General features: G+C 47.3%; 10 protein-coding genes across 11 annotated transcripts in view; 5 read left to right on the forward strand and 5 right to left on the reverse strand.

The window, feature by feature from the left end:
• Positions 1 to 13,776: 13,776 nt before the first annotated feature.
• LOC121838086 lies at positions 13,777 to 14,412 on the reverse strand. The gene has a single exon (XM_042294143.1). It carries the CDS (start codon positions 14,392 to 14,394, stop codon positions 13,777 to 13,779), a length of 618 nt encoding a protein of 205 aa, XP_042150077.1. The 5' UTR covers positions 14,395 to 14,412.
• Positions 14,413 to 14,742: 330 nt separating this feature from the next.
• Positions 14,743 to 15,411, reverse strand: LOC121838244. The gene has a single exon (XM_042294348.1). The coding sequence runs from the start codon at positions 15,409 to 15,411 to the stop codon at positions 14,743 to 14,745; it is 669 nt and encodes a 222-aa protein (XP_042150282.1).
• A 2,209-nt stretch (positions 15,412 to 17,620) lies between these two features.
• On the reverse strand, positions 17,621 to 35,294 carry LOC8030434 (mitochondrial chaperone BCS1). 2 transcript variants are annotated; one of them, XM_042294115.1, is made up of 9 exons: positions 35,223 to 35,294; positions 32,741 to 32,852; positions 31,539 to 31,747; positions 30,749 to 30,888; positions 29,391 to 29,585; positions 27,786 to 27,849; positions 25,441 to 25,610; positions 24,690 to 24,807; positions 17,621 to 17,984 (listed from the first exon to the last, which is right to left on the reverse strand). In XM_042294115.1, exons 2-9 carry the CDS (start codon positions 32,849 to 32,851, stop codon positions 17,723 to 17,725), a joined length of 1,269 nt encoding a protein of 422 aa, XP_042150049.1. In that variant the 5' UTR covers position 32,852; positions 35,223 to 35,294; the 3' UTR covers positions 17,621 to 17,722. The 2 variants fall into 2 exon arrangements, with proteins under 2 accessions (XP_042150049.1, XP_029840381.3); XM_029984521.4 differs by lacking the exon at positions 35,223 to 35,294 and adding an exon at positions 34,188 to 34,378.
• LOC8030433 (zinc finger and BTB domain-containing protein 45) lies at positions 22,040 to 24,505 on the forward strand. The gene has a single exon (XM_002401173.5). It carries the CDS (start codon positions 22,429 to 22,431, stop codon positions 23,620 to 23,622), a length of 1,194 nt encoding a protein of 397 aa, XP_002401217.4. The 5' UTR covers positions 22,040 to 22,428; the 3' UTR covers positions 23,623 to 24,505.
• On the forward strand, positions 34,566 to 53,872 carry LOC8030432 (presenilins-associated rhomboid-like protein, mitochondrial). Its single transcript, XM_029984522.4, has 9 exons — positions 34,566 to 34,833; positions 36,098 to 36,263; positions 38,747 to 38,881; positions 40,130 to 40,274; positions 48,858 to 49,007; positions 51,394 to 51,464; positions 52,166 to 52,267; positions 53,265 to 53,362; positions 53,679 to 53,872. The coding sequence occupies exons 1-9, from the start codon at positions 34,793 to 34,795 to the stop codon at positions 53,770 to 53,772; spliced, it is 1,002 nt and encodes a 333-aa protein (XP_029840382.2). The 5' UTR covers positions 34,566 to 34,792; the 3' UTR covers positions 53,773 to 53,872.
• Positions 53,873 to 55,592: 1,720 nt separating this feature from the next.
• On the reverse strand, positions 55,593 to 73,051 carry LOC8030431 (indolethylamine N-methyltransferase-like). The gene is made up of 7 exons (XM_029984525.4): positions 72,994 to 73,051; positions 70,234 to 70,332; positions 66,771 to 66,866; positions 65,310 to 65,466; positions 57,320 to 57,530; positions 56,956 to 57,147; positions 55,593 to 56,096 (listed from the first exon to the last, which is right to left on the reverse strand). Exons 1-7 carry the CDS (start codon positions 72,994 to 72,996, stop codon positions 55,859 to 55,861), a joined length of 996 nt encoding a protein of 331 aa, XP_029840385.4. The 5' UTR covers positions 72,997 to 73,051; the 3' UTR covers positions 55,593 to 55,858.
• A 17,351-nt stretch (positions 73,052 to 90,402) lies between these two features.
• LOC8030430 (SAP30-binding protein) lies at positions 90,403 to 94,471 on the reverse strand. The gene is made up of 2 exons (XM_002401169.5): positions 93,605 to 94,471; positions 90,403 to 90,870 (listed from the first exon to the last, which is right to left on the reverse strand). Exons 1-2 carry the CDS (start codon positions 94,271 to 94,273, stop codon positions 90,628 to 90,630), a joined length of 912 nt encoding a protein of 303 aa, XP_002401213.1. The 5' UTR covers positions 94,274 to 94,471; the 3' UTR covers positions 90,403 to 90,627.
• On the forward strand, positions 93,994 to 108,837 carry LOC8030429 (motile sperm domain-containing protein 1). The gene is made up of 6 exons (XM_029984529.4): positions 93,994 to 94,081; positions 97,745 to 97,960; positions 99,041 to 99,116; positions 101,686 to 101,951; positions 102,652 to 102,810; positions 108,566 to 108,837. The coding sequence occupies exons 2-6, from the start codon at positions 97,810 to 97,812 to the stop codon at positions 108,595 to 108,597; spliced, it is 684 nt and encodes a 227-aa protein (XP_029840389.3). The 5' UTR covers positions 93,994 to 94,081; positions 97,745 to 97,809; the 3' UTR covers positions 108,598 to 108,837.
• A 2,060-nt stretch (positions 108,838 to 110,897) lies between these two features.
• LOC115322652 (heparan-sulfate 6-O-sulfotransferase 2) lies at positions 110,898 to 138,959 on the forward strand. The gene is made up of 5 exons (XM_042294034.1): positions 110,898 to 111,739; positions 121,502 to 121,679; positions 130,783 to 131,064; positions 131,904 to 132,069; positions 133,651 to 138,959. The coding sequence occupies exons 1-4, from the start codon at positions 111,201 to 111,203 to the stop codon at positions 132,060 to 132,062; spliced, it is 1,158 nt and encodes a 385-aa protein (XP_042149968.1). The 5' UTR covers positions 110,898 to 111,200; the 3' UTR covers positions 132,063 to 132,069; positions 133,651 to 138,959.
• A 1,800-nt stretch (positions 138,960 to 140,759) lies between these two features.
• Positions 140,760 to 140,987, forward strand: part of LOC8030427 (growth hormone-regulated TBC protein 1) — a 28,054-nt gene continuing 27,826 nt past the window's right edge. Inside the window, exon 1 of the mRNA XM_029984534.4 lies at positions 140,760 to 140,883. Coding sequence (XP_029840394.1) covers positions 140,858 to 140,883 — 26 coding nt within the window. The 5' untranslated portion in view covers positions 140,760 to 140,857. The remainder of the gene's footprint in view (positions 140,884 to 140,987) is intronic.

Here is a 140,987-nt window from a genome sequence, read left to right on the forward strand (position 1 = left end):
CACGGCGCTCCTCTAGGTCGAAGGAGGCAGAGGCGGGGTCCGGGGTTCCCGACTTTGGCAGCACGGGCGTTCGCTCCACACAGGCTCCGAGCTGTGGTGTGCGCACACCGCCACGGATTGCCCCCACCGCGCACACAAGAGGTCTCGTCCAAACGCGCACATAGCTCCTAAAACGGGGTGCACGATCTTTCAAATTGTTGTCGTTTTCTGCCTACTCGGGGCCAGTGGCCCTTGCGAGAGGGGATTTTCCGCACCACCGAGCGCCTGTACCGCATTCGCAAAGGCCGAAGAGGCCGACCAAGACCTCGGCAGTCTTGGGTACTAAAGAGTTACTAGTAACCGGTTACTGTAATGCATTACTTTTTTGGCAACGTTTAACTGTAACGCGCGACATCTTTTTGTTAGTTTAACTCGTAATTGTGATTCTATAACGTTTTCTGAAGTTACAACGAGAGTAACGACGTTACTTTTGTCGTTACTTCTCAGTTAATTTCTTCAGCACCGAGATGTCCCTAAACGAGTTAAGTCTAAACATTCCTTTTCGAATGTTCTCGTCAAGCTTCAGCGCGTCTTGGGTGGGATCCACTAACGATGACGTCATCCGCAGGCCTTGTCTCCCGTAGGCGGTATTGCTCCGACTCTCGGAGGCGGGTAGCGAGCTCTCGGAAATTAGACTACGCGGGCCGCGCACTTTTTCGGTTGTGTTGGCGGCGCGCCGGGGCCGACTCCCCGCAGCGGCAGCAACTGCGGCAGACGCGCAGCTGGATCGGCCTACTGATACCATTCCGAATGGCGACCTCGAACGAGCATCGGTAACCGCGAACGGAGCCTTGACCTCGTCCCCGCCCCCTCGCGAGTCGGACTTGACCCTCGCTTCCCTCTCCCGCGACGCCTGAGCGCGACGTCATGGCGACGTCATCGGCCGCCCGACTCTCTTTTCCGTTCCAGAAAGCGAAGGTTGACGAACCTACTTTGGGCTTCTCTCTGAATTGAATGTTGATATAGTTGCCGACTCTCAAGAACTGCCGCATATACTGTACACAAAAAGACGAGCACTCGAGGGCACGCAGTCACGAACTTACAGGCGGTATTCGCAGCCGGTCATAGTTAAGTCCGTGGCTCCTGAGCGCTAGCTAACGGCCAGCTTTGACAGTGCTATGTAACGCGCATTCATCGCCATCGAGATTGCCGGCCTTAAAGGGACCATGAAGGCAGTTTTGAAGTTTTATTCGACGATTGAAATGGATGTCAGGCACGTCCCAGATGCTGTTGACCAAGTTCTAGCCCGAACAGAAGTTTGGGTGCCGCACCAATCAAGCAAACAGGCGCGGTAATAATCGCGCCGGGAACGACGCCTGAGACCCCACCGAGGCGGCGGCAGAAAGGTGAACTAAAGTGCGCCGTCGAAGCGTGACGACAACGGGCACCTCGTCTGGCGATTGGTTCAAACGATAGACGCGCTCTTGGTTTCGATTTCGGTGGTGTGATGTGATGAAAAAAGTTCATTTGAACGTTGTGTACTTTTTTGAAGTTGTAGTTGGGCATTAATAGGTTTCATACCGTCCATAAAAGCATAATCTGAAGCGATCCCTCCGTTTGTCACTGGTTGAACGCATCCCGCACTGCTACCTCGGGCGCGTAACAAGCATCAAACAACCATAAACAAAGACAAAAAAAAAAAAAAGGTACGAGCGCCGGGGGCGGCGGACTTTTGGTTTTGGTTTCGTGCGTCGTCTCGTGTTCGCTTTGCGAACTGGTGTCTCACCAATTATGCCGCGTTTATGTGGAGTAGTAGGTTGCGCGAAAGGTCGGCTAAAGACGTGCGGTCGATCGGGCGACGTTAGTTTGCATAAACTGCCGACCGATGCAGCAATGCGCAGCATTTGGTTGCGCGCCGTCGTCTTGCGTAGAGCTGTGGACAGCGGTGTCAGGATTTGTTCGTTGCATTTCCGACCAGAAGACTTTGAGCAGCACGTTCACGTCAGCCGGAGTCTGGGTAAAAACATGAAGTTCCCGCGTCTGAGGAAAGACGCTATACCCTCACTTTCCTTGCACAAGGTGCCCACACCACAGCGGCAACGAAGCACGGTAAGTTCTATATACTGTAAACGATTTCATTTTCGCGAGGACACAAGTTTCGCAAATCGCCTGCAATTCGAGAAAAATAGATCCCGCGAACAATTCCCGTAAAATAGAAACACAGTGCAATATCTTTATTAAAATCCCACCGCGTCGCAAAAATGAGAACCCGCGAATTGCTTCGAAACTGACAGCTTTGACCGAAATCGCGAAATATGGAGCATGCGAAAAATAAGGCGGTCACAGCAGTGGCGTCACTAGGCTCAGTGGCACCCGAAGCCAACCCCGAAGCACACACACACACCAATTGCTCTACCCCCGACCGCTGCACCCGGGGCGCAGCGCCCAGCGCCGCCGTCCCCCCCCCCCCCCCCCCTTCCCTCCCCCTCCCCTCCTTGCGACGCCACTGGGTTACAGTATTGATGCGGCGAATGTCATCAGCACTTGCATCAGCCTCATTTGGTTGGTGGCTGGCTGTATACCACAGTCATAGTTTTTGTGCTACATGCGAAGTGCACCGTCCCACGCAGTGTCGAAAAATGAATGTGGCACACAACCTTTAGATAATCAAATTTGGCGCGTGCTATGAACAGCAAAAGTTTATAGGACGCGGGAATGAAGTAGACAATTTATTCGCTGCACTACTTTGCAGTCTGGATGTGCTCCATGCCTTTTAAATAGTTGTTGAGGGGTGAGGATTCAGTGACACTCTTGAAGTGCATGCTAGCTGCAAGTTAGAGCAGCAAATTGTTTAGTTTATTCCCGTGTCCTGTAAACTTGCTCGCATAATTGATTGTTTTGCTCATTGCTGATTTGATATTGTTTCAGAAGGGCACAACTTATATTTCACCATAATTTAGTCATTCATATTATTTTTGTCTTGTGCTACCGTGACGTGACATTCCTGTTGTCAATTGACTGCCCTCCAGGTCACAAGTAATGAAAGCTGCACGAGCGAAAGCCCACCCATCCACCAAAGCAGTCCAACCATGGTTAGTGAATACATATTCCAGGCATTCATAATTCTGGCCCCCGAGTTTGACGAATAGAAAATGCAATGCAACCACCCTGGCCAGTTGCGCCGAGTGGAGTAGCCCAATACTTCACCTCGTAACATCATTGTAACTTCCGTCTTGCATTAGCATGACATGACATTTGTGCTGTAAATTGTCTGTCCTCCAGGTCACAAGTAATGGAAGCTGCATGGGCCCAACAACTGCCATCGACCAAAGCAGCACAACCATGGTTAGTGATGCACACAGTGAAACCCGTTTAGAACGAACCCACATACAGCGAATTATTAGGTCTGTTCGATTCGGCCAGAAAATTCTGACCTAGTTCTGTCCGAGTTCAGAGGAGTGCAGGAGTCGTGCAGCGGCGGCGCAGAACCAGTGCAGCCGCCGCGCTAGGACTGGCGCTGTGATCAGCTTTCCGAGCGGAAGCGCAGGTTGTCGTCTGCATCTGTTGGCGCTTGTTTCTCCACGCCACGTTGTATGCGACATTTAATTAGTCGCGGTTTGGTGACACCATTCGTGTTTCCTTAGTTTTAAAGTATAATAACGGAATCTTTTCTGTGAATATTCTTTATCCGCGTGTATTAAAAACGTTTTCTGCACGAAATGTGTTTTTGTCTGCATTTCTAACGGCCGTTCAGTTCCTCTCGTTTCCATGGGCGTTCGTGTTTCGCATTTTGACGATGGGTTCGCGGCATCAGGGTGATTTTGCATTGGGAGTCACTGGCGGTAGGGCGCGATCGACAGTGGTCACCTCGAAGCTGGATGCTTGACGCTAGTGTTTTGGCCAATACAGTTATCGACCGTAACTTTGGCGTCAAGCTGAAGCGTTTATGCTGATTCTCAAGAAAGACCTGCATGGAACTACCAAGCCAATGCCGATTCTCGGCGTCGTTTTTCCCAGGCCCGTTAGTGGGCGTCCAGATATACCAGCGGACAAAGCATGCAGTATTATGCTCAGCTACGGGGCATAGGAGGCCCAATGTGCTAAATCCCAGACCTCTGAAATGTATCGGAATCGTCAGTATGCATCCAAGAGCAACGGAAGGCGGGGACTATCAAAAATGCAATACCTTTCCCTTGTCGGTAAGGAAAAATATCAACACTGTGGATCCCCACATAGCATCAAAAAGAAACAATTTACGTGAGCCATTATTTCAACACTTACCACAGGGATTTGATGGAACAGCGCGGATGAACAGTCACACTCACATGCACACAAAAGGAGACAGACTCGCAGCGCTGACTTACAACTCAGTCCTATATTTCTTCTTCCTCAAATCTTCAACTTCTTCACCTTTGTCGTTAATGTTGTTCCATCAGAGCATGAATTACCAACTTGCCCCAGCATCCACATTACCACAGGGAGCCAAACCTGTACGAGCAGGTGCCTAAAACGCTTTCAGAATATCATAATCAATCAAATTCCTTGTGATCTCAATTCCGCGTCCACCGCGGGTACGTTATTATCATATATGAGAGGAAATGCAACGTCCGTATCAATGTTATTGTCAAACATCGCAGACATTTGAGCAAGAGCTGCGAAAAGTGGCATTGCGAGCAGAGACGGACGAGGAGTGTCGTCTGCTATCGCCGTCTGCTTCTGCACGGACGCTGAACTGACTCCGGAGCCGGTGCAAGACTTTGAGAAACTGGGTCTGAACTAGTTCAGAACTGGGATATGAGTTTGACCATCTGCATTCGATCCGCATCCGCAGACCTTCTATCCGCATCCGAACTGCATCCCTAAACATCCGAACCGCATCCGACCCGCAATGCGCGCATTAATTTTACATCATAAAGATAAACGTGAATTCAAAAAGAAACAAAAAAACATCTGCATGGCTAAAGACAAGGTTAACAAGACAGGAGCTGGTTAACGTTAGACACTGTTCTAACCGAAGACGACGGACGACCAAGGGGACAAGAGACAAACACACATGTCTCAATAGAGACGTGTGTACATACGTGTTTGTCCCGTGTCCCCTTTGTCGTCCGTCGACTCCGGTACGTGTAATCCGGATGGTACCTGAGACGCCGTTTGCTTCCCTTTGTACAATGAACTCTTGGATTCGGAATACGGTGAAAGTCATTTTATCGTACCGTGTTTCATCATCGTACTTATATTATCATCATTCCAGAGACACTTGGCGTCGCTGGAAAGATATGATCGGAATTATGAGGTCGTCAAGGGAGTCCGCGACTCTGCCCACGATGCGCTCGAAAGGATTAAAATTTTAATAATTGCTTTCTTTCTGCTTTGTAACACTTCCTTTAGGAAGGCGCGAATTTTATATAAACGAAAATTTAGGTACAATAAAAAAAGAAAAAAAACGGGATAGCGTTTTCGGGCCACGTTCCCATCGCTTTCTCATTTCCCGTGCGTGTTTTGCGTGACCTAGCCAGTATCTAGCGTGCCAGGCTCGCAACCGGAGGGTCGTGGGTTCGAATTCTCCCTAAAATTCTTCAATTTTTTCTTTAAGGAAAGTGAATTACTTTATAAAGCGAAATGATTTGAGACATGCGGCGACCTTTAATTCGCATTACATGTCATTTGTTTTTTAATTTCTCTCATTCCATGCGCGACGTTTCCCGTGAGCGTTGTTTGAAATTCCCGCGCGAGGTCATGTAGCTGTGATGTCATGACCCAATCGACCAATCAGAATTTTCGCGTCACGCCACCGACGCCGGATTTTCTGCGACACGAACTCCCTAAAGCCGGGGTCACACTGCTCATACATCATACAAAAGAGTTTGTCAACATGAGTCATCGCAATTTCTGTGGTTCGAATGCCGTGCGCCAAGTTTCTCCTTGAACACATTGCCATACGGCATCCGAAGCACGTATCTCGCCATGACTCGCGTTCGAATCTGTATGCAGTCTGTCTTTTGTACGATGTATAAGCACTGTGATCCCGGCTTAAAAAAACACCAACAGGTCCATTTTTTTTTATATTATTATTAGAAAAGATTGAAAACGACGCCTGGACGTCGGTTTCAATCTTTTCGACGTCGCACCGGTGCTGCGTGGAAGGCTGCCCCGGTGGGGTCACAACCGAAACCGGTAGGCGGACACCACAAGCCCTGTGGACTTGAGACCTGTCTGTTTTTTCTGTTACTTCTGCTCTTCAAAAAAAAACCCCAGTCTCAGGGTAAACGACGAAATGGTTCACAAGCCCAGTTGTTTTGACCGTTTGACGATATCCTTTTCAAAGTCTGAGAGGCCGTCGGGCACCTAAAGAAGAGAACTTCGCCGGATCCACCAATCACCGATTATCCTCACTGCTACATGCGTCGAGTGGCGCCATGTTTTCCGAGGGAGGATAAAAAGCCAGGAGGCGACATCACACCGGACTTTGATTTTCGGTATTTCAAAAAGAATGACCGTAATGCGTTCGCAATTGCGTTAAAAAAAAACATGTTTTACGAATGTCGTTATTAAACATTATAGGAATGTCGCTTACAAAGCTTCTAAATTTCATAATCGATTCCTTCCCAAATAAAAAAAAAAGAAGTGAGGAGGTGAGAAGCGGGAGAAAAACGCCAAAAATATAAAAAGCGCGCGCGTGCGTGGGATCTTTTTTTTTCCGCGTTCCGTTATTTTTTTGCGTGTCTATGACCACAATTTGCATCGCTTTTCACAGCAAAAACAAATACAACCTTTGGGGTGTCAGTGTGCTATCGCGTTATAAGTGGAAGAGCTGAAAGGCAGGGTAGTTGTCAACGAAAATGGAACTTGTCAGACAGTCGTGCCGACATTTCTCCAAAGTTGTCTGTCGACAATCAAGATGACCGGTCCAATCGTTCTCAGGAAGTCGGAAGAGCTGGTCAGCTGTTTGACGTCTTTCCACCAGCAAAAGTACGAACTCATGTCACTAGACATTCCTTCCATCAACCACTGCTTGTCTCGAGATCGAGGGCCTTGTTGGTGGCAAGCTTGGTTCGGTTTTCTTGTCGCAGTCCGGGGATAGACGTAGGGAGTTTTCTGAACTTAACGGAATTGCATCTGAACTCCACAGCTGTAGAATTTGAAGGGCTAAATTTGCTCAAAAGGAAGGGGTGTGCATCGGTTCGTCGTTGGCACCGGCGTTGTCCGACGTATATTTGGGTCCGCTGGATTCGGCCTTGGGGCAAGCGGTACCATCATTCCCAGCAGGGTCAGTGATGATCCAGAGATACGTTGATGCCATTTTTAAATGTTTGGTTGAGAAGGGGGCAGTACCTAAGATCAAAGATTTCATAGGACAAGCAGCGCCTGAGATGACCTTTAGCAGTGAGGAGCCTGATGAAGGTGTGCTACAGTAGTTGGACCTTAGGTTGAACACGGTGGACGGGTTGTGCTGGGATTATGAAAAACTAACGGCAAAACCGTTGTTACCTTAGAAAAGTTGTCATTCAAAATTGGTTAAACAACGCTTTAAAAAAATCTAGTCAACACAAAGTACACGAAGCTGTTATCAGGCAACTGGCACGCATAAAGGAGGCAGGGTGTAAGAGTAGCATTGTGGAGGGGGTCGCAAGGAAGTGTGTGGTGAGACTCAGAGGAGAGGCGAGGAAAGAAAGGGAGAAACCAGATAAAGTAGTGTGCATACCTTTTTTTTTTTTTCATAAATTTTCGCGCAACTTGTTGGCGGTTGCTGGGAGGTTCAGCGTAAAGGTGGTTTTCACTTCCGACTTTAAGTTGTACAGGCTTACGCCATTCGCGGATGGGGCGCAAAGTTGTCAAAAACGGCACAGAGGAGCCGTCGCTGACTGCCAAGTTGGTGTAGTATATGATATTCCGATGGCCTGTGGATCACCTACGTGGGGCAGACGAAACGTTGCTTGAATGATAGACTGCTTGAGCACATGAGGGCAGTTAAGAACGGGTCTCCAAACTCTGATACTGCTAGACACGTACAGGAATGCAATAATTGTTTGCCTGATTGGCGATCCACTGCTGTTTTGATTTTTGAGCAAAGAAAAAGACTGAGCAAAAAGAGTCTTGAAAGAGACAACCAGAATCAGTCAGCCGTCGATCACACGAGACGAAGCGACCGAAAAGTTTTTAATGCTGCAATTTTTTTTTTTTTTCGGTGTCGGTTTTTTAGTTTTAGTGTGGGACCCTTGTACGGAGACGCGGGTTAGGCCTTGGAGTTTGTGTGAAGGTGTTGTGTGTTCGGTCCTACCTTAGGGGTTGTGACAATGGGGCTTTGTTTGCAATGCTGTGTACGAACTGAGCAGTGGTTTGAAATGAGGTCAAGACGAGATGTACCCTGGCTGAAAGCCCTAGGGACGTGTGCAGTTTCCCGAAGACGTGTGGGAGAAATGCAGTGTTGCCAGATTGGGCTATATAGAGCCAAATTGGGCTACATTTTTTTCTAGTTGGCGTCAAAATTTCGTTGTTGGCTATGTGGCTATTTTTGGCTATTTGTAAAGATTCTGCGAACTTTTGTCGAAACCTCAGGTTCGAATTGTTAATTTTCGAACTTCTAATCGGCTTAAAAAAAATTGTTTCGCTTCTGTCCAGTCGAGAGAAGAGAGAGGAAGGAGAAAGGTTTTAAACTTCTACAAACTTCGGGGTTTTCACAATGCGCAGAAAAGCAATGCTTGCAGAGTTCGAGCGGTCTCCCCACAGGGCAGTGGAGTGGAGCAACCCTAACAGATTGCACCATTACCACCAACCTCGTTGATTACCACAGATCCGGTAGCGCGTCTTTTACTCGAACCTAGACTGAACTCTCCAAACGCTGCTTTGGTGCCCATTGTGAGAACCCTTAGGCACCCAAGTTCCTAAGAATGAGAAGTCCGCAGCTTCACCGCTAAACAATTGACTACCTTCCAGTCGTCGCCCGCCCCAAGAAAAGACAGTGAACCGGAATGGGGGACACTCATAATCTACACAAAGAAAAAGAGACGGGTCGGATATTGGGGGACCTTAGATATTGGGGTTCTGGTCTGAAACTCCCAGCGTTCTTACTGTTCTGCTTCTACGTTTTGTTCTTTAACTGCGTGATCATATTTCCCGAACTTCAGAACAAAACTGTCTTTGTTTGTTTTGTATTTCTAAAGACCTTCGAAGGAAGGGTCATTGCCCTGCACGGACTTTCATCCTTTCGAAACATATTTTTTTGAAAAAGTCACAAGTGACAGAATGTACACGAAATGTGGGGCATATGAGGGTTGAAAAAGTGAATGCAACCTGTTTTGTATGTGTGTGAAAAATTGTGAATAAAAGGCGTAAAAATAATTGTTTTTAGCCTTGGCTATTTTGGCTATATTTGTTTAGGAGAAGTAGGAGAAAACTCGTCGCGCAACGGTATGTCGAGCAATACAAATCGGGAATGGGTTCGCGTTTAAAGGCCGTTACAAGGAACATGACCATTTATCCCAAGCACTTTAAGAAGACAGAATACCTGTACTTGCTTTCAGGTAATTACAAAGCAAACAAAGAAATGCTCGAAGCATTTTAATCGCGTCTGTGTTAGCCAACCGTTTGTGACGAGTGCTTAGAACGCGCAGCTTTGGCCAGAGGGACCGCAATGTTGCAAATAACACGGTACAACAAATGTACGGTATATTAAAATATTTTTATAGAGAAATAAATAAAGCCCCTAAATACGCCGATTATATTAATAGGCAGTTTTTGTATAGCGTACGACGCCCCTAAACTTCAGTTGGACGTACATGTAGCGCACTGACGTCCAACCGGCGCTACCAAATTTCACGGGCAGCTTGATAGCCGAGTTCAGCAACTTATTAAAATAGCTTAGGTAAGTGTAAATTACTGTAAAAAAAAGAAAAAGTAATCGGGGCTTTTTTGGCCCTACTGCAAAACCTTGGTGTTTTTTGTTTTTCGTTTCGGTACTCTTTGATGTGCACTTTAGTTGGTTTAATATCTTATATTGCGCGGTCATCAAGCCTCTCGTTTGATGACCGCGCAATTTGAGCAGTTTGATTACGTGTTGCAATACACTAATACCCCATTCACACGGTAACCTAAAGGTACCTGTAGCATAGGTCCCTATAGTAAAGGGAGATGGAGATCGTATTCAGACGGGGCGTAAAGGTCCCTTTCGGTAAAGGTACCTTAGGAGTAAACGGAGCTTCCCGATCTCCGTTTGCAGCTACAGGGAGTAGCCTCGGACCCATAAATTCCAAATAAAAATGATCGTTTATGTTTTCTTGTCGTTTAATGCGTCGTTGGTACTAGAATCTTAGGAAGTCAAAGTATTAAAATAGATGGGGACCACAGACGTGATACAATAGGAACAAAATGTTACTCCCGGTAACAGGTAGCGGCGGCGGCAACAGCGGCGGGAAGAGACGCAATCAGGGCTGCTACCTCTGCTCCCACACGGAACGACGACGAGTCGCGCTCTTCGGCGCAGGAGATTTTTGTGACGATGCTTTCATCTGCGCATGAGCCATTGAACTGGGGTGCCAGCTCTAGCGGCACCAGCGAAAAGAAAAAAAAAACGCGCGAGTGCACTGGTCCGAGTCAGAGACGTGGGCTCTCATTCGGCTATGGCAGGACAATTTGGCGGAACTTCGGCGGCACAGAAGAAACTCCGGCGTCTACGAGACGATCCGTGTAGGCCTGGAGAGACTGTCTATCGTCAAGACGCGCAAGCAAGTCAGCGATAAGATAGACAATCTGAACCAGACGTACAGGTGAGTCTGTTTTCAGAATGATGCTTATGTCCTGGGGCATGAGCGAATGAGGTTTTAGCGAACTGCGACATTTGAGCGAATCGACGTTTTAGCGAGTAACGGGGGCGCGCGTTAACCCATCTGCCGCGCTGCGCTTACGCCTCTTCGCGGCGACAGTCTGCGGTGGCTCATTACAAAAATGTATACCATATTGGCCCACCCGAAAACGCCGCTTCGCGGCGTCCGACTATTCGCTAAAGTGTCATACGGTGATACGTGGGCGTTCGCTAAAACGTCATTCGATCAAGTGAGTGCCTCCCGTTCTGGGTCGCGCTCGCAGAACTGTGCCAAACACGCTCTTTAGTGTTGCTAGGTCGGCTTATATGTATCTAAATATAAGCCGGATATATATATATATATATATATATATATATATATATATATATATCCCAGTTTACGTCGTAACCAGACCTGGTAAGTTTTTTCTTGACGCGATACACTCAATGTTTTGATTAGAACTACCTTATTTAGCTGTGTTCTCGTCGTGCCGCCTTGGTGGCTCTGAGGCAAATGAATTGTTATCTTTGTTCGGTTGGTTAGCTCTAGCTGGAGCTTTGAAGGGAGTTGACAATGAAAAAATTAATTGCCAACGCCCTGCTGCTATTCATCTGCACTGTAAAAAGAAAATGCAGACGAAAGATTGTATATAGGTGGCAACAAGCCCTTGTTGCTGAATAAATCGCATCACCCCTACATTATTTTCCTCCAGGGCTAAAAAGAAAAGCCTGACAACTGGGTCAGGAAAGGTCTCCTGGCCCTTTTACTACGATCTACACAGTTTCTTGGGGAGCGTGCCCGTCAACGACCCAAGTCTCGTGAATGACTCGCTCCCTGCGGATGTTGTTGAGGTATTTACTGATTTCGTATGCCTTGAATTATGACGAAGGCAGAGATGTGCGATTCAACCTTTTAATAAGCTTGGAGAGAATGGTTAACATAACGAGTTACTGATTCGTCGTTATAAGCTGGAATCGAAGCAACTGTTGAGTGTGCGGAAGCAGACGTGACATTTGGCATCACCAAAGAAATTTCATCTGTTTCCCGCGGCACGTAAAGACATGCTTGTGCTATTTCATGTGCACGGTGAAATCGATCATAAAAAACTGGATTTTCTGTAGCTTAATAATGCAAACTAAGCAAACATTAAGAAAACTCATTTGGGTGGAGCATACATAAATTGTGCCCCGCACCTGTGATAGTCATGTGCCGCCAGCTCTTTCTGTGGCACTTGTTAGGGTCTGTTTGTAAAAAGCCAGTGGGGCACGTCGAATACATGTGAAGCAGCTCTCCATCCGTCTTGGCAGCATAAACTGCTTAACTCCAATAACAATGTGGTTATTTCCAGTTCAGAAGAGCGTCGACAAAACTTAAAAAGTCAACTCTGATTTCTTTTCGGTGTCGAGAAAAGAATGCAGAGTAAGGAAAACGAGGGAAGCACACCTTCTACGAGGTGTAGTGCTCAAGGGTGACGGCAGCTGTAACGGCAACGATAATGGAACTGTTGCTAGTGGCGCTTTTGTTTGTTTTAGTTTCATACCCAAGTGTAAAATGCATGTTTTAGTTCTATTATTTCAGCTTCTCCTGGTCCTACACTGAAAGTTAGTATGCACCTTATTTTCGCCCGATTTGCTCTTTGATATATGCTGGTATAATGCGGTATGCATACATCATCAAGTGTAAACCTTTCTCATGAGCACCCATTGGTTTTTATCAGGAACCTGGAGACAGCCCTCACGAAGGGCCAGACGACGACAACGAGGTGGTGGACCTAAAGGAAGAACCCCTCGAGGAACGGCCAAAAAAAAAAAAGGAAGTCCTCCATGAAACAGGGGGACATTCTCATGCTGTTCATTGAGGAGCAGAGAAAACAAAGGAAAGAGCTTTCCGAAGCTAGGGAGAGGGCCCACCAAGACCGGCAACGGCAGTTTTTGATAATGGAGGAGTCGAACCAGCTCCAGCGGGATTTCCTGGATTTCATGAGGTCCCAGAAGGAAAAATAAAAACGGAAACTCTGAGAAATATCCCTCTTTTTACTTGAGTTTGGATTGGAAGCATTGAAGGGCTACATGCTTCTGTCATTTGAATCCAGATTCAAGATATTTTGCTCAGGATGGGACAATCGTCATAAAACTGGTAAAAATCTGTAAGTTAGTAGGCACTGAAACGCAGGTGCAGCTACAAGGTAAACTAAATGCAAACATCAATGATATAGCAAGAACAACTAGCCAGTCTGCAATTTTAACTGTGCAGCTGCTTATTACAATTGTGGTGCGTGATTACTGGCACCTATGTAGAGCCTACACGTATATGTACGGTCAGCATGGAACGAACAGTGGATACACGGTTCTGTCCGATGCTGTCTCTTTTAAAAGAGGAACGCCTAAGTTTGAGATGCACCGGGTGTGTGACTAACATATCAAAACAAAAGCCGCACTCGCAACCTCTGTATGAAGCAGAAAGCGCAGAGTCTAGTGAAGACCATGCAGCCGCTGGTCGCGTTTTATTTCTAACCGACTGTACTGTGAAATCTCAATTGGTTGGGCTTTCATGCTTACTGTAGCAATGACCTGTATTTAAGTGGACAAAGCATGCTTTGCTGAAAAGAAATGAAAACTGCTGTGTCATGCGAGTGGTTGAGCCAGCTCAGAAAAGGAATATTTATTTCTTTTTCACTGCCTGGAATAGCAATGAGAATTCAATGTCACGTGGACAGATTAATGGCATGTAGTGCATATTGTAGGACTTTCTGTGGTCCAGAGATTGTACCCCACGAGAAATAAGAGTCCGCATGTTTTCCCATTGCCCCGAGATGAATAAACAGTTTTGTATTATAGAATTTGATATATGTAGTCACTAACACTTTGTAAAGAATACAACATAAAAAAAGACCTTAAAGAATGGCTTCAGTGCCCCTTTAACCAATTAGTGTTCTGTAGTTTACTGTGCGAACGTCTCGGGTTTCAGTCGTGCTGAGAGGGCGAACGTCTGGGATTTAGCCGCGCTGAGAGGGCGGGTTCGCCTCGAAGTATGCAACGAGCGCATCCCGCACTGCATCGGCGCCATCTTCTGTGGCCTTGGTCCTGTGCATTGGCTGCTCGCGCTTTGCACTCTCTTCTATTTTCCTGGCCGCGTCGACCCACTGCTTCTCCGCCCCGTCGTTGAGCATCTCGCAGATATTGTGTAGGGTGCAGCAGGCTCTGACGACAGTGTTCACGTGGTCGATTCTCATTTCCATCCGCTTGAGGACGATGCGGAAGCGGGCCTTCAGACGACCAAACGCATTTTCGACTACGCGCCTGGCCTTCGAGAGGGCGTAGTTAAAGTCCCCTTTCCCTTGGGGGTGGTTGAGGCTGTGGGGGAATGGTTTCATCAAGTTCCTCGTCAGGGAAAAAGCCTGATCACACAGGACGAGGGGAGGTATCTCCGTGCCATCAATGACCCTTGGCACAGCAGTCTGGTTCTGCTCGAGCAGATGCGCCAGTGGGGAGCGCCGATAGACGCTCGCATCATGGCACCTCCCAGGGGTGCCCACGCTGATGTAGCGGAAGAGGTATCTATGGTCCACCAGGGCCAGGAGGATGACACTGTACCTAAAACAAAGTGACCACATGTGAGCAAGGAACAGCAAAAGCACCGCACACAACAAACATAGCTAAATTGCTTGCTACTGAATGTAAGTAGTGCTGTTTGTGAAATGGATCCTTGATGTGCCTCCCACCCACGGGCAGTTGGATTTGCTCACTCTGCAGGTGCTTTGGTGACATCATGGGTTTAACTTGGCTAGGGGCACAAAATAACGAAATAACAAAGGGAATGGTCTCTGGCGTGACTACACCCGTATCTATATCTGGTTTATAGCCTTGTGTGCAGCATACTTTAGTACAAGTACTTAATTTCTGACCCTGAAATTTTATAAAATAAGCAAAGTTGTCTGCAGGAAACGAGTATCAGTGTCTGCTTACCATCCTTTATAGTTGTGGTAGTCAACAGCCAAGTCCTTTGGTGGCGACACAGGCAGGTGGCAGCCGTCGAGAGCCCCGATGGCGTTGGGAAATCCCAGCACTGCCTGGAACTCGCGCATGTGGTTGTCGAGATCTTCGTTTCGGATCATTGTTATTGTGCGCGCCTCGAGCTCCTCAATGACGACGTCGCAAAATTCTCGGTACGTCTCATTGACGACCGACTGGCCAACGGCAAAGAGGTGGCCAATTGTTCGTTCCTCCGCGGTGGAGCAGAGCCTGTACAGGCTGATGGCCACCCTCTTCTCCACCGTTATTGCCGTCTTCATGGCGGTGTCTTGCCGAAGCATTGACGGCCGGCAAACGTCCACAAGATACCGGAAGGTGGTCGAGGAGACGCGAAAACAAGCACGGGAATGCTGATCGCCCATTCTAGGCAGCGTCTCCTCAAACCACCTCCCCGACCGAACGTAGACTACCCGCTCGCGTGGGATCGTAGTCCACTTCTCCGCAAGGAGAGCGGCGACCGTAAAGTTTGTGGCCATGAGCTTCTCCTCCAGCTCATCCGCTTCCGTTTCCGCGGCTTGTATACGCTCCTCGAGCAGAAGGAACTGTGTCCGTTGTTGCTGCAGCGACCACATAATTCCCAGACACTCGTCGTCGTCCATCGGGAGACGCTGGTCGTGGTCGCGGCCCGTCACTTGGAGGGTGGTGGGTCTGTGACGGTTCTTCCGGGACCGAAGCAATCGAAGCGATAAACGCAGAAGAGAGAAAATCCGAGGAGCAGAAAGAAACGGTCACAAAACCGACAAAACTTCGGTACCACGTGCTCGGATTCACAGTGCTCGGAAAATTGGCTCGGAACCGTCTCCAAAACAAACCGCCGGGCCAGTGTGGCCAGTCCAGCCTAAGGACCAGCCGGATGTTCTAACGAAAAACTACTTTTTAGGTGAACATTGCAATAAAAGAAACATTACAATTATTACTTAGTATTTTAACGCAATGTGTCACATTTAATAATCTAAAAATGTGCCTCATGACTGTTTAGACACGGAAATATATAGTGTTCTTTTGCCCTGCGGTTTACCCGGGCTATCCCCAATGCAGTAAACATCGACCGTAAAGACTCCGTTTATTTTCGTTCATTTACCGTGTGATTCCGAACGTCCTTTACCCCAGGTACCTTTAGCAAAGGGACCTAAGTTATAGGTCCTTTAGGTGACCCGTGTGAACAGGGTATAGACCGAGACGGCGAAGAGCGATTTGAGAGGCTGTGACGCGAAGACATCAATACTGTGTATTGCTGCTCTTCCGAAGCTTGACGGTCACCGTTCGCGGCTCTCTTTTCAGAGCACTTATGGCCAGGCAGAACGCGAACATATCTTCATCACCCTCAAAAATATTCTGCCACAAACAGTAACGTGGCCGGTGCCTAAAACGCGCTCGCCCACCACAAAGCTTCGCACTTTGAGGTTTCTGCAACTTTTAAATAACAGCATGCTCATTTTCCTAACGCGCATCAACATGTCCGCCACCTGTAATATGATCCTCCCCTGACCGCTTCGCATTTCTAGACAAATAAATATTTTTTAGCGCGCTGAACAGCGTCAGCGAGCAGACGCACAGGATATCCTGGGGAATCTATCCCCGTCTCTTCCGCCATCTTGAAACTACCGCCCCACCACCTGTAGGGCGTTCGAGTTGCGATACGTGTAATGAACAACGGGCTAAATCAATGCTTCCAAAACTTTTTTTTTTTTTTTTTTGTCAGCAATGTTGCGGCATAAATTTGCCGGGGAGAAGAGGAGACGTCTGGACACCGAATTGCGGCTGGAATGATTAGCGAGTGGACACCGTTGTCTCAATCTTTGAGCGCGTTCGAATGGCAAACGCCGGCTTCTGGTATTCGAACGCTCACTTCAGTCAGAGCTTGGTGCTCCGACGTGCCAGCAACCTCACCCTTTCCCTCGGGTTTTAGCCGTATCCGAAGCTCCGTATCGCCCCAAAGCAGGTCACTGCAAACCGGTGAGGGGTTTGTAGAAACGGACTTTTGGAGAAGCGAATCACTGGAAGTGACTGTGCTGACACAACTTCGTGGAAGCAAACGAAAATGGATATATGAGCTTCACTTCGCAATGCAATAAAAACACTTATTGACATACCGTTGATTCTCCGAGGTAGGCACCACAAAGGTGATTCCCCGAGGTCCTCTACGTAAAACTTCTAAATTTCAAACTAATAATAAAAAAAAAAAGGTTGTTTGAGTTTCTGTTTATTTAGAGCGCAGCTTTTAGGCGCCTGTTTCTGGCTTGAGCGGCGTCGCCGTCGATATCGGCGTAAACGCGGATTGCATGATGGGACGTTTCCCATAACGACGCCACATGTGTGACGTCACAAGGGAGGAGAATTCCCCGCTAAATTGAGCGGAAAAATTTCCCTGCTATATTTAGCGGAAAAATTTCCCAGCTAAATTTAGCGGGAAAATTCACCACTTACTTGAACGGAAAACCTTCCCCGCTAGATTTAGCGGAAAAAATATAACCGCTACAGTTAGCGGGAAAAAAATTCCACATTAAATTTAACGAAAACATTTGCCACAAACTTTATCAGAAAAAAAATCCCCACTAATGCTTAAAAATAAAAATTCCACCGCTAAATTTAGCGGGAAAATTTTTCCGCTAAATTTAGCGGGGAATTTTTTCACTAACGTAGCGAAAATTCCCCGCTAAGTGGGAGGGGAGGAGGAAAGGAGAGGAGGGGCATACCCTTCTTCCGTACCCTCCCCTCTTCCTCAAGAGCTGCGCTCTAATTCGGCATTCCAGGGAGTTGTAAACGTCTTTCATTTTTTTCCTACTTCGACTACACAAGGTGCAACTCTAACAGCTTAAAAACGCGGGATCTTTATTTCAAACCCGTCAATTTACACGATGTACACAATCTCCTACACACAACTACCCGACGCAGCATTGAATTCGCTGGTCATCGTTGTTTAGCCATGACAGCCACATTCCTTATGGCCCCCTGGGGGTCGTCCTTGTGGAACATAAAGAACCCCTGGATGAGCGCCATACTCAGCGGACCAGGCACCTGGGTTCGCACCGCGGACACGAAGTCCCCGGCACTGGCCTCGGGCTCCGCCGGGTAGAACTTGCGGAAGATGGCCGCCAGCTGGAAGTCTGTTGCGTGTCCGATGTACTCGCGCACGTCCACGCGGCCCGGCCGAATCAGCGCAGGGTCCAGTCTGCGGGGAACAGAAACCTTGGAAATTTAGCGTACAACGTGAAGGTAGCTGCGTAACGATCTGGTGTGTTTCTCGCTTTGAGCAAGCTTATACTGGCACAAGTGGGCCAGGGCCCGTTTGCTCGAAGCGCTAACCGCGGCTAAAGTTAGACGGAGTACCTAGGAGAGGGATTTTGAAATCACGTGACCGGCTCGGTAGGGATGCGGGGAAACATGGCGGTGCTCCGGTGAGTGGGCGCCGCTCGCTTTAAAACTAATATGTTGCTGAAGCTGCAATATCGGGCGCGTTAGTCAACCACAAATGGTGCAGGAGGCTTCCGCTTTGCCTCACCTCACTTAAATCGCAAAGCATGAGCAATGACCTCGCCGCATTTTTTAGATAGTCTTTCGATTTTAGCCATTCCTAAGCCTAAATGAACACGGTAATTGTCGGCATGGCAACGTCTTGGAAAGCGGATTGCCTTGACTCAATCGCCTGGGTATTGATAGCACACAAAAGCAGACAGCGTTCCAATGGACCTTTTTTCTAAATTTCCGCTGTAAAAAAAACAACGCAGTGGCATAAAGACGGCGCTCTTGCTGCCATCGGACTTCGTCTACGTGTCGTCTGCTTTCTGTAGCTAGTCCGCCACACCTTCCGACACAGAGCGACACTGCTCCCGACGCCATCTATTAATATGTCCGCCAAACACGCCCCGCCACTCGACTCCGTCGTCTGCGTCGCCTTCCGCCGTTGACCTTAAAAAGTTTTTTGACCTTATTTTTGACAGAAAGAGAGCTACGCTTTGTGATTTTACAACCGACCAGTGAAATACACCTTTGCAGTGATGTGATTGGCCTAAGCCATTTTGGAGCACCTCTTGGAGCAGCCAAGACAGTGTTTCGGAGCAGCAATAGTGGCTTTTAAAACTGATATTCTTAGAAAAAAAAAGACCGCACCTCCACGTGGTGAATGATGTTGATTGGGACGAAGCTCTGGTGGCGCTGATGATACTGATTTTATTGTTCATAGGTAGTGCTGATGGGGCTGATTTTTTTTTTTTTTATGGCTCAAACGTAGGGCTGAGTTTCGGGTTGCGTTTCGACTGCATTATTACTGCTTTATGGTCGGTGAAATGCAGAACCAGTGGTCCTTCTGGCGGGTCAGCTTGGATCCGCTAGAAGCCGTGGGAACGCATCTCCACCGCTTAGGTCAACGGTCCATGCCAGAAAGAGAATGCGCGGTATGGATCGTGGTTATATACGGAGTTGAGCGTTTGACCGCAGAGCCCTCTCGTCTATAAACGTTGAGCCAATGCATGCAAACTTTAACGCGATTGTATACGCATTTGACCGCAGCGCCCTCTCCTGTATAGACGTTGAACGGCTACATGCAACGTTTCATCCATGACGTCCCCAGCTCTTGAGTTACTACCACATCTCAGAGCGTCCTACTCGTCCCGCAGTCGTGGCCGAGTAATTAAGGCGATGAAATAGAAATCCATTGGGGTCTCCCCGCACAGGATCGAATCCTGTCGACTGCGCAAACATTTTTTTTTTTTTTAAGAAGACAGATGGGATGGCAATCGATGTGAGCACGGACGCCGGACGGACAAGGCTAGACCCTAAGGAGCTTCGCCCCTAATAAAAATATTTGTTTTAAGTGCTGTACAAACAAAGGGCACTTTGTGTTGTGTTGTGTTCTGATGCGACGTGATTCCGAAAAACCGTTTGCCACCGTTTTACTGGTTCCTGACGTGCCAGATTTTCGTCGAAAGTAAGCAAACATGATAAAATGCATTGCAAGCGTACCGGCTGGTGCCTCTATCGTACAATCATGTTCGCGTGCACGTGAGGGCAACTTCGGTAGGCTTGCAGTTGCGCGCGCTTCGTCGCGCAAGCGGAGACAACGGCTGTCCGATCGAAACCGAAACCATGCCACTCCGCTCCGTCGCCAACTGATTCCGAAAATTGTATGCAAAATGTAAAGGCTGGTTCACACATTTGCAACGGTTGCGTTCGCATGCAACCGAAACGACCGTTACGACCAAAACACCGCAACAACCGTGACTCATGGATTGCTACGCTAAGTACACAGCATGGCAAGCGCATCGCTTGCCATGCTGTGTACTGCGAACACTTGTCCCGGTGACTTTGTCGTTACGGTCGTTTCGGTTGCATGCGAACTTGACCAACGCAGATATGTGAACCAGCCTTAACTGTCGAGCGTATGACAAAAACAGTCCAGCGGCGCGTGCTTGCCAAGCCGGCAAACAAGGTAGTACAAGCTAAACACACACAAAAAAAGAACCTGAGCGCATCGATCGATGCAAAACATGGCGAGACACGGTCAAAATGTTCTTAGAGCGCTTCATGCAACGACTGAACTTGAGACAAACAAGCGCGCTGTGCGGGCTCAGCGTGCAGACATTGCCTTCTTCGCTTTAGCTCACTTCTCTTCACAAACTTTCTTTCGCAGCAGATTTTTCACGTACCGGGGTTTCTCTCCAAAGAAAGCCCACCGAGAGAAACCTAGGTAATTAATACTTCGACACAACAGTCTTTGGGTTAAAGAAGGTTTTTTTTAGTAACGTATGATTAGAACAAAAAACGAAATGTCGATAAACATGCGGCGGTAATTAGTTTCATTTTAGGAAGCGCCATAACTGCAGCGATGTGGGGACGGCAAGACCCGACGTTGCGCGACCACATTGACTGGAAGGCAGGGACCGAATATAGTTTTCCCACGGCCGTTGCTTTCAGAAGCGAGTGCTAAAGTAACTCATGCCGCGCAAAAACGTGGTTTCATTTCACAGCATGACGGCATGGCTGGTACCCAGCATGCTAGCGTCGGAGCGTCCGCACACACCCGCGTCTATCGTTGAAAATATATATATATATTTTTTTTAAAAGACGCGAGACGAGACCCATGACACGACGAGAACGCGAGACGGCGGAAAAACCATGCAAGACCGGATGGACAATTCATGCAGGGTCCTTTGTGTCGGGCGGCCGCTTGCGCCACGTAACCCAAGCATGCTTAATTACGGTACTCAGTTTAAAATTGGTTTTTGGCGCAGGTTTGGCGCAGATTACCCATATTTTGGCAAAATGTAGCATGATGTAGCAGGGTTAGTCCCTTGGCGCAGTTTGGCGCAGCAATCACATCACTGCATTTGACGAAAAGATTAGACTGCTACGTGCAGACGCTGATTTTTTACGGTCCATTTTGGATCGAGCCTGGTAACTTCAGACACCCATATATCAGCGATTAAAGTTATCGTGATTAAAATCATGACTTAAATTATCTTTTTTTTTTTTATCGTTATCCTTTAACTTGCCTTTTTTTTTTCTTCTTCTTCTTCTTTTGCGATTTAGATTGAGTGTGGTGAAAAACGGACGGGTGTTTCACATATCATTAAGGTCAGGGATCCATTCTAAGCGGTATTTGCGCAAAGTACAAGAATCGCTGTATCGCCACTTTAAGCCAATAAGCTCCTTTGAACCTTTATACATTGGTCTGAAGGCTCAATTAATTGCATCGAAACAACTGATTAAAAATTTATCTTTACAAAAATCGGAGGATATTGTACCAAAAAAAAAAAAAGATTCAAGTAAAAAAGTTGATTCTTTTAATTAAATATTTAAACAAATATTCTAATGTTTTACTGTTTTAATATTTTATATATATATATATATATATATATATATATATATATATATATATATATATATATATATATATATATATATATATATATATATTAGCTGTATTTGCGGTGAGAAGGTTACTAAAGGAGCTTCTGTTTTCCTCACTCCAGGGCTCTGCCTCTCTTAGTGCACGTGCTACCCACGCGGTTATGCTTTTATTTTTATAGTGCATACAAGCTTGGCATTGCACGTGCTTGCACCAGTGGAGGAAGTTGAAGTCTCCTCACTCTCGGTTGCGAAAAAATTCCAACAGGCGGCAATACCCAAACTTCTGGCCGCGAATATGCGGCGCTATCTCGAAAGGAGGGGTAGTTTCGGTTTCACTTTCTACGCTGCGGCGTGCCGGAGAGCTCTTCGCACACCGGTGAGCTCGATCGTCATCGCACCATTTTGCCATCTGTGCTCGCGAAGAACGCGAACGGATAATACACACACAACTGTCCGCTCAACTGCTTCGAAACAGCGTGCAAAACTCCTCAAAATCCGTCCTGAGACCACCACCGGATCATATCGACGCAAGCTCCGAGCCCTCAGATCCCAGGCAGACCACGCTGCCCAACGCGCGGCGGGTCAAGCAGACGCCGCATGTGCCCCGAGGAACACCCGTGAGTTTTTGTTCCCCCGTCATCAGCATTCGCGGTCCGCGCGCTGCGCGGAGGTTGCTGACACACCTCCTTCGGACAGAATCTGACCGATCGCACCAATCGGAAACGCCGAAGCTGGGTCCCACGCAGGCGGCGAGCCAGCGACCAGCGATGGGTGGCCTCTCCCCGCAGCAGTTCTGCCTCAAGTGGAACCACCACCACTCGAACCTAGTGACGGTGTTCGAGGAACTGCTGAGCCGCGAGGCCTTCGTCGACGTGACGCTGGTGTGCGAGGGCGTGAGCACCAAGGCGCATAAGGTGGTCCTCTCCGCGTGCAGCCCCTTCTTCCAGGCGCTGTTCGCGGAGAACCCGTGCCAGCACCCCGTGGTCATCATGAATCAGACGCGGCAGACGGACCTTCGGGCCGTCGTCGAGTTCATGTACAAGGGCGAGATCAATGTGGCACAGGACCAACTCCCGACGTTGCTCCAGACGGCCGAGCTGCTCAAGGTGAAGGGGCTCGCCGAGGTGACCGCCAACGAGAGCCCCGTGCTCGACTCTCCCCCGCCCCACGCCGCCAGTTCCAAGGTGTCCGGCCAGCACGCGCCGTCGCACCACTCGTCGTCGTCTCACCACTCTTCGTCGACGCACCACCAGTCGTCGGAGTCTCATATCCCGTCCCAGCGAGCCGTGCCATCTCACAGCTCGCCCCAGCACCATTCGCCCCACACCCCACCAACGCACTTGTCCAAGCGAAAGCACACGCCTCCCCCGCACCGCAAGCACGCCGCGTCCCACTCCGAGGAGGAACTGAGCCCGAGCTCCCCATCGCAGGATGCTGCGACCTTCGAGCCGGACCTCCAGCCGCAGACTCCTCCAACCACGGGGGCGGCCTCCAAGACGCGCGGCCTGCCCAAGCAGCCGGCGCCCGCTAACCGCAGGACGTTCGACCACTCGTACTCCGACGACAAGACCAACTGGGTCCCGCATGAATCCGATCCAGGCTCCCTCGGTGTCCCTCCAAGACCCGGGGTGGGGCCGCCGCCCCTCCCTGTACTGGCTCCGCCGGAGCTGCCGGAGCCTCCCTTGCCTCCGGACTACGGGACCATGGAGTTTTCAGACGGTTCACAGGGAAGCGCGCTCATGGACGAGGGCACGGTGTGCTGCGTGTGCCAGCGCGTCTTCTCGACCAAGGGAAACCTCCGGCGGCACATGCTGATGCACCGACCGTACAGGCACAAACACCAGTGCACCATGTGCCTCAAGATGTTCAGCTGGCCGGGAGACTTGAGGACCCACATGAGGGTCACTCACGGGCAGGGCAGGCATGACAGACACACTCGCATGGGGCTCAGGCTCCCGTGAGTGGCGCATTGCAATGCGTGCACTCGGTCTCTGGTTGTGTTGGGAACATTGTGCATCATAACGCTGTGCTTACAAAGTGACGCACTTGCGGAGTAATCTGCTTGCAGAGTGACGCTGCACCATGTTCAACCCTCTTCAAGAGGCTCATAAGGGCTACGAGCCTCCGTCTACTTCTCAATCTCTTACGGAAGCTTCGAACTTGTTCACTTCAGTGTCCGTGAGAGATGGCCGTAAGGCAAAGAAGTCTAGCTCTTTTCATGAGATTCGCTGCTGGGCTTTTTTTGCCCTTAGACCGTCATTTACCGTAAGCTTTTCATCACCAACAGCTTCTGTGCTACACCGTTCTGCGACCCTGTTCGAGGCATTTGTGCTGTAGTGATCAAGAAATGGTTTCAGTGTGATGCCCTGGGATCTGGGTAAAAGCGTTGGGGCTCCGCAAGACCATCAGACCTGTGTATATACCGTCTATACCTGAGCAGTTATTGGTGTCCCTTTATTTAGCGTGAAGTTCTGTGTCACTGAGGCTGTACGAATGCACATGAGTTCCCTATGATTGAGCAGTGATAGTGTGTCTGCCTGTGCTTAAAGTGTAGGTTAGTTACTGGAAATATAATTTTCCCATGAATACCCCGATGCTCCTGCTCTTCTCACTTAATTTCCACAGCAATACCACCTTTTGTGACAAGGGGTTTTAATTTTTTACCAGTGTGCACATATAAAGCAATAGACAGAAGCATAGTGTAAAATAAATATCAGTGCAGCAATTGCATGGGCATGGCAAAGACCTCTAGGGGAAAAAGAGTAAAAAGAACCTGCAGGCCAACACCTTCCATGAAGAGCTGAGATCATGTGTTGATTCGTCAATTCTTTACCAGACAACAAAAGTGGGTAGTGTTTGGGGTCTATGCATTAACTAGATCACTGCCTGGACACAATTTTACATACTCACACACATAAGCATTTCAGCAGACCCTTCCAGTCAGATGAAGTTATCACACAAACATACGTAATAGCTGCAATGCTCAAACGGGTCTGATGCACAAGATAAAGGTAGTGCAAGGACTTGCCTCTCAAGGTAGTTTGTGGTCATAAAGAGGATGCGTGCCTCAGCCGACGCCACTCCGTCCAGCATGTTGAGCAGGCCGCTGAAGGTCACCCTGCTCAGCCCTTCATAGGCAGCTTTCACTGCAGTCCAACAAAAGGGACAAGACTGCACTTTATCGATATGCATTGCCGTGCATAGCATCGAATCTTGGCTTGCGCAACTGACAAAGTTTACAGATGTGCCTTGCTGAAAGAGCACTGGACAGGTTCTTTGGCTACATTTTGAGCACTGCTTCGTTCCCCGAGGACAAATCACAGGCGACACCCCACTCTAAGCCATCAAGACATTAAAAAACAGCTGGCTTGCATGTCTCGCTCTCGTACAAAAACATTGCACTTCACTCACTCCGTTCTGTGCACAAAACAAGGAATTATATGGTGGTACCGCACCCGGGTACTTTATACGGCTTGGATTCTGTCAGGGTGAAACCTAGAGAAAGTTTAAATCATGTGCTTCCAAAATTTAAAGAAACATAACTACATTTTTGAAACTTGCTGTATGAGGACAAGCATCGAGATGCACACTCTAAGCCGCTGATATTTCGCAAAGAGTCTCTTGGCAAACGTTGGCCGCCACTCTAACGTCTGCGAGAGGTTTGTTTCCAAACACTATCGGGAAACGGCGGCTTCGTCTTTTCCGCCTTTTACGGTTTATTCTACAGACTACGTTCGGCATCCTGTGTTTGACTGTGGAGCAGCGAAGCGAGCCCTCACCTCCAGCGGTGTCCTCCCTGCTGAGGAAGGCGGCGTCTATGTCCTCCAGCAGAACGATGCTCTGCTGCGGAACGAGGCTCATCAGGTGGTTGAGCCGGTCGTCTGAGAGACCTCGCTCGCTCAGGTTCAGCACGCAGATGCTGTACTGCAGCTCTCCCGCCAACGCCGTGCTGCAAGACGACACGTGCCACACAACGAACCTCTTCGATTCGCAAGCCGCAATGTACAGGGTGTTTTCTCCAGGCTTTACCGATTTGTTTTAAGAAAGCCATGAAAGCTACACTAATGCTGTCTGTGCAGATGAGTAATATGACCGAGGGGGGAGGGGGCAGAGATTTTAAACTGAGAATGGGGGCCAGATAGCCCACCGTTGAAAGGTCGAGGGCCAACGTGGAGCCGGAGGGAGGGAGGAGAGAGATATTTTGGAACGAAGGAAAAGCAGAAACGAATGGTGTTCCACATTGTAAAGCAGCCAAATCTTTAAGCAACACACCAGATTCGTGTCTGCTCATCCTTTTTTTTTTTTTTTTTTTTGTTCCCTTATTTTAGGGTTACTGTGTCTATCCCTAACCAGCTTGCCTGCCTAGCTGCTTCAACATTGTGCTTACTGCTGCATCTAAACTCGACGGTTTGCCAATGATATCTTTAGCTTTGATTTGCCTGTACGACTACTCTGGGTCAATACCTAATGGTGATAACGATATTTCAAATGCCCCCCCACCGATGTGCTTGAATTTTGAACAGAACTAGCGAGTATGCATTTTGTGGTCCTGTCTCACATTTCAAGTTTAGGAATTAATCGAGCTCAATGTGTCTAAACAAAATATTTTCATACCATGGCTTTTGCCATGGTATAGCTGCATTATAAAAATGTTATGTAGAGGACGATGGTATTTTCTGATGGCTAAAAGCCTGTCTTTCGCAGTTGCTCTTTCTGAGTGAGAAATCATGCAGCCCAGGTGTATCCACGAGCAAAGAGCTCTGGCTTGAAGCCTGGAAGTGGGATTGTCGTAAAGGCAATACAAAAGAGCTGAGAAGTAAAAATTAAGACAAAACCATACTCGACGCACAGAAAAATATATATATTGATGCCAAAAATATATGGATGATAAGAGCAGAGCCAAGTTTCAAGTGAAAATTAAACGACAACGTGAGAACATTAGGCATGGCTCATGTAGCACCCGAGACATGGGAACGGGGCCTCACAGCCACGGGATGCTCACGGGCCTTGTCCCAGCGAATCGTGGGCCGCATATTCGAAACCCTTGATATGGGAGAATCGTCTCAATAAGGTGAATAACTAACTAAAAATTTGTTCTTTTAACTTTTTTCATTAGTGAAAATATGGTTCCAATTAGAAACTTGCTAAGCATCATTGAAAACAGCTAAATCCGTAAATTTCAGACAGCACGTGGGAAGCACAGTCGTGTGCTTAAGTTGCCACTCGTGTAAATGGGCGCAAAGCTGGTGGTGTGAAAATACAGATGATAGGAGACTGGGAAACCGCATGGGTGCGTTTTTGCATCCACGAGTGGCAACTTCAGCGCACCAGTGCACTTACCATGTGCTCCAAGTCATTCTAAAATTGACCGATTTAGTAGTTTTCGATGATTCTCAGAAAGTTTGTAATTCGAACGATATGATTAACTCCACTAATTGAGAAGTTAATGAACAAATACTGGTTACTGAACCCCCTTATCATGACTCTTAGCCCCTATATCATACTCCGTGGCCATATAGTAACTCACTGGCACAGACCGCAATTCTGTAGCTTTAATGACTTTTTCTAAAAACAGTCCGTAAAGCCTGAAAAAACGCCCTTTATAAAGTAATAAGGCAGGCAAGCAACTGCAGGTTAGGATGAGAGAAGGACAACTAGCTCCCTCAGCCTGTGCAATTTCTGAAGGATGGGCAAATCCTTCGGAAAGCGCACATGCTCGGCGTGCGGACCCGAGCATCCCGTCTGTGTTCCCCTCGACCCTAACTGGCTATTTGCAGTGAGGAAGCCTCAGAAGCAATGCAGAAAAGCGGTCTTCTAGTTCCTACCAGATCATCCATAGCTCTTCATGTCACCTTGGGAAGACAATGCATGTGCATTTTAGTAAGATATAAAAGCTGTTGCGAGGTTATGTTCAACACCCAACACTGTCAGTTATCCTTTTTGATTTCCCCCTTCTCTCCACCTCTCCTGCAGCTCCACAACACGAAGCTGCATGCATTCGAACATTTTTTCCTGCTCCAACTGGATTCTACTTTTGCACATGTCCTTATTGCAGGGCGTATGTGCAGAAGATGGCAACGAAGAGTCACCTCGGAGGTTGGTGCTGAATGGATCTTGCACTCACATGAAGCTGCTCTTGCCGCACCCAGGAGGTCCATGCAGCAGGTAGCCTCTCCGGTATGGAATCCCTGAACAAACAGTGGTCGACTAAGGTACTACGGCACTTCTCTTTTCTGTTCAGTGTGTCTCGGTGTGATGCATTTGCCTTCAAGATACCTCAGCCTTTCCCTTGCCTTCTTTGCTCTTTTGATCTAGCTTCTGTTAGCCTAGTCTAGTTCCTACTCCAACAAAAAAATCTTCACTCTGATACAAACATAGCACTTCTTCACAGGTCTGTTCACTTCCGCTATAACTCAGAAACTCTCATCTTTTCAGTTTGTCCCATTTCTCCAGATTTGTTTTCTATTAATTTTCATAAACGAGAGTACCACTGTGCAAGTGCATTTTCTGTCACATTTTATGTGCTGCTTCAAACGTCCAATAATTACTATGCAGCATATGTCAGACCCGATCATTGTAACAATGTATCTATTCAACAACGTCACGATCCATTTGTTTAAATTTTTTTAAGCTCCATTTTCTCAATCATCTTTGAGACTTTAAAGAAGATCACATTGAACTCGGGCTCCGCCTGTGGTTGCAACTGAAAGAACGTAGCGCTGTCCACATCCAATACCGAGTAAGCACTCACCCAAAGGTTTGGGATAATCTCGAAAAACTGGCAAGCACCATGCAAGGCTGGGACCGACCCAGTGAACCCTCGCTAACACAGTCAGTACTTTACTGTGAGCCACTTTCTTCCCTTAAAAAGCCCCTGAAAAGAAAATAAGTTTTTTTTAAACAGTCTGGTTGGCACACGCGTGTAGAAAAATTAATTTTACGTGAAAAAAATTTTTTATTTTAGAGCAATATTGACGGCGTGAGATTTATTTTAAATTCTGCGCGCAAAATCCACGGTGTCACGGAATGGTCATACATTCTTCCCACCTCGACGAGATGTTCGGTCTTTCCTTCTCAACGTGAAGGCGAAGCCCTTCCAACTCTCCTCCACGCACCCGAAATGCCGAGAGAGAAAACAAGTGGAAAGGAGGTGACTATCGACTAAATTGCGGCTTGCGCCACCAACATTGCTCTAAAAAAATATCTATTTTGCGTAAAGTTAATTTTTTGAAACACGTGTCCCAACCAAACTGTTTAAAAAAACATACTTTTTTCTTTTCATGGGCCTTTTAAGGCCCACTCACACACTCGCATTTGCTTACAACTGAGTTCCTACGATCTCTTACGACGAGTAAACACACTGGTACGCTGGCTCCATCTAAAAGGTGACCCTCTAACTGCATTTGACTAGAGAAAATGTTTCACGGTATTTGGGAGATCAATTGTATGCAATATCTATAAGAATGGGTCGTTTATAACACTGTCAAAGGTTCTTCGAGCCAAAAAAAAAAAGAAAACGTGATGCGCACCAAATGTAGGAAACTTACGGAAATGATATATGGTGCCGGTGCGTTCTCTCATCGTTAAAGATTGTAAGAGGTTTTAAGGCACATGGATGTAGACAGTCGCAAGCGTGTGAACCAGTTTGTACAGTCCCTCCCACAGAATGCCGGAGGAATCCTTCATGCACCGGCCATCTTGAAGGTCACAGCCCAACTGGAAAGCCCACCTCTGTCGGTGTACCACTTTGGGTTGGCGATGAAGTCCCTGACGTCTGCGAGGATGCGCTGTCCCAGTCCGTCGTCCAGGATGACCGAGCCCAGGGGCCTCCTCTGCCGGGGGTGGCCAAACTGGCGCCACTCCGACCCCACCGCCGTGTACATCACCGTCTTGCCCTCCTCCCTCTCCAGGGCGAGGCTGCGGGCTGCGGTGGCAGACGACCATTTCTGTACATCCACAGCTCTCTCGCAGACATCGAGAAAATGCGGAGGCAGCTGGTAGGAATAACTTGGAAGAGAAGCCCCTGGAAGTCTCGAGAGTGGCAGCCGAGACCTAGCCACCACGTAGGCTCCGCTCAAAAATACTTCCACCGAGGCCCCGTCGAACTTGTTGCCTCGGATCAATGCTATTAGTCACTGAGCGTTGCTAGCTGACAGAACCTAATGGAATTGCCAGGGTCTCCTAACACTAAGTCATTCAGACTAGGCCAAAAAAATTAAGATGACTACATGCCACTAGTGTACTAACAAATGCCGCAATACAAACAGACAAATGCCCACCACGGCAGCATTCGACACTTGGGATAAAATGTGCCAATCCGCGGAGCGTGTGACGCTCCAGCAAATCATTCCCAAGGTGTGGGGTGCTACAATCTAATGTTTTGCTGTAATGCTCGTAGCATAAAGAAATGAGCAACACACTTAGGCTGAAGCACGAAATAATGAGGGTCAGGCTGAAGCACGAAATAATGAGGGTCAAACACGGAAAACATATTTCATGTTGGAAATGCCGGGCACAACATAGTTCGACGACTTTCCAGCAAAGGTAAAGTCGTAATACGAATAACATACAAGGAGAAAAAAAGCACGGCACAATGCGTATGAAACTGTCGACTACCTGACCCCTTTCAGCAGGTGAAACGGTGAGCGCATCTTTCGATGCCACCCAAAACAAGAAAGAGGGAAAGTGTGTGACGGAGCAGGAGAGATGCCTGGAACACATCTCTGACTGGTGTGACCAGAGTGTCATTGTTTAGTCTCCTTGATTTCCACCTGGCAGCATCACACCTGTGTAATGCTGCTGACCACTATGCTTCTGACATTGGCACAGTAGCAGAGATATGTACACTCTGGGAACCTGTTTTACTGTAGCTCAGCCTGCAGCTGGCCAGCTCAGCAGAAGCTACAGTGCATACAGGTTCAGACACCCTAATGACAGCGAAGCCCGCTCCTTTCACGACCAACCGTTCCGATGGCAGAATTCCATAGCATTCGACGGCGGCTTCTGTTTTTGGGGACGCGTAGGCAGTACAGGATGTTAAACACTCCTTTTGGAGAAGCTCCCCACGTACCACGAGAGAGAACGCACCTTCCTCGAGGAGGCTGAAGTAGATGCCCTTGTCCCTCCCGAGTGCTGTGAGGGTGACTGTCTCCCAGGGCACTCCCATGTGCAGGTCCAAGGTGTGCTGCTCGCGGTTACGTTCCACACGGATCCACGTGCCTCGATAGCTGGAGAAAAGAATGATAGAGACCCAAACTTGCTATGAAATAACTTTTACCTAGTTTCTACTACCTAGACATGACCAAATATATCTAGGGCAGTGGCTCAAGAAATGCGAGCTACCCAAACCAGGTATATTTTCAATGTTCGATTCAAAGACTAAAAGATTAATATTTTGTTGGAGTGAAACTTTTGGACAACAGAGGGGTAAACAGCCACCTCGCAAAGACCTCGAGATACGTGGCACTTTCGACCGAACTGCTCCAAATAGCTATGTTTTGCAGTGTCTTGCTTCTTGTGAATCGAAAATGATTGACACACTTTTCAGAAAACAGGTTTCCCACTCTAGCATACGCCCAATTTACATTCAACTAAAATGCTGTTCTCGCAAAAGAAATGCTCTAAACTTTGCAAGATTATTAGTTTTGCAATCACAACTTCATCTGCAGTACTTGGTCAGATGTATAAATCCTTTGTTTTGCACCCTCCACGTGCCTCCTTTCTCCCACTGATTAAAATTAACCACTCACAACCTCGCTGTTTCAAAGAAAAGAAGAGCTAGAGCAGAACACTGCAACTAAGAAAAAACCCGGGAACACCGACACACTCAGTGCGTCCAAACCAAAAGTGGCGGCAACGCGACGCCGGGGGGACGCACGTGAAGAAGTGGACGCCCACACTGGGGATGAAGTCGAAGGAGGTCTTGACGCGGCCGGTCTCGTGCTGCTGGAAGCTGGTCTCGACGCTCAGGTGCTGCGTGTGCCGGGCGTGCCGGGTGATCCACTGCAGCAGCCACTGGTAGCTCTTGTCGCGGCACGGCACCTCCAGCGTCATCATGTAGTGCCTCCGGAACAGGATCATGCCCACCTGAGCACGTCCCCAAGGTCAGCAGACAGCCCCAATAATATGTAGAGCAATGATACCTCATCTTTATGCATCTAACCTTTTCGCACAAATGAAACATGAAGATGATTGAAGCTGGCAGGATGCTTTTGAAGGGAAACCATCTAGAAGCCCCCAGTGGCAGTCCACATTTCACTAAAAGCCTGTTCACACCACAGCACTGACTTTGTCCTACAGTTGCATGTGACTCCGCCTTTCTGCCTACACACACAATGCAGAGCTAACTCGGTGCTTATTCAGCGTTGACAATCACTGAATGTGTTATTTCTCTGCTGAGATGCATGTGTGAACTGGCTTCAATTTTGATTGTCACTTCGAGGCGTCCAGGAACCAGGCGGACACAGATGTCCGATGAGCATACAAAGGATATCCTGTGCTGCCAGGGAAGTGCCCTTTTCAGGTAGTGAATGTGTAGTAAAAGAGTGATGGAAAGTTCTACAGATCCCAAAGCATTGCCATTTTCTAGATCCGGTAATGTATTGCAACCTACATATAACAGTTCCAGGTTACTATTGCAACACATATCATACAATTTTGAGTAAATGCTTACCCAAAAATTACAATTTATAATATCAATCTTAACAGTTAGCTACAATGCACTTGCCAAGTCACCAGCATATAAAGCAAAAATAAAGAGGTGTTTGTCCTAACTTCAAGAATAAAATATTCTAGACAAATCTTCTCATAAGAAAATCAACACTGCAATGAATACTCAATGCATCAAAACAATCACACATATTGTAGAAAGCATTTGCACAGCCGGACACCTTCATTTTTTATCAGTTGGTCCGACCTTGGCTTAGCCATTTTCTGGCTTGTCCAATCTAATTCGAGGCTGTTACGAGAGGCTATAGCGCTGACAGCCGCTACTCTGAGCAATATTAAGTACATCTTTATAGACTCCACTCTGCAATCAGCATCACAGGTCAATTCCATCCCGGGAAAAAAAATGCTCACCTGCATTCCTTTTCGTGCAAGTGCGGCTGCAGCACCGACCCCGAACAGACCGAATCCCGCACCGAAGTAGGGGTTAGAGCCCAACTGGGTGAAGTAGTCCATGATAGTCATCCTGAAAAAAAAATATGGTCATGCAATCAGAAATGATTAATGAGCACTAAGCAAGGAAGGCACACCAGAGGTGGTGAAATGCCTTCACCTTCATGTCTTAATAAGCATGGCATATGTTCCCATAACTATACCCTTAAAAAAAAAAAAAATTGGCTTGCTCTTTATGTTTATACAGCCTTGATGGAGATGCGCCTCAACGGGTAATCGGTCTCTTAGCTGTAGAAAAAAAATTGGGTTGTGTGTATGTTTATACAGCCTAGAACTTGGTCTGCCTCACAGGGGCGACGAGTCTCCCAGCTGTAGATGAGAAATTTAGCCAGTGCAGTAGATGAGAAATTTAGCCAGTGCGGTACAACCGCTAACCTGGGATTTTTAACGTGCATCACGCAGTAGTGATCACACGAACGCGTGCCGGTACGAAACTCATCCAGATCGAAACGGGCGGGGGCGGCGGGGATCGAACCCATGAGGTTCCCAGTGCAAGCTTTCGCTCCACGCTCCGAGCTGAGACGGGTTAGCCCACTCGGCCACTTCCTCCCTACTATACCCTTAAAGAAGTCTGATATAGATATATAGTCTGTGAAAGAGTAAGGGTAAAATGGAAGCTCCTCCCACCTCTTTCCACTTTAGCAGAGCAAACGCTGGAGAGGAGACGACCTTCTCTCCAGCGTTCGCTATGCTAAGGGGGAAAGAGTTGGGAGGAGCTTCCACTTCACTTAAGCGGCCAAACACGAGACGGTCTAAAAGAGTCTTGTGCATTAGCCTCCTTTTAAGTTTGAGCTCGCCTTTATGTGTCTGTACCTAGAAACATTCATAGGTCTCAAAACAAAAAAAAGAGCCATTATTTTTGTGTGACTAACATGTTCCCAACATGCTAGTCAATTCCATTTTTGTTTGTTTAGGGGCGAATTTTGGAAGGTAGACGCTGTCCGTCCCGTGCTAACTTGATGCCTCTTGAAACATTTGCGTCTTGCTTCACGAGAATTAACAGAATGACTGTAAACGTTTGTTTGGATATTTCTTCGGTCCCTGTGCGCTAGCCTGCAATCAGTCGTTTATTTCACAGTGACGCTGAAATACCTTTGCAATGTGCTGCGAAGGGTGAACTACCAAAGCCGGCAAGTCGACTGCAAAATAAGACCACAAGCGCAGTCACGATTGAAAGTCGCTTTATAGAAGTTTCCCTTGCGTGTATGCGCGTACTAGCACCAAATTTCCAGAACTCGTACCGATTTTAGGATCAATGAAAAGACAAACACTGAACAGAACAGACATCCCGAAGTCGAGAGACTACGAGTGTGAGGGTCGAAAGAGCTCGAGATTGAAAGGGGCTTACTTGTGCTTCGCCCGAGACCGCCAACAATTCAAAACTTCCACGATGAAGAGAGAATAAAGCAACCCATTTCAGTTCTCTAGAAATGACAGTAGCTTAGAGCTAACTGTAAAATCACTCGAAGAGTTTGAATGAAGATCACACAGAGCACATGTCTGACATCGTACATTTGAGCCGCACTTAGTTTCGGTTAGGAATTGTTAATTTCCGGTTCCGGTAATTATCTACAAAAAAAATAATTATTTTCACAATTTATATTTTAAAATGTAATTATTCACTTTATTTACACAACTTAGATTTAAATATTAATACTTTAAATTAATACAACCAATAATGTCTTACATTTTCACGCTTTGCTAATTTCACTAGATACAGCGAAATATCATTCCTCGCCGATCATGACAATGGCTTTCATTTCGTCATGCAAGCTTTGCGAGTTTGTGTTTTGCAGACGTAAGATCGCGGGCTGCCAAGTATATTATTTGCGGTTACGTACAGTACCTTTCTTCTTGTCTGATTCCGCCGACAGTTTAATAACTCTCAAGGAATTATACCTCCGATATAACAAAATGGTTAGCTAGGAAGTGCACGCATCACCGAAGAGAAACATGGCGTTGTTTTCCAGAGCCATCGCTCAGGCGTGCTGCCGGTGCGTTAAAACACATCTACCTTTCTTTGGCAAATGCAGGCCGTGCCTTGCGTTGGCACGATCAAACTTGTGTGCTGACGGAATACTCCGCAAATGTTGTCATCGGGTTTGGGGGAGCAGGTTCAGTGGTACCGCACTCTGTTTCGCTGTGTGGTACTTGATGAGGAAACAGCTGTTGAATGGTCGGGTTTCGAATTAATTATCGACATTGTAAAACCCAAGACGTAGGACAAAAAAACAAATAATAAAAAGGGGGAGGGGGGGGGCGGACGGGACAGAGGCTGGTTTAACGATCGCAGGTCAGCTTCTTGGCGTGGCGGACAACGCTTCCTTTTAAGCTTTCTTAAAGAATTGCACATGTGAAGAAAAGAAAACACCAAAGAACTTACCTTTTCCAACATCAGGCCTAAACATTGCTGCGGATCAAGTCTTTTTCACATGAACTGTATTTACAGAAAGAAATACCCACCCTATGTGGCTCGTGAATTGAGGCTACATATATTTTGTATCCTATGACAAAAAAACAACAACAAAAAAAAAAAACTATTACTTCCGGCAATGTAATCTATCGCTGAGGTCGGCATGCAACCACAGATTAACTTCCTTCGAAAGATTTAAAGATAACTTCTACAAATCAGCATAAATGCCGTATGGGCTGATGTGCTCAAGATACTGTCAATGGAAGCTATTTAGCCTGTCCTTCAGATGTCTCTTTACTGTCAAAAAGTCCAAAGCTCATGAAAGTGGCTCAAATATGCATGTAAGTTTACGCTTCATCTCAGGAAGCGGCAGATGATGCCCAGGAGAGTCGGGAAACTTGTCTGGATGGCTTACAAAAGCTGAAAAGGAGTGTGCCATCTCTGTTTTATGCATGCTTTGCATTGGGCTGCCAGCAGTAAATTCCCTATAAAATATATCTAGTTTAGGGACGACGTTGCATAAGTCTTTGGTGAGAGATGAGGCAAAATAGTACATGAAATAATGAGGTCAAAGCGAAGAAGCACTGTGGCTATGCCGGAAATGTATTCGTTTTGTAAAAGCTTCCGTGTAACTGTGAACCATCTTTCATGAAAACAATGCACCTCCGGAAACCCTTTTTGTTAACAGTTTTTAAAGAACTTTTTTTTTTGTTTTGAGTTAAGGAAAGACTTGGGAAAAAGAAATAAATGGATGTGGCCCACCACCATTGCAGTCAGTGTAGGCTACTCAGAACGTTGCCAGTTCATTTCCTCGTCAGCGGCTAGATGTGTCGCTTCCCATCCAGGACGCCGTGCAGGAGCGTCCATCCATGGACGAGGGCACCGCTGCGCCTGTTCCAGAGACAGGCAAGGCAACCGGGCACAGAGCAGCCTCGCGCCCACCTGGTTCAGCCTCAGCAAAGGGGCACGGGCTCGCGCACGCTGACAAAGTCCCTCCTCTTCGCTCTCGGGGTGGGTTAAACCAACACGCGAATTGACAGGAAGCTGAGGTGCCCACCGGTGTATGGCATCTCGTACCAGCAACTCGGCAACGGAATGCATTGTGGCGGCCGCAGTGCTGGGTCGATTTTGACCTATAGATATATACTCCGTCTCACTTAAACCGTTCAGTACAGCCAAAGCTACAGGGGAGAGAGTGTACCCCGACCTGTTCAAGAAGAGGGGAAGAAGGAACGGCAGAATCTCAGCCTTTCTCTCACGTTCCTCCAGTGGCGTACCAACTTGTTTTTGAGTGGGGGACGAACCAAACCTCCCCCCCCCCCGCCACGGTGCCCTTGGTATCCCTTGGGCTCCGCCAGCCATGTTTGCCCTGCCCAGTGGCAGCTGTTTCAGGGGAGCAAAACACATGCCTTGGCCCCCCACTCTGAGAGCTGGGGGGGCAACCGCACCCCTTGCACCCCCGGTTGGTACGCCCATGCGTTCCTCCTTTCCCTCCTCTTGAACAGGTTGGCGTACGCTCTCTCCCCTGTAGCTTTGGTTGTACTGCACGGTTTTAGCGAGACGGAGTATAGTACGTCTGTTGCCAATGGAGGGTGCTGCCCTTTCATTTGAGTACCACATTGACCCGAAACTTGCACAATCTTGGCGTCACCGTTGCATCTATGTTCCAGTAATGTTTTGGCGCTCCACAACTCTCAGTTAAAGTATGTGCAGGAAAAAATGAGACATTTACAATTCCCTGTAATGCCAAGTTAGAGCGTAGCTCTTGAGGAGGAGAAGGGGAGGGTACAGAGAGGAGGGTATGCCCTCCTCCCCTCCTCACTCTCCCTTTCCTCCATCCTCCTCTCATTCTCCTCTCCTCCCCCCTTGTTTTGTCACTCATGAAGGTCGTGACCTTCATCATGACCTTCACGAGTGACTTTCGTGACGTCATGCGCGGTGCATTATGGGACGTTTCCTATACAACAACTCATGTTTACAAACAAACGGGAGCGCCCCTAGCGGACACCACAGACGCCGCGCATGCGCGATGGGGGTGTGGGCAAGAAGCTCGCCGTCGCCCATAAACAAACCATCGGAAAGGTATGTTGTCGGCGTCAGTGTGAGTCCCCGCGCTCTTTTTCGCGTTGGAATTGTTGATTCTACGTCTTCCTTGCAATGTCTGACTACTTGAGCGGCCTCAGCGAAATTATTGAGGCTCGTTACACCGCAAAGCTTGACGTGAATAATGTAACATGCGGCGATTCATTCCACGTAGATGCCGCAGGATGGACGCTAAAGCCTGATTCACATGGTGAGGTTCTGCTCGCTATTTTAAGTCATAACGTCGCTCGGGCTGCAAAAGCTTAAACCGTAGCTGAGATGTCGACGTCAATACTGAAAATCGCAAGCAGAATCGGACCGAGTGAATCGGGGATAACAGGTCTGTGATGGCCACTGGTAACAATTATCAACATCTCCCTATATCTACTGTTTACACCGAGCCTACTTACCCGAAGCAACCTTTAAACTTAAACGTCTTTTGAGGTCTGCACTTCTTATCGCAATTACTGGGTCAACAATTGGTCTACGGACCGCTGTCGTTTGAACGAGCAGACGACAAGCAGAAACGTTTGAGAGAGCAGACGACAGCTCGAACGATGAGGCGGCCGTTTGAACGTGATGACGCACTGAACATAGTCTGCAGGTGGTCCGTGCAACTTGACGGTTTTCCCGTGTTCATGTTGGAACAAAACAAATAAATCTGATGACCACAAGTATCCGTGAATTCAATCCGAAGTGCTTTCCGCCCAAGCAATCGTGGTCCGACGGCGTCTATTTTTCCTTTTTAACGGCCCCTGTTTACGTTCTCGGACGAACCGAGCAGGCAGAAAACGCATAAAAACTGACCTTCAAACTTTTCCCGACACTTTTGGTAACGCCCCGGTCGCGGCGTTTTGACGAGAAGGCTGGTTTTTGTCCGGTTTCCTCCAAAGTAACAGGAATGCACGTGCCCCATGGCGGCTTCCGCCCACAGCCCCAGACACGGAAGTGCGCCCGACGCTCCACCACCGCGCCGTGACGTAACAGAGATGAGTTTGTGTATAATGGTGGCACAATCTTCGTGACGTCATCATGGGAAACGTCACATAATGCACCGTGTAATTCCGCTGACAGCGACAGCAACGCCGCTCAAGCCAGAAACGGGCGCCTAAGAGCTGTGCTCTAAAACTCTCCAAAGTGATTAGTTTGAAACGCCCTGCAGTTTCGTTGAGGCATGTTCTGCCCACAATACGTTTTTACTTTGCCTCGAGTACCAAACCTACTAGTAACTTTGTACTTGGCTTGATCTACACTTTACGGGTTTTCTACCACAACACTGGTCTAGATTGCAGAAACCTAGGCACTAATAAAGAAACTGCTCATTCCAGAGCCGGGGTGGCTCGGTAAGCACTCTCGTTGGTATTTCCCTGCAAGTGTCTTGCTGAGCTTTGTCGATGCCTGCTTGCCCTCAGTGCAGCGGGGCCTCGTTCGTCGGTGCCAGCATCTGGCAGTATGAGAACATGCGCCACGAGGCCAAGGTGTACCTGGAGAACCGCCGGGTGCGCCCCTTTGCCAGGGACTACAAATACGGTGCCTTCAGGCAGCAGGTGAGGATGGGATCGGCTCGCCATTGTGCCACCATTTGTCGGAAAGCTTTGGGGGGCACAATTATCACTCAATCTGCTTATTTATAAAAATATGTTATTTTTTTAATTGAACCAACTGCAAACACTTCATACGGGGCAGTTTTGCTCGCCGGTACAGGGTTGGTGATAAACTGCACCCTAGTGTCTCTCGTGCTGCTGCTTTAATTGCTGGGATTGATCGGATTGAAACTAATCAGCAGCTCAGGAATGTTTGACAGCAACCAGCAATCGGGGATGCAGCATTTTTGTGTGGCCCCTTCTGGGTGTGATGGTGATACTAAATGAAGACAGTGCTTGACTTTGTTTTGGTTTGCTTTGGATTGTTTATGTTCTCTAACTAATAGTTTAATAGGAGTCAGTATTCACAATTGTGTTTCAGATATACTATGAACATGCTATTATTGCGTAAGCTTGTGTCTGAATGGTGCGAGAGAAACACATTTGTAAGGGTGATGATGAAAACATTTAATGCGTTGCTCTTTCAGCACCTGCTGTATGGAAACGCGCGAAACAGAAGTTTCAGCTGCTGCAACGTCAAGACGTCGGAAAAAGTTGTTCTATGTCAGGGGTGGCCAGGCTGACACGGCCTAAGAGCCGCAAACAAAAATCACAAAACTTCCAAGAGCCGTGGAGGGGGGGGGGGGGCTTTTGTTTAGAGCAATAAAAGAAAGTCGAACTGCTTTCAATCTATCCCGAGTCAAAAGTAGTCCACTGTACGTAAGGTAGCAGTATCACGAGACTACCAAACAGCAACCTGTCCTTCGATTTAAAACGTGTTCCATTTCCCTTTTCGGGCAAGTGCTCGTGTGACCGGGAGGGAGGCGGGGGAAGGGGGGGGGAGGGGGGGGAGGAGGGGGGTGGGGTGCGGTGAGCCACTCTTTAACACGCAAAGAGCTGCATGCGGCTCGGGAGCCGCAGCTTGGCCACCCCTGTTCTATGTGAAGTCAGTTAGGGTCCTGCATTTTTTTTGACCGAGTAGACTTTTTTTTTCTAACAAGCTGACATGATACTTAGAAAACAAGCAAGCTTGTGACTGTTTGTGCTGACAAACAAGTATACTTGAAGCTGGTAGGAACTTCCTAGAGGCCTCAAGAGTGGCAGGCATCATTTCACTGAGAGTCTTGACTTCGTATCTTTTTATGATCTAAAGTCGCTGCTTTGAGTCTGGCACTCGTTACTCAAATGCTTGCGTTGTCCCCCCTGTGGCAGCTGAACCAGTGGTACAACGGCCTGAGCGAGGGCACCAAGGTGGCCTATGCCATCATTGGTGTGAATGCGGCCGTCTTTCTGATGTGGCGGGTGCCCAGACTGCAGCCGACCATGGTGCGCTACTTCAGCTCCAACCCTGCCTCCAGTGAGTCATTGCCATTCAATAAGATAGACACAGCTGCGTTCAGGGTGTAGTGCCTTAGTGGGAGTAAAGAAGTTCTTTTTGCTCTTCATCAAACTCTAGCGGTACTCGTATAGCAGGGAGTGGGTAGAAGATATTGTTCCTGCAGAAGAAGCATAAGCGAAGCTTGCATTTCTTTTTCTCGTCATCTACCCATCTTTTTTTCTTTCAAACAGATGGTTGCGGATGTTGTGAAGCTCAAGAAAGAATTATCTCTCAACAAGTGATAATCTGCCTACTATACTTTGTTTCGGCTTAAGAGGGGACACTACCTAAGAGGGTCAACTTTCGAACCTATGGCTTAATATGAATGAAATTTACAGTATATACCAGCAAGGCAGAATGCAGCGCAAAGTTTTATCTGTGTACATAAATTGTAAAATAAGTTATAGTCATTTTTATCAGGAGCACACCGACTTTGTTTAGGAAAACTATCGTTAGGAAACTAATGTAACACTCAACATTTTTCTATTCTATATCTGCTGCAGAATGCCTGGAGAGTGCAACTATGAAAACAAAATTTCTCAAAAAGTAATTTATGTTAACATCGCAGTGAAAAATCAAATGATGTTTTTGCCTTCTATGTTGTCCACAAAATCTTAACATCTTTTATAAAAGACATCTACAAAGTGAAAAAACTATTTCACAGTTGCATTGCCCATGAAATTCCCGTTAGGAAAAACAATGAGTGAGCCTTGCCCCATTAGCAAACGATAGTTTTCCTAAAGTGAAATTTATGACAAAAAATGGAATGGAGAAAAATGCGTTCAAAGTGTTCCAACCCCTGCTTTTTCCTTAGCATTGGTGGGCCGAAAATAATTTATAAAAAATTAACTACTCAGTGTGAACTAATGAAACTTTGTGGGAATACGCTCTGGATGTTGGTGTATGTAAATATGGCATTTTTCAAAATCAGCTTTTTTGCAGAAATTGCAGAAATGCAAACTCCGGGCTTTCAGCATCACTGCCAAGCACGCATGCTTGGGCAGTGCAAGCACTGTTCAGGCCACATACTTGCCCTTGTAGCATTGGCTATGTCTAGACTTAAGAGGGGGCGCACCTGAGAGCCCCATAGAGAATACATGAGGTTTCTCACCAAATTAAAAAAATTCTCACATAATAACGGCTGCGTGGATCTTCTTGAAAATTTCGGCTTTAAAGACATTGAGTCATTATCGAGACACTAAGTGCAACAAATGTTTCATCATAAATTTAATTATATTCTTTAAAAAATGAAAATGGTCAAAATCGGCTAATTCGGCACTCTTGCGTTCGGAGCGAATTTACAAAATTATCTAAATTCAAACATAAGAATTATTGCGCTTAATGTCTTTTAAATTTATAACGGAATCGAATAATATTCAAATTATTCATGTAAGTCGATTTCTTCCGTAACTACAGCAAATATAAAGAACCAAGGTGTCGGTGCTTGTTTTCGTCGTTTTTAAGGTACCTCTCTCTCCCGTGCGGTGGCGCTCGCTGTCCACGAAATGCGAAATCGTCCGTTCGGAGATCGGCCGGATCGGCACTGTGCGAGGTGTTCTTCCGCGGCCGTATTCCGCGCCCGTATCCTGTTTCATTCTGCACGCCGAGGCGTCAGTGTGCGTGTCTTGCTTTCCTGGTTCTCGCTGGGTAGGTCTCCGTGTTTTCGCAAGTGGCAAATTCACCTTGGAGCTATGGGTCGAAGACAACCGTCCTGTGGCAAGCGGACCGCGAGGTGTTCCACAACCTCGCGGTCGTCAACGCGTTGTGCTTGTTTCTAATTTTTTTTTTCTTTTAAAAACGGGATTTTTTTTTTTTTTTTTTTTGACGCAAAGTTTTATTTTATTGTTATCCTTCACACAAACGTCCTTCGGCCTTGGGGTCGTGGAAATCGGGGATGAAGCGTGCACAGAGTAAATCGTTGTTTGCCTCCTTTTTATTTTTCACGGACGTCCTGTGACCTCCGTACGGTTCGTGGTCACCGCAATCTAATGCGGGGAAAAACGGGTCGCCTGCTCTGTAGTCAGGGTATTCCTAGGGGAGGGTGATAACTCGCTGTTCTTCTAGAAATTCACATATCACCCAAAAAGGTGACATGGGTAATGATTACGGTATGTTTTTTCCGGTGTTTATTTTTGAGCGAAAATCGCTGCATGTTTTTCGGTGCTTATTTTTTAATCACCAGTGTATTATGGGCTGAACGTCTTGTGATGACGCTAAAAAGCATTGATAACCAAAGAAAAATGCGATTGGACAAGAACATTTCAAATTTCCAATTCTATTCACATATCCATTACGCTCTTCTCGTGGGAGCATCTATCCTGACGAAAAATGCCTAAGTCATTGAGCTGTGAACGCATACTCAGTGTACAATCTTTCGGCCTAGAAAGGTATTGCGCACGCTCGAACGCGCTTCACAGCCCACTAGACGAAGTTGGTGGCACCCAGAAGGCGAGTTTTTGAATGGTCTGTAGTAGGCAAAAGAAACAAATAACAATCAACGCATATCAGCTCTTCAAGCGAAGAGGCGCGTTTCTAAGGTCAATGGTTCGGACGGCACTAATGTTGTTGGCGTTGTCGTAAGATGACGTCAGTTCATACGAACTGACGTCATCTTACGTGATCACGTGACACAAACACGTCATCTTACATGATCTCGTTACACGAAATGACGTCATCTTACGTGATCACGCTGCACGAAATGACGCCATCTTACGTGACCACGTAACACGTCATCTTGAAAGTCAACCTCTCCCCACAGCAGCGCGCTCCGCGCTTTCCGGGCCCGTGCAGTGCTGTAGTCGAAAGCAAGCTCCCTATGGCAAGCGAAAGCTTCTGAAGTCTCACATTGAGAATACTCGCAAGCGACCGTCTGTGGAAGCTTCGCACGTTGAGGTTTTTGTTGAGATCGAGCCATCGTGTTCCATTAACTATAGTTGAAGTTATCGTTCAATAAAGCCCTAAAAAATATGAATGTAGTTGGTGCAGACATCAAGATCTAATCAAAAATGCGGTTTGACGTCGTTTAATTAACGTGTATATACAGGTGTAGAGAAAAATGAGTTATTTGTGCATAGATGTTTAAAAAAGTGTTTATTATTCGACATAGGACTTTGGGAGAAGGATGTGTTCAGATTTTTCTTCATGAGCGCAAATATACCTGACGCAATAAATAGTGACGATTTCATCGTCCCAGTGGTGAGCAGGTGATTTCTTGCTCGAAACAATGATGCCATTTCATAAACCAAGTTCTGTGACATATGCTTTTCCAATGTCTGGTCACTATTTTGTAAACCTTTCAGTCCAAACGAGTATACTTCTGTTTGTTTTTGTTGGCCTAGGAGGGGGTCACAGAGCCTATCTTTTTGTCTTCCTCTAGGACAGACGTACAGAGTTATACCGCAACACGCATCTGTGGAGCACACAGAGCTATCGCTCTCCTGTTGGCGGTACAGCAGACGACACAGCGCAGCTCCGTAGTCTATCGAGGGCACGGCTAGCCGCGGCCCGTAGCGCGACCGTTCAGACTAGGGAAATGGTTTTGAAGAACCGAGAAATGGTATCTTGTGTACAATAATCACATGTCGTTAGTATACTAGTATTCTACTTGCTAAGCCAAATAAATATTTGCAGCTTGTGAGAATATGTTTGCGTGACGATTTACCGTTCACACTCCTGACGGCGAATCCTTCATGTTCGTGGCTCGCAGTTATCGGTACCCCCTCGGAGTGACTTCACCATATATATTTTTTTCTTGCTTGCAGGACATCATAAAAATCACAAACACGCGAGAAAAAAAAAAATCTTATGAGTACGCGTGATTTTGAGCTTCGCAGCTCTAAAGATGCCTGGTAAATGTCGTCCAGCTTGGGAAGAAACTAATCCTTTTTGTTGGAGTTTGACTATCGTATGCTGGCAGCTCGTTTCCGGTCTGTTTTGTCTATATTCCGTTTCACCGTAATTTGGCAACCCTCAGTCAGAGCTGCTGTGAGGGAATCACAGTCGCGGAGCAAAGCACGTGACAGCTACTTTTAGGAGGAGTACTATGGCACCTGCAGCGCGTCTCCGACCTGTGTGTTTAGCGTCTTATGCTGGCCATACATCAAAAGTGGTCCCGAAGTGCAACAAATGACGTCACAGAAGACGGAGTGTCACGCTGTTGCATCTCGCGATCCTGGCAATTCATCGTAGAAATGCTGGCGAAAACCACGAGGGAACACGAGTGTCGCTGTCGTCATGGCGTCCCAACGAAAAGCAATTATACAATTTCGACGTTTTTGTAATTCGGTAATTTAAATTACTGTATACAAGTTTTAAGAAAGTAAAGACATCATAACCAAATAGGAACTTCTGTGCTAAAACATGCAGTGCGAAGTGAAGACAACTACTATCTTTTTTTTTTTCTTGATGTCCACAAAAAAAAGGCTATGCAGCATCGATCCTACCGTTTTTTTGTTGTTTTTTTTCGCACATTATGTGATGTCCTCTAACACGAAAGTACCGACGTAAAAGCGCTGTAGAGACAATATAAAAACAAAAATTTAAGTGAATCGAGCTTTGTAGTGGAACGGAAAAAAATTAATAATTAACGACTTTTTACGGTAAACACTTCACCTCTAAGTAGATCTTCAAAAAAGTGACGGTTACGCGCTTTCATGCCCATTTCAACAAAGTTGGGAGAACGATGTATTGCATCTTGTGAATAGACATGTGGAGCAGCATGTTTATGTTAGAGGCATTGTGTGTAATCGCTGCGCAGTACCTGCCAAAAGAAGATATTATTTGGGCACAGTCTCAACCGTTTCCGTCTGTGTGTGCTACGAATACAGCAACTCTTTTCGTAGAAGTGATGAGGAAATGGCGTGCCCTTGATGATACGATTATGATTATGAAATAAAATTTTTAATCAGCCAATAATTGCGACCTGTCCGGTCGCCTGGAACCCGGACAACAACTATAGTCGGTTGCAAGCTAAGAAAAAACCGGAAATGCCTCTCAGAGGAAAATGTAATCCTACGCCGAGAAACGCCAGCCAATCGTTTTCATGACGTCACGATGCCGTGGACCAATCGCGATCCTTTTGAAAAAAAAAAAAAAAAACTCAACATGGCTGCTGGCCTTAGCAACGCGACGCTAGTTTCTCGTGACAATTATTCTGCTTTTTTGCACCGTGTTTTACGTGCCCGAGGTTACGCCACGAAATCTTAATGGTATCGGCTTGCGTTTGCAGCAGTTTTTGCGCGACAACGTGAGAATCCAGCGACGCTATCGCCAACGAAAATTTCGAAGCGGGCGCAAGGCTTAGCACTGCTGAGAGCTGGAAGACGGTATGTTAGACAGTATCTTGGACAGAAAATGAATTGGGAAGACGGTACATTGTACGTGACTTTCTTTCTTTACTAAACAGCTATTTCGTTGACAAAAACATATTCTAACTTATTTAAATGTCCTGAATGAATTAAATAAATATTGTAGTAATTTAAGACACGTTTCCTGGAGGAAGAAAAAGCAACGTTGCTAGCGAACTACTTTCTCGACGGTGGAGGCACTTCAGATGGGCGCAGTGCGCTTGTGGGTGGAGCTAAAAGATTGTTCTTAGCTTGCAACCGACTATATCGTTCTCTGGAAAGTTCATTCTAATATTTACACGTTTTGTGGAGTTCATCGAGCAAATAAGAATGTTCCAAAATGAGCTAAACCTACACGAGTTCCCGAATCCAACACGGCGCTTGTGAATTTTAGCGCCGTAGATAGTTCTGCGAACAGTGTATACTTCTGTGCAAATATTCGTCTAACAGTTTTGCAACGTTGGAAAGCATCGGAATGATTCAGAATCACTGCGGAGTTGATACTCGGGAAGATAAGACGGGCACTTGGGAGAAACGGACCGTGGCATTTGAGACAGGGGCACAACCGGGGGACAAACGTGCTACAATACAATCGCATACCCTTCCAAGGTCATCGCTTGGGCGACCGCGCGCGCGCCCAAGAAACCTTTTTTTTCTTCTTTTTAGGGGTGGTGGGGGTGGGGGGGGTGGGGGGAGGGGAGTGGTGTAGGCGCTGATTGTCTTCCTCCTTTGTGGCTTTTGACAGACGCACAACGAGATTGCCAGAACAAGCGCATGATTCATTTCTTTCGATGGAGGCGTTCTGTCTGTGTATGCGAACATAATTTTTTTCCCCTTTTAGTAGTTATGTTGTTCTTGCCTTGACTCGGGTCCCAGTGGGTGCGTTGTCGTTGTATGCCCACTATTTTTTTTTTTTTTTTTTTTTAGTTTATGGTAGTTTTTGCGCTGATGGGGTATCAAGGTAGACAAAAAGAAAAAAAAAATGAAATAGCGCCTCGACAAAAAAAAAAAAGTTGTTGCGATCAGGAACGTTTTCAAAGCGATTTTAGGAGCCTGCAGTGTTACCACAGGTGCAGGATTGAGAGCGTAACCCACGCACTTGAAGAGAAGGGGAAGCTCTCGTCTTATTGGAACTCTCTTTTATGGGTTTCCACGTCGCGATTGTCCTTCAAAATTAACTGTCATTTATTTCTCGCTCGTGGCTTCCAAATACTGGAAGCCACGACTCGAGCCACAATAGTTTTGCGAAATCAAGGTTTCGCTGAAATGGATAACTCTCACGTACAGTTCGACGCGCAATACCTTTGCCGTATTGACTCGCGAGAGATGCCCCCAACACGGCTGAGTATGGCGGTGCTCCAGACCTAACATCTAAATTTTGTTGCCTTACCTGTTACTATTTCGCGCCCATTTTGAGCCATATCAAAATGAAAGCGCATGATGAAATAAAAGTGACACTCGTTTTCCGCTCGATGGAAATTTCACGCCAGCTCGCTGTCTTTGCTGGTACCTTGAGCGTTTCCCAGCGATGCGGAGAGTTAAAAAAAAAACAAAAAAAAACACGTACGATGGCATCCTTTGCACACTCATTACTCCTATAACACTGAGCCGCCTCGTATCCTTTTGTTTTTCTTTCATGGCACTAATTTCTTTCTGCGCATTACGGCTGTTACGACGCTAAGTCTGTCTGCCCTTCGAATTTGAACTTAGGCTCAGATCAGGGACGAACCAGTTTAAATCAGGAAAATATAATCAACACTGTAGCAAAGTAAATCTATCATATCGATCGGAAATACGATTTGGCACATTCCATCTGAACACATATTGTGCACAGCGAATGCAATAGCGAGTCAGCGTGCAAAACGCCGCCACACTGAGCTACCATAATATCTCAGCGATTTTTGCATAGCACCGAGCACGGAAAAGAGAAAACAGTTATTCATTCACATAAACGAAGCAAATTTATTTAAAGCCCGGACACTCCGTACGTCCAATCTAGCTAAGGTTATCAATAGACTCGACCATGTCATTTGTCGAAACAGATAAAAGACGTTGGCAAAGATGATTAGACTGAATAAGTGAATCTAACGCACGTATTTTACCAACCGACGGTCGCGCGCCTTCAATACCCTTTCCAATTGTCATTGCGCACCTTGGACACACTTTGGGAAGCAATGCATATTTACATCCCCGCCCGAGGTCTCCATTGAACGTGTAGTGCTGACCCAAATAAAATGCTAACCTGACTCAATCGCTCAACGCAAAGGACGATTTCGAACAGGCGGTACTGTAGGTCACTTGAGATAAAAAAAAAGAAGAAGAAAAACAAGCTATAGAAACGAGCGTCGTAAAAAAGGGGACCGGCATTTTTATTCCTACCTCCGAACAGAAACGAGCGCCACCCACTGCATCACACAGCGCAGAGGCCGGACTCGGCCACCGCGCGTACATACCAAGCCCGCGCGAGGGAGGGAGAAACTTCCTTTGCCGGGAGAACACGGCACATTTCGGGATCTATTTCACGCAGCGGATAACACGGGCCTTTTCACACCTCGATACTGGCGCCATCTAGAAGTTGCGCGTTCAACCACGTTTCGAGCCGCGCGCCATCTGGTGGCTGAAACGGACGAATAAATAGAGGTACCGCGCCCTCTTAAGCTGAAACGAAGTATAGTTAAACCAGAAGCAGAGCACAGTGAGGTCACACAAAACTTCAGAGGTTGCAAAAGATTAATAAAGAAAGCGCCGCAGCCATTTCAGGCCCGGTCGTGCGTCATGAAGGTCCTGGTGATGTTGCAATGAGACAATCGCATCTGGGCAAGAAGGATTACCTTCCTCTTGCTATTTATATCGTTGAGACGTCAAGAATGGAGCAGACAGTTAGTCCACAGTCCTCCTCTTCTTCTTGGTTCCTTTAAATTCTTCACTTACTTTTTAACCTTAAATTTGTAAGGAAACTGATCTGTGCAATTATAGTGATGTAGCCAACAAAGTTCCATTCAAATTTGCATACTATGTAGGGCAAACTAATTTATAATTTTGAAAGGAAAACTGTTTCTGCTCAACTTCCTCGGTGTTCGTTTGAGCAGCCACTGAAGTGACTTCCAGGTCAGCCGCACGATTACTCTTGTGTCGCAATTTCTGCTGCGTTGCGGTAATGTAACGACAGTGCGTCTCTGAAGGCTGGGCTTGTGTCTGTCTTTGGCCTGGTGTGCAGGATCCGTGTGTCTTCCAATGTTGCTGTCGACGTTCAGCCACTCTTCCCTGGTGCACCTGTGTGCCAACATGCTGGTGCTGACCAGCTTTGCACCAGCGGCTGTGGCACTCTGGGGCAAGGAACAGTTTGTGGCTATGTACCTGAGTGCTGGTGAGACATCCCTTGTCGCAGTGAGCCTTCGTGTTTGGACATAGCCCACCGTAAATCATCATCATCATCATCATCATTTATTATTCCTTGAAGGCCCAGGGGGCATTACACAAGGGAGTGAACACTTAAAAAACAAACAAGTAACAAAACTATTTATCTACGAAAACATGCTGTAATCTAGTTATGGGTTAGAAAAAATAAGCTAATGGCTGCAGAAAATTTCTTAGTATCAGATAAGGTAACAATTACGTCAGGCAGTGAGTTCCAGTCGTCAATGGCCAATGGTAAAGTAGACATTTGGTGAGTGACGGTTGACGATGAAATCGGACGGAGTTTACAAGAATGGTCGAGGCGAGGGAAAATGCGGTAAGGAGGTGATAACAAACTTTGTCTGAGATGACTGTTGTAATAAAAAATCCGATGAAGAAGAGAAAGACGAGACACCCTGCGGCGGTGAGAAAGAGTGTCAAGGTTAGCTGATTGGCGAAGTCCTGATATGCTTGCGTATGGGGAATAGTCGGAATAAATAAAACGGAGGGCCCTGCTCTGAACGGATTCCAGGTTGTTAGTTAGGTATGCCTGCCACGGTGACCATATGGAAGAAGCGAATTCTAGTTTAGTTCTGACCAAGGTAGTATAAGCTAGTTGTTTTACGGCGGATGTAGCTTGTCTGAGGTTACGGCGAAGAAATCCGAGAGTGCGGTTAGCATCGGCGATGACAGTTGTTATATGAGTGGTCCATGACAGTTCAGATGTCAGATGAATTCCTAGATATTTATACGATGAACAAGCAGTTACTGGGGTGCCAGAAAAGTGGTAAGAGGAGGATAGAACATGTGAACTGCGGGAAAAAGATAGTGATTTACATTTATTATAGTTTAAAGCCATTTGCCATTTATGACACCACTGAATTATAAGTTGGAGATTGTTTTGCAAGGTTAGCTGATCGTGGCGTGAATGAATGGGTCTATATATGACACAGTCATCGGCGAACAAACGTACTTCAGAAGTGATGCCATGGTGGAGATAATTAATGTAGATTAAAAAAAGAAGGGGGCCAAGAACGCTTTCCTGAGGGACGCCAGACGTTACTGCGCTTGTGGTAGATTTTATATGGTTAATAGAAGTGTACTGGGTGCGATTAGTAAGGAATTCAGAAATCCAATTGACTATTGAGGGGTGAAGATTAATATTCCTTAGTTTTATTAAAAGACGTTGATGAGGGACCCTGTCAAATGCTTTGGAGAAGTCAATAAAGATGGCGTCAGTTTGAACATTGGAATCGAAATTTGAGTAAACGTCAGTTAGAAATGCTGTTAGCTGAGTTTCGCATGAGTAGGACTTGCGAAATCCGTGCTGGTGCTTGAAAAGGAGGTTATGAGAGTCTAGGAAATTTGTTATGTTAGAATAGAGAATGTGCTCCAAGAGTTTGCATGAAACGCTGGTGAGCGAGATGGGACGATAGTTGCTGATTAGTTGGCGATCGCCTGTTTTATGAACGGGTATGACGTTAGCAACTTTCCAATCTGATGGTACTTCAGAGAGTTTAAGAGATTGAGAGAATATGTCGCAGAGGAAAGTGGAAGAAATGTATTTAGTGTTTATTAATACCTTAGAGTTAATTTGGTCATCTCCGGAGCTGGAGGACACCTTTAGTTGATCTATAGCCTTAAGTACTCCAGTACGGTCAATTACGATAGGATCCATGAGAGGGTGAGTGGATTGGCACGAGTCGGGAATATTTAGTAAGTCCTCGTTAGTATAGATGGAGCAGAAAAAATTATTAATAGCAAGAGCGCCGTGTTTATCAGAAAGCGGAAGTCCGTCGTCATCTACAAATTGCAAAGGAAGTGAAAGTGCCGGATTGATTATTTTCCAAAACTTCTTTGGTTTCGTGGTTAGTATGTTGGGGAGGTCGATACTATAGAATTATGCCGATACCTAATGCAAAAACTATAAGAATGCCATGTGTCCTTTCCGTCTTCTACCCAGCCAGATTGGTTGAAATGCCCGTTGAGAATGGCCGGTTTGTCGTCTGCTATCAGGATTAGACACATGTTTTTTTTTGTTTTTTTTTACCACATTGATTTTGTTGAAATGCTTGGATGCATCCAGGTGGCACTGCAGTCGAATAAAATAGCGCCACCCAAAGAGCCCTCATTGGAATGGTCTATAGGTCCTTATGAACCACCAGCCATCTTGAAAAGTGAACTTAGTCCTCATATACACTTTGCATCAATTAGGTCCGGCATCGCTGAAGGTCTGCTGAGCTATAGTGCAAAAAGACGCTTTGAAACATGAAGCTCCTTGATATAACCATACTTAAAGTTGCTCCACTACTAATCATATAGTAATTTATGCCCATTGTTGTCTCTGTTTTTCACAGGTGTGTTGTCCTCCTTTGCCAGTTATCTTCACAAGGTGGCAACAAAGCGGCCAGCGATGTCCTTGGGAGCGGTTAGTCTCGTGTCGTGAATGCGCTAACGTTTGCTTGCTCTTGCGACCTAGTACAAAATCTTGTGAAGAGTCAGGAAACAGATCACCAACCTTGCAGCAAAGATTTGTGGTGCTCGTAAAGATGGAGTGGGCACTGCAGTGTTCGAGTACTATTCATGTACATCTGTCACTTCTTGAACCATAGTCTTAAACTAAGCACATGCCACTGAATGAACCAAAAAGATCAGATTGCTGGGTGTAGCACGCTGGCATTTTATGTGGAAGTGGTCGTCTTACATGGCCATTAAAGAATGACTCACAAACTTAATCTCCCGCAAATCAAAATGTTTGTTTTGTATGATCTTCTCACATGTTACAACGAAGAAAAGGAGTGACTATGAGGGGAAGGCGTGGCTGGGGGCAGGGCACAAATGAAAAAAGCTAAAGGGGGAGAACATGAAGCACATATCCATTCAAATTTATGTTTTGACCAAATTCGACGTCAGATTCTGCATTTGAGTCGTGCTATAGTAGCATTTATGCGGGTTTACAGTGCAGTTCTTACTTTTTGTTGTAGAAATAATTATGCCGATACCTAATGTAAGGAATCATTTAATTGTTGGTGATGTTTAAAGCGAGCTAATGCATTCCGAAAACGCTGCATTCCTCGCTTCGTTTGTCCGGACGGTGTCCAACGTTTGTTTCTGAACTCGTGCTGCCAGTCTGGAGCCATCCTGGCCGTGATTGCAGCCATGTGCGTCCAGTATCCAGATGCCCAGCTGGCCATCATCTTCCTGCCTTTCTTCACCTTCTCCGCCGGAATGGTGAGGCCCACTCTCTCTTCCCGAGAGGCTCGTTTGCACGTTTACGTTTGACTGCGACCGACTACGTGACAACTGCTTGGAATTAGGGGGTAAAGATGGCGGAAGCAACACACGGCAAATCCTGAGCGCTGACATTGGCGGTCCCGAGAGGAAGAAAGAAAAAGAGGGAGACAGAAGGGCAGAGAAAGAAAGCAAATGATAGGTTAGACGGAGTTGTTTTGCAGCAGGGATTTGAAGCTGTTTGAGTGCGTGTCAACTTCATTTGTTTTAAACAGTACACAACGCCAGTGTTTTCCGGCAAAGTAAACTAGAAAAAAAACTAGGCACGGACCGTACAGGCGACGTTTTGCTGCTCCCTTGTGTATATCAAGGCGTCGCCAGCATTATGGGCCCATCGGGACCACCCACTGGGACCCGCGTCTGTATCCTACAATTCTAGAGTGGCCAGAATGCATGGGACCTTTTGCCCCCTTATTATATTAACTCCAAGCTTGTGACTGCTTACGAGGAGATAGCGCATCAGTGCCATCCATCGGGTAGCCCAGGCCTAGTAGGTACGTCTGCGTACATTTCCTTATGCGTCATCCTTTCGCCGTGCGCTCAAAAGGATTCGGACAATGATGTGGCACCTCAAACCGGGTTCCTAGGCACTTCAGCTGTGACTTAGTGCTTCAACTGTGACCAGCCATGGCACCGCTCTTTTTTTTTCCTTGTGGTGCATAGTTTTTACAGAAGAATTTTGGCAAATGTTTAGTGAAACATTGTTCTTTTATGTATGCATAAAACTTTTTTAAAACTTGTATGCAATGATTTTTTTTTTTTTTTGTTACTTCTACATGAAAGAAGCAGGAAAGGGAATAAGAAACTTGCAATCTGGTTGTACCACACGAGCTTTACATGCGAACAGATCTCGTTTCCATGCAACAGTAGTTGCGAACCTGATGCCTGCGTTGAACAAGTTTGACACATTGAAAGCACTTGGTCGCGTCTCTGCCAGGCTTTGAAAGCGATTGTGACCATGGACGTGGCAGGCATCCTCCTCAAGTGGCAGCTCCTGGATCACGCGGCACATTTGGGTGGCTCCATCTTTGGCATGTGAGTGCCAGTTTGCAACCGGTTCATCGAACACTCTTTCTAAACCTTTCTCACAGAGCTTTGGTTTCAAATATGTTCTGGGGAAACTCTAAATGCCTGTACTTACCTGTCTTCATTCCTGTATGTTTCACGTTTTCATTTCCTTTTTTTATTTTATTTCATGAAAATTGTTGCATGTAGAGTAACACAGCTCTTGTTCTGTGCATTAAGATGTTTGTACGAATCTTCAGATGTAGACATTGATTGTGCAGTGTGTTGAAGAATGAGGGCACATTAGTAGCTGCATTGAAAACATATTTTTTTTATGTTGTTGCAGAGTCTACATTCTTTATGGGCAAGAGGTATGGAAGAGGAGAGAGGTGGTGATGAAGACCTGGCATGACATCTCTTTCTACATCAGGGGTAACTGAACCAGACATAGCTGCCCACTGCCTTGGCTAGTGGTAGTTTTCTCTACCTGTTTGCACACTTGGACTATTTTAGTAAAGACAGCAGCGATGAAAAACAAAACTTTTCTACTCGTCTTAGTGTGTGCAAGATTACAGTGTATGTATGCTTTGAACTGAGCTTTTTCCCCCAACTTTGAATGCTGAGAAGTGTTATGGTTACGATGATGATGCCATACTTCTACTCATACCAGAGAGTGTTACTTGAAAGAGCTCTGCCATGTGCTAAAAAAGCTCTAGAATCCGTGCAGTATTGTTGCGTTTGCAGTGTCTGCGCAGGTGCCTTACAGCAAGCAGACAAGGTGCCAAGAGTTTCAAAAAGCACTCCTGGTGCCTTGCCTGCTGCTGCCAGTTGCATCAAAAACTAGTTCTTCCTTGTCGCTTGGCAAATTTTTGCCTCCTTGCTGCTAGAGAAACTCGCTCATCATTGCTAGGCAAACATGCTCATTTCTAAGCACGTCGCTCCTCGGCGGTAAAACTAGGTTCACTCACTCCTCGTTGCTAGGCAAGCCCCCTCCTTGTATCTAGACAAGAGCTATGTTTCGAACGAAAATTCAGGGATTGGCGCCACGAGACTATTGTGGCACGTCGCCCGTAGCGCTCCAGACGTGGCAACGGGTGCTCGGAGCCACGGGACGCTCGTGGGCCGATCTCCTGCGAGTCGCCAGAAGCTGAATTTGCTTTCTCGGGGGACAGATCCGTGTCCAATCGCAAAACAAGGGCTGCCTTTCCCGACGTAACACCACACCGTTTCACTCCAACCGCAGCTACGATCCGACAGAGCAAATTAAGCAGCGTCAAAAGTCACGGCGCTCGCCTTCTTGGTGCATTTGATATCACCGGCAGCACTAATCACGTGCAGAAAAATGCAGGATTGCGGCGCGTCCACTGCGGACGATTGGTTTAGACGCTTATAGCAAACGTACAAAGGTGACAAGTGTCATGACGATGCACTTTTGGCACTGCCCGATTGACTCCGTCGGGTCGTAGCGTTAGTTGGGTTCAGAAAAGGACCATAGGCCGTGCAAGTTTGTTTCTCCTTGCGCACATTGTGCGTTTGTTTACCCCCAAAAGGGCACTCAGGCTTTCGTTTTCCCCCAAGCTCCACCGACGACGGCGTGCGCTTGGCTGCCTCGTCGTCGCTCGCTCCCTGGGTGTTTTTTTATATTGCCCTTTCATTGGCATACCCTGCTTGCTTTCCGACGTGCTAAAGACGCATTCTGGAACACTCGCTCGGCAAAATATGGCGCCCAAAAACGTTTCGGGCCGTGCCGCCTGCCGGCTCAACGCATGGTTTTAAGCTGGGCAAGCATTTGCTTCAAAATTGTTTGCCCCGCTATTTATCTACTACGTTCCAAATCTGCGGCGGTGTTTGTGCAGGCGGACTTTTAAAGGCTCAGCCTTCGAGAAAGCGACGGAAGGGTACTGCCTACTCCCCTACCACGCAGATAAACATTGTTGTGCGTGCAGTGTTTGATTCCCACGGTTGGGTAGGTCGCCTTTAGAGCGCCCTAGCAACACGCCGATACGAAGATAACGACAGAGTTGGCGGGCAATAACTGTTTCATCGCACTGGCTGCCGACAACGAGCAATCGCTGAAGCCGCAAGAGACTGGCAGAAATCGTGGAAGGACCCGTTTCGACCCCTTCGGTGTTTTCCCCGCTATACTCCGTGTCACTAGTTGCCTGCAGTACAGGCGAAGGCTACGCCAGGCGAGGGGAGAAAGAGTAAGCACCAGAAATGCTGGGGGAGGAGGAGAGGAACCTCCTCTCCTCTCTGACCTTCCTAGTGCTCTCCCTTTCTCCCCTCGCCCTCCATTGCCCTCCTCTCCCGTCCCGCCTTCCTAGTGCTCGCCCTTTCTCTCTTTGCCTGGCGTTGCCTTTGCCTGTACTGCACACAACTATAGTGACACAAAGTATAGGTGCGGTTTGTTTTGCTGGAGTCGCGAATGGGAATATCCTTTTTTTCTTTATTTGATGCTTCAGCCGATAACACCGAAATGAGGGCATTTGGGTCTCAGTTCCGGCGCAAAGTGGACGGATTAGGGCCTCACGGCTTCCTGGCGAGGAGCAGGAAGGACTTTGCGTAGTCGCTGACCGAGTGGAAGTACTCGCGGTCCACGATGGTCCACTCGAGGTCGAGGAAGCCGCAGTCGCGGAACACCTTCTCCAGGCTCTCCTTGGTGAGGGTGACGCAGTTGAACCGGCCGGCCTTCGTGTCCCAGTGGGTCATGCCCAGCACCCCGTTCATGAGCAGGTGGCCCCGCCGTTTCAGCAGCCCCTGGATCCTGCGAGAATCGCGTGTCCATACCTTGCCGCTGCCATACGCAAGTGTGTGGCTCCGTCCGACGTCGTGCCGCTGCGTTGGCGCTGCCGTCGGCGTGGCGCATGCGCAGATGCTTTGCCTCGCGCGATTCTGATTTCCGCACGTGCGCAGTGCCCACACCGGGTGCGAGCAAATGCAGGCTTGTTTGTAAACAGAGTGTTTAAGAAAAACGGGAGGATAAGCTACTCCTGCAAAGCCCTTTCCACTTTACAGAGCGGATGCTGGATCTCTTTTCACTCCCTCTCGGCGTTCGCTCGGGTAAAGTGGGAAAAGTGGAGGGCCTCGGCCGGAGGAGACGCCTCCCGAAAAGACCTCCAGGCTGAAGTACATCGTAGGCTATAAAGCCTACGATAGCGAAGGAGAAGCCATAAGAGCAATTACAACTAGAGTGTTTTCGCATCTCTAAGCACGACTTTTTTAGGAGGCCTGGTATGCATGCGCGCTTGTGAAGTGAAAGCGTGGTTCGAGGCAACATGCTCGTGCTTGCTACATTGGCTTCGCTCGCACTTGGGGTGAAACGTAGTATAGCCGCGTTGTAATGGCAAAACAAAAGGGCATAATAAGAATAGGGAGCAGCTCGGCTACAGATGGCAAGAACTATCTCTCTTTCACTTTCTAAATGGTGTCATCCACCAGAATCATTTTCCAGCTAGCCTGCACAATTACCCTTATTTCGGTGTTGAGCACCCGATAAACTCGAGTATCAGAAAGCAGCACTGTGAAGGTTATATGGATGCGAGCAAACTCTACTATCCCTTGACCCTGACTGAGCCAGCAAACCAGTGGGCCATGGCAGAGGTGTTGTCCAGTTGCAGGCATACCTCTTGATGACCTTGGTGTAGGTGTCCAGATCAGGGATGACCGCCTCGAGCAGCAGCGAGGTGACGACCACATCGAACGTGTCATTCTGGTCATACTTCTCGGGAAGGAAGTGGCCCTTTTCGCGGTTCAACAGGTCGCAGGACACCACATCTGCCACGCAGCTCTTGAGCTGTTCCTTCAAGGCATTCCCACTGCAAGGGAAAACAAATTGCATAGTATAGCTAGAACAGCCGTTACCAGAGTATGCGGCAACATAGTTAATAATGGTTTTTGCCATTTGACCACAATTCCCAATCTACAAATTTAAAAAAACTGTCGTGGACTTTATCAAACCGGATGGAATGTGCTTGTAGCTTCACTCACGGCTTGTCAGCGAGCGTGGCGGCCGATGCAAGCATATCGTTGAGGTTCAACACATTGTCCTGGTCGTCCTTCAGCCATCCCTGGATGATGGTCTTTGTCTGGTCAAAGTAGTGGGCAAGTACCATGCACTCCACGTTGCTGGTCAGCAGCAGCGGAAACTGGACCATAGGTCCGCAGCCAAGGTCCAGGCCCAGGGCTCCTCCAACCGTCCCTGAGGCATCGGCCGATCGGTTAATTAGCACTTTTCACTCCGCCATGTTTGACAAGGTTCTGATGCCTTGAAAGAACCTTCTTTGATTTAGCCCAACATATCGGGGGTGCAATGTCTGTTGTGTTACTCCATGTTTTCTTTCCTTTTTTTTTTTGTTTCTTTTTTAGACGAATTATCTAATTAAAATTTGGGAACACATCTTGCCACTTCTCTTTGAGGAGTTGAACGAAAGGCAGCTGTCCAAATTAGAGTAACGAAGTGGCAGAGCAAAAGTGTCGCTGTGGTGGCTGGAAGGGGAAGTGTGACGGGCAGGAGCAAAAGACTGCACAGAGTTGCTATGAAAGCGGCTTTCCTGCAGGCAACAGCAATCCTCTTGGTGGCAGCTATTTTAATCACCATCGCAACAGATGCGCTGCCTGCAGTGCATGTGTTGAAAGGTCACATAGCTTCTTTATCTTTTGACTCTGGTTTCTGCAATATTGAAAGTTCAACTGCTATAGTCCGTTGCAACTCAAGGAAGTAGGGTGAAGGTACGACGGGCCGGGGAGGAGGAATCAGGCGGAACACTAGAGAAGAGAGGGAAACCTCCTTTTCTCTTTGCCGACCCGTGGTCTAGACATTTCCGGGGTTTATTATTAACTTAATTCGGAAATGTTTTTTTTTTTTTCTTTTTAGTCGAGATTTTTCACCTCGCTCGAAAACGCGCACACACAAAAAAAGAAACAAAAACAAACAAAAAGCTAGGCCACAAAAAAGAAACCACAAGCAGGGAGAGAAATGCCGGAGAGGAGGACAAACACAAAAAGGGGAGGGGGAACGTAGGTGGTCACGTGATTACTGTTGTCGCGTGACTGCGCCCTGACAACGTGCAGAAAAGCCGTCAACTGCCCGATCGGGGTCACGTGGTGTATGGGGGAAATGACCAACGCGAGCGTCTCCGCCTGCTTTTCTTCTTGCCACGCGAAAACGCAGAACATGCGCACTCTACAATCGAGGCTCTCTAAAAAAATTTTCACCACTCCCCTTATCATTGCGCGCATATCGCGCCCGTCACACTTTCACCATAGTATCGCCTTTTCCTTTCGCCGTCAACTCCTCATTAGTGGAGAAGGGGTCACATGCGCCCAATTTTACAGCAAATCTGAGGGTTTTCGTGTGCGTCAACAAAAACTCAGGTCCCGACTTTGATGCAAATCGCCTCATTCTATGCAAAAGCTTATACGTCTCATCACTTGGATATGCATTTTCAGTAGATTTGTTATGAATAGGCACCATTTTCAAGATCAGTAGACTCGAGTAGATAATGGTTTTTCAAAGATTTTGCCGCTGCGACCCAGGTCGGCCATGTCTTAGGGAGCCTACATACTCGCCGACTCCGAGTATGTAGGCTCCCTACCATGTCTGCGCTCGCACCGCCCTCTCTTCGTTCCAAGCGCTTGCGTGCGGCATGCCTAGTTTCCTTTCCTTCCGCACTCCCGAGTGGCGGTCCCGTCGCGCGTGTCTAGTTTCCGTCGGCTCCTCGGGGCGGCGATAGTCGTCCGCGCGAATGTTCGTACCTTTGTTCAAAATTCTGTGTCACGTCTGTGTCGTGTGCTAAACAGCTCACTGGTCGTCCACCTTCACAGGGTGGAATGGCTCATGATTTTAGTTTTGCGCTTCCGGGGAAGTATGTTTCGCTTTGCACTCGCGAAATGCAGATCTTTCACTGAAGTATGACGACCAGGAAGCTTCTTGAACCTTTGGCACTGCGTCCCACTAGATTTTTGTAACTGCTTTATTTTTACGACGCGAGCACAGTTGCATAGCTCCGACAATCAAGCGTGCGCTCGTTTTCGAGGGGTCCGGGAGACGCACGACGGCGCATGCGTGGTGACCGCATACCGCCATGTGAGGAGTGGTGCTAACCAGACCTTTCGGCCATGGTTAGCCCAACTGCGCTATCAATTTTGACAGCATTTGTGACTAAAGATTTCCTCTATTATACTGATGAGTGTGAGTGCGTTGCTTTCTCGGTTCCTCTTTAGTCGACCGCATTCCGTCCGGAAGAAAATAGAGCTAGCTATGTTGTAGCGCCAGACTGACGATGCAGGTGGATTAGCCCTCCTCGTACACTTAAAGCAATTCTCATTCATTCTGAATCGTCTCCCGCCACCTAAAAATGCTTACCGTAATATCCAGAGAGATGCCCCAGCCCTGAAAGATAGCCCGCCCCCTATTTTCGGCATGATTCATTCTTTTTTTTCAGAACTTTCCAAAGATAGCCCACTTCTAGTAATTGCTGGTCCCTGGCCAATGGTGACCTCGCAGAAATGATGTTACTTAGCCACGGTGGGAGATAAGCGAACATTGCTGACTGGGAAGGACAGTCTTTGGTTGATCGACCCTCCCTGCCGGTCACAAAATCTAAAAACAGCATTTCTTCAACTTTTTTTATAGCACCCCGAAAGTTAGCTTACTGCTAATTTTCACCCGATTTGCCTTCAATCTTAGGTTGGCTGTTTCTCAAAATATTACAACATATTGTTAAAAAAAATGAAACGTTTACAATTTTCTGTAATGCCGAATTAGAGCGCAACTCTTGAGGAGGAGGAGGGGAGGTCACGGAGGAAGGTATGCCCCTCCTCCTCCTCGCCGCCTCCTCACCCTACGTCCCTCTTCCTCGTCACGTCATTCGTGACGTCACTCGTGACGTCACGTGTGCATCAATATGGGAAGCGTCCCATTATGCAACGCGCGGTTACGCCGACGGCGACGCCGCTCAAGCCGGAAACGGGCGCCTAAAAGCTGCGCTTTAAAACGAAAATAATGCATTAATAAGAGTTTAGTCTTCTGCCCGAAGCATGGTAAAGGGGATTTTCCATTTTCCATTGAATAACTATCGAAAATCCTAAATACTTATTTTTATACGACTGCAATTAATCCTTCGACGAAACGAAAAGAAAAATGATCTGAAAAAGCCGAATTTGAAGTTCCCACGCGAGTCGATGGCGTAGTTTACGCACTGATGCCTCTATTATGCAATTAATGCAAAGGTGCAAGTGAGCTGGGCAAAAATGACAATCTTCGTCCTTCGTCCCCTTTGTTCAGCTTCTCCAGGAATTATCATTGTCATGCTTCCTCGTTGTTTCTTGCTGCCCCAAAATAGAAGTGTCGTAACACGATGAAGTGCGCACTTCTCATTCGGTCCACGTCTCCATCTTCTTCTTCGTCGGGAATGATCATTCCAGTTTCGTTCAAGCATATCGTGCGGCACCAGAGCCAACTTGGCCGAGCTCGATACTATCTTCCTCGAAGTGCGAAGGTCACCTGGCACGGAAAGCAACATCCACCGCTGATTCCCTGTCACTCGCAGTACAGTCAGCCGTCGAAAGTCGCCATTTTGAGAAGCAGAAGACATAGAGCGAGACGGGGGAGGGGACGGAGTTACCCACTCGTCCCGCGACTTGCAGGAGTGTCCCGCATTGAGGGCTTGTGCCCCGCGTACCGCAAGATGTAGCAAAAGGTTCACACAATGTCCCGCATTTCACACTGTCGTAAAATCACAGTTTAACTCGCGGCGCTGCCGAACAACAGAGCACCGGGAAGCGTGGAGGTCGCTAATAGCCGTGTGAATATGATGGCACGCCATTTTCTATCCTATAGTCGGTTACAAGTCAAGAAGGTAGGAGAAGCTTCTCCCACAAGTGTGATGCGCCCGTTTCAAATCTCTCCGCAGTCGAAAGAAAAGTTCACTGGAAACGCTCCTTGTTCCGCTTCAATGGATTCCCACTTGTCTCCGACCCCACTTTTTAAGAAAGCGACCTTTGTATTCATCGGAGAGGAAACCGAGCCCCTGAAAGCAGCCTTTGTATCCATCGGGGGGGAAGCTAATCCCCGAAAGTCGTATTTGTTTCCGTCGGTGGGGGAGAACTCTAATCTCCCTCTCGTGGCTTCCACAATGCTAAGTCAAAGTCGAAAGATAAAGCAAATATGTACAGAAAGGCAAGACCCTCCTTGCGCGTTGGCCGCGACGTCACGGAAACGGTGGGACGCTATTGGATGCGGAGGTGGCGGAGGGATATCTGATTCCCTTTGAGGGGCATTTGCCGCTACCTTCTTAAAGGCCGCCGTACAGTTCGCGCTTTCCACTTTTTCTGCGTTTCCTCCTCTCCTGCCCTCCTTTCCTTCCTTCACCGCCCTCCCCCACCTGTTTACCGCCCTCCCCCGAGGGGACAACATGGAGAATGGATTAGGAGACGCCTCCGTTAATCCGGCTTAACCCGCCGAAGAGGGAGCCTGCTGCTTGACTAAAAATTATTTCGCTGCTAAAAAAAAAAAAAAAAAAAAAAAAAAAAACGCCGCGGGCAGCGACCGTATGCGCTTTGCCGGATGCGCAACGCTCCGTCCGCCTTGAACAGGCTTGTATGCATTGGACTAACATTTTTTGAAGTGCGGCAGGGTTAGTGTAGGTCCTATCATATGGTCCTGCAAGACTTCCCTGTCCGCCACAAGCTAGCCAATAATTCAAGAAGATAACGACGGCAGCGTAGTCAAACAGTTAAAAATAAAATGTATATAATATTTCTAAGAACACCGTTGTCTTCACTGCTTGGCTTTCAAATTCTTAGCGCTGCCAATAATCGTAATCAAACTATTTTTATGATTGAAGACAACTCGTCGTGCATCGACCCCAAGATTACGCTTACGTGAAACATGATTCGGCGCGGGATCGGCTCCAGTCACCGTAAATATTTTTTTTTTTCAACGTGGATTTTGCTTTTTTAATTTAGCTGAGGCACCACTGGCAGAACACGAATCGCATACTTGGAAGGTATATACCGTCTGAAAACTCATATAGCTGGTCCAGTGAATGCAATACTATCGCATTCGTTGAAGCTTGATTTGTTGATTCGAACTTCAACAAATCACACGCACCCATTCTCCCTATTCCTGTTTACCCAGCCATAGTCGTTCCCTCACGATGCAATACAAGTACAAGTAACTGCAGTTTATGCATTGTTGACGTTGCACAGCCGTGATCTCACGGTTTTTAGAAGCGCTATAGAACGAGCACAAGCGTCGAATTCCGGTACACTGATTCATTTCTGTCTCACCGCCGTGACGCCACACGAGAAAAGCGATTTCGTTCTGTCTCTGAAATTGGGAACACAGAAATCAAGCTATAATCCCGGTAATAAAACAAAGCGAAATGGATCTCTGCAGCCAATACCCAACCGTTTGCGAGGTGACTAGGCGAAAGCATATATTACCTCCGTGCCTTTACCCTCTGCACACTGCCAGAGAGAGTCATACAAACTCCTTGGAGCTATTGTCAACACGATTGCGTTTGCAAGCCTCTAGTTTGACTCGGCTGGGATTCGTCCCTTTCATAGGTCTCTATGAAACGAGAAAGGTAGATACTTTTCTATGTTGGGCGGGTTTGCCCGGGGCCTCCAGTTATTTACGACCAAAATCACACTGGAGTCGCTTCAGCAATGTTCACTCTGGTCGACACACGTGCGCACTAAAAATGCCAGTCGTCTGCCTTCCCAAAAGATACTTGAAGAGCCAATCATAGAGACCGACGGATAACGAGGCCGAAATTATGCTTGTACCTCAAAAAAATTATAACACAAATTTGGCCTCGTCATTCCCAAACTGGTTGCCGGACGAAATTCTCTATGCGTATTGTAAGCCAGGGATGGTAATAGTAACATAAGATACGTGCGGCAGAATTCCCTGCGATAAATAAAATGATTTGGCTAACGCTAATGTAACGCGAAATAGGTGCAAAGAGTTTTGCAAAAGGGAGCGTAATCCGAAAAAAAGGAAAAAAAAAAAAGACAGAAGAAAAGGAGAAGTAATAATAATAAAAAAAATCTCTGGCGACGTGGCCAAAAAAAAATTCTGTTCATGTGATTTTTATTGTCACGTGACCGAAAAAAAAAAATAAACGACATAAAAAAAGAACACGAGAAAAAATCATCCCCTGCCCGGTTTCGAAGCTAGGCCCTCTTGATCGTGAAACTAGCGCGCTATTCGTTGCGCCTAGTTGCGCCGACATAACTTTTTTTTTTCTTTCTTTATTGCAAGTTGCGCCAACATAACTCTGCCTGTAATGCTCGCGCATTTTCACATCATAGGAGAAAGCTTAGGTGCCTTCGTAGTTTTTCATGTATGTGTTATTTTTATTTGTGGCAAGAGTTCACGTTCCAGAATGCTTTTAGAGTTTTGGAGCAAAACGAGTTTTCTTCATCCGAGTCACCTTCTAGAGCCAGTAGACCGCTCTGGGTCGTCCGGCTAATCAAGCAGCTATTTTCAAATTCTCTGACGTGCCCGTCTTTGCATCCGAGGTCGCCGTTTGACAAGCTTATCTTCCACCTGGTAGCCGGAACCCCAACGGCAGCTATGTTCCGTCCCCACTCCCTCTCGAGAGGATGGCCTCGCCCCGAGGCTAATCCCATTCTCTAGACACCCTTTCCACCCAACGCTGGCCCTTTCCCTCCCCGTCTCCAGCTTCGGGAGAGAAGGTTCTTCCCTGCAGAACGTCCCGTTTGTACAGCGGCCTTTAAAGGCCGCTGTACAAACGTATTGTAATTATTTTCAAACCAAACTGTGTCAATGCGAAATTGTTGCTGCGAAATATGTTTTAGGCAAGACGGCCGCTCAAGGCAAAAAGCCTGCAACTCACAATTTTCGAAAAAACAAAAACATATAGAGTTCTAAATTTGTGTAAGAGCTAGTAGATGAAAGTAAGCATCGACAGGGAACAAGAATCCAAATGTTCTTTTGATACTCTGAATTCTGCTGCCGTCAATTTTGATGTTTTTTTTTTTTGTTTTTTTTTAACTTAGAGAGGGTTAATAACTTATTTGACATTCAAATAAAAAATATATATATTTCACGGGGAGTGAAAACTATTCGAGTTCAATTGCCGGAACACAGTGTGCAGGTTTATAATATACTTTCAACCACATCTCGTGGTGTGCTCTCTGCCCCTGGTAACACCAGGGACACATAAGACGACGAGATAAAAGACCATACAGCAGAGCGCATAGGGCGCTCATTCATTTGGTCTGTAAATAAAGACGTTTGAAAGAAGAAAGTCGTGTGCGTGGTAACAAATGTCCTTTAATATATTTTTCCTTCTCCTACTACAGCCCCCCCCCCCCCCCCCCCCCCTGGTCAGCGTGTCCCGCATTTCGCTAGCAGGATTAGGTGGTCACCCTAGGCGGTCTGCTTGAAGCTGCCACTTCCCGGATATATATATATATATATATATATATATATATATATATATATATATATATATATATATATATATATATATATTTATTTATTTACTTTTTTTTTCTTCTCATATGTGCAGGTTGTTGTCTTTCCGGTTTTAAGCGAAAAACACCGATAAGCATATTCGTTGGTGTTAAAAAAAAAACGGTTAACGCCGATTTCAGGACATTTTTGCTCAGGCTGGAACTGCTTTTGTCAAAGCCCTTTCGTTTTAAACACGACCTCTTAGTTTTCCGTGATATGTTTTTCACCGATAATCACCGTTCTTAGCGTCCGTCCGAGAGAGATTGCGAAAATATACGTTATTTTAAAAATCAGTATCAAAAAACATCTGCCGACAAATCGGAAAACCTACGTCCTAGTTATGTTAATTTAAACATCTTGAAACGTTTAAAACAATAAAAAAAAAAAATATTTCGGGGTGGTCAGTGGCCTTTCAGCTTGTAAACAGCGGATGGATCGTGATAGACCTAAGCACGGATGCAGCACTGTCCCATAATTGGCGCGTACCCGTCTTGAGCATTCTCCACGTGTCCTCCATGATGGTGCGCAGTTCTCGGATGTACGACGGGTAGACCGATGCCGTGAACACGCCGGGATCGAGGACTTTCCTGAGCTCCTCGCTCGGCACCAGGGAGCCCTCGTCGGACTTGTCCTTCTTTTCATCCTGCGGACATTCAAAACAACACATGCTAACCTCCCACTTGACCGACTCGCTCACGACACCAAATCACTCGCAAAAAGTTTCGCGCGTGACATCGTCGATCACTCAACCAATTCAGGGAAGCTATTCCCTCCTCTTTCCACTTTAGCAGAGCAAACTCGGGAGAGGAGGCGACCAGCGTTCGCTCTGCTAAAGTGGAAAGGGGTGGGAGGAGCTTCCCCTGGATTCTTAACCTGTCACGGACTGTAGAAGACTAGGCCTGCCTCCCCCCCCCCCCCCCCCCCCCTCCCAAACGTCATCACTTTGCGGCGACTGTTGTAGAGCGTGTTTGCCGCTAGGGGCGTGTCGGACATCCACTAACGATGACGTCATGCGCAGGCCTTGTCTTCTAGGTGGAGTTGGCTCAACTCTAAATAGAGCCAAACAAAGCTTGGCACAGCCTCTCCCAAACGCTGGGTCCTTATTATCTAGTCAATCAGGTTTGTCCGATGATAGAAAGGCCGAAGAACGCATTCTGAGGCAAGAAGAACGTGCACGGATGACGACGCATAACTCGGCGGGGAAGCGACCTCTTCAGGTTTACCAGAAAAAAGGGGGGAGGGGGGGGCATTTTTTGCAGACGTCACACTGCTCTCTCCTTGATTTCTAACTCAGAATACGTTGTTAACACCTTTCTTTGAAAGGGCGCTTTGTCTCGGGGTGTTACGTAAGAGATAATAAGCGGGGTTCATACCACCCGGTTCTTTTCACTTTGAATAAACGGCAATTGGGCCTCTGCTTGTCGTACCTTTCTCCGTGTGCAACTCTGATTACTACCGACGTAGTATAATGGGGATCTACGAACGCCCGTTCTACGCGGTCATGTCCCATCTAATGCCGACGTCACGCTGGTTCCCACACAACGGAAACTCCTTCAAATTGGTTTAACGACATCTGGTGGTCCATGGCGTAATCGTCCCCAATGTGTTCTGCGCAGTGCACATCTTAGATCTTCTGGAAAACCCTCGTGGCAAAAGGCACGCAACTAGTGCTATGTGATTGGCTATAGCTAAACATGCACACATGATTCGAGAACTGATGCGGTGAGTCGCGAATGAACGTGGCCCAAAAGCTCCGTTCACCAAGCTCCAACTATACAGACTGGAATGTCCTTTGATCGACCCCTTACCCCCGTTTATAAAGAACCTTCCCAGCTTGGGTAAGTCTAAAACCCCCTAGCAAAAACGAGAAAATTTCGAATGATATCTTGGTCTCGTCACACGGAGGGGCTGGGAACCTGAAACCAGGGCCCTTGTGCACAGGCGTACCTCGCTCGAAGATCCGCGCGCTTCCTCGCTGTTGGAAACGACCACTTTGGAGAAGTAGCTTTCGTACTCTTCCAGGGAGTCGTACGCGTAGGCTTCCTGAAACAAAGCCTCGGCTCAGGGTTCTGCTAGCTCCCGAGAGAAATAAAGACTATAACTACGCTGTACAGTCTTGGACCGCCACGTTCAAGGTGCATGTCTAAGGCGGTTCTGAACTACCATGCCCATGACTGTGTTTTTGTTGAATTTGATAAGGCAGACAAGTTTGAAAACGTGTGATTTTATTCGTATTCAAAGACATGCTAAGTTTCTTTAGATAGTTTCAGTGGGATGATTCTCTGGACGTTCGTGTAAAACCGAAAAAGCATTCGAATTATGATTGTGTTGTGATTGGATGTTGCATCCTTGTTTTCTTTTTTTTTTAATTTCTTTTGAGAACACCTGGAAGGGCTATCTCTATTTTAATGAAATAGACAAATGACTTTAATCGATCCGCATAGCAAAAGTGTAGTAAACCAACAAGGCAAATGCAGACGCTCCTGAACAATTACCAGTTCCTACCCACATTATGACTGGCCCTTGGATTTCTTTTGTGTTATTTACCATTGGAGTTCGATGAAAGATTGTTCAGCTATCTCAAGACAAGCATCGTACTCGCGTGCGATCGTGTATCTCTTCTGCTTAATGGACCCCAGGCTAACGGTCGTACTGACAAAATTTCTCATCTACAGCGGAGGCACGAGACCCCCATTGGAGCCGATGACCTTTCTGCGCTGTCTGAACGAGCTCGCGACACAATTCACTGTGTGACAACGCCCCAAACCTTTTGGTATTGCTGTGGCGCGCCGCGTTAAGGACTCGAAACAAAGCACCCGGCAAGCCTTCATGGATGGATGGATGGATGGATGAATACGGCTGAGCCCTTTGGATCGGGTGGTAGCTTACGCCACATAGCCATTTTGTTTTACCATTTAAGCTTAGAATATTTAAATGTGAAATCTATATTCACTCCACAGTACAAAGAAAGTGAGGCTATGAAACCCCCTTGCCATCAGTGAATAAGAAAATACCTGGTTTTTTCTCGATTTCTGCCACCATTCACTTAATCTTTGCTTGGTAATCTCTACAGTCTTGAAATCCACTCTCCCTTCGCTGTCTCTAAAACCCAATGACTTTATTAAATCTATGTTGTCTTCGGTAGGCATAGGGTGAAGCCCTTTACAGTAGAGTACCAAGTGCTCAGCCGTCTCGTCCTCCTCTCCACAAGCAGTGCACACTGTATCCATTTCCTGGTACTTCACTTTGTATGTTCTGGTTCGCAGAACACCCGTCCTCGCCTCAAACAACAATGAGCTTCCCCTAGAATTGTCATAAATGCTTTCTTTGGCAATAACTGTTTTGTTTAATCTGTAGCTTTCCAGAGCAGTCTTTGTCTGCATTCCCTCTAGCCACCGATCTCTTTCTGTGGTCTTAACTTTCTTCTTAACTGAGACTTGCTCTTCCGTATCTTCGCTATAGCCCAAAAACTTTCCTCTTAATTTCCTAGTGCGCTGTCTACACTTTGTGTCTACACTCCTCATGTATAAATAGCTGAAAACCTTCGTCGTTGCACGCCTCTACGCCACCTGCCGGAAGAATCATATGACCAGCCTCAAACGTCTTCGAGAACCGTCTCCTATGTGATTCAAAGCGAGGGTGACAAGTAAAACTGAAAAAGGGCGCTCCCCATCTGTACTTCGTTTCAGCTTCGGTCCGAGCGCGGCCGATGTTGTGAGCCGAAGGGCCAATCAAAGAGCGAAAAAAGCGCAGCGTCATGGCGTGCTCTCTGCGCTGGATAGGACTAGCCGGCAGAGGAGCGCGCACAGAGACGGCGAATACCGGCTGGTCCTATCAACTGCAGAGAGCACGCCATGACGTTGTGCCTCTTTCGCTGTTTGATTGGCCCCTCGGCTCATAACATAGGCCGCGCTCGGACCGAAGCTGAAACGAAGTATAGTAGCATCTGCACTTCAAAGATTCTTCAACAATTATCTTTGCGAGAGACATCTGGGAGGTAATCAATACACGAAGCATTTTCAATCTCGCAATAGACAGGGCCAAATTCACGGTATCAGTATTCGCTTGCCTCCGTGTTCCCGGATATCCGCTTTCCCGCGTCACGCTGAACCAGCCAATCACAAAAAGCGTTTACACGGTTACAACCCCTGTCAACTATTCAACAGGGAACTCGGGTGAGTATCGCAGATACATGCTAAGTATATGTGCACAGCTATCTACCGATGACTGTCCGGGGCGCCCACCACTCGCCGTGTCGTTAGAGCATAGATTACAGCCGCTGTGATCAGTAAACCACTGATAGGTACACTAACACGTTTTGGGCCAATCGGGATGCGATCTGCAAAGCGCAGCCAGTGACTGACGAGGCCCAAAAGACAATCTTCTATCCGCACGATGCCGCTGTGGAACAACGCTGAGGATACGCAGTAGCCTCTCCTGCGGAATATCAAATGCCGCGCGTACGTCCACAGCCCAGCGACTCGGCATTTCTCGTCTGAGTGATAAGCGCGCTAAAAAGGGGTATAAAAGCCCCCCCCCCCCCCCCCCCCCCCGAAAAAAAAAAAAAAGCTCCGGACAGTCATTGGTAGATATATATATAGAAGCTGCTAAGAAGCACCTCGCGCAGGGACAAATGAGCACATGGCGTTTCTATTGCTCCCTGTTGCGCAGATAGCGTCCTCTACTTTAGCCATATTTGCTGACTTGTGATTGGCTAGAGAAAAAGAAAGGTTCATGCAGCATCGTGATTGGCCGAACGCGTTCCATGCGGGGAAGTTCACTTGTAACTTGGTGTGCACCGTAAAAGGCGCTCTTCTCAATGTCCTTGCACTGACGTGACCGTAAGCTCTTCGACGACAGAAGTCACGCTTTGGCTCAGCAAGGACAGTGCTGGACCTTCTACGTCACTATACTGGAAGCCAGCACGGGGCACAGATTGGAAGCGAGTGCTGCGCCGGCGTTCGGCTCCTCTTCAGTCAGCTCCGACCGGTGGGTCGTCTACCGCTTCCTAAAAAGTGGTCCCTCAAGTTCCGCCTAATGGCGTCACAGACTGAGAGTCATGTCGTGGTCGGCCGCGACCCTGGCGGTGTCATGGCAGCAGTGGTGGTGGATGAGGCAGATGCCTGCGCTGCTGCAGGTCACTCTCCAGCTTGGCAGTCCACGGGAGCTTCGGCAGCCAGAAGTTGATACGCCTCGATCGTTGCCGTTTCGGTAACGCTTTGGGTACAATAGGACGCACAAGAGTCGGAGACGCGTTCCTGCAAGCACCACGCGTGTCCACTTGTGCCCCGCACTGATCTCCGGTAGGTGATGTCGAAAGCGGCCTTGTTACCACCCCTTCTGAGGCTGCCCGAGCTTACAACGAACGATACAAAAAAGAAAAATAGGAAAACAAAAAAGATGCACTCACGGGAGCACTGTTGTGCGAGTCTTCAAACTCGCGAAACCCTTCCCTGGACGCTCCGTTAGTGATGTGGGTCTCGGGACTCTTCAGCATTGCCTCTGGCTCCTGACGTTTGAGGGAAGAGCACAGCCAGTCCCGAACACTTCCTCAGAGTAATGTTTCCTCCTGCCGTTTTATCTCATTTACGCCCGTTGTGCGGTCTTATTCATCGCTCTGCATGACGCCTCCTTCTCTGCATACACTCCGTCTTACTGGAGCCCGACCCCAGCCGACGCTACGAACGGATGGTGCGGATCCAGCAGCGGCAAAAGTGCATCGTCGGGCACGCCGTGCTAAAGGCCCGTTCACAGACTTGCGACCGAGTGAGACAAGGCGGGTTTTTGATGGCCCGTTCGCACAGTTGCGACTTCTTACGGCCGGAGAGGATACAAAGCGGTTTTTAATACTTTCATGGCGGCTTGTGACCGGCTCCACAGCAGCGCAACCGGTCGTAAACCGTCGCAAGATCCTGTCTCAGTCGGTTGTAGTCGGTCGCGACGCGTAAGTGTGTCTTTAGGTACTCCGGCGATTTCTTCATGGAACTTGATTTGCTCGAAAATTTGATTTAAAAAAGCAACGGACATCGCTGAAAAAGTATCCCAAACATTATAAGAAAATATTGGTTTTTGCGAAGTTATTGATTTTACAATTTCGGTCCTCACCGTGTTTTTCGAACTGAACGTCTCCACTGGCAACGACGAAAATGTGGCGTCAGCGCAAGGCAGGGGGTCACTCTTTGGAGATTTTGTTGCCAACTGATTGCAAGGAGTCTCGTGGTGTCAAATGAATGCTTTGGAAGCTCGCTCCAGAACATCCGCACCGGCAAGAAACAAATGTTCGGTCTCTTTTTCAGACTGCACGCTCAACTGGCAAGCCTTCCTTCCACCGACGTCACCCCACTAAAAAGTGCGGGTACATTTGAATGTTTGTTTTTGCAACATTTTCATTCGCCGATTTCACAATATCAGTTATGAATTTCGCGATACTAAATAGCTAGCATACCGGAAAGGGTAAACGCCGGGGATTCGGAATATATAGTTAGTGGGGGGAGCTCAGAAAATCGCCAGAGTTTGAAGCTGCGCGCGGGCTCTCCTCCTGTCCCCATAAATGCCAAGTATTAACCAATCTGGCGCGAAACAACAAAAAGCGCAGGATCGCGGCGCCATTAGAGAGCGCGATTAGTTTAATGGCAAATGCACAAAGACGTCGTGACGACGCACACTTGGCGCTGCTTGATTGGTCGGGTCGTAGCGTCGGCTGCGATCGGAGTTAGACGGGGTTAACCATTCCTTCCCAGGAAAGACTGCCGTATTTTTTGAGCTATAGTCCGCACAAGGTGTATAGTCGGCAAGAGCCCATGTATGCGCCGAAAATTGGAAGTTTTTGCTTAGACAGTCCGCACCCCGGTACATAGTCCGCACTCCGTGCAAACACGCTTAGTCGACACGAAAATCTTCTCATACAGGACACACCTTGAAAAATATGTTTTCTTAGCTCACAAAGAAGCTTGTATTATACGTAAGGCACCATTAACATACTCTTTCATTAACAAAAACCGTCACGTCTCGACATAATGAACGATCTTGAAAAACGAAATCCCTGTACAGTCCGCACGCGTAGATAGTCCGCACAGCCTAAATTTTCAACTTTGAAACATGCATACAGTCCGCGGGCTGTAGTCCGGAAAATACGGTGACTTAGGCACGGTATGAACAGCAGAGGTTGAATATCAGTTGACCCATATTGAACTGAGTATAGGAGAACAAACAACGAGTCATACTATAGCTGAGCGGGGTTAGTTTTTGCTGGGCGCCCATTTATGATACAAACGACACGTCACGTTAAACGTAACGCTGACTCTTCTAGTGTGACGTGGGAGAGCTCAACCGCTTGAACACGTCCGCTGGTTTAATTTTAATGCCCCAAGAGACGCTACCCCCGGGGACGTCGGAAGCGTTCGGGAGGAGGATAGCCTCCTGTTCCGACGTCTCGGCGGTATATTCCCATCGCGACATCTTTTTTTGTTGTCTGTTCGTCCTTTCGTCCATTTCTCGCTAAGTTTAGCGGAAAAACTGGCATCAAGTGACCTCACGTCACGTGACACATATAGTGGCACGTCACACACTGTCATATCACATATACGTCACGTGAGACCCTGATCGCTCTGGAGCGTGTGATCGCCCGCGGAGCACTTGGGAAAGCCCTCGGCGGGTGACGGTGTGTCCTAGAAGACCTCTCTGCGCTGGGGCACTGATCACGACGTTTGACCGTGATTAGTGCCTGAGCGCAGACCGTCCTTTGGGGTCTTAACATAAGCCATCCGCCAAGCTCCCTACGTAGACTGCAGCGCCCTCCCAACTGCTTTTCGAGAGAGCAGACGCACCAGAGTAGAGTGTAAGTACTTAGGTATTTCTTTCACCCCTTGGCTACACCGCGGCAGGCACTATCCATAAATAAATAACTATAGCCGGTCTTTTTCAAGGTTCATAATCAAACTGGCGACAGTGCAGGCTTATGTGGGGAAGATTCGCGAGGCCTTACTTGGTGTGTTGCCGGTAAACGGGACAAGCACGTCCCACCAAGCCCCTTCCTCCTCTCCGGTGCTGGCTTTGCTGAAGAGGGCTTTGTGGGATGAGCTTGCCTTGCTTTTCTTAGACTGACACAGGCTATCGTTTAACCCTCGGCTCCCGATCCACGTCCATGGAGCTCAGAACGGGAATTTCATACCATCGCCGATGAACCAAGAAACAGGAAATTTAGAAGATCTTGATGCTCTGTGGAAAGAAGCAAAACATACGAATTGGGTCTAGTTGTGTGCATTGCAGGCGAAGGCAGCGCCAGGCGAAGAGAGAAGGAGCGAGCACTATAGAAAGGTGGGACGGCAGAGGAGGGCAATGGAAGGCGAGGGGCGAAAGGAAGAGCACTAAGACTAAGAGCGTTTGAGAGGGGAGGTGGTTTCGCTCCTTCTCCTCAGCTTGCAATTTCTCCCCTCGCCGGGCGTTGCCTTCGGTGATGCATAACAGATAAATACTTAACAGTACGTGGCAGGTACCCTGCAAGAATATGTCTGTTTCAGGGAATAATTTCTGGGCTTCATTTCGCTGTAAGTCAGAGCGAAATCTACTTTGCCAGTCGGCAAATCATGATGATGTTGTTCGCCATTCGGTGAAAATGAAAACGACGAAAGACCAAAGCGCATTGTTCGAATCCTATTGATTTGTTTTTGACTTCAAACATCCAAACATTTAATGATTTCTAAAACGAAACTTGTAGATTTGCTTTCACCTTACACACTATTTGTGATACGAGCAACAAAAAGTGCTTGTAAAGCGCAAATATATATTTTAATATAATTCTTACTTTATTAATTTCGCTCGTTAACCGTATTGGGGCTGCCTGCGAGAAACGCAAACATGTCACTCCACGTGTTGAAGCGGTCGCGTCCCCCTATGGCTTAGGGGCCCTTTTACGTTGGGGCCCCGCGTAGGGGGCATTCACTGAAAGCCATATCTGAGGACGATGTTTAGAGCGCATGCTCAAAACGGCAATCTTGATGGTGCGGAATGCACGTTGAAGAAAAACTGCTGAAGCTCGCCATCAGCACGCGCTCAGCAGTCGCGCACACAACTATGGCCGCCACTGAATACTCCCTATTCTAAAACTCACTATACGTAGATGGCATCTAATGTCATTCGCGGCTGTGCCAGTATTTTATGTTCCGCGAGCGTTCGGTTTGCCGTGTTAGTTTCACACCGCAGACGCTGTAGTCCGAAGAAACCAGTAAGCAGAAATAGCCGTCAGTACCCAGCAATGGCGACACTTGCGAGCTATGTACAGGGTGTCACAAAAGAAAATTTATACGGTCTTTTTTACCGCAAAACTAAACTAGGCATCGCCGAACGCTCATTCTCCGCCCAAAGGTAGAGCTAGAGGTCACAACCAGATGCCAAAGTTTCAGCCCGATCCGATAACTTAATCAAAAGTTATAAGTGATTTTCTAAAAATTTCAATGGAAAAATGGCGGCCGACGGAGTTTTCAAACGCATGGGGCTCTATGGCACCAGAAACCGAAAACGGGCAAAAATGGGCTCCATTTTCCCATTGAAATTTTCAGAAAATCACTTATAACTTTTGAATAAGTTATCGGATCGGGCTGAAACTTTGGCATCTGGTTGTGACCTCTAGCTCTACCTTTGGGCGGAGAATGAGCGTTCGGCGATGCCTAGTTCATTTTTGCGGTAAAAAATATCGTGTAAATTTTCATTTGTGACACCCTGTATATATTGAGCCGCCATGTTGTTCTTCTAGCACTCGCTATTGGCGCATGTCTCGCGCGTTCGTATAGTAGTTATCGGAACTTGGAAGAAACTTATCTTAAATGTGTGAGCTCTCAATGGTGTCAAACGTGTCTTTGGATTGCTTGCATTCGGCATGTGCCGGAGAGCTCAATACAACGACGATTCTGAGAGGAAAACTGCTATTTTCTCCACCAGTTCTCAGAAAGGCGCTGCTACGAGGTCTGTATTATGCTAAGCCATGGGGCATCGCGGCATTTCGAACGAGGCAGTCTAGTGCGAAAAACCTTTGGAGGTCCATCAGGCGCACGTCGGCAGCAAAGACAGCGTTAATCGATCAGTGAATTCCAGGAGGGCCCGGACCCTCGCAGGGTCCTCTGCTGGAACACGGCGTGGGTACTTACAGGGCAAAGTGTCAAGCGCGACTGGCCCCCCGGAGTTCCTGAAACCTCGTGGGCGGGTCGTCACGCTCTCACGCGAATCTTCTCTTCGCCGTTGTCTTCCTCATCATAGCCGGATTTTGGCACTTATTTCAGCGAAGAAATACCAGTCGTTCCCCGTATTTAATTTCTACATATATTGCAGCTTTCATAAGGTGATGCTAACACACACAAATATTTCCGTAAAACGTACCTCTTTTCCCTTGTCGAATTGCCACTTTTTACCATGAACGTGAGAAGCGACAGACTTTCTGATAGGCAATGTCAGAAAAATAGGTTTTAGATCAAAGTTGCAAACATATAATATATGATCTTATCAGCATTTTTCTTTTGGTAATGTACTTACGTTTTCCGCTAACTTTAGTGTTTTTTATTGGCTTTAGTCAGACACAGGTAATTATTTCGATCGAACTCAAATCGGTATTTCTCGTGGCTCTTTTACTGTCTCTTCCTCACGCGCCATATAAAATGAAAACATTTAAAGGTGCATTTTAAAGTGCACGTGGCTACCATGTACATTCTAAAAACGTATATGTAAATATTTTCATTTGACTAAGGCACAAGTGAAAGGCAGTAAAAAAAGTTACGAGAGATGCCGATTTTTGTTAGATTTTAAACGCACCAACTTAGCATTAACTCGCCCAACAATCATTGCCATTTTTATTTGACGCTTTACATCCCAAGCGAGAGCCATCACTTATCAGACGAATTAGGGAACCAGGCAACGAAGGCGACTGTCAGCATTTCAAGATATCCTACTCAAATATGACACAGGGGGCTCTGAAAAGAGACACTAGTGCAGATTTGTGTATTCACTTGTTTTTTTCCAACAAAACATTAGGACCCTACAAACAAGATTCCGTTCAACCGAACTGCCCAAAAGACGCCCTGCACCGAGAGAATAGCGTGTGGGTGATGGCTCTAAAGAATATAAAAATACCTTCAATTATTGCATTCCTACATCACTCCCGGGTACATAATAAAACTTAGCAGTATATAAATTAGTTACTTTTACGTTTATCAAAATATGAATGATAATGAAACCTTGTTCTTATAATAGAAGACGTTTTTGTTGTTTTTTTCAAAGCGCCATTTTTGCAAAAAAAAATCAAATAAACTGAGCTTTCATTAATTGTGGGCGAAACGAACAGACGCGTGTGAAATATGACGCCAAGCGCGCCTGCAAATCGCACAACGCGACCACTTTCGTGAATAAGCTACAATAAAGCAGTGTTGGGTAAAGTACATCTAACACGTACTTAGTAAAGTACAAAGTAAATTAGAGGACAGGTACTTCAAGTAAAGTATAAGCGCACTAGGCACCATGTACTTGAAGTAATGTACTATAAGTACAATGTACTTTCGAAGTAAAGTACAAGTACTTTTTACCACTATCTTTCACGATGCCATTTCATTCCCTTATACAGTACTCTTCTTTTTTTTTTTTATGCATTGCTTTAGGGGTAATGGTGCTGCATCCGTTATTTTCGGAAGCGGCGGCAAAGATTGGATAAAGTTGCCTCGGAGTAATTGTTTTACTCTCGCTGACGAACTATTTAACACAGTCAACTTATGAGGCACTTATTTATATCCGTCTTATAGCCGCCATTACCTTACTCAAAAAAAATGGCCACATGACGTCTAGAAAGACGATAGCGGGATTCTACATGACGATATGCCATGTTTTTGTTTTCAAATTAGGGGTATGTACTTCGAAGTCGGGAGTTATACTTTCCTCGGAAAGTACCAGAAAACAAAAAGGAAAATACAGGTACACACGCAAAAATGTACTTAAAGTCCATTTTTAAAAGATCCGATCTTCATCGGATCTTTTATTCAGTCATGTCAGACAGACTTTGCTATCCCCTCCTTACCGCATTTTCTCTCGTCTCGACCATTCTTGTTAACTCCGTCCAATTTCATCGTCAACCGTCACTCACCAAATGTCTACTTTACCATTGGCCATTGACGACTGGAACTCACTGCCTGACGTAATTGTTTCCTTATCTGACACTAAAAAATTTTCTGCAGCCATTAGCTTATTTTTTTCTAACCTATAACTAGATTGCAGCGTGTTTTTGTTGATAAATAGTTGTGTTATTTGTTTGCTTTTGAAGTGTTCACTCCCTTGTATAATACCCCCTGGGCCTTCAAGGAATAATAAATGATGATTATGATAATGATACGTTTTCCCAGTCTAACTGAAGTAAGACTTTAAGTACATGCAATGTATTTTCCTTCCCAACCCCGCAATAAAGTATAAGACGTGGTTTTCAGTTATATATAGCTCCTGACGTGCTTACTTGGCGGATAGAGCTACTTAGCATGGATATAACAATGATGTAAAACTATGGGCCCAGCCAAATGGTGAGTTGTCATCTGAAATTCATGATTTCCTGCGACGCACAACCAACGAAAGAGAGGAAAAACGCCCATGTGTTATGTGTGTATACAAAATGAAAGGGCCTTTGTCCATTTACTACAATAAGGTCTTCGGCGGGAAATACGCGGTGCACCCAGCGTCTGTTTTACGCAGACGCTGGGTGCATTTCAGGTCAGTATCCCGTTGAAGGGATACTAGAACAAAATTTCGGCACTTATTTCTTGGTCTATTCGTGTTCAAGGGAGCAGTATTACATCAGACATACCAACCTTTTGTTGAAAAAGACACGAAAAGAAAATTTAAAACGAATTCAACGATTAGCAAAGAGCACCTGGTAGATGTCCTAACGCATCGTTTGTAACGCCGTCTAGGAACCTTACGATCACTGTCTCGCCTCCGGCCACCACGAGAGAACAGGTGAAGGAGGAACTCCCATCTCCTGAGATTAACCCGACACTCAACATTCGTACAACAGCAGCTTTGTGGTTAGTTGCGGTGTCCCGATCGCTGGCGTGCTTCGGCCGCTCTGGTGGCTGGAACGACGTCAGCCTCGTCGCAGCTTGGCTCGTCCCGAAACAATCTACGTCACGGTTGCGGCTGATGTCACGTGCTCTCCGCTGGCTGCTCTCCGAGCGCTTGCCAAAATAAAACTGTTTATAAAAAAATAAAAAAAAAAACAGCCATCAGGCTCAAAAAAAGAAAAAAAGTCTTGAGGGTCATTTAAGCCCTTCTAATGAGTTGTGAATGCGAAAACATCAATGTCGTTCTTCCGCTCGCTTAGTTCGACTGCGGTATGGCGTACTAGAATATATAACTGCGGCGTACTGGCGTGGACGGCCACGTCTCGGTCGTGGTGTGTCGCTCCGGAGCAGGGGTTTGCCCGGGAATTGAAATTAGGGGAGGGGGGGGGGGTCTAAACCTTTTAGGGGGGGGGGGGGGGGGGAGCATTGAGAATAGAGGCGTCGTTGCGAATTAGGAGGCTGCCTTCAGAAAAACAAGGGGGGGGGGGGTGTAAACCTTTTAGGGGGGGGGGGAGCATTGAGAATAGAGGCGTCGTTGCGAATTAGGGGGGTGCCTTCAAAAAAACAAGGGGGGGGGGGGGTAGGGAAATCACTGCTCCGGAGTGTGTCCAAAGGAGCTTTTCCTCGCTCAGCGGCCAGGCGCTTCGTTTCAGCGACACGCTGGCTTACTTGAATACCAGCTGAACGTTGAGGAAAAGCGATGGAGAGAAGAGAACAAAGAACCACACCGCTGGCGGCGCGGGCCCGCGGCGCCATGGGATGGCGGTCCTTGAAACTGACGCGCGGCGGCCAATGGTAGCCTCGGAGCCTATCCATCAAATTTCGGCTTCACTTGGTTCCATTGGGAGAACTATCTCCCGTGTCACTAGTTGTGTGCAGTGCGGGCAAAGGCAACGCCAGGCAAAGAGAGAAAGGGCAAGTACTAGGAAGACGGGAAGGCGAGGAGGGCAATGGAAGGCGAGGGGAGATGGGGGAGCACTAGGAACGTTAGAGAGGAGAGGAGGTTTCTTAGTACTTGCCCTTTCTCCCCTCGCATTGTTTCCGCCTATACTGCACGCAACTAGTCATACGGAGTGACATTCACTTGACGTCACTCGCTAGGTGCGCTGGCATCGGCCACCACGGCTGGGGGCACTGAAGTAACTGAAAACCCAACAAAGTCAGGAGAGGCACCCAGGGTTAAAAAGAGGAGAAAACGTAAGAACAGGTATAAAAAAACAGCACAATCAGACATTGGATATATTAACATGCAGGGTGGTAGAAATAGGTTAAAATGGGAAGAGGTAGAGGAGCAACTAAGAAAGGAGGATTTAATGGTGTATGGGTTTGTGGAAACACATCTCAGAGACATGGAGCAGCCACCTTGCAACCCTGACTATGTGTGGGAAGAATGCAACAGAATGGAGGGAACGAGGAAGGGAGGTGGAATTGGAGCATTTATTAAGAAGAATATGAACTTTCAAAGGTTCAGAAAGGAGTGCGCCGAACACTTGTGGCTGAAAGGAAAAGTCGCTGGGGAATCAACAGTCCTTGGAGTGGTTTACTTATGGACAGGGACAGGTGCTAAAGAGGAAAACAGAAAAATGATTGATTGCATATCAAGAGACATTAGTGAACTAGGGGAAGGCTCCGAAATAATTATTATGGGAGACATGAATGCCCATATTGAGGGTCTGGATGGGTATACGGACTCAACTGGAAGCATATTACTAGAACTGGTGGAAAAGCATGATTTAGTTTTATGTAATACCAGTCAGAAGTGTGACGGGCACATAACTTGGGAAACTGGCAATCTACATTCAACTATAGATTACGTACTCATGTCACACAAAATATATGGTAAGTTACAAGTAATGAAAATAGATGAAGAAGGTTCCAAAAGTCTTGGTAGTGATCACAAACGTATTAAGCTGAATTTTGCCAGAGAAGTAAAGGCTGAAACTAGACAACATAATTCAAAGCAAACTTTCTGCAGCGACAAAGAGTTGGAAATAGTTGTTGAAAGAATAGAGGCAGCAGTTTCAGGGCAACGGCATACAGATTGGACCTATGAGAGCCTAACTAGGCTTTTTGCTCTAGAACTAGACAAAGTTAAGAGTAAACGAAAGGGGAAGCAAGGACATAGACCAAAAAGTTGGTGGGACAAAGAAGTGAAGCAAGCGATACAAAAACGTCAGGAAGCCTCTAGAGAACACAGGTATTCCAAGCGTAGTGGGGAGTCCGAAACGGAAGTAAAAAGAAAATGGGACAATTTTATAACATGTCGCCGAGAGGCATCCAGTTTGATCAATGCGAAAATTCAGAGAAAGGGTGAGGAATGGATGAGTAATGTAAGTAAGAAAGATAGAAACGCTGCCAAGAAGTTTTGGGAGCACTTGAACTCACTCGGTGAAACGACGCAAGCTAGACAGAGGTTCATACTCTCGCATCAGGGAGATCAATTAGAGGGAGATGATGCGATACAATATATAGGAGCAGTGATGGAGGAGAAATTTCGGGAACGGGTACATGTGGAAGATAGGAGAACCGAAGGAAGTAGCAGTCCAGTTTGTGACATCGCGGATTTTGGACAAAGAGAATGGGAAAAGGCGGAACGAAGAGTCCCTAGTGGCACGTCGACAGGCACAGATGGTATCCCTATTAAGCTGGTGAAGAATTTGGGTCCTAAATCTAAGGCAAAACTAAGGGAGGTAGTGAGTACCATGATAACAAAAGGAAATATTCCAGATGAATGGAGGCTTAGTAGGATGAGTATGATATATAAGGGAAAGGGAGATAAGTCTGATATTAGGAATTATCGTCCTATAACCGTGACACCGGTTATTTACAGGTTGGTAATGCAGATTATAAAGAACAGACTGGAGGAATGGGTAGATTGCGAGGGCATACTGGGCGAGTTACAGAACGGGTTTCGAAAACAAAGAAGGTTGGAGGACAACTTATTTTCTCTAACACAGTGTATAGAAATAGCGCAAAAAGAAAACAGACAGCTCTGGCTGGCATTTCTGGATATCAAGGGTGCCTATGACAATGTGAACCAAAGAAACCTGTGGGACATAATGGAGAACTTAAACCTAGATGAAGGACTAACAGCACTATTAAGGAACATTTACAAAGATAACAAGGTGATTATAACATGGGAAGGAAAGGCGACAGGGAAAATAGAGATAAGACGAGGCCTTAGGCAGGGGTGCCCGTTATCGCCTTTGCTGTTTATGTTGTATCTGAGAGGATTGGAGGATAGACTAGAGAAGAGTGGGCTTGGGTTCAACCTTTCTTACAGTAAGCTAGGCCAAAAAATTCAGCAATCCTTACCGGGATTGATGTATGCGGATGATATTGTACTAATGGCTAACAACAGGACAGAGTTGCAGGAATTAATGAGCATCTGTGGTAGGGAAGGAGAGGAATTAGGTTTAGAATTCAGTAGCGAAAAATCGGCAGTCATGATTTTTAACGAGGATGAAGTTGAGAGGCTGAAGATACAGAATATTACAGTTGAGAGAGCTAGTAAATACAAGTATCTAGGAGTATGGATATGTGATGGTGCAGAATATCTCAGAGACCATGAAAAGTATATAATAGGTAAGGGCAACAGAAATGCAGCTGTAATGAAAAATAGAGCACTTTGGAATTACAACAGGTATGAGGTGGTGAGAGAGATTTGGAAAGGGGTCATGGTGCCTGGCTTGACTTTTGGAAACGCAGTGCTATGCATGAAATCCGAAGTGCATGCGAAACTAGAAATAAAACAGCGCGGAGTAGGTAGACTGGCTTTGGGGGCACATTGCAAAACGCCAAACCAGGGAGTACAAGGAGACATGGGATGGGCATCATTTGAGAGCAGGGAAGCGGTGAGCAAGGTAGAATTTGAGGATAGGTTGAGGCTAATGGACGGGGAGCAATGGGCACGAAAGGTTTTCAGCTATTTATACATGAGGAGTGTAGACACCAAGTGGAGACAGCGCACTAGGAAATTAAGAGGAAAGTTTTTGGGCTATAGCGAAGATACGGAAGAGCAAGTCTCAGTTAAGAAGAAAGTTAAGGCCACAGAAAGAGATCGGTGGCTAGAGGGAATGCAGACAAAGACGGCTCTGGAAAGCTATAGATTAAACAAAAGAATTATTGCCAAAGAAAGCATTTATGACAATTCTAGGGGAAGCTCATTGCTGTTTGAGGCAAGAACGGGTGTTCTGCGAACCAGAACATACAGAGTGAAGTACCAGGAAATTGATACAGTGTGCACTGCTTGTGGAGAGGAGAACGAGACGGCTGAGCACTTGATACTCTACTGTAAAGGGCTTCACCCTATGCCTACCGAAGACAACATAGATTTAATAAAGTCATTGGGTTTTAGAGACAGCGAAGGGAGAGTGGATTTCAAGACTGTAGAGATTACCAAGCAAAGATTAAGTGAATGGTGGCAGAAATCGAGAGAAAACTAGGTATTTTCTTATTCACTGATGGCAAGGGGGTTTCATAGCCTCACTTTCTTTGCACTTCGAAGTGAATATAGATTTCACATTTAAATATTCTAAGCTTAAATGGTAAAACAAAATGGCTAGGTGGCGTAAGCTACCGCCCGATCCAAAGGGCTCAGCCGTATTCATCCATCCATCCACGGTCGCCATCTTCGAGGTCTCCTCCAATCTCACGTCAGGTGTCGTCTGACCGGACCTTTCAGCGTGGGTTAGCAGCATTCTACAACTTTGAAGGGTCTTTTTGGTCGAAACTAGGGGTTATTCTTAGACTTTGGTGCTTTTGAAGCGCCGTAGGAATTTTTTGTGTGTGTTTTAGTTCGGTTTTGTCGCTATCGAACTTTTGAACCGCGGCCGCGTTGCTCCCTCGGCTCCATGCAGCGCTCCGTGTCGCGCGCCGTGCCCACGGCGGTAGCTCTTTTGCAAGAACTGTGATTTTTCTACTTTGGGGTTTTTGTAGCACGCTGTGATTACTCTTTGTTTTGTTTTGCTAGTTACCTTATTGTTTTTTCTCTGGCGGATTTTCTGCACTACGGCCGTGTAACCGTGTTGCTCCATCGCCTCCGTGTCGTACGTCGTGCCTTGGGTGTTCGTTTCAGTGCAGAAACATACCGTGCGGCTCACCGAGTGCGTAGCTAATGGAAAATGCGCCGCATTTTTCATTAGCCCAAACGATTTAAAAACCGCATGGAAGCGGTTTGCCGAGCGACGAGACAAGCGACGGCGACTCGCTTCGCTGTCGCTCGGTCACTCGCGCGACGAGGCAAACCGCGTGAAAGCGACGGAAGCAAACGGCTAAGGCGATGAGCGCTAAGTTTTGTAGAAATTCAAAAACCGATCTACGCGACGAGCGACAGTGAAGGGTGAAACGCATGTAAGCGATTTAGCGAGCGACGGCGACAGCTACGGGAGTCGGCGACGAGCGACGGAGATTTCTCACGGTCGCTCGTCGCGTCGTTCGGTTTTTAGATTTCTAGAAATCGTCGCTCATCGCCTTGGTCGCTTGCTCCCGTCGCATGCGGTTTGCCTCGTCGCGCGAGTGACCGAGCGACAGCGAAACGGGTCGTCGTCGCTTGTCTTGTCGCTGTCGGTCGTCTCGTCTCGTCGCTCGCTAAATTGCTGACATGCGGTTCCGCCTTTACACACGGTATACTCGGCGGCAACAAAGGAATGAAAACGGCCGGCCCCCGAGATAAACTTTTCTCTTATCTGTTCAACGAAGCTTCTTCAATGATATGAAATTAGCACACACTACCAACGGGCGACCGCGTACACAAGCCACTCACGTCGTTAAAGGGCAACTCCGCTCATATCCGAAAAATTTAGGCTTACATGTGATTGAAATTCACAAAAAACTCTACGTCTTCGGATTCGCGAAATGTGAAATATTATTTGTGTAATCCTAATATAAACATCCCCTGATACCGAAATTCGAAACTTCGGTTGCGTCAGGCAACATTGGTCTCGGGTCGTCATTTGGCTAGATCCAGTTTTGTTAAAACTGTGATCGCCCGATACAAAGGGTTAAGCCACCATATCCATATCCATATCCATGAGTCATGACCCGCATGACCCCGTCACGTCGAACCACGTGGTCTTGTGACGTTTTGAGGGAGCGAGAAACAGGACACGCGACGCGGGCAGGTCGCTTCGCATGGCGTGGACCAATAGGGAGTTTTCGTAGACCGCGCTGCCCCCTCCGCTAAGCGTTCCGCAACGAAGAAGTTGCTACTGCGCCTGCGCGCCGATAGCCTCAACTGTGGAGTTCCCGCTATTGTAGCGGGTTGCGGAGGGCCTTGCGGGACGCCGAAAACGATCGACGAAAACTCCCTAGTGACTCCAGCGTGGACGGTGATGGCCCGGGGGAGAGGGGGAAGGGGAAAAGATGAAAGAGAAGAAGGGGAGCGGAGAAACAGACCGATAAGCGCGCAGGGCAGCGCATCCGCGTTACGGTGATCACGTGAACGCCCGGTCAGCCAACACCGGAGGAGAAACTCATGACGTCATCGTTCAATTTCGCTCCGAGAATTAAAAACAAACAAAACGTGAGAATGACGTAGTCATGCCTCTGACGTAGTGGCTCAATGTCGGCTGCTCCAACTCCGCACGCTAGAGTTGGCAGATTTCGGCGACTTGAAGGTTTGCTGGCCAGTTTATTAAGTATATAAACGGAATTAGATCGTAATATTTGACATGGGGTCTTCCTATATGATATTGAAGAGGGCTACATAGTTTTCTAAATATCAAAAATGTAGCGGAGGTGCCCTTTAAAGGGATACTTCAACGAAATTTGAAATATTCCCGTCGTGTTCAAAAATAGGTTGAATATGATCCACAATATCCGTAAATGACAATCGCACGTTTGTATTTTGAGCCTGGTGGCTGTGCTCGGAGAAGGCCCAACGGAAACCACGTGACATCCAGCGCAATCGTGACGTGGGTCTTCTCGGGACGAGCAAAGCTACGGCGAGGCTGACGTCGAGAGGATGGCCTTGTCCTTCCAGCCACCGAAGCGGCTGCTTTTGTACGAATTTTGAGTGACGAGTTAATCTTCTATAATCTTGTAGGGGGACAATAGTGACTTCTGCGACACATAAAAGGCATTCTCGGGAAAAGGGGAGTTTCTCCTTCGCCTCTTCTCTCGTCGTGGCCGGAGGCGAGACACTCACCGTCACTACCTGTCAAGGTTCCTAGACGGACATTACAAGCGAGGCGCTAGCAACATACACCAGGTGCTCTTTTCTAATCGTTTAATTCGTTTTAAAATTCCTTTTCGAGACTTTTTTTTAACAAATATTGGTATGTTCGATGTGATACTGCTCCTTTGAACACATATAGACCAAAAACTGAGAGCCGAAATTTTGTAGCATCCCTTTAAAGAGGCGGTGATTAAAAGAATTTATGATTAAAAGAATTTGCCTCTCGACATTTTTACGTTGTTTATCGTGTCCCGGAGAATAGAGAAAACACTTCCTTCTTTAAAAACGTCGCGATTCCGCTCCACAATCGCAAAGCAAAAGTCGAGCTTTTTCCCCCACCTGCAGCTGCAAATGGCAGCCGAAGGAACTACAGCGAAAAGATTTTGTGACCTCGCTCGGCTCTAAGCTGCAGCATAACGCCCGCTAATGTCAGCAGAGAAAGGGAGAGGAAGCGTCCTCCGAGATAGCACACGGGAAGCTACACGGCACTCCGAATGACGTCACTGGGAGTGCGACCAGGTGTGACCCTGAAGATTGGGAGTGAGTTGAGGGGTGCCCGAAATGTCAATATTTATCTTTTTTTTTTACGCAACAACTAGGACACGCAGGCGAAATCGGTTTTCTGTTGTTTACTTCAGAAGTGTCAGAGGGCAACTTCCAGAAATCTTTGACCGAAGTCCGGAAATCGTTGCACCCCCCCTTTAAAGCGAACTGTCGTCAAACCGCGACCTCGAAGATGGTGGATCGACGGTGGTGCTCCCTGGCAAAATCGAACCTGCAGCACCTGCAGGTTCAGCACGGCTTCAAAGCTGGCCTGGGAGCCATCAGAAAGCAGCTTCACTTGGCTCCATTGGGAGAAAATTGGCGTTGAGGTCACGTGACGTCAATTTTTCCACTAAATCTAGCGGAGAAACTGGATTTATTTATAGGTAACGTGCCTCGAAGTCTTGTGACGTCATTTACCCCGCTAAACTTAGCAGGGAAATAGAATTGGTGTTGAGGCCACGTGGCGTCAATTTTCCAGCTAAATTTAGCAGGGATGCTGTGGAGGAAGAGAGGGCATGGAGAAGGAGGAGGGGAGGATATGGAGGAGGAGGAGGAGTGTGCATAACCAGTATGTGAGGAGAAATCTATGTTAGTGCACATATATATATATATATATTTCTTTCTCAATTTCTTTAGCACGGTGTATTGCGAAATCAAAATACCTCAAGAGCTGCACTCTAGCTTGGCTTTACAGAGATTTCTAAACGTCTTTAACTTTTTAATCCTCCGCCGCACAAGTAATTAAATTTTAAACAAGGCCCAACTGCTCAGGTTGCACCTGCAAACCACACAGCATTTTCATTGGCAACAGTGGAATCTATGACGTAATGTCAGGCAAAGAGAGCCACCTCCACTTTTGTCTATTGTCTCAGTAAAATAACTGTCCTAAGAAAGGCAAGATTTACGGTGTTGAGGGAAGCTCAATTGTTCAACGATGGTGTTTGTACGCACCATCAACCATGTTGACCAAAACCGGGAATAAGTCAACGTAATGGGCCCTTTCCAAAATTCAGTCTGGCCACTTTAATCACTAATGGCGGCCTTCTGTTTACTGATGAGGGAAGAAGTTGAAGGTGCTCCTAAGCAGATGATACGAGGCTTACACATTCTAGACGATAGTGCGACGCGAAGCAGGAATTGGATGCAAGAGCTGCGTAAGCGTTCATTTCTAACTCGGTCCCAGTCAATATGTTAGTAGCACACACTCGGCTTCAAATCCCCTTCATGTATAGAACTCTATCAAGGCATCTATGTGGGTTGGCGCTTCGCTCTGACTTGGTGCATCTTTGTGGCCATCGACACTGAGATTGAAAAAGATCTGGACAATGAAGCGCACATTCTTGTTTACCGTTCACTTGCGAAAGTGACGGTGCCCCATAAAATACTGCAGACCGCAGGTTCATTGCCGCCATTGGTACGGTAAACGGTAAACTGCCATTTGAGTCATCAGCTGGCACTAAATTCCGGAAAGGGTCTATTAGAGGAACTGCTCATAGACGCTGCTTGCAGAGGCAGTGCCCCCCTCACTCACAGTGGCTTGCCTCCCGTCGTTTGAAGCGCCACTGCTTTGGAGGCGGCCGTTGCAGCAACTATAGTTAGATAGGGCATGCATAACACCGTCTGGTGGGTGGTGTTGGAGACCTGTGAAGCAATGTCGTCGGGAGCGTCACATCCTTACCTTATGTGACGTCACGACACAACCAGCCATGCATACTTGCGAAATTTGGCGTAAAGTTTCGTATTGATGTTCATAATTGATTTAACGAATATTGGGGCATCTCTTAATGAAATAAATATCACATCCAACAATATTTAGGCCCTCTGTACGTGACCAGCGCAAAAACTTAGTAGCTTCCAGATATCATTGAGCAATCCCTTTAAAGTAATCGATTGCGCATCCATCCATCCCATGGCCTCATAAAATCGTCTAACAATGTGCTGAAAGCGGTTATAAGAGCCACATAATATGCGACACCCATTAATTCAGTCGATAATGTTTGTTTCCTAGAGTCAACCTCTGGATGACATTTACCCAAGTTTTGTATTCTGCAAGCCAAATTACGAGAACTGCCAATCTTTTTTACATATGTCGGGGGCCGGGAGGAGGGCCCGGTTCATTTGAAGCCTACCCCTCTCATTGCCCACGCGTGCTCTGTCATCGCGACAAGGCCTGCGCCGTTCCCCCGTAATCACTCTCCACGCAGCGCCGCCTTGCGTCGGCGTCTCACGACGACGCTATCTGTCGCTCGGCGTCTCTCGTGGAGCTTTTGCGTGTTTGACAAGGGTCGGGGATCCGATGACGTCGTGCGTACACCTTGTCTCCTGGCTGCAATTGTCACCACTCGGACGATTTTCGTCCGTTACCAGTACATCTACTAAATGCCTTCCCCGCCATGCTATTGGGTATCCCGAAGAATAACTACTGAAAAAACTGCCAATGAGGGAGATACTAACATTAAGATTTTCCTGTGCTTTCCAGCACTTACATCACAATACTGGTTCAGCAGGCAGTAGAGAAAACAGTATGTCGCAAATTGTTTTTGATCTGCTCAGCGAGTGACCGGAGTCAGCTTCCACGGCGCTCATTTCGCGCCAACCAACCACATGCAATAACATCTTGTAGGCCAGTGCCTGCCACTGGTCAGTGGAGACTTTCAGTTTGTAAAAACACTAAGGACCAAACTTAGAAAATACAGAAACCTTGCAGAAAACAAAGATACTTTGACAGAATATTTGAGTTACCACATTGGTGGCACAAGGGTCCTCAGAACGTCCGTGAACATCCATAAAATGTTAGATTGTCCTGAGAACGTCCATGGAACTTTTTGTGCTGCCACGGTAGTTCAGCCATGTATATTGGTGTATTGAGACAATTTGAAAACAAATCAGGCAGCATAAAAAAAGAAATAGAGAGAGAGACAGCGTTTACACAGCGCGTCCACACAGCGATTGCCGCGTCACAGCCGCGACTGTGTAGACGCGCCGGAGAACCTTTTTGGAACCCCAAAGAGGCGATGGCGAGGGGGAAGAGAGAGAGAGAGAGAGAGGAAGTAACAGTCAATAGCGTCTCTTGATATAGATGTTGTGGTTATGCGAGTACAAAGGCGAGAAAGTGATGCCGCAGCGGCGCTGTCACGTTATTGAGAAATTATAACTTTAGTAAAAAAAAAACGAGGTATAGGGAACGGAATATGATAAAGGTAAAATTAACTATAGAGAATGTTGGTAAGGTTAACAGAAAGGATACAACAAGCTCAGGAAAAGGGACGGAATAAGGGACAAAAGGTTTGTTTGGCCACGGCCGGACTGGAAGCGCACGCTCTCTCTTCTTATAGCCTTTGCAATCGCCTGGGAGTTAATGGCATTTTTTCTCCGTATGTAGTTCACTTGCTTGCCGCCAGAGGCGCAACCACCTCACCCCACTCGGAGAGTCCCTTCGAGCTGCTTTGGCTGGTGTTCGAGCTTCGTAGGTTGTTTCGGCAATGGTTACTCAGAATACTTCTGATTAACCAGGCAAAGACGGTCACGGACAGAAACAAAAAATCAGCTGGATATGTGCACAAGCCCCCGAGGAAGCACTTTAGGCTGTAATATGCACTGTGCAAAAATTGTACAGGCTACTACAGCCTCGTCTAGAGCAGCTGACCGACTTCATGTGTGGCCTATGAAATGATGATGCAGGCCACGGCAATAGATACATTGGGCCTGCTTACATTTCACGAGAGTGTACGAATTATTTATCATTTAAAGTTCCTCCACGTAGAAGGGGTCTGTCCCCTCCTGTTATTGAGTTGCAACAGAAGTCCTGGAGGTAAAGACGAGTATATAGTTTTTCCGCAATTGCATTCGCTGTCTCTACTTACTACTTTTTACTCCCGAATATCTTGGAGATGTGTGTCAAATATTCACCGTTTTGGGTTCATCAGAAGCGCATCAGATAGTGGCTGAGGGTCTAAACGTAAGGATCAGGTGTCAAAGGCTATAAAAATCTTGGCCGCAAGTTGCGACAGCGTTAAGATACACTGTCAGACACGCCCTGTGCAAACGGCAAAGGGTAGCCCAGGGGTGAGGTGACAGCGCCCCCCGCGAATTCCGGTGGGGGTGACGATTGCCCCAATTGCAAAGGCCGTAAGAAGAGAAAGAGAGCGCGCGCTTCCAGTCAGGCCGTGGTTTGGCGTCCCTTGTCCCGAGCTTGTTTTATTCTTTCTGTCTCAAGTCGATAAGGGTAGATGCCGCACAAATGATTATCGTGAATTTTGAGATTCACATGAAAGCAATGCCACAGGCCAGACCTGTTTTACTCAAAATGTTATGCAGACCTGCATTAAAAATGAAGAAAACAGAACCATTTTTGGCATCGTAACTTGATCCCTTTAAATGGTGACACATGGTTGATCCCCAAGCAGAGAAACATTGAAATCTTCAATCTGTAGACAGCACGAAAATGTTATGCAGATTCAACTTTCTGCATTTTAGGAGCTTACAGTCAAACCCACCAGTCAATCCTTGAAGCATAATCTATTATACCCGAACACAGACCCTAAATGCACTCCTTCAGATGCTGTGAACACAAACTCGTTCTTTTGCAAGGATTTTTTTAGAAAAGTAGCTGAAAGTTACCATTTCATGCGATTCTGTGGACAGCTAAATGAAATTAGAGAAATTTGACTGTTTATCTCAGCAAAGGGTGAACCGCTGCACTGCATAACAAATATTCCATCCATCAAGAGAAAAAAAGAAGCAAGCACAGTGCAGTTAAGTAAAACCAACCAAATTGCCATACTGATCTTTTTATCCAGCTTGTAAGCAGAGCAATGTCTCGGCTCGGCCAAGCAACAACTCACAGAATCAATGAGCGGCCCAGTCGCCACAGTCTACAAGTTCCCGGGTCAGCTCACAAACTTGCCCTGGCCATAGCAGACGCCTTTCCAAGGATGTCGCACACACTACACACTCGAGTGCAGGAAACAGTACTGAGGATGGTCCTAAGATGTCTCGCTCACTGCTTGGTCTTCTTTGGAAGGGTCCCAAAGGCCGAGATGACCGTTGGCTTGGTGCCCGTGGGTAGAGACACGGGGACCACCTGCGGAGTGACGAGCGTGGCGGGCTTCAGCTGTGCCGGCATCATGACGCCACCCGTCTGCACGCTGCCGACATCCCACTTGCTCTTGCGTTTGAGCCCCGCTGCCACTTCCGCTGCCTCGGCACCGGGCTTTTTGGCGGTGCCCGTCAGAAACTCCACCTGAGGGCGCAAAGCGAGCACTCACTTCAAGAGCCGTTCTGTAGCACTGTCAGTCTAGACTGCAATGCAAGAGTACTCCAACCACAAACACTACGCTTGAACCAGCTTGAAGGGGCGACTAGGTACCCACCACCCAGAAAATGTTTGCACACGAGTGGAGCGCTCTTTATTCGCTATGTTTTGTGTCATAAGTGAAGATCTCTCCAGACGTCCTTAATTGTTCACAGGGATCCGGTACTGTCCTTTTATTGCCTTATTAATTGGACTTAGTACAAGTAGCAACAGTGGGGTCAATTTCATTGACGCTGCAGACTAGTTATTTATCTGTCTGTATTTTGCTGGACAAGTTTGCATTTAGGGCATCTGCATGCTGCAAAGATAAATCAAACAAATTGTGATAGCATGTGGATTGAAATAAAATAACATAAAATGGATGGACCCCCAGACGATGCAAGTCTCCATGCAAAGCGTGACATCCCATTAAACAGCTTTTGGAGTGTGTGAAACCAACGCTTTTGCTTCGTATCTCCAGTGAAACACATAATTCTGTCGATGGGACGGCTTTGGTATGAGGGGCATTCAGAAGCTGAGGTAACATAGTTCTTTTGTGAAAAGGCTTTGAGGGATAGAATCACACAAGGTAATCAAAGAATGCACAGGCATTGTGGTTAAGCGGCTGGAATGTATCAAAGGAAACTTGTCTTATTACAAGCAGCAATCATTTAAGACTGCCAAAGGAAACAACTGTGCCAATCTTCAGTTACCAATGGCACACAAAAGTGGATTCTAGTACTTTTTATCAAGTGTGACTCTATTAATCCCAAATCAGGGACCATCCCATACCACCTATATCAGCAGTCCCACCTCGTACCATGACAGTAATTTCTATGAAGCAGAAAGTTTGGATGCAAAACAACCATGAAATGTGTGCCTTGACTGTCACATTACCTCATCACTCTACGATTCAAAAGACTTTTCACAAAAAACCGTTACCTTGCTTTTAGGATGCTTCCCGTGGTCTGTCACTGGTGATCCTCCGTGTGACAAGCAACCAAGCATCATTCTGTGGACTCCCTTCCAAGACATAGAGATACCAATTCCAAGTGTTCCGAAATGACTAAATGCGATTCTCTTTGAAGGGCCATGTCAAGTGTGCCGATTATTTGTGAGTCATGCCTCAAGTGGCCAATGTCATACACATGCACACATGTACACACATGCACTCGCAGATGTATGCACACACAAAACAGACATGCAAAGCGGCTGTATACCACGCTCTTAGTGCTTGTTTCCTTGAGGCGATTTCTCGATTTTTTACAGTGCCCCAAAGGGACTTCTAAATAAATTTCTCAAGTTTGAACACGAAGCAGAAGCTTTCCAGGCTGATGAAGTTTCACTCCAAACAAATGCCATACGACCCATTAAAACAGCCAATGAACAGATTGTATAGGTGGCTCTACATAAAGAAACTCTTTTGAAAAGCGAAAAGAAAACTTAAGCTTAGATTTTAGTTTTGGCCATTTCCACTTGTTTTTGCGTACCGTATCTTGCAAAGTAATGTGTGCCTAAAATACTGAGGAAAGACTCAGCAGCGCACTGAACTCTCTAAGGACCCAGAAAAGGTGTTGCAAACTTTTTTTAGGAACTCTGTAGAACTGTCTTCTGTGCCACCGAAGCAAAGAGAAGGAAAAAGATGTGTGTAGCAACTGAGGTACCAGAACTTCTGATCGCTTTCGTCTTCTACGATGCGACTGAACCAATGGCATCATCCGTCCCACAAGGCAGAGTACACACAGAAAAATGGCAGACATAGCGAGGAATGCTCATTAGTGCCCCTTTAATGATAACGGAGTAACAAAGGAAAGGTATCCCCACAAGAATGGCACAAAGCCAGAAGAAATCCCACCCATCCTGTGGTCATAGCGGGTACGTCTAGGAGGTAAGCTTTACAATGAACTTTTTTTTGTACAATGGTCGGCTCGCCTGAGCCATCACGGCAGGCCTACGTTTTCACGCGCCTATTCTTTCATTGGACTAGGTCACAGTCACGGACAGGACAGAAACGGCCGTCTCCAGTACAAGCAAACCTACCCTGGACGGAGCTTCGGCTGCACTTTACCAGCATGATAACTCGACGGCCATCTCTACAGGAATACCGAACGTCAAACGGTAAATATGTCGGCAGGGTAAAGGCCGGTTCACAAAGTTGGCACTGCTTACGACCAGAGAGTGAAAACCGGATTTTAAGTCTTTTGGGTCGTGAACAGTCGCAAGCATGCGCACCAGCCTAAAGACATTTCGGCACCTTCCATGTACTTTAGAGCCATCAAGCCACCCATATTCTGAGGAGTCCATACAGGCAGACTCCCCAAAATGTTGGTCGCTTGGCAGACGCTGTGTCCTGCCACCATACTTGCCATTCTTCGTTAAGGGCTGTAGACCCCGCTTAATGCACAGCCGAAGCTATCTTCGAGGGCTACACACTCGCAGAGACACCGTTCTGACTCCTCCAACGATTACTGCAAAAACGTGAACGCTGTTAAGGCGGTTCCAGTCAGTTCGCGTGCGAGTTTCTCGAGATACCGTCTTTCGGGATCCCGCGGCGTTAGGGGGCTTAGAAGATGGGCGTGGGCTTTGTTCGGAGCGCGGCCTGGGCCTGCGGCGCGCGCAGCCAGGAGACGGCCGGCGGGCCACTCGTGTTACTAAGGGTGGCGGGAGGATGATGAAGAGGCACCTTGGTTTTCTTCTCCTTCTCGCGCCTGTCCATTTCCTCTTTCTGGCGCTTGCTCAGCTCCTCGTAGTAGGACGACGGGCCCCAGCAGTGCGGGTCGTACACTTCGGGCGGGTAGTTGGTGCCCATCTCGTCGATGCCGCAGTACGCGATCAGCTTCTCGTAGATGCTCGGGTTCCTGAAGTCTTTACGCGTCTGGATCGACGCGTTCATGTCCTTGCCGTCACGCAGCTTGCGCTCGTACAGCTTCGAGATTTTGTCTTGCAGCGTCTGCGAGCAGCGGCCCGGAGGCTCCGGCGGCAGGAACAGCCTGTTCGGGCCGTGGTCCAGCAGGCACCGGTGGAACGACACCGGGGACTCTGGCCGCACAGGGGTGCGAGGCTCAGCCGGCCGCCCGACGTCGGACAGAAGGTCGCTGATGGAGTCTTCGTCGGCTACGATCACATCCTCGCCGAAGTCGTCGTCGTCTTCTTCGGCGCGGTAAGAGACCAAAGGCACGCCGTTTTGGGAGCTGGGAGTGCTGTCGATGCTCGGCGGTTTGGGCTCGATGGGACGCGGCGCCGGCGCGGGCGGTTCATTGCTGTCCGAGTCGGAGTCGAGCTCGCCTTCGGAGTCTGTATACGTCTCCGTGAGAGACGCGAGGGCCGTGGGTCTGGATGGTTCGCTGTTCATAATTGCTTGTGGCTTTCGGTGCTTGACCCCTAAGCCACCTAAGCTGTTTCGGGATGATGTTATCACGAATAAAGACGACGTACGGCGATCATTCTGATATGCGCAAGAGGAACGTTGTGCCAGACGCCATTTTGTGAGACGGATGAAAGGACCGGAAGAACCGAAAGTTACCGGATGTTATGAATGGACGATGAAGGTTTGGTTGGTTTGGTCAGAGCCGTATATGTGGAGAGTTTGGTCAATGGGAGGCGCGGGCAGAGCCAGGGTGTGCGGCAGACTCGGAAAGAGGGCTTGGCATGCTCTCTTGACCAACCAGAAGCCGAAAAGAATCCCCTAGCGGTGGTAGCGAGAAACAGTTCTGAGCCGATCGATCATCGAAGGTCTCTGTTCGTATATGGTTTTAATAAGTGCGTAAGAGTGAAGTGTAGTAACTCTTTGTGGTTGAAAATAGGGTGCACGTGTTGTTTCATCATGATCATGCAGAAAGATGTAAGAAACGAAGGCGCCGCTCAACTCTGTTTTGCGCGGACAGAGTGTGACCGCTCTGACGGCAGATTCCCGGCGCTCGGCGTTTGGCGTAAGGATTGTGTCGATCTTCCTTTTAAGGATTGTGTCGATCTTCCTTTTAAGGATTGTGTCGCACTCTTCCACCATCATTTTAGATGAGTGTGATTGAAACATCACGTGTACCATATTTTCAGCCATCGAAAGTTACTCCAATGCAGTTATCAGGTTTGTTTCTCGCGACCACCGCCAGGGTATTATTTCCGGCTTCTGGTTGGTCACATTCGAATTTCTGAAGACGCCCTGGGAACACGCCCAGCCCGCTTTCGGCCAATGGCGCCGCTTCATTTGTCTCCTATACTTCCCAACGAATGGCCAAACTCTCTACATATACGGCTCTGGGTTTGGTCAGAGGCTCTGGGTTTGGTCTGGTTTGGTCCGTTTGGTCAGGGTTTGGGGTTTGTTCAGGTAGTTTGGTCAGTTTGGTTCTGGGTTTGGCAGTTGGTTTGGCACAACGAGGTAGGTTTGCCACAACAACACTGTAGCACAACGATTGTTGTGCTACAGTGTTGTTGCAGCCAAGCACAACGAAGCACAACGACTACAGTGATTGTGGTCAGTGGTACGGCAAAACCTTATGGGCGGTAGCCTGCGCCATCTAGTGAGTTTTTTTCTTTAGAAATAAGAGGACATGTGGAGATGTTACTGTGAGTGTTGTGATCGTTGTGATATTTTAAATTCGCAAGTTCAAATGTTTTATTTTTCTTCGTCGCCCATAATAAATTAGTAAGTCAGGTGAACCCAAACCCTCTTAGATCAGGGCGGGTACTCCGAAAGAGTACCTCTGATTCCGTAACAAAATAAAAAGGTTCACTTTTGAAGTCCACGGCTGTTGAACTTGAGGCCTTCCTATTGCATTTGCGGCTTTGCGACGAAGTCTCCCACACCCCCCACACCCTGCGACCCTGCTCCCACATCACCAGGCGGCGCTTCGTGTCTTTCCGAATACGCCTACCAGGTGACGCAGCACGCCGCCTGATTGCAATATTCCAGCCATGTTTGTTTATTTATCTATTTATTCAAACGTTTCGACGTTTTCACTTCCGCAACTTCCGCCTTGTGTCAGCTGTTTGCTTCAGCAACAGTCGGAGTTTCCTCGTCATTCGCACTACAAAAAGTTCCGTCTTTGGCTTCAAATGCGGAGCCTTCTTTGAATGTAACGTTACTTGGACAGGTACTTATTGCATCTTCCCCTTTCTTCGATGGGATTGGTAAGTCTACCTCCTTCACATATCTCGGCATACGGAATGAAGTCTGAACGACGAAAGACAGATGCCCATTGTTTCAGGCGCAGCGCGTGATTTATTTCCGATCCTAGAGGCATTTCCGAGCCCATAGGCTCTAGGTGAAAAATCGCTTAGCTTACATATATATATTTTTATTTCGTAGCTAGCGACATGTTTCGTGCACACACGAAGAAACTGTCTCTAGTACTTGCACAATCACTCTAGGCTGTCCTTTGTGCAACCGTTGGAATGTCGAAATAATCTTGTCGCACTGACTTTTTGTTTGTGTTCTACATATCCGCATGGAGGAATATGTCTATTACAATGTAATTAAAATCGCATTCCACTTTTATAACAAAAGAAAGAAAAAAGATATTCGCGTATAACGGTAGCGAAACCGCAGCCCCGTGGATCGCTCCCAAGGTAATTGCCCGGAGCCGTTTTGTCCGATTCGCTCCGAACACGCAAAAATAGCGCCGTCAGGTACGACGCTTCCCACCGTTGGCTTCCCCCACGCCCCCACAGTGTCGTCTGCTCTTTCGCCCCCAGCCAAGCGACCAGAGGACCTTGACCCAGAGATTCGCTCCTTTGCGATCATGCTTCCAACTTTTGACAGACTTGGAGCTGTTTTCTGTGGGTTGCAGTTTAGCCAGAGGGGACAAGAGAGAAAATCCCGGACGGCCTTGCGCCTGGGGCTTATCCGAGGTTGGCCATGAAAGAGTTCGGTAGGCCAAGGTTAAGCCCCTGTTCAATGCCACATCTCATCTGGCTGTCCCGAAATACGGCTTATCGCTAGAAGGACAGATTAGAATAGCACGCTCGAGGGCTGGTGTTGTTCCGAGCCGTGGAAAATACACGCTGCGCTCACTTCGTTCGCGTCAGCGGCTGGAGCCAGATCGACTAGTGGTTATGCATGGCGACGGGTTCAGCGGCAGAAGCAGGCAGTTCTACCTCGGCGGAGGACAAAATTTACCTCAACGTGTGCAAGAACACAGGTGAGACGGTTTAGATATCGGCGAAGATTAGATAGTGGCATGATGCTGCGCGTTTCGATCTTCAGCTGTAGGTCGGTGGTATATTGTTGTCAAATATAAACTCGTTTTTTCTTTTTCTTTTTTCGGGTTTTTTTTTGTCGGGCTTTGAAATTGCACATGCGCGTGGAATGTGACGCGGAAGAGCTGGAGCATGTTGTTCTTTTCTGTCATTGTACACAAAATAATGAATAGACAAAAAAAGATGACTGGCTTAATTGCCTAATCTAGGAGCTTTAATCGGCGTCAAGGTGTGCGAGTACCCATAGCTTTGGTCTCAATGCCAGAAACAGGTGTCTCCAAGGACAGTAAGTAAGATAGCATAACCACTTGCAGCTTGTCTGTTTGTGTTGATCATGCAAGGCCTCTGCACTGTACTTGCTAGTGGTTATAGTTTGTCTGAAGTTTTTTTTTCTGTGCAGTTTATGACCTTAATACACAAAAAGTATGCTTGTATATTTTCTGCCCATTTATTATGTCTCAGCTACTTTGCCTCCATTGTTCGCTACAGCCGATTTTACACAGCTATTTCTCGCAACGCCTTTCAGCACCAGTGGAAAGCAAGCACTGCATTTAAGAAAACGCATTGAGCTTACTCTAAAGAATTGTCGGATGATGGTGATGAGGACGGTCTATCCATTTCCCGGCAGGGCGTGTGGTCCCTCGGCGGCTCGAGGCCTGGGGCTTGGTGGACGTCCAAGGGCCGGGGTTCCTGATGTCGGCGGCCAGGAGTGGCAGGGCCAAGGGCGGCGACCTGCTGGTCTTCGTGTTCCCCAGCGAGCTGACCTTCTGCGCAGACCGCCAAGAGTCCCACAAGCAGGTGCTCACCCTCTACAACCCCTACGAGTTTGAAGTCAGCTTCAAGGGTGAGTGCTCTGGTCGACCTCTTCCTTGAAAGCACTCAAACAACTTTTTCTTTTCATTACTTTTTTCCCCCAAAAGTTGCAAAAGAATCTTCTGTGACCCTTAATCAAAAGGAGGAAGTAACCTTCCTACGACATGAGTCTCGCTTTCCCTACCCCCTCCACTTGGAACCTTCCTCCTGGACATTTTCCTTTCTTTGAAGTTGATTTGCTTTTTTCCAACCACCTTTTCTTGGCGTTTATTTTTATTATTATTATTATTATTATTATTTTGCAGAATACTTGCATAGGGGGGCAGAGATAAAGCTTAAGGCATGCCTGACGGAAGCCAGGAAACCACCCTCCCCCCTACAATTTGCGAGTTTAATTGCTTTTCATCTATGTTGACGACAGAAGCTCTAGAGATTGTCTGTTTGTGCTACAAGTCTACATCTGTATACATTTATTGTTTATAAAGTACAAGCTGTCCACAAATCTCCAAAAAACTAGAAAACAGTGCCGCCAACTTTACCATTTTGTCCGGGTCACTTCGTTCGAATCCCAAGAAGGGCAGATCTCAAGAGAAATGAGTGCATTGAAGTAACAGTATGCATATTTCCAACAAATAAATTTATATGGTGAGAGTTTCATCTCTCTTTGTGTTGTCTAGGACTGGGCTGCTTTACTAGTAACTGGCAAATGACTGTTCTCTGCCAAGGCCAATGACACTAAACTAAAAAAACTCCAAACTTTCAGTAAAAAATTAACTCTGAAGAACATTCTACTATTTTATACAAAAATACCCCCCCAGCAATATTTGGTGTTTTTCTTTATATGTGATAAAAAAGGAGTGGGGACATCACAATAAAAGTTCCGTTCCTCAATGTTTTGCTCGCAAATTAATATATTTAATTATTTATGTCCGAGACAGTGCCATGCTTCTCCCATTTTTGTCTACCCTCGTCTTTGTGTTTTTGAGTTTTACGATGTTTTACAGACTGACTCTGAAATTTCCTCTTCCTGACTTGAGTAGAATAGCCTCTAAATGAGACTGTGATTTCCTTCTTTGGACTGGGGACGTCAACCCTCCTTTTTCCCGTGCAGTGCTGTCCAATGCTCCTGGCAGGTACACCGTGGTGGACCCTTCTGGAGTCATCAGTCCAAAATGCCTCGTAGATATGTGAGTGAGAAGTTCCCCTCCTCCATCTACACAGGCACCTCTTAGCTTTGAGGCGTGCGACTCTTCACGCGAGTCTGCCCCTTGCGGGGCGACTTTGCTTCGTAATAACATGATTAGGTCATGTGACTAGAAAGGGATGGGTATACGCCTTTCCCTTCACTCAAGGGAGACTTCCAGTCGTTTGTTCCTGTCTGCACTTGCAGTGCTCTGCATGTCAGCTGGTTCTGGGTATCGCCACTGTTTCCTTACGTGGACACTGCTGGTGACAGATCTTCGTCTCAAATCTGGCCCTTTGCATTGTTGGCCCCGCTTTTAGAGGACCCGCCAGTTTGAGAGAGCACCTTGCAACGAGGCCTCTTTGGCACTACTCTTCAGCGCAGCTTGTTTGGCGAATCTAGGCCCAGTCTGTTCCACCGTAAATGAGCGATGCCTCAAAGTGGAGTCCGAGTCACCTAAGAAACATTGTTTCGCAAGATCAGTTTCGTCCATTGTCCACATCCCCGGGGCTTTTGCCAACATCCCTGGGGTTTGCTAATACCAGGTATGTGTCATTTTCATACCCTAAGAGTCACCAGCACCGCCCATACAGCTTTAGACAACAAAAGGGTGTTGACCACAACCCACTGTTGCATCATTCCATGCCAAAGGAGACGCTGCAATTTCTCTTATGTCCGGGATATGTAGAAAAAAATTCATTTGGAGAATGATGTCTCTGCACTCAAAGAAAAGTTTTTTTTTTTTTTGTGAAGAAATGAATTTTATTTTTTTCTGATATCATGCTTTAAATTTCTGCCATTTGCATAAAACCCATGTAGTTAAGAAAAACATTGTGAAAAAAAGCTGTTGCATACCACAGAAATTTAAGTGGGCGCCTAATTATTTACTAATAGGCCCTATCTTACACTAAAATGCAAACCCTGAAAGACGCCACATAGGAGCTTCAAAACGAAGACTGAGATTTCTTTATTTTTTTTGTTACCTTTGATTAGGTGTTGGCTACAATACTTTTTTTGTTTGTTTTCATAGCACGAACAATTGAATTGCATGTGTTAAAGTTTCAAAGCCTCGTTTTGTTGCATTTAATTAAATGACAATCTCCACTTCACGCAGAAACAGCCATATTGAGAGCCTGAAAATGTAATGTGGGCAGCAGTGCCCCGGAATTTTTGAAATAACCTAAGGTTCAATCTACTTCATCTATTTGCCATATTTTTAAAGTGCCCGGAATTTTTGAAATAACCGAAGGTTCAATCTGCTTCATTCATTTACCGTATTTTTAAAGATGAGTGCCTCCGATCATGCCTCCACTAGGCGCCCACCTCGTGAGCAATGCACGCCGGCATTCGCCAGCAAGGCTTCAACGGTGTGAGATGTCGCTGCAAGGTCTTCAACGCTCTCCTGAAAGCTTGTTTTATTTAGTTAAAGGGGGTGTTATTGTGACTTCCATGCATCCGTATCCTCTTTACATTATGTAATGATACTGGCGTCTTAATTTTACTCTACTTCTGTCCAGGTAATTGCCGACGTACGCAGGCCTGCATCGTCTGCTTCCCGAGTTTGGAGTCCAGAGGCTTTTTTATCCAAATTATTTTTTTATTAAACATCCCAGACATGAAAACATTGACGCGTCTCCTTTGGCATGGAATGACAGTGTCGAATAAACAATTGTCATTTTACACGAATGGACAGATGTCCATCTTGGCGACATTAGACTGAGGGAGATGGCACCGATGTTCCGAACATAGCTCTCAAGTAATTCTAGTTCCTCACTTGCCACGAGGCAGATTGGATTGAATAGACCGGAAATATGCGGCGCCTCCCATCGTCTCTTCGATGCACTATGGCAATCCAACATACAACGCATGAAGGAATGGATAGGGGTGGTTCCTGTTTGTTTACTCTTTCTCAATTTCAGAGCGTAAAGAAAGTGGGACATTAATAAAACGGGGTATGTATCGGCGTTAGGATGTGATCGCACGGTTTTCTTGGTGTTCTCGCTGCGGTAGGAGAGAAGGAGTTAAGGGGGGACACTTCTGTACCACTTGATTTCAATCAAATTTGCAGTGGAAGTTTATATGAGTGGCAAGACAATTCCTGCGAAATTTCATTGTCCTACGTCAATTCTGAAACTTGTTACGAATGTTACAATATGGAAGTCAGTGTGTTTACTTAGAAAAACTATTGTCTTAAAATAAAATAAAACTTTTTGATTTTTATGTATAATATAGTCATAAGAATAGCACATACCCAGCCAGTTATTTTGCTATATTGCATTGTTTTTCATAAGTATAACTTCATAAAAAGATTAAAATGTTTTTTTCATGTCTGCGGTTTTTCACAAATGTTTTTTTTTTTTTTTTTTAGCATAAAAGAATGTTAAAGTAGTGAAACTAACCACCAGGCATGTTCCTCACAAAATTCTATCCCAGAAAACCACCTAAGAATAATTTTCTATTGTGCAATAGGAAAACAATGGCAAGGTCTATCGTACGACGGTGGCTTCAGCCTGCTTTTCGGGCGATTGCCACGTGACAACAACTTTCTGGGGTTACCCGCCCTCCGTCTGCAGTGCCATTCGCCATCGGGAGGTGTGCCCTGCCAACTACGGCCACACGGACCACATCCGGGTGCACATGAGCCTGCCAGGGGGAGGGAGCTTGATGGGTTGCCGGACCGTGAAGGCGACGCTGCTGCCCACCCAGCGGGTGCGGGACGCCAGTCCCAGCGGTGACGAAGAGTTTCCCGAAGGGGCGGCGCGCTTGGAGCGCTCTCGGTCCGGCAACAGGGCAGGGGCGGGCTGCCCCCCGCAGCAGGACCTCGCCGTCCCAATCAGAGGTGCGTTTGGGCACTCCGCGCAAATTGATGCTTGTAAGCTGGCGCTGATTTCATTTGTTATGAGAAGGAATGGAGTTGTGTTGCAATTCTGCAAAATGCACACGTCTTTTCAATGCAGCCGTCGCAATCTTGTTGGGCGTAACTTCCTGTATGGGCAAGAAGCCTTCTTTTGCTCTTGCCGCAGCACCCTTAGGTGTTTCTGTTTTAAGTGCAACTTTCACTCCTTTTTTCTTTGTTGACTTTTTTTATCCTCGCTTATGCTATTAAAAGTTTTCGAGGTTGAAATGTTTTCATACTGAAAAAAGACCTTGGAGACTAGGGGTCGCTAAAAAAGGGGACAAACTCATTTGAGACTATTTTGTGTTTGTCCCTCTTTATGGTGTCCCTTTGTTTTCCGTTTTTTTGTTTTTTTTTGTGCGATCGGTCGCCAGTTTGTGCAATCACCTCTATATCTGAAATTTCTATTATTTTTTAATTGCCCATATTTCATATTGGAGCTACATGACTGGGTATTGGGGGCAGATTTAAGGGGGGGGGTGGGATAACGCTAATTATTTTTTTGGACGCGCACTGTATGTTGTTGGTTCCACTAGGGGACCCTCTGGCCCCCAGTGTGAGGTAAGTCGTGACTGTGTCGTGCCCTTGGAGTGAGGATCCTTTGAGTGACTGCAGCGCCACCACCCCATGTCCCCATGCGCAGCCGCCCGTTCGCCCGTGACGCCGAGCAGTACGGTGATTGCGGCAGCCGTGACGTGCATGCTGGCACTGATGCTTCCGACGGATGGGGACCGTACCTCCCAGCTTCCCCGCTACCTCCACGTCAGCTTCAACCAGAAGCTCATCGCGGCATACATCCTCGGTACGTTGCTGCCAGAGTCTAACGCACCTTGTCTTTTTTGTTCATACTGCAGACGGGGAGAGTTGGTAAAGCACGATCCACACACCAGTGCAGAGGTAGACAGGCAGTCAGAAGATTTAGGCACACCGCTGCGCAAGTGTGTTTTTCGTGCGCTTGAATTTATGAGCGAGTCTACCATAAAATCTCGAAAGGGCGCCCACCATTTCGCCAGAGATAATTGTTGCAAAGAGTGGGGTGGGCCATGTTTCGGTAGTCAAACTCCAAAAAAATGCGAGAAATGGCAGATTTTCTTGTGCCTTTATTCTCGCTAATCTTCGTCGCTAAATCCATTGGAGGAAACGCATCACTGCAACTCTCAAAAATCGAGTCGAAGGCCTCGTCCATCAGGCTCTCCTGTTCCCCAGGTCCCACCTCCGCCGCATCGTCCAAAAACGCCAAACAGTCATTGAGTTCACCATCCTCCGTTCCATCGAGGCTCCTCGAAAGGCCGCACCTCTCGTAGGACCATCGCACAGTGTCCTCGAAGAGGAAGGCCCACGCCTCAGCCACAAAGTCTACTACGTTCTGCCTAGACGGCCTCTTTGGATTTCCCTTGGGGGTCGGCTCGCCCGCCCGGAAAAACACGGCCTAGCGTCCGCGGAAAACATCTTTGAACGGTTTTATCCGCTAATGTCGGGTTGCAGTGTTGATGTGCAGCCGCCTGGTATCAGGGCCAGGTCCGCGTGCCTGACGTAGAGAGCTTCTCGAGCAGCCTCAGTTTTATGAATCGGCGCCTGGTCCGGCACGAGGAACCTTCTCACGTTGTCAACATTCGGGCCCCAGGCCCTACATATCCACTCTTAGAGGACGGGAGAGTTCTTCCACCCATTTCTAGATGGTAACCCGCACATTTCCTGAAAAGAGTACCGGTACAGAATTAATAGATAACTTTGAACTGATTGACCTCCGAAAGCGCTTGCCATAAGAAAGCACAAAGGCAACAGGCCTCATACACGACCGGTGGATAAATGCAGCCTACCCACTGGGCGTACCTAACCGCCTGACCATTGAAATTGGGCGGTGGCTACGCCAGCTTTTGCGACTATGGTGAAGCAAGACAAAATGAGTGTGGCTAGGGTAACTGGTGGCCAATTCGTCTGATGCCCTCATCGCATCGGTGCAGTGCGGTTCGTGGTACACGGAAGGCTGGAGGGGAGAGGGGAGCTTCCTTCTCTCCCCACCAGTCTTTCGTGTACTAAAGTGGAAAGAGTTTACTGCACTGGGCAGGTGCAGTGTGTCCCAGACGAATAGGCCATAATAGCGCCACAATCTGACTATTTTGTTTTTGCAAGGTCGAAGGGGCAGTTATGGTGGGGTGGTTTTATAGTTTGTTTTTGTCTTGCGTAGTTCTAAGCACGTAGCTCCCTGTATCTACAGCAGAGAAAGTTTAAAAACAACATACCTAGAATCTTCGAGTGCAAATAGTGCCCTGGGGGGCATATCCGGCCTGTTGACTCTTAGGCACGATCACTGCTGGAAACTTGACTCCCACTGCCGTTGCACACAAAGCCACGGTCATTCCTCACCGGGCGCAGCCGGTTTCGGTGGTTCGGAGAGTTGAGTCGCCGGTAGTGTTGTTCATTCTTGTTGCTGGACAGTCCATCCGCACGATAGTCTGGTCCTTATTGGCAGCGTCGTAATCCATATAATCATGCTCCTAGCAAAGAGTCAAAACAGCCTTTCTGAAGACCGCAATCGCTTCAGTGTAGTCAGCAGGCAGCTTTTGACTTTCCTTTGTCCTAACACTCCTGGACATATCATAGCGCTTTTTCCTGCAAACGATGTACTAGTGCGATGCCCGAACGTTGCCCAGACTTGCCTGTGCCGCTAGCTGTCGCGCGTGCTCTTGGGGAATCTGGTTTCTCTATTCCAGGAAGTCCATTAATGTGTTGTCCATTTCTTCACTGAAAACGGGTCGTCCAGCACCCATCGTTCTCTTCAGCTTGGTCTTTCCATGGCACTGCTGCACGAACATTTGGTATTTTGTGTTCTATTCCCTCTGTCAACCTCGAAGTGGCGTGCAGTCTCGCTCGCATTGAATCTGTTTTTGCGGTGCCACTCTACGATTTCCACCTCGTTCTGGATGGTGCAGCGTGACCTCATCCTGAGATTGCAGGAGAAACGTGTTCACAGTTCATTGGCAGATCGAGGAATGAGATGGCAAGGTCAGTCCAGCCTAGTTTTTCTTTCCGGTTATCAGTTTGGAGAATTAGATGCGGGGGTACTGAAAGAGTAACCTTGAACCTTTGTCGGGTTTTGCCCCCTTAGCACTCCAATCCTCAATAATGTGACCCCTTCCCTTTGCAAAAAAAATAGAAGGCTTTCAAAAGAAAAAAGAAAAAAAAAAAAAAAGTCTGCTTCCGCGTTTTTAATTTTTGGGAATCGCTATTTCTGGAGGGTGGGCGACGTAGCAGCAGAGTGACTGAAATAGATATTGGTGGGTGTGGGTGCCCTTTCGGGATTATATGGTACATGTTTGCTGGTGTGTGGGTAGTTTTTTTTGTTTCATCTGGTTTCCTGAAACAGATAACAGTGGGCTCATTCGATTTAGCTGCGCTCTCCGTGCGTATTCGGTTTACGGGTGTCTGAAAACACAACCGGAAGGACAGATTGTCTTACGCTTTTCTGCGCAGGCTGGTGCAGGTAGATTGAGTGAGCCCGGTATATGCTACTCCCCAAATTGTGTTGTAATGTGGAGAGTATGGTGTCGTATGTTGAAATGTCTATTAAAGCTAAGCGTTCTTCTTGGAATTTCCAGGTTGCACAGCTCATACGTAAGCCAACTGAGCTTTTCCACTTTTGTTTCGTAAATAGAAATGAGAAAGGTTTTCTTCTTAAATTAGTTCCAAATTATTTGGTCCTTTGCAGTAAGTAAAGCAGTGTGCCAGTATTTGCGACTCCAGCGACCTATTGCGGTCGTCACTATATGGCGATCGAAAACGAGTTGTGCCGTGCCATGTGGCAGCTCAACGCACAACACTCTGGTTTCGGCAGGCAAGCATCGCACTCAATATGGTTTTTATTCACTACGTTCCAAACCTGCGGCAATGTGTTGCCATAAGCATGCTTTCGGAGGTTTTACTTTCTTTAGGAAAGTGATGGAAAGACAACCTACTGTCCTTTTGCAGCGCTGCTAAATGGTGATAAACACACAGTCTGGTCCTTATGGTTCCATAGGAAGCATTCCAAGCAACCTAGGCAATGCGCTGAAACGACAAATGACGGCGGGGGGATCGGTGGCCGAGTGCATTGGCGCACTACAGCTTGGAGCACGTGTAACGAAAGCTCGCGCTGCAGAACCCAGGAATCCTGGGTTCAATCACCATTCCTGCCCGCTTCGATCTGGAGGAGCGTTGTACCAGTGTGCAGTCGTATATCACTTGTGCATGATGCAGATTAGACTCCAGGCTGGTACGGGTACCGCACTGGACTGTTTGCCTTACGCTGGGCCATATATATGTCATAATTTTCCCCGTGGCCCTGTTATTACTGCCATTTTCATTGCTTTGGACGCAACCAATGCAACTTCCCTTGCTTTATTTCATACTTTACTTCGGTGACTGATCGCAACTCCAATGCCCTATATGGAGGGGCGGTAGAGATGGGCGATAGATTTTAAATGTGCCTGCTCGCTGACTGTGGTGAGTATGCTTAATACAATTTAGTTGGCTACAAATCCGAAATGGGCAGGAGCATATCACAGGTGACTAGATGGTGCCATACGTTAGGAAAACTAGCATGTTGTTTTTTTACAAGTTGGGGTTACTACTTTTGTGATGCTTTGTGGAAGGCGAGTGTGTTTGGGGTGCCTGTCATATTATGTGTGGCAACATACTTTTGTGGGTGGTGAAAATATTGTGGTGTTTGTGCTGTGCATGGCCGCCAGTGATGTAAAACGTGAGCCGCGCATGGTGATTGTCAAGTTCCGGTACAGTAGCATTCACAGTATTGATGTCATCGCATCAGAGGCTCGCAGCTCGGCGCACACCTTCGCGGTGTTAGCGCATTGTAACACGTGATCAAGCTGTGCCATAGTAACTAATAGGCAGTTTTAATGTAGCATAGTCGCTGGCTACTGTACGGCGAAGCATTGCGGCAAGAATTTTTCGCTCAACCTTTGAAGCACGATTTTCAGTGATCGCCAAGAGCGTTGCCGTACCTACGGTATCCTGCTGTAATGCTATCCAAGAACTGCATAATAACACCACCGGTGTGTATGGGGTTTTTATTTATTACTCGGCCAAAAGGCATACTCAAATATACAGTACACTACACGCGTGTACCCATAGGCGTAGACTTCGGGGGGCATCAGGGCTTGTGCCCCCCCTTGTGAGATCCGGGGGAGGCAGAGCTCCCCCCCCCCCCCCCCCGGGCCCTGTAACAAGCTTCTATAGTAGTGGCATGTAAACAAAATAACCCCCACATTGCCTTTATTGACAAAATACATGGGAAATGGAATCCCAGCGTGCTTTCGTTAGCTTCAATCTCCAGTTCTGGCGAAAAAAAAAATGTGCAGTCCCCCCCGCCCCCTTGCCCCCCCCCCCCCCCAAAAGAACTTCTCAGCCTGCCCCCCCCCCCCCCCCCCCCCCCCCTCACCCCCGGGAAAATGGAAAGTCTACGCCGCTGCATGTACCATGTTATTCGCATCATCGAGACCCGCCTTGCCAAAACTGCCCATTCTAAGCACACATTGCGATCGGCACACAGATGAGCTGGAAAATGCTACAATCATTTATTTGCCTTCGTAATTAACTGAAAGCTGGTATGTGTAGTCTGTCTTTTGGAAGTGCTTGGAGAAAACTGTTGTGTTCCTTGTCACGGCCTTTCTGCGCATAAAATGCAAACCCATTCCTGACACACCGTTTTGCAAGCAGTTCCCTCCTACTTTCCGGAAAGAATGAACTTTTAGTAGGTCGTACGCTAGAGCTTCGGACTACTACTAGCAAGAGCTTTTATCGTCGCGTTGAGCACAGATTGTGCTGGCAGCCATAGGACCGGAAATCCACAGCGTATGCGATCTACGAAAAATTCTTAATGAAATGAGATGTTTCAGTCCCTTTGTACAACACCGTTATGAAGTGGACCTCAACAGTTTCTCTCTTAACGCATTAGTTTTTTCCGTGAAAACTGCACGATCCGCAAACCAAACAGACCGACCAGAGCAGCAGCACCAACGCCGACAGTCCCTGCCACCGTTTCCGCTGCCGTCCCTGCTCCTATGGTTCTTCGTTCGTCCGCGAGAGGGAAAGTGGCAGGCTGGAGTTGTGAAGCGTGCCAGCCGCCAACAACATGCAATGGCAGAAGCCGCAAGAGACTAGCAGAAGTCGCGAAAGGGCCCGTTCCAGCCAGTTTAGTCTTTTCTTGCTAGATGCTGTCTGTTTAGCTGGAGTCATGAATAAGTGACAACACACTTGGCAGAGACACAAAAAGATATGAGGATGGGACTAGAACAACTTTCTTTGTCTCTTTTGGTCTCTCTTGCATATTTCTTATTGATTCTTTAATTTGGAGCACATGTTCGGTACTATTTTGTAAGATCTAGGAACTTCTTCCAAAAAAAAAGACTGGGTTGCAATCTTCGTTCTTCGAAGGTGGAAGGTCGTGAAGGTACCGCATCACTTGTTTAGACGTCCCTCGACCCTAAGGCGTCACCCTGCAGAATGACAGAGTTTGAAATTCCTGACGGCTCCTGCTTTGTTCCCTTCTTTTGCCGCAGGACTGGTGACAATGGTCATCTTCAGGTATTGAGCCCTGTGAAAGACAAGACGCTCCTCGCCACGAGAGCGACTTTGGGGTCCTCGGACGTGGAGGGGTGGCAGGCACATCGATGCAGTGTTGAGATTGCCCCTGCCAGACTCGATTTTAACATTATGTCAGACTTTTGCTTTTAAGTGCAAGAGTGTGTGTGTGAAACGCTGGACGTTTGAAGCATTCTGTTTGTTGCTGTAAATTATTTCCGAGTCTTTTAATAAACGTTTTGTACGGAAACATGTCTGCACACTCGCCTGACCGCCGTTTCTAGCTTACTCTTCGGGTTTTCGATGTGTCGCTGAAGTAACAGCTCTTGGTTAACAAGACCGTAGTGCTGGATTTTCTGTGTCGCCTTCGGGAAGCTGGTGCAGGGTACAGATTGGACAGAGCTGCTGCATCAACGTTTGACTAGTACTTGTGACATCCTGCCAAATGCTAACGCTGCACTTGTTTCTAACCTGTTAACCGCCTTGCGGTAGCTATCACTAAGGCATTGTTATCTATGGTCTTCCGCTTTAGCAGGCCGGACGCTGGACATTAGGTCACCTCTCCAGTGTTTGCTCTGCTAAAGTGAAAAATCGTGGGTGGATCTACACAGGCAAGTCTGAAGAGGATGTTGAGCCTTTTATTAGCTTTACGTTTGTCGTGCGGAGATGGGTGCTTACAGCCTTTTCTTATTTTTTTTTTTCTAAAAAGTTTTTTTGGATGGTCTGAAGACTAGTATGCTGATCAGCGTCGCCAAAAATATTTCATTTATTGGTTTCCCTCAAAACCCACGAGGAGTGCTGCAAAGGGTGCGCATTTGGTGAAACAATGTTGAATATGGAAGAAGGCTACTGTAAAACAGGTAAGCTTGTATCCCGTGGATGTGTATGGGTAGTTCCCAAAAGTTTTTCGAGGTCACGAGCAAGTTTTAACTATACTGAATTTCTTGAAAGCATTTTCAGTTCAGAACTGCTGTATTGCTCAAATAAAATTAAAGAAAGCGCTTACAAATAAAATGCCGCATTTGTGATCGCTGCATTGTTCTAACAAATCAAACGATTTGTTGTAGCAGTTCTATATATTACAGAATACAGTATTTTTACCGTGATGATTTTAACGGCCGAGACTGGGACAGAAGGTGGACATTTTTTTTACAGGTGAAGAGAACGTAACAGTGACAAACAATGCTGTCTGTAGAGACACTGTCCATGCTACGTTCTCTTCAACTAGAAAATTTTTTTTCCTCCTGCCCGTCTCGGGTTAAAATCGTCATGGTAAGCTTCCACCAGTTCTCCTGTGCACTGACCATAATTTCTAACGCTTTATTATTATTATTACAGGTTAGTGACTATTTTATGCTTAAAGAATAAATGCAAAACCTTGCAGCTTATTGAATTAAATACCTCTAGTTGGTTTTGTTTCAACCTGGTCGCCAAAGTGGCTGGCCAAAGCTCCTAGGACGAGAGATTTGAAGATATCGGCGAAGTTTGGTGAGTGCGCACCGAAACCGTCTGAAACCGAAACACCCCCCCCCCCCCCCCCCCTCTCTCTCTCTCCTTTTTTTTTTTTTTTTTTTTTTTAATGTTTTGGGTTGTCATTAATGAGAAAACAGTGGGTGCACTTTGTTTCGACTTCCTGCCCTCCCTCTCCCCCCCTTTTCCCTTCCCGGACGCAACTTTGGAGGTTCGCTGCCTGCAACGTTTGGAACACTGATGTGGTTCGGAACACTGATCAGATCAGTGGTTTTGGCCGTGTTCTCTGTGTAACTGTTTCTAGTGCCACTAGGTGCCACTTCTTTCCAACGCGCTCTAGGGTGCCTAGATGTCTGTCTGTCTCAGGGTGAAGACATCCATTGTTGTCCGGAATGTGCCAGCGCGTGACGCTCTCGCGCGCTCGGTGCGTGACTTGGGCGGTAAGATGGCGTCTATGCATCAGCCAGAGCTACGCGCTCGAGCTGAGTGACACCGGATTGCGCGCACTTCAAAATGCATAAAAAAACGATTGGGCGGAAAAATGGCTGAGATGTCACCACTCAAGCAAAAGCGCGCGTGTGCATGAAGGCACTCTAACGCGCTCGACGCGCTCCCTAAAAACCTCGTTGCTAAAAGCTGGAACACTACCTCGTTGTAAAAACGGTTCAAGATATTCCTTTTTCTTTTTCACTTTTGAATCAAAAAGGCAAAATAAAACAAGTTAACAATCTTAAAACAACCCTAAAGAAAGTTACCGTCAGAATATTAAAAATAAAGAAAACACGGTGATTTCATGACTGAACCGCTTCGCTAACAACAACCACTACGCACATTATCTCCGGCAACATTGGGCAGACCTTCAAAACAAAAAGCAAAAGAAAAAAGCAAAACAAAGTCACAAAGTTTCCGCCGTTTCCGCGATGTCTGTTTGTCTGGCGCTGGCAAGCTGCTTTCTTCGCAGCCTCCGTCGCCTCCGCGTGTAACAACAACATCCTCGAAGCGCAAGACTCCGCCAACCCCGCTCCGCTCGTGCGCGGACAGCCGCAGTGTCGGTCAGCATGCGTGGGCGATGTCGGCACCGGACCCCGTCGACGATGACGGCGGCCGCCCCAGCGGTACGGCGGTGATGCCAGCGGACGGGCCATGGGCATGGAGAGCGGAGGTCGGCTCTGCATGAAGGCCGTGCTGTTGGCCCTGGCGCTCCTCACGCTCATCTCCCTGCTGGCCATCGGCTACCTGTGTCCCCAGAGCGTGTGCAGCGCGGGCAAGCTGGGCCTTGTCGGCCGCGGCTCGCGGGACAGCATGGGCGGACCGCTGTCCTTCCTTTCCCAGCCGCTGCGGTCGGACAGGCGCAACAAGCTGTCCTTCGACGACATGCTCGGCGACGACTTCGAGTTCGACATGAAGGGCTCCGACGTGATGGTGTTCCTGCACATCCAGAAGACGGGCGGCACGGTGTTCGGGCGGCACCTTGTGCACGACCTGGACCTGGAGAAGCCGTGCGAGTGCCAACGCGGGCGCAAGCGCTGCCGCTGCAACCGGCCCAACTCGAGCGGCAAGTGGTGGCTGTTCAGCCGCTACTCGACGGGCTGGAAGTGCGGGCTCCATGCCGACTGGACCGAGCTGACGGCCTGCGTGGACTCCGCCATGGACCGCACCGAGAAGACCACCGCCAAGCGGAGGTGAGCCGCGGGTCCTCCTTAGCGTGGAGAGCTCACGAGCCACACTGGGAAGGACAAGCGAAACGCACATTCGCATGCACAGCTCGACACAGCACAAACGCGCCGCTTCTCGCGTCACTCGTGCGGTTCACTGTGCAGGGCGCGAACAAGATCTGTCTCGCAAGACACGGAATGCTCTCATGACTATTCGCTAAGTTGTCCCTCGGTAAAACAAGAGCGTTCGCTAAAACGTCATTCGATCAAGTGAGTGCCTGCACGCACGCACGCACGCGCGCACACACAAACACACACACACACACAAAAAAGCGCTGATGCCGTTTTTGTGCCTGTTTTGTGGCGCGCTGTCACAACAGCCCGTCATCTGTGCGAGAATGGCAAAAAAATACAAGGATCACGTGGTTCCTGCTGTCGCGCTCGGTGGTTAGTGCGCGAGTTTGTCCATGGCCTGGCCTCCGTGCTCCTGGCATGCAGCTTTGCTCGGGCTACGCTGTACTCGGGCAGTCTAGTGCCACTAGGGCAGTCCAAAGGGTCACGTGCATCTGCACATTTTTCTCGGCTCGTGCCAAACTTTCTGTTTGATGTAGAAGTAAAAGTTTTGGCTTAGCTCGCGTTCAGTATACAGCAAACCTAACAAATGTCACCTCGAGAGTACTACAAGGTTCCATCCTTGGGTCACTATGTCTTCTTTTAATATTTATCAACAATATTTCTTGCACCTTTTTTCCTCTAATACGACTTTTTGCAGGTGATTGTGTCGTATATAACAAAATTTCGACAGTAAACATCAACTGAAGTTCTGTGTTTTCGAAAAAAAAAATCCGAATAACACTCGCCGGCAAATTTTCCGTCACTTCGGATTTATCAGAAAAACTCTGAATTTCGAAGTCACAGCGACAAAATTAACAGCAAAAAAAAGACAGAGTTTTATAATTAAACTTTATGAGAGCACAAGGTCAAAGGTCCTGAGGAGAGTCCACTTCAGTCTGCTTCAAAATCTAGTACTACTGAAAAAAGGGGGTTTGCCTTTAGCACGTCAAAGTTCCTCTGGGACAAGGGGTATCATAGGTGGTCTAAAAAAAAAAAAAAAGCTAAAATACGTATTCGAGGTAAGTTTCTACTTCTAGCTTTTGTCGGCTCTTGTAAAAGCAATGTACCTCGTCATCTTTAACAGCTGGTAGTTGGGAAATGTCGTTTACCCCCACCCATGATAGGGAAAACGCTACCTGCAGTCATACAGAGGCGAAGGGTTCGAGGAAACGCAAAAACATCGCAGTGTAGAACAACTGTACCGGCCGCAACGGAGTCCTTCACCATGGCGTCGTCCGCCCAATGTTGCTGAACTCGTTTAGCGGATTTTCGCTGTTGCAAGATTTTTTTTAGAGGGGTCTATCAGGAAACAAAGTTCTTCAAGAGTAGAGCTAACATAGCTGCATAACAGTAAACGAGGTTTTTTTTTTTCAGTTTTTTTTTTTACAATATATAGTAAGGCCGTTATCCAGATCTTAAAGATACCTTGTTGTCACGTCCAGAAAGCATACTAATCTCGCCTGATTAAGTATTGTGTCATCAGACGAATTTCAAGTAAAACCACTCATTTCCTTCCTTCCTTTTGTCATTATCAGATGGTACCAGTTAGCGTTTTGTAAATCACCTGCAAACTCATGGTTCTCGAGTGTTCTTTTAGTTATTAATACCTCTATTGCAGTTTTTTTTTGTTTTTTTTTTTTCTTTCTGTACACATTTGTGTCTGTACATTTTACCTTGTACTCATACCAGGCACGTAGCCAGGGGGGCGGCCTATGGGGCCTGGGCCTCCCCCGAAATCTTCGATTTTGCTGGGACCCTCCTCCCCCCTCCCCCCTCATACAGCATTTTGTCATGGGCGCCCCCCCCCCCCCCCCCCCCCCCAAACAAAATCCTGGCTACGTGCCTGACTCACAGATTAGCGTATTACACTTGTTGTCATCTACAGAGACCTCACCCAGGCTACTGAGCCCAGCTACTTTTCTGGGTCTACGCGGCTAGTAGTTGGGACGCCCGTTGATGGTTGAAAGATATTAGTTTGGGAATCGTCCGAATTCCGTGATGAAAGATTTAGGTCGAGTGGCATTCAGCATGACACTGCTGCTTTTGCATCTGTTGTGGTGTACGGAATAAATGCGAACGGCAGAACGCGTGGCCCTTGATACATGCTGCTCTACCTGGATGCTAATAAAAACAGCGGAGCGGAAAAGGTGCTGCGAGAGTGTTGCGCGGTGTCACAGCACCTCTCCACTGTTTTATCAGGCTTCAAATGGAGCAGCATGCATCGCAGGCCGCTAGAGCAAGGAACACATGGACGAAAAACACGGGCGCTGCTTTGCAGTTTCCATGGCATCTTGGGCGGACGCTTTGACGTGGCGGCTTGGCATAGGTCCACATCGCAGCGTCCTGGGCTGTTGCCATGGGAATCACCGCGCGGCGCTTGTTTTTGTCAAGGCCACGCGTTCCAGCTTTCGCCTTTTGTCCCGTGCCGATAAGCTCTTCATAGACGTGTGTCCGGGCCTAGAGTGCCTTCCATGTGAAGGCTCCCTATCCGGGCCGGGCTGCTTACCTTTTGCTGCTGATTCCGCTTACTCTATTAGGAAACAAAGTTATTCGAGAGTAGAGCAACGATAGCATTGAACTAGGTCTTTTTGCTCTTATTTTACCCACGGCCGAGCACGTTATAATCTAAACCCTGAGACAAGGAGACTTAAAATTTTTTTTTTTTTTAACAGACAAGACGACACAAAATCGCAAACGCAGCGGAGTTTATTGTTGTCCCCTTGCGAGTGAAATCAGCTGCGTTCGAGATTTTGTCTCGTCTTGTCCGTTATTTTCTCTCTCCTTGTTTTAGCGTTTAGATTATGGTGTTTCTTAACCAGCCCGCCTCCGTAGTTTCGCGCCGAGCACGTTTCTGGTATCGTGGCGGTTAACTTCCTTCAGGATCACCGCTCCAGTTGCAGTGATCCCGACTGAAAGCTCCGCGAAACTGAAGATGATTTACATCAAACCTTTCCCGCAAAAGTAATCCCGAAAGTACTATCTTATTTACTGTTCATCTCTCATTTCCGTGTGCATTTATTTCGTGCTAAAATAAAATAATAATCAAACATACAAGATTTCGATGAGACTGAACATGAGCAAAAAGCGGCGCTCTTTTGAGAAAATCGACGCGTTGAGCTTTCTTCCTACTTCCCACTTTGTTCGTCAGCGACATGGCGTTCCCTTGCAAGCAATACAGGGCGCAAAAGGAAAACGAGAAGATCATGCGTACACGCACGGACGCACACATGGACACCGACTGTCAGGCAGAGACGGGCTAGCGGGTCGCTTTTGTCTTCCCATGATCTTGCCGAGAGGCGACTCGCAAACTGGGCTCGAGGTCAAAGGCCACGGTTATTTTTTGTCTCGCAAATTCGGCGCGGCCTAGAAACCGTTTGTAGTTTGCCGAGAGCAGGCCGCAAGGACAATCGTCGGTGTGCCTGAAGCCTGCAGAGCACAACTAAGCTAAACGTTTTCAAAATAAAAGATTTAAAGAAAAAAACGGGCACAACTTATTTCTACAGGGTTTTCACACATTTAAGCTGAAATGTGGCGCATGTTTTTATTTGTTGATGTATTACAACAAATGTAAAATAATATATATATATATATATATATATATATATATATATATATATATATATATATATATATATATATATATATTTAAAAATTTAAACAAAGCACAGTCCGAGTTTCCATACGCCTACGTTCACGGCGATCTTCATTGGATAGTTTAACGCGTACCATGTGTACACTTGTTAGTTGTTCCTAGAATGAAGCGATACTAGCGCTAAAGGGCTGTCCGGACCAACGTGATGAGCATGCTCAAGGCCCCCGTAAAAAAACACAAACAAACATTGATTAAAAAAAAAAAAAACGGACGGAACCGGACTGCTGCACGACATAGCACGGAGATGTGTCGCCTCATGATTTCTGAAGTATCCTGCTCGCACACCCCCTCTGTCCAAACAGGATACTACCAAAATCGTGAGGCGACTCGACTCCGTCAAAAAGTCGTGGAAATTGAAGCGTCCGGCAGTCCCGGCCAAGCCGACATCGCGATTTTCCTCCTCGCTTCCTCCGCTTTTCGGTGACTTCGGTTCTCGTCAGACTCGACGCCGCACGCCACCTGCCAGTGCTGTCCATCTGTTCTGCCGGGCCCTCGTATCCTTGGACTGGCTCCAAACTTTACTCGATCTTACATCTTCGTACCGCCATCACACGCAACGTCAGTGCTTCGAGGTATTGAAAAATAATTTTGCTCTCTTGGGACACCCAAGAAGAGCAACATAATTGTAAGAGATCTGGGGAAATAAGCACGAGGGATCAGTTTATTGCATGCACAGTGCCAAAGACGCTAATATTGGCCAGGGAACGCTTTCAGTACGATGATGCTCCATAGCGATCTTGGTGCCACTGGTTTTGACGACGCTTTCGAAGCTATGAAAGGGTCTAAAATGGCGATCACCACGGCAACCGAAAGTGATGAGCCAATCAACTTGAGAGGTTTTGTTGTCTGTATGTTGGTATTTGTTTGTGTCCGGCTAGAAGGTGGGAAGGCAGTGGCGCGAGATAGATCGATAGATATTTATTGAAGCATGGAGAGGTAAGCCGGAGTTCGTGCTTTCTCTGGCTGGCTACTCCGTGGGGAAGGGTAGAGGGGAATAAAGACGATTAGAACAAGGGTAAGTCACGCGCACATAAACACAACACACAAACGCACACACTCAAAGTTGATCGATCAGTCCGGTGTCTTCGACATACTTTTGCAGAGCTTTTAAGACCAGTGACTTTATTCCATACTATCAGCTCCTCTCCCTCAGTGCGCACAGGTGGTCGAGCTCCTCCTCGCCTATCCCTCTGGTCACGTGGCCTTCCCCTTAAACCCATAACAAAAATCTTTTTTTTTTTTTTTTTTTTTGGGGGGGGGGGTGTTTGTTGATGCCATGACTTCCATGCATTGGAAAAAAGTGGGTAAAAGGGGGATTTAGGGATAAAAGGGCATTAGTCGAGGTCGTTTGGAGCAAAAGAGGCGATGAGCCTATGATTTGCGGGCTCGTCACCATTCGAAAGGCTTCTCTCCTTCCCGACGCGGTCACGAAGATTTCCCAGCGTCGTCGTGTGGGCAAGGTCGGAAGAGCAGCCGCGACATTCCCGTCTTTGCGTGTCTATCAAGCGCTGACTGTTCGGTGCGGCGTCCTCTACTTGTCTGTGATGCCGACCCGTTTGACCGATGCATTCAGCGCCGCAGGACATGGAATGTTTTGCCCAGTCTTGCAGCCTGTTAGCTCTTTACCGACTTGCACAGGTCTCCCAGCCTCAATTTGCATGTGAAAACTACATCTGTGTCAAATCTGGAGGCTATGGACTGAAACCGGTGGGCCATGATGTGCATATACATAACTCGTACCAACGTGCCTGTAAAAAGCAAGAAAGAAAAAAGAGAGAGCTTTTCGCTTGACATCCGCGAAGCCGTCCTGAAACTCCCCCTACCAAAATTTCGTGGGGTGGGGGTGAGTCCCGGGCCCCTAGGCGCCCCTTGGGGAAGGGGCGCCTAGTCTAGTTCGCGCACCTCGTTCCTCCTCTCCCACCCGTCAACCAATCAGTGTCGAGCCTCGCTGCCACGCTTTGAACCAGGCTTCTCTTCTGCGCTTCAGGAATTGCCGAACATCTATACTTCGTTTTAGCTCCCGTCCGAGTGCAGGCAAAGCTACGTGTGGCCGGAGCCAATCACACGCCGGCAATAGGTCACGCGATCTCGCCTGCGCTTTTGTATCATTCGTATAGCATGGTTTACATCAAGAATGAAATTTCCTTAATGAAACTCTACGTCATAATTATATTTACAGTGCAGTTCCCATTCCACACTTTTATCAGTGGTCGGGATCATCGAAAATTTAGTCGGCCATATTTAGAGGAAGACATCTGGTGACAAAGGTCATAATTTGTACATAGAGTGATTTAAATGAACCTGCTTTATATGAAATAAACTTGCTTTCTTTTCTTTCTTTTTTTCAGACCTTTTATTTTTTATTGTTATTTTTTACCCTGCTTTGCGGTACCCGTTCGGTCCTGTAGCCCGCGCTCTTTCGTTAGGCCTGCGGAAACGGCAGATCAGGGGGGGGCTATGTTCGACAAGTGTTTCGTTTCTCCTAAAAAGAAACGGAAGTGACATTATCGCGTCTGATTGATTAGAATGACGAAAGAGGAAACTTCCGTCATTTGACGAAAGTTTCCTTTTTCGGTTTCAACAACAGCTCTTTCGGAAAGACTGAAGGGCGCGAGGGGCTTCCTCAGCGCACCGATAAGCATCGATGATGGCACTCTGGCTGCTGTGGCGGCGTGAAATAAACGCCGATTTGCACACTCGAAGGAGAAATAAAGACCGGAACCATTTGGCTGTCGTCTGCGTCTTTGGTCCGTGACCATGATGGTCGACGGCAGCAGTAATGGCGCCGAGGGTCGGGCGTCGAGAGGATTCTTTTTCTGCGCAAGATGCGCATCGCGTGTCGTTCACCTCGTCCGGATGCAGACCGTCCAGATAGCAGCCGTGGACGGCCTGCCGAGACGCGCGCATCCGAGCGACGGATTCAAGCTGGAGGCCGTCCAACAGCGGCGCCTGATTCGGTGCGAACAAAACGCCAACCCTGAAAAAGCCCTCCTCGCGTCTCTCTTTTTTTCTTCTTCTTTTTTTTCAAACTTTGAATATTTTCAGAATAGGGCGGTGAGCCCATGCAGTTACCAAACATCTGCTGAGACGAGTCAGCGGCTGCACCGCTAAAAATATTTAAACATCTTTGATCGTTACTCGGCGGATTCGGAATAGAACAGTTGCAGAACTCCCGAGCCTCCTTGCTCCCTCAGCATCTATCACGTGGCGCTGAAGAGAGTGAGAGGGAGTGAGACAGTAGACGAGGGTGACGCAGTTGTTCGCCTGGCGTATCCCGCACCCCTGCATTTCCTCCGTCGCCGCAGCCGTCCCTGTTTGTCGTCTTTCGAAGCCCTTGTTCTCTCGCGGTTTTAGCATTCTTGCGGTGTACCAACGCGCCCGTCTTTCCATCATTCCTTTCGGCGCCGCGGTGGGCGCTGCATATCAACTTTCAACTTTAATTTTTTTTTTTTTTTTCAAGTGGAGAGGGTTTAGGAAGACAAAGAAAGCAGACAGATGTCGCTTGACATGGTTGACACTGTGAGGTGCAGTTTTACATCTTCTATGTCAAGGTCAAAGTCAAGAAAGCATTTTGACCTTGGAATTTTGATGTACTTTAGCCCGTAGTGTATGTTCTGCAATCCTTGTTTCAACGTTGGTACATAAAAGTCCGAAAGAAAGAAGGAATGCTGCTCTCCTGAGCTGAAATAAATACATCATATCATATAATATCAACGAGTTTGGCACGAGCTCCGTAGAGGCAGGGAGATGTCTTGACCCGAATGGATCGCTGGACAGTTATTTGGACGCGAAGGAGATGGTGCGAGTATATGGAACACAGGGCAGCCTTCGTCCGCGTCCCCGCATTTCAATCGCATCGGTGTCGTGTGTCGCGCTATCCGCACCGCTGACGCGGAGCAGGCCCCCAGAACGCTCTTGCAGCTCTAATTGGGCTCTCATTACCCGTTCGCATGAGCTGCCCTCCCCGCAGCGTCCTTTAGGCGCCTTTCACAAACGGGCGTCCTGTTCAAAGTGTATGCTAACCCAACTGGGAGAACACATTGCTGACAGGGTGCACAGCGACGGGTCCTGGACTTGGCAGTGCAGTGGAGAAAAGGGGAGCTTGCGCACAACTTTATTCAACGCTCGAAATGGGAAAGGGAACGCGTGCCTGTACCCTTTACTGCATTGCCAAAAACAGATGCTTCGCTCCAAACTACCTGCATGTACTTTTTAGACGAGCAAGGCGTTTGCGTCGAGATTACGAACAGAAAGGCGTTGTACCAATTTTTTTCCCCCCTAATTGTGAATTATGTCTCGCATATAACTGTTAATTCCTATTAAAATGTTTCGCCAGTTTTTGTGCCCGCCAAGCTGACAAATGTAGGGGTCCTGTCAAGAGAGGCATTATTGCTTATTTTTCCCCTGTTCTCAAATTTTGCTTTCTGCGTGTAAAGTAAAAATTGAAGTTCAGTGAGACCGTCAAGGATTCTGGAGTTCTTTATAAAGGCCCTTTCACACTCTTGCAACCGAGTGCGACCGAGAGAGACCAAACCGGTTTTTAAGCCTCTTGCGATCTCTTAGGACCAGCTCCGCTCAGTGCATCCGGTCCCAAGAAGTCTTTCTCGGTCGTACTCGGTTGCAAGAGTGTGAACGCGCCTTAAGGCCGTGCGTTGTATCCCTTGCCAGGCTTGACCCCCCGCAACGCAATGAATAGAAACTTGCATCAAGTGCGAAGTCCCATCCACTTCGGTGTGAATGTAACTCTAATGTGGGCGGTGGCTATGTATAGCCCGAGATAGATGTGGCCCCCAGCCAAAATGGGAAGGGCGGGTTGTAGCGTACGACGAGGGTTCTGCCTTTTCGGCCGACCAGGGTCGTCGTCCGTCCGAGCCTGTCCCGAGAAAGGGTTCGGGCGACATCCCCCGCGTCCCGAAGAAACGGAGCCCGTCATCATTCCATCGGAGGGGCGTGCCCCAGCCGTTGTCTCTCTGGCTCTTCAGTCGTCGCTGAGCGCGGCGACATCAATTGGTCGCTTGTCGTTTCTTTTCTTCTTTGTCCCTATAACGGAAAGACGGCGGGGTCGTCCTTCTGTGACATTGTCAGAATACGGCGGCACAGTGTTCCTTTGGAAACTTGGCAATTGATACGAGAGGGGTTACATCATCTCTCTGCCGCCTGGCCATTGCCATCACCCATAAAATGTGTCTTGTCGCTCGTGGCTCTACGTCGTTGGGCTGACCGTTCTCGGCCACCTCCGCCATTCACCCGTTAGCTGACAGTGCGGTAGGTGCTACGCGCTGGCCATAGCTAGCCGTACCAATCAAGTTATAGCCTCCTCTGTACTCACAAAGCCTGGCAGTTCGACGACAGGGCCATAGAGTGCCCGTCGCGAATTCGGAGCGCGAGGATCTGGTAGCAAAGAGCATTTCTTGGGGAGCCTGTAGTCCGCGCACAGCTTTTGCAGCAGCGATGACCCGAAACATGGTTTTCAAACCATGGCCTCCGAGGCTTCGGGATCTCGGAGTGGTTATGTTCAGACCCGACGAGAAAAGAAGCGGTAACGCGAGGAACGCGAGGAGCACGAGCGGACATTCCATCGCTCGGGACAAGTGTGTTTCGGCGTCTCGCCGCAGCGGGGCGCCAGTTACACGGCTCTCCTCTCCTAGGCTTTCCTCTCATCCGTTGTCTGCCGCTGACGCCTGACCACAAGGTCACCGCGTTGCGATGACTTCGGTCATCGGAGTTCTTTTCCAATAAAAGTTTTCATCCATGCACCTTTTCACTTTCGGCGGCCGCGTCTCGAGGCTATGGCACTGTACACGGTCAGCTTCGGGGTGTGCAGTCGAGGTGCGTCCTTGAGAAAGGGGCTTGCGCCTTCGCCGTGTGCGATGCATTTTGTGGGGTTTTCGAGAAGGTGTCGCACAGAGCATGTGCAGACCTTATGCGCATGCGCAGTACGATGCCCCAAGCTGCCTGAGTGAGCGTTGGGGCTCGTCTCTGCTGGTGCTGCGATTGCTTGAACTCGCGTCTCGTGTTCCCAGGTACTTCTACGTGACGCTGCTGCGCGAGCCCGTGGCCCGCTTCCTGAGCGAGTTCCGGCACGTGCAGCGTGGCGCCACCTGGAGGGGCTCTCGGCACTGGTGCGGGGGACGGGGCCCCACCAGAGAGGAACTGCCACCCTGCTTCAACGGCACCGACTGGAGGGACGTCACCTTCCAGGTACGACACCGCTGCCAAGGAACAGCGCGTTATGCATTTTTCGAGGCCCTGGGGACTTGCTGTGACCTTTGGGCGATGTCCTCCTGCGTTTCCCAGGGGGTGTTGCGAAAAGGGATTCCTTATAAATCTTTTTTCTTGGGTGGTACAAACTAGGGTGCAAACTTGAACGTCTCAAACTGGCACACATCTAGAAGCGTGCCTGCTCTGGTGTGGCACAGGTCAAAGCTAAAATCGTGATACAAAAAATGCCGTTTCATGCATTTAAAAAAAAAAAAGGGAGTTAGGGCAGGAAGAAAAATGAAGCGTCGGAACGCCAGATGGTCTGAGGCGTGCCCTAACGGTGGTGGCGGCATGAATCTGGCAGTTTCGATTGTCTTGCGGCATTGAAACTAGCCGATGTCGGACGTCGAAATGTGATTTTTCCGTTCCTCAGCCATACACAGAAAAAAAAAAGCAGCTCAGCGAAGATGTTATAATGTGCAGGCCAAATCGGGTGAACTTTTACTACCCATAATGAGGGCGCCACAGTTTGTGGCGGGCGGACCGCCCCGGGTGCAGCACTCAGGGGGGTGTTGCGGCGGGCCACAAGAGGGGGGGGGGGTGACGCGGCTGGGCTACCGCCCCGGGTGCCGCTGACCCTCGTGACGCCACTGACTCCAGGGCAGCCAGTTATGCGCTTTGTGCCACGTCACTTCCCACTAATGGGTTCGCGAAGCAGGACATGCGTCGGCGATATGACACAGGCAGCTTATCGTAACAGCAAAATTGTAGTATAAACTTGATGGGCCGAAAACCCTCGTCACTTTCGACGGCAGGCAATGAGCTGGCATGGGGGGGCGCTGTCGATAGCTTCAGACTCCCAAGCCGCATTGTCAGAAATGAGAATGTTAGAGGAAGTTCCAGTTGAGGGCGGTGGAGGTTCTCGTTAGCGGACTGTGCATGCGGGAAGTTAGAACGAAACTTCGGGGAAAGGGAAGCAGTGGCTGACATGGACATTCGAGTTGAGACAGGAGAGAACGTCTGTAAAGGTGTGGTGAGAAACGTGGACGCGTGGTGATTACCGATGAGGATACTTATTCATAATTTCTTAACGGCATACTCAATTCAGCTGCGAAGAGAGAAAAGGCGAGTACTAGGAACGCGAGATGGGAGAGGAGGGCAATGGAGGGCGAGGATAGAAAGGTTAGAGGGGAAAGAGGTTTCTTTCTTATTTCCCAGCCCTCCTAATGCTTTCTCTTTCTCCCCTCGCCTGGCGTTCAATTCGTCTGTACTGCGCGTTCCGAGCAAATAATCACGCGCTTGAAAGGACCAGAAGGTGTCACGTGCACCTATTCAGACAGCTCCACCTCTAGAATTTCATGTCGTCATTATCCGACGCTCTCTCAATGTCGTCACTGAACGCTCGTGTTTGACTCGGATAGGCACGCCCTTTAAAGCAGCATTTGGTTTGCAGTGCCATTTTAATGGGAAGCTTAAGTGGTTCTGTATTAGCGTAATTGGACTCCAGGATCACGACTATAGAGATTTTTTTTTTTTTTTCAATTTGGTGCACGGAGGCTGCAGAAAATCATTTTCAGTGTACCGCTGAAGCCCCTCCTTCCCGGAGCGTGACGTCATAAAAGGAGTTTTCGGAATCTCGGCTCTCGCGTATCTTCAACGCCGATCAAAGCTACGCACGCGCACTCTCGCTATCTTAAAAAAAAAAAAAAAAGAAAAAAAAAAAAAAGTCAGAAAAACACGGCACGACCGTTGTCAGTGCGCGCGAACATGAAGGGTATTCGTTGGGCGCCATATTTGAGGGCGATGTTTAGAGCGCATGATTGATTGCTTGAAACATTTATTTGAAAGCCCCAGGCCTCTGGCTTGTGGGCCTCATTTGACGTGGGGAAAGGGGAAAAAGGAGCTAGCGATGACGATGGATCAGATGTACCGTCGGATCCCGGAGGACCGGAGGTAGGAGGTGATGGATGAAAAGACGGCTGTTCTATCCGTGGGTTCTGAGGACCTCGGGTGGGTCCATTCCCGTAGGGTCTTCGGTCGAAGGGAAGGTGGCAGGTTGTTGATCGCCGCCGCCCGTTCGTTTGGCGTCTCTGGACAGAACCATACAAGGTGGTCACAAGCCGCGGGGTCACCGCAGTGGGGACATCTTGGGTCAGGTCCCGTGTCCTCCTGGTCTGTTGGCCTGTGGAATTTGGCAAGCCAAACGGGAGTTAGCATAGTGCGAGTTTGCAGTCTGTGCAGGGCCACTCGTTCCCATCTTTGAAGCCCTCGAGGTATCGGAGGGGGGTTCGCAGGTAGGAGCGCAGCAAGTCGGGCCTTCCGGGCATTTCTTTTTTTTTTTGGTCTCATAGAGGTCGAAGACCTCTTTTGTTGAAACATCTCGTGGAACGGGCGAAGGGACCGGGCCTTGTGAGGGCTGAATACTTGCTTGTAGCAGTGCCCTCGCGGCCCCGTCCGCCCGCTCGTTCCCCGGAATGTTGGCGTGGCCAGGAATCCACGCGATGGTGATCTTCTGCTTAGCCCCGGCGCGGCGAACCAGTTCCCGGATGTGCGCAACCGTAACGTTGCACGTGCTCGAGTGCCCAAGTGCGCGCACTGCCTCTTGGGAGTCTGTGTATATGCGGGTTTCACTGATTTCCGGGCGTGGCATGGTCCTGGCCGTTTCCACTGCGAACAGAATAGCCAGAAGTTCTGCCATGCAGGTGCTTCGTGTACGTGAGGTAAGCTGGTTGCTCGTCTCGGTTGCGAGTGGGTGAGTGCCATGCAATTCCAGTTCGGCCACTATCGTCTCTCGGCATGCTCAGAACGAGCTCACATTAAAGGGGCCCTCCGGAGCTTTCTGCGATCGTATGTTTATGTTGTTATATTGCGTAGTAGGTCCAAGTTAATATGTATACAAAGTTTTAGATTACAAAACCGTTTATTAAGCAGATGGCAGAAGAAATATATCGGGACTATTTTCTCTTGGAAGACAATCCCCCGTTCCCTGCCCATCGCTCAAACTTGACCAATGGAAATGCTGCATCTCGCGGTGAATGCGAACGTTATTATTACAACAATTTTTGAGTTTGTTGTAAATTAGAGTTCGAGAAAAAGGTAAACTGATTGTGGTGCGGGAAACATAGTCCGTAATTATCTCTCCAAAACCAGCGAACTGTGTTTTCTCCTCGCAAGCTTGTTGCTAGGGGGTGATGCGTCGGCGCGTCGGCTCGTCTGCTTCCCGGGGCGTCTGCAGGCGTGCGTTTGCGGGACACATGTTCCTTCTTCCCGTGGATCCCGACTCCGAAGCCAGCTTTGCGATCCTTCAACGTGAACGAGTCAAACTTTTCCTTGTCATCTGTGGGATGCGACTGCGCATTGCAGTAGCAGCGCGACGGTGCGGTGCGACGAACGACGACTGCCGAGCACGAAGTCCGGGTTCCTTGAAGACGGACCGCGCGTGTTCGAGAGACTCCTCCGCGGGTCGGCGGTCGGCCGCGTTGGTGACGCGCAGTGGCGCCGGAGATGCCCCTCCCGTTTTCCGGGGTCATCTCAGAAAGGGGGGCGTGCCGAAGACTTTGATAGCAATTTTAGTAGGGAAATCCGCCGCGCATGACCGTAATTTTATGATTTTTAGCATCCTTAGGGCCTGTAGATTGAGTTACCGCCATAAATAGACCGTCGCAGAACGCTCCGGAAGTCCCCTTTAATAGCCTGCTAAGATCGGCCATATTTATGGTGAGGAAAGGACGTGGCGAAAGAAGTGTGGAAGCTCGTCGTGAGCACGCGCTCAGCAGCCGCGCATTCTACTCACACGAGCGACACGCGCTTGGCGGCCGAAAGATCCCCTTATGACGTCACGACTGGTCCGAGGGTTTTCGTGTTTTCTCGCGTTTTGTTACATCTTTGGGGAAAACTGCAGAGTCACGGGATAAAAGTACTCGAAAATTCACCTCTAACTCTTTTTTTTTCTTTCAAGAACTTCTTCAGCTTCTCAAGTCTTTCCATTGCTTCAGGTCTGAAGCAGGCGCGTGAGTTTTATCGATGCTTCGGCTGTGTGTCTGCTCCGACCATTCGGTTCGAGATCAGACGCAATATTCCGCTTTCTAAATATTCGTAGAATAAAATTGAACTGCGAGACAGATCGTCCTAATCTTATTTCCTCTTCAGCAGACAGGGGAGCCAAAGCGATGAGCGCGCGAACGTTTCTGTTATGGAATGCGAAGCCGTGGATCTTACGCTGCAAACGGAACAAAGCACTCCCCGTGTCGGCGACTCGCTCGTTTCCAAAACAGTCGAGACAGCAAGTATATCACGGCTTGTGCCTTTTTTGTTTCTGGCTTCACACGCCGAAGTGACGACGAGATGCAAAAACGGAAATGAGAGTTTTATAAACATGCTCAAGTGATTTATTAATGTCACGTCATAGCGGCAGTTCGATAACGTTTCTGAAATCAAAACACGCGACTACCGATATAATAATAATTAAAAAAAAAAAAGTTTTTGCAAGGTCGCGACACGGGAGGGCACAAATGGCGGATGCAAGTGGCGAACCGAAACTGGACGGACGCTCGGCCAATCAGTGATAATGGAAAGGGGAACTCCGAAGAGGACGATGATTTTTCTAGGGGGTGATAGATTGGGATTACCGTATATTTCCTAAATTTTCGCACATTGTTCTTTGACTGTTGGCTCGAAAATCTTTTGACAATGTTATACGCGACCATTTCTCTTGGTACGAATCTCGCAAATACTCCAATTAAAGCCTTCGTATTTCAAGCGGGGTGGTACTGCACTCGGCTGACTGTCGTGGGCAGTGGCCAGTGTGTGAACGAGCCTTGGGGTGTGGCTTTCCTCACTGGCAGAACTCTTCGACGAGAGCTCTTCGTCCGCGCTGCCTCAGGGCAGATCTGGGAGCGCCCTCCGTGTCATTCCAGCGAAGGCTGGTCTATCGACGCTCCGTCGAGAGCGTGCCGGTCGCCCCCTCCCCCCTTCATCAGGCGGCTCGTGATGGATGCCGGTCGGGCGTCTCGAAGAATGCTCGCAATTGAAGCTCGTTCGGGCGTCGAATCTGGCGACGCCTTTGACCTCGATCCGGCTGGGGTCACGGGGGGCATCTCGGGGGGCGGGAGGCACCCCGCTGTTGCCCCAACCGCAGTCGCCGACTGGGGCTGCGGGCCTTGTTTATGCCATCGACGCCGGGGAAACTCCCTCTGTCGGGATGGCACGTTCAAGAAAAACGCCACGTGGTATTTCTTTTTTTTTGCGTGTTTTGCGGCGCGGGCGGGGGATGTGTTGAGTCGGTCGACGTGGCACGTGACCGAACACGCGATGCTTGGGTTGGCATGCAAAGTGGATCCCTTGAGAGGCGAGGTCGAACCAGGCGAAACGTGTTTCTCTGATCCTGCTTTCCGGGCGAGTAAACATGTTTCTTTCTCGCTGGCAGCGGATGGATTTCCTTGCCACTCGGCTCTTCATCGTCGGCGAAGACAGGCCTCTCGAGTTTCGTGGTGTCTCAAAGGCCACCTTGTTGGGCCCGGCTGGAAAAGGGGGCGCCGTCTGTACGGGCTCTGGGCAACCCCGAAAATGCGATACACTCCGGATGGAAAACTTTTTTTTTTTTTTTTTTTTTTATTTCGTGCGTGCGTGCAAGGTAGAGAAAAGGAAAAGGGGGGGGGGGGGGGGGGGGGCTGCTGCGTGTCTGGCGGATTTGTTGGGAGGCCCTTGTGGGACTGGCGTATGTTGCCGCTGATTTCTTTCGGGGGAATCAACTCAACTCGGCGGACCTAAAACGGCTCGGGTTTTTTTTTTTTTTTTTTTTTTTTTTTTTTTTTTTAATTGCTAGAGGTTTATTTATTTTTGGTGAGTTTCCCCTCTGAGTTGGAAGTGGCAGCCCGAGCTACCAATGCCAATATAGGTTTATGAGAACACGTTAAGCGCAATTCACGCAACTACCTCCCGTAAGTTGCGGTTGGCAGCCATTTTGCTTTCACTTTATCAACGCAGAAACTACAATAGTTCGGGCGTCGCTACGCTGTCAGATTATTACGGTATGCTTGCGCGAATTTTTGACACTTTCGGGTATCGCTTCAAATAACGCGTGATTTGATATAATGTTCGTATCGGAACTTTCGGGATATTTCTAATTGTTGGTATTCTGTTCGGGCGGTGTAATTGGCCCCGTTGAGTGCGCTTCTCAGCGCGCACGCGAACACTGCGGAGAAGCTGCGCCCGTAGCGTAGGCAATCCCGCTTCCGTGTAAAGGCCCGTTCACAGTCTTGCGACCGAGTACGACTGAGAGAGACGAGATCTCTTAAAACTTCTTAAATGTTTTGAGTATGGCGGAACACACTGGCATTGTGGCGCCATCTATGCGGTGATGCTGGAACTGCATTTCACAAGAGCGAAGCTTTTGCGGGATTCCCGAGGTCAAATGTGCGTAATACCCATAGTAAGGCTCGTTTATAACATTGACAAAAGTTTTTCGAGCCAAGAAAGAAAGGATAATGCGCGAGAAATAAAAAAAAATATGCCGGACCGCCGAGTTTACACTTCTTCCCAATAGATGGCGCCACTGTGTTCTGTGGTTTAAGAAGTTTTAAGGAACCCAGGTTTAAGAGGTCGCAAGAGTGTGAACAGTGATAGAGTGCAGTGATAGAGTGCAGGCGAGCTGTTAATTAATCGACACCTTGTAACTGATTGACAACATGTACACGGCAGTAAGAGTTCCAAAATAAAACTGGGGTTAGTTTATATCTAGCTGTAGAATAGATCTGATAAACTCCTAAAAACTCACCGGTAAAATGTTTGGACAATTCAGATTTATAAAAAAAATTTAAAAAAGACGCAGAATTTCGAGGTCTCGATGGCAAAATAGAAAGCCAGAAAAGACAGTATTTTATTAATTAAGTTTGTCGGAGCACATTGTTAGTGGTTCTTAAGAAGACCCTGAAAAGAATTTTTTTTAATAATCTGGTTGGGACACGCCTGTTAAAAGAATAATTTTATGCGAAAAAAACAAAAAAAAACAAATTAGAGCAATATTGCCGGCGCGAGATTTATTTTAAATTCCGAACGTTAAGTCTATGGTGTCACGGAATGGTCATGCACTCTTTTCATCTCATTTGTGAAAGGGAAGCCGATCCACCTCCTCTCCACGTGCCCGAAATGCCAAGAGAGGAAACAAGTGGAAAGTTTGTGACTACCGACCATATCGTGTTTTGCACCTGTCAAAAAATTAAATTTTTTTGACAGACGTGTTCCAACCAGACTATTTAAAAAATATATTTTTCGTTTTTGGGGGCTCTTTAAGAAACTAGTCCAATCTTTTTCTTTTTTTTTTACTATTGAGTATTAACAAAAGGGAGTTTCCCATTAATCTCGTCAAGGTTCGTTCAGTACAATGGGCCAATGACTAGTTATGGACAAGGACAGAAGCCACTGTTTCGGTTTCTAGTTTGAACCATACTATGCTTTTTAGAGGGGGGAGAAGTTGTGTTTTTGCAACAGTGAAAGATGTGAACCTGTAGATTTCGTAGGATGGGTAGGGAAGCTTAAGGTTCTATCTATGCCACCAGAAGTTTGGCTATATCAAAGTACTGATGTTTATTGAATAACACTCGTTTTCAAGATTTGTTGTGGGACAGTTAGTAGTGCCAATTGCAAGGGCACCAATGCCATATGCAGCTGCAGAAATATCTTTCGATAGCGGTGATTTTATTTTTCTGTGAATATAGTGTATGTTTTTGTCTGGGCATTATTTTATTTTAAAAGAAATCTCTGAATTTCAGAGAATTGCGAATCTATCAAAAACAAACTCCGTTAGCCCCGAATTTCCAGCGAAAAATAAAATCCGAGAACCACCCTCCGAATTTCACAAAAATAAAATCCGGAAAAGCGGAATCCTATTTACATTATCATGTATGATAGACTGCGACATTCTACATTCTAACAAAGTTGCATGCATCATTAGTTGCAGTCGTGCAATTTTCTTTTTCAAATTGGAGATTTATAGCGTCCGTGCAACGGTATTGGGTTGGAGTGGTTGTCACTCTGCACAAGCATTTGACTGCCTCTGTGTCCGCTTTTTTATTTAGTTATGTCAAAATACTGTCGACCTTTATTGAGGTCGTTAGATGAGATTTTTTTCCTCATTTCATCTTATAAATCAGAAAATGAAAGTCGTCTTAAAAAAAGGGCAAACACAGACCTTCACATCGATATAGGTAGCAAGCAGCATTCTAGAACGACACTAAAGGCCTTTTCAGACATTTGCGATTTCTGACAACTGAGTTCCTTGGAACCTCTTAAAGGGATACTTCAACGAAATTTGAAATATTCCCGTCGTGTTCAGAAATAGGTTGAGTACGATCCACAATATCCATAAATGACAATCGCACGTTTGTATTTTGAGCCTGATGGCTGTATTTTTCGTTATAAACGGCCCACTCTGGCAAGCGCTCGGAGAAGGCCCAGCGGAGACCACGTGACATCCAACGCAATCGTGACGTAGGTCGTCTCGGGACGAGCAAAGCTACGGCGAGGCTGACTTCGAGAGGATGGCCTAGTTGTTCCAGCCACCGAAGCGGCTGCTTTTGTACGAATTTTGAGTGACGGGTTAATCTTCTATAATTTTGTAGGGGGACAATAGCGACTTCTGCGACACACAAAAGGCATTCTCGGGAAGAGGGGAGTTCCTCCTGCCCCTCTTCTCTTGTCGTGGCCGGAGGCGAGACAACCTCCGTCACTAGCTGTCAAGGTTCCTAGACGGGCATCACAAACGAGGCGTTAGCTACATCCACCAGGTGCTCTTTGCCAATCGTTCAGAACCTTCGCTCATGTGAAATGCAGTTCCAGGGTCACCGCATAGATGGAGTCAGCGTGCCAGTGTGTTCCCTCGTCCTAAGAAATTTTAAGAGCCTTCAAGGCACTCGCTCCTAAGGAGTCGCAAGTGTGCGAATAAGCCTTAACACCTGCAGTTTAAAAAACACCGGAAGGTAAACGATAATGTATGCACAGATATGTTGACAAAAATGTTTTAACATGTCTCACGCAACGCTGCCAAGAAAGAATGACACATACAAGCGCTCCAAATGACAAGGAGGTGCTTTTCCCCCCTTTTCAGGAGTTCATAGGCTGCCCGTGGAACCTGGCTGCGAATCGGCAGACGCGCATGCTGGCAGACCTGTCCCTGGTGGGCTGTTACAACCGGACGGCAGTGGGGGCGTACGAGCGGGACCTGCTCATGCTGACGAGCGCCAAGGACAACCTGCGCCGCATGGCCTTCTTCGGCCTCACGGAGCGCCAGCAGCGCTCGCAGCGCCTCTTCGAGCGCACCTTCAGGCTGCGCTTCCTCAGGCCCTTCGCACAGCTCAACGAGACGCGCAGCACGGCTGCCTTCGGGCAGGTACGAGCATCGCGTTTTGTTCAGAGAAGCGAGGGCCGTTCCTTGTGCCAATGGTGGCTTGCAGAAGCAGGACATGGCTCTTCAATGTTGAAGCGAAACCCTTTCAATGCACAGTGTGTCTCATGGGTCGTTTTTAAGAAGACAGCATTACGCACAAAAATATTTTTAAAAAAAGAAGAAAAAAAGTGTATGTGGGACACTTTTTGTGCTCCCTGGTCTTCGCCAGCATAATCGAGTAACTTTTCTTTGTGTGCTGCACATTGATCTGTTGTTGCAGAGATACGCCGTAGTGTTAAGAAAGGGTGGCACTTCTACAAACTGGTGACACGGATTAGAGTCACCTGCTGGTGATGAACGTATTTGAGTTCACCTTATGTACATCAGCATTGTCACCCCCTTTTTTCAATGCCAGTCATGTTCACACCTGCAGAACTTCCCAGACAAATTTTCTAAGAAATATCTCATCTTTAAGTTTTAGATTTGATAGATTATTAATATTTTATTGTCTAAGCTTTTTTTCCCTTCTTGGGAGAGACAGATAGAATAGACCAAATGTTGCTACTCCACTGTTCTGCTATTGAGGGCACATTATTTGATCAAAAATAGGCGCCGAAAAAACGAAGGACAAGAAGAGACGTAAACACTGGCCCTGGGCTCTTCTTGTCCTTGTTTTTTCAGCGCCTCTCTTTGATCATGAACCAACTGGCCCACATTGCCATCTTAACACATTATTTGAAATTGACATCTGGAAGAATTAGCATATCTAAAAATACTTCTCTTACAGATGAACTTACTACATCACTGGTTGCCCCCAAAAGTAGCTTTTTTTGCGTTTCTAGGTGGGGCCCGAAGAACTGGAGGCGGTGAAGCGCCTGAACCACCTGGACCTGCAGCTCTACGAGTATGCCAAAAAGCTGATGGACGACCGCATCCGAAGGCTCCAGGCCACTCAGGATCCACCGCCAGCCTTGACAGACGAACTGCCGGTGCCAGAATAGCTCTTCGGTAAGCGTGCGGCTTGTGTAACTGCTGGGAAGGAAATGGTCCGCTCTCTCCCCGTGCATTCGGGCTGCCTCATAACGGCAGGCATGCCGCCTCCTTTGGAAGTCCCAGCGGGTCCGTTAAAAAGAGTTGCACAGCCACGTGACTTCCGGTAACTTTCTCCTCTATATTTCTTTTTCCTCCCCAGTCAAGTTTCGGTTTTGAGCAGTTGCATTTTATTAATTTATTAAAAATGTATGTGATGCTGTAGCAGAATATGGATTGGGTAGTCTTCTGAGTCCTGACATCATAATGAATCGCCTGGCAAAAGTTGAAAACCTTTTTTTTTTTGTGGGGTGTCAGTGTCCCTTTTAAGGAGCTGTGCAACAATTTCAGTGCTTTCCTTAAATAGTTTGGGAGTTGGTGTTTCGACCTTTCTGAAGCAAAGAACAAAAAACCGCTTTTGCCTGCATGTCCTAGTTTTTATTTTAAAAATGGACAAAGATATAGGTTTTTGGCACCTCTCAATTCCGTCATAATCTTCCGAGTGACGTGCGCTGTGACGTCAATGGGGGTCGCGTGGGGTTCCGGTGAAGCTTTCTCTCTAGAGCCATCAGTGAGCAGCGAGAACTCATCCGCTCGCGACCGCGTGACCAGGTACTGGCGGGCGCCGCGCGAACAATATGGTGAATGGAGGAAGGTCTCATCCGGGTCCGGCCACCCCCGTCCGGCTGTGTCCCCCTCCCTTTCCGGCTTCTGGCGGCTGTTCGTGGTAGCAGAGAGAGCTGACGGTTTTGTGGACCTAGGATAGGTGGCGCCACTAAAACTCCGTATAATAAAAGTTTTGTCCATGATACCAGGTTTTTGACGCATTTATATTTATGTTGGAACGACAAGATTTGGTAGGAAAGTTACCTTTTATCGAGCAGGTATTCGCACAACTTGCTATCTTTCTACAAGACCCCCATTGACGTCATGCCACATGGTTCTCGCGGCCGCCGCTCGCGGCTGCAGGTCGGGGAGTATTCTTATTTTTGCCTCGCGATTACGCGGCGGAACCGCAACATTTCGAAAGAACGAGATGTGTTTTCTGTCCTTCGTGACAAGATGAACAATGTCAAAAGTTGCAGATGCCAATTCTTTCAACACTAAAGTCATTGCACAGCTCCTTTAAATAAACAGAAGGAGTATGGCACATTTTGCTTTGGCAACGAAGGGACGACAGTCCCAAAGTACCGTAGCGCATTGCCGCCGCTTTTATACGCGCAGTAATTTCAGAAATGTTCCGAACGAGAATGCTCGATGACAGCCGAGAATGGGCTGGAGCTTTCCAGAAGAGTACAGAATTACAAAAACGAAGATCCGGGCAGAGCGAGGTTCGAACCCCGTTCCTTCGCGTGGCAGCCACTTGCGTTGACAACTTTGTCACGCACTCTTTTTCGTCCTTTCCCTCGAGACGACTGACGTCTTAAGATTTGCTGCGCTTCGCAGCCGTTTTACTTGTAAGAAGCGTCGAGTATGTAAGCTTGCCTACCCGTGAGCTTCGATACATGGCCACGAGCAATATTTCTTTTCGTGACATTGGTTGTACGAATTTATTTGCAGGTGCCTCCGAACTGTGCCTCCTAGTCACGGGTGGACGTAGTCTGGCAGCTTGGTGCCGGCTTTAATGCGTCTGGTTTGGCCACTAGGACATTGCGCAACCATATATATCTCCGTGCCCGTCGTGGTGCCTGGCGAGAAAGGACCACACCACGGAATCCCGACCGGAATGTTTGTGCCACCCAAACACCGGTGTTGTTGCACAAGCCGACGTATCCATTTGCTTTTGTGGACCAATGCTGGAGTCCGACCGGGCTCGGAACTTGATGCTCTCCCGGGTGTCTGGAGGTAGCTTTTTTAAGTTGCACACTTGGCTTAACATGTTCTCTCGGTATGATCGAGTATTGATGTCCAGACTGTTATACTCAGTATTATTGTCTAGGTCATGCGATGGCTCGCCGGGGTGCTAAGCAGCGAGCTGCCGAGCTGACTCCTTTTGACTACTTCTTTGTAAGTTTATATGTCTTAGCCTATCAGACGTATGCTCACTTCCTGTCAGTTTAGGCTACTGCGTGATTATATTTCGGTAACTGGGCCGCACAGGAAATGTGCAGGTACTGCGTAGCTCAAATCGGTCGAGATAGCTTAACTTCTAATTCAGTTCTAACGATTCTCAATGTCTAGAACAGTGCTGCTAGAACGTCGGTCTACTATAATGTTGTTGTCGGCCATTTATAGGGTTAAATACAAATGTGCAGTTCAGGTTTGTACAGAACCTGATTGAAAAGAGGAACGGAAAGTATGCTGCAGGTGTTGTTCTGACTTGCAGTTGTAACACTCCCTAAACGATTATGTCATGTTGGAGGCCTGCTCCAGTGGACAGCTGCTGGTAAGGCACAACTGTCTTGGATATTGGAAGTTACGAGGTATGTTTTCACTGGATTGTGTAACTTTTGCTTAATTTCTGCTCTGCATTTAACGTTGGCTTCGCATTTGCCGGTTCAAAGTGCTGCGGTTCGTGGCAAAGCGCATTTTGCACAGAAAGGTAATACATGTGCCCATTTAAGGTTATGGCAAACAGGAGCAGCTTTTTACCAAACCATATTGTATTGAATCCAGCCTGCGTATATTAAGCAAGGTGACAAAATAAGGCAGTTTGCTTGCATCATCTTCCCTTGCTAGAAATTATGCAGCATGAATGAAATGGATCAAACAGACTCAATACTGTAATTCGCCAGAGAGGTGAGGCTAGATGAGAGATGTTTATCTAAATCTTGGAAAGATAAACTTTCCTGGATCAGAATCTGTAAATCAGCCAAAATGTTCCCTATAAAATCTGTGTGACTCAGCTAATTTGTTGTCAGTGTGAAAAAACAACACTCTAGCTGCTGCAGCTTTAAATTTGGTTTAAAAAAGAAAAAGGCAATGTGGTGTTTCTTTTAATATGTTTGAATAGGTCACAACTGCCCATAGCATGATGGGGAGGAAATAGACTGGCTCTGCAAGTTCATTTCAATTCAGACTTTTCTTTTTCTTTTCTTTTTCTGTTTGGAGAGGGGAGGCAACAAAAATGTAATTCTGACATTGCCTTTTCTCTATTTTATGTAAAAAAAGGTTTAATTTACTTTTATTTCATTTGAGTAGTTTCTTCTCTGTCTACAAAAACTATTTACCATCTAGCCTCACTTCCGTCATAAATTATGGTACCCTACCTAACAAAACTAACTTTTGCAGTCCTCTTGAACTGCACTCAAATTATTTCGAACAAAACTGCTGAAAAAAGTAACACATTTTGCACCACACTGATATACTGTGAGAAACGCATCACTTATGAGGCCAGTGTTTGTGGCATTTGAAATCACTGCAATTACTGCAAAGAGGTAAAGGAACCCATGAACCGAGTATAAGGGAACAAATCTGTGCAGTTGTGGTTTTACATTTATAACAGTGTCTTTTACTGTGCATGTTTTATCATTCTCATGTTTGAGGCATTTACACTTGGTTCTAACATTTTTCGTCACTATTGACATCTTACAAGTGCTGTACAAGATTGAGACTCAATACCTCTCTTTCTGACATTGACATTCTTTTTTGTTGTTGTTATTGCTAATGCTGCTCTTGCTTGGCAAGTAAAAACACCAATCCCAATTATATATACTAATTAATCGTGACTATATTAAGACCACACATTGCTCGTATAATTTGTATATTAATTGATTCTGTTTCTGTGTTGAGTATCATGCAAAAATTTAGTTCACAAGCACACCAATATGAGGCTCTGATGGTTCAGTGGAAGCAGCCTAACTTCAGCTCGACTGAAAGCGAAGTGAGAAAATAAGAAATGTCCCCGAGATTAACTTGTATGTTTTTGTGACTTTAGTAAACTCTGCACAGAAATATGGCTAATTCTTGCAAGTGCCACTTTCTGCTCGTAGCTCTCGTAGCGTTTATAACTAATGCATCGTCATAATTCTACCCTAAACGTTTCTTGTGCCTTTGCTTGTAATGCACAACATATTTTGTAGTTTTTATGACTTAAGGTCAAATTTGCATCCTATTAAGGAGTTATTGCTAGCTGTATGTACTGGTGTACTGCAGTAATAAACAAAACAAAGATGTGCAAAGGCATATAATCCATTAGACAAGTTCCTGATCTGGAGAAGAAATGCTCAGAATAGACAAATCTGAAAGTTGAAATCGAGAGCTACCTGAAACTATCCAAATGTACCAAAAGCTAATTATTCTAATGAAATTCCGAGCCTTTAAAGGTCTCGAAGCTTTTGTTTAGAGGTACCAATAGGAATGCTGCAAGATATATAGTCGTAGCAACTTTTCGTATTTCTCCCACACTTGTATACATATCTTCAGGCTTCTATAGACAATCAAGCAACTTTTCAAGTGCTACGAGTCTCGGCTCTTGACTTCAAGAGGTCACAGTGAATGCGATGCTACGTCAGATACACCGCCATATCACTCATCCCCGTCTTAGGTGTTTCGAGAGGTAATCGTTCCCCTCAACTTTACTTCTCACGGTTGTATCCATCCCACTAGTTTGCCAAGTCACGCGGTAAAACCCTTTGCAACCGAAACTGCCAGGACTCGAATGCAAGATGAGAAAACTAAGAGAAAACCAAGCTTCACCTTGCCGAGATTATTGAGACTAGCTCTTTATGCCAGTCTCGACTTGAACCAGATGGGTGTTGTTTGACGTCTAGCCTAGTCTGTCTATATGTAGGACACCTAGCCTAGTCTGGCAATGTGTCGACCGTGTTGAATGTAGGGGCCACGAGTGGTGTTAGTTCAAAGTTGTTGGAACATTTGTGTCTCGATTTATAACTCGCGTTTCCTAGAGAAACTGTTGCTCGACTGTTGACGCGTGACGACGTATATCTCGAATCCCCCACGTTCCTGTCTGCAGTGGTTGGCCATTCCTTCCCGGAGGGGGATTCGACAAGTTTGCTCTACGTGCCTTGTTGCGAATCTTGCAGGAACTTGGGAAAATATAAGCGAATATCTGTCTGACGATGCAAAGGGTGGGGGGTGATGTGCTTGCGTGTCGTCGGAGAAAACGGGCATTACGGAGTTGTAACAATCATCTTGACTCACATATTGGTTGTCCCCTATATGCTTACATTCTTGGAAGAGAACTCTGGATCCAAAATTCTTTGGATTTTGCAGTGAGCCAATTGTTGCACTATGCAGAAGTGAATGTGAGGAGGCCAAGACCCGTGAACCCCAAAATCCCAGCTGCTTTTGGAAGTCCAAACGTGCTTGATCAGTACCCCAGCGCGTGTCGTCACATTTTTCTCTGAAAATTCTCTTTGACTCGTCATTGGCTGAATTCATTCTGAAAATCGTAACCATTGGTACTTTGCACACTGTGTGGGAAGTTTGTCTTCTGGGCTATACTTGGATAGGCGAAACTGATACGAGTAAAGGCGGCCATTTTCGTAAATATAAGAGATGTCAGCAGTTGATCGAAAGTTGTAGACACAGATGCGTGCAACTTCTAAAATGATGTATAGCAAGTTTTGTACTACTTGAAGCTGCCCTGAAATATGTGTGGTTGTTACGTGGAGAAACTTTGTCACCGTGGGCAGCTTGTTGCGCTTGTCGGCGGCTTGTTCTTCCCCCTTTCTTCTTTCGATTGTTTACTCTCTAAAAGGTATTTTATGAGCAAACCTTAGCAAAGTTTGAGGAAGAGCTATTTTTGTATGGCCTCTGACTATTGATGTATAGATAGCACATTCAAGAACCTGTATTTCACTATTTTTTTTGTATGATTTATCTTTTTTTTTTTTTTATGACCCCTTTGTGACACTGGCGTTTGTAGTCTTGTGTCTAGTACCGGGGTATTTTGCACCTATGGTGCCAGGAGATGCCAGAATGTTCCAACTCATGTCACCCTATTTTGCACTGTGGATGTTTAGTGTGCAGCTATGTTTCCAAAGCATTCAATACATTTCAACAGTTTGTCAGCAGGTGCTGTTGCAGGTTTCTTAATGTGGAGTGGCTCTAATATGGTTACTGTGAAGAAAAGTAAGTTTAGCTCATAATAAAAGAAATAAGAGAATTATAAAAATCCAATATGCTGCACTGTAAGCTGTGACCATTTGGTTACTGCTGCCTCAAAGGAAGTTGCAATATCGACATGTGTAGTACACAATATATTTTTCATTATAGTTTTGAGCATGGCAATCTTGTATTCTACACAGACAATTGAGAGAACTGCAGCAGACCTGCTGCTTGACTGAAAAATTGGCAAACCAGCATTATTGGTGTCATGGTTTTGGGTTCAAAGGCCCATAGTGTTAATTGCCCTCCTCACTATCCCATCAACTTCTTTTTTTAAGCCAGTTATATACCCTTGGAATCGCCGTGGTACATATCTATGTACATATGGATTTACCTGCCCCGTTGTGCTTCGAGTGGAAGATTTTGTTACAGTGCACAGCGTTATTTTGAAGTGTGTGTATTATTGTGTTCCAAGTGTCTATGTGATGTGCGAGAGACGGAATATCAAGAAGGCATGCATTTGTTGAGAGACAGTTCATAGGCAGGTTTGCCATCCATCTGCCAAACATATCATGAGGCACGTGTTAGAACAATTGTGGTCTTTTCGGTGATTGCCTCATCGCCGAAAGATTATCGTTGTAAAGCATTTCCAAATACATTCTTTAGTTGCGTGACCCCTGAAACATTCATTTTATGTTCTACCAAAGGAATTTCGGCACAATAGAAAGCGATATTGGGATTCATTGACCGATGAAATTTGCCTGGTCTCATTCACATATTCATTTGGTGAAACATACCTAAGCACACGCAAACCTCCACGCTTCAAGGTGCAGTGAAATACAATTTTGTTAAAAGTATGTCTGGTGTTGTTCATTCTGTTCTGACATGAAAGACTGGTGGATCCAATATTATCCCTAAGCAACTGATCAAGCATCTTGGAGAGAGGTGAGTGAATACCTCGGAGGTAACTTGGCAGAGGCATGGGAGTGTCACTTTTCAGGGCCATGTTTACGTTGGGCGTTATTCGTGGAGCTGCTAGACATGGTTTCCTAAGGTTGAAAGCTTGGTGATAAAATTGTGCTACCTTGTTCTTTAGAATTATTTACTCACGGACAACTTTCTGTGGCTACGCAGTCCAAACTATGGGCGCACGGGTGCTCGAGCACCTTGGGCGCCGATCAGAGCTGTGTACGCGCACTCTTCACTTCTGAAATGCCACAGAAAGTTGTCTGCGAGTATAGACGTTTCCATTTATAAAAATCGGTCCAGCCAGTGCATATTGGAAGTACTGTAGCGAATTATATGCACGCTGCGCGGCACTTTTGGCGCGAACAGGGCATCTGTGCTTTCTCGTGTGGTTAAGTTGGTGTCCCAAACGAGCACTTCCCTCTGTTTCCACTTTAGCAGAGAAACGCTGGAGAGGAGGTCGCCTCCCAGAGCCGTGTATGTTGCCTCCTATCCAGTGTTCGCTCTGCTCAAGTGGAAAGAGGTGGGAGGAGCTTGCCCTAACAGCCTTTCGATTTTGGGAAAACAACAAGAAAAACCGCGCTAGATAATTTTGGCATGGGTGACTACATTCGCTACGTCTGCAGAGTAAATTTTACAAGACTCAATAATAAATTTTATTCAACCCGAACCGAGGAATCAAGTCATCTTAAGGAAGATTTAAAATATTAATGTTATTTTAATATCTAACTGCAAAAACTTCATTGCATTGCTGGTTCTATGAGGAGGTGGCTGCTCGTGCTGCCAGCAGTAAGGTTTTTGATATTTATTTCGGCTCGGGGAGATCCGAGCGGCACCACAAAAAAACAAGCTCGAGGTGGTCACTCCCCGCACCAATCACCAGTTCACCACCAGTCGACAGTGCCTCATTACGAACATTTATGAAGAGCGTCACAGTTCGCCTGCGGAGCATCGAACTCAATTTGTGTTCTCCCACGGAACTTACCCCTTTACCTAGTACCGGTTCTAGTTATTTACTAGTTTTCTTTTTCTGCCATAGAGGCACTGTGGACCCCCTGGTATGGGCGTAATGCCCGCTCACACAGTTGCCTTACCCTCCCGGGTTAAACCAATAAGGAAACGTGAAAAAAACAAACAAAAAACTGCTGAATTAAAAAAAAAATTAAAAAAGGTGTGTGTGTGTGTGGGGGAGGGGGGGGGGGGGGGGGTACGTATTTATCTAAATGAAGCAAGTTATACCAATAAGGGTTATAACTTACACCCAGCTTTGTGAACGTCGGAATGCAGATAAGGTTAATAAACAGGCGGGCGTTACACATGATTGTAGCCGGAGACGACGGACGACAAAGGGGCAAGAGTCGCTCTTTGTCGTCCGTCGTCTCCGGCTGGAATCATGTGTCAGTATGCGTAGTACCGCGCACCGCTCTTATCGAATTGAAATCGAAACTGCTTTATAGCGGAGCGGCAGAAACTCGAAACTATGTGGATATACATAGTTAGCTATACAATATTAATAGGGCGGCAGCTTGCGCTACCTAACGCATATCGGAGCCATTAACCCAAAGCTCTTTTGGCTCCACCTGTACTAATCCAGCCCGAACGAGCGCAGCCAACGCAGCGTATTGTTTGTTTCGGTTTTTCGCGACGGTGGGCGGACGGTCGGTGACTTGTTTTTCCTGACTCGGCCAGACTCGGCTCGGAGTGAACGTGGTTCGAGAGGTTCAAGCACAGTCGCATGGCCTGTCCACCGTAACCCGGAGAGACTTTTCACCCACATGGAGCTGGCTTCATGGCGCAACAAAACGGTCGTGCACGGTAAGCTCGCTTCATCAGCACACCGACCCAGCACCGCGAGGTTACGGTAACCGAGAACGGATTTCGACGCTGACCAAGTCGTGAGGTCCGTTTTGAAAGTGCTT

This window comes from Ixodes scapularis, unplaced genomic scaffold (genome assembly GCF_016920785.2).
Source record: "Ixodes scapularis isolate PalLabHiFi unplaced genomic scaffold, ASM1692078v2 PGA_scaffold5__190_contigs__length_132052651, whole genome shotgun sequence".
Taxonomy (NCBI): Eukaryota; Metazoa; Arthropoda; class Arachnida; order Ixodida; family Ixodidae; genus Ixodes; species Ixodes scapularis.

Bases quoted from the DNA above. Each gene is read 5' to 3' on its own strand.
- LOC8030430 (XM_002401169.5), bottom strand. From the start codon at position 94,273: ATGAACAGCGAACCATCCAGACCCACGGCCCTCGCGTCTCTCACGGAG. The intron at 90,871-93,604 runs GTGCCTCTTCAT...TTGCGCCCTCAG, and splicing joins AGAAGGAGAAGAAAACCAAG to GTGGAGTTTCTGACGGGCAC.
- LOC115322652 (XM_042294034.1), top strand. From the start codon at position 111,201: ATGGGCATGGAGAGCGGAGGTCGGCTCTGCATGAAGGCCGTGCTGTTG. The intron at 111,740-121,501 runs GTGAGCCGCGGG...TCGTGTTCCCAG, and splicing joins AAGACCACCGCCAAGCGGAG to GTACTTCTACGTGACGCTGC. The intron at 131,065-131,903 runs GTACGAGCATCG...TTGCGTTTCTAG, and splicing joins GCACGGCTGCCTTCGGGCAG to GTGGGGCCCGAAGAACTGGA.
- LOC8030431 (XM_029984525.4), bottom strand. The intron at 65,467-66,770 runs GTACGCCTGTGC...GAATGTCCGCAG, and splicing joins CGCGCGGATCTTCGAGCGAG to GATGAAAAGAAGGACAAGTC. The intron at 57,531-65,309 runs GTACGCGCCAAT...CCGATGCCTCAG, and splicing joins GTGGAGAATGCTCAAGACGG to GGACGGTTGGAGGAGCCCTG.
- LOC8030434 (XM_042294115.1), bottom strand. From the start codon at position 32,851: ATGACTATCATGGACTACTTCACCCAGTTGGGCTCTAACCCCTACTTC. The intron at 27,850-29,390 runs GTGGGCTTTCCA...CTGTTTGTTCAG, and splicing joins AAAGTGGTACACCGACAGAG to GGATTCCATACCGGAGAGGC. The intron at 25,611-27,785 runs GTGAGTGCAAGA...GTCGTCTTGCAG, and splicing joins TGCGGCAAGAGCAGCTTCAT to CACGGCGTTGGCGGGAGAGC.
- LOC8030432 (XM_029984522.4), top strand. From the start codon at position 34,793: ATGGCGTTGTTTTCCAGAGCCATCGCTCAGGCGTGCTGCCG. The intron at 36,264-38,746 runs GTGGGTTAAACC...GCTTGCCCTCAG, and splicing joins CCCTCCTCTTCGCTCTCGGG to TGCAGCGGGGCCTCGTTCGT. The intron at 52,268-53,264 runs GTGAGGCCCACT...CGTCTCTGCCAG, and splicing joins TCACCTTCTCCGCCGGAATG to GCTTTGAAAGCGATTGTGAC.
- LOC8030429 (XM_029984529.4), top strand. From the start codon at position 97,810: ATGTCGGCGGCCAGGAGTGGCAGGGCCAAGGGCGGCGACCTGCTGGTC. The intron at 99,117-101,685 runs GTGAGTGAGAAG...CTCCGTCTGCAG, and splicing joins CCAAAATGCCTCGTAGATAT to TGCCATTCGCCATCGGGAGG. The intron at 102,811-108,565 runs GTACGTTGCTGC...CTTTTGCCGCAG, and splicing joins CATCGCGGCATACATCCTCG to GACTGGTGACAATGGTCATC.
- LOC121838244 (XM_042294348.1), bottom strand. From the start codon at position 15,411: ATGGACGACGACGAGTGTCTGGGAATTATGTGGTCGCTGCAGCAACAA.
- LOC8030433 (XM_002401173.5), top strand. From the start codon at position 22,429: ATGGGTGGCCTCTCCCCGCAGCAGTTCTGCCTCAAGTGGAACCACCAC.
- LOC121838086 (XM_042294143.1), bottom strand. From the start codon at position 14,394: ATGTGGTCACTTTGTTTTAGGTACAGTGTCATCCTCCTGGCCCTGGTG.